Consider the following 144,179-nt stretch of genomic DNA (forward strand, 5'->3'; position numbering starts at 1 on the left):
GTTCTCCCCTCCTCCATTTTATCCTTACAACAACCCTGCGTGGTCAGTTAGCCTGAAATTGTGTGACTGGCCCAAGGTCTCCCAGTGAGCAACATGGCAGAGAGGGGATTTGAACCTGGATCTCCCAGGTCCCAAACGGACACTCTAACCACTACACCACACTGGCTGTCTTATGGGAGGCCTGTGTCCCAGGAGAAGAATACTTTGAAGTCCTCTTCAGAAGATCATAGGATGGCGCTGCAGTCCAGATCGGGGACAACGGATGCTGCCCTGATAAACCTCCTTCTTGTATTCACTGACCATCCAGAGAGTACAGAGGGTCCAAAGTCTACACATTGTTTTCCAGTTCAATAACTGTTTATTTTTATTTATTTTATTTATTGCAAATTTCTATTCCGCCCACCCTGCGGGCAGGCTCAGGGCGGATAACAACATATTAAAATACAATAAAAATTCAACTACATTAAAACATCATTAAAACAGCAGTGTATTTCTATTAGTACACATTTAAAACAGGATGGTGGACAGCCTTCACAGGGAGGGTTAAGATTTTATATACTGCTTTTTTCAAGCCGGTGGAGGCCCAGCCTCAGCCATATGCCTGGCTGAACAACTCTGTCTTGCAGGCCCGGCGGAAGGATAGTAGGTCCTGCCAGGCCCTGATCTCAGCAGACAGAGCGTTCCACCAGGTGGGAGCCAGGACCGAAAAGGCCCTGGCTCTAGTCGAGGCTCGGCGGGCTTCCTTGAGGCCAGGGACCACCAACAGCTGTTTGTCCCCTGATCGGAGTGTCCTCCAGAGAATATATGGGGAGAGACGGTCCCGTAGATACGCTGGTCCCAGTCTGCACAGGGCCTTATAGGTCAATACCAGAACCTTGAATCTGATCCGGTACTCCACTGTTGCAGCTTTGCATGGTCAGGGTACGGGTGTTTTGATGGGACATGAATAAAAGGACTTGGGATGGCTAAACTCCATGCAGAAACAAGAAGCAGCCCAGGGCCCCCGGTGCATTGCACATCCGCTCACGCCAGCAAACACAGTATCTTTCCCCGCTGTCCAGAACCAATTTCTGCTGCTGCTTTATCTCACTTGTGCAGCCTCCCGCCCCAGTTGCCGCGCACAGAGTGGCAAAGCGAGCATTGGGACAAGCTCGCCTGCCTGCTGTCACAGTGAGACCCAGAGGCCAAAGTGACTCTGCTTTTCCTGCTGCCCACCCACAATATCATTCCTGGATCCGAGCCAAGCCTCGTCAAGGCAGCCTGGGAGACGCTCTCCACGGCACCCTTTTCCGACGAGCTGCCAGAACCTCCGGCCAAATCTCCTCTCCTTCTCTCTGACTTCGTGGCAGGTGCAGCCGGCTGCCAGAGGCAGTGACTGAGAATGAATGAGAAGTGAAGGATTTAGATAAGTCCACTTCATTCATCTGTGCATATTGAGGCTTTGTGCTTTCTGGTTTCGGAGAGGTTGGGAGTTCGAAGCAGTTGTTATGGGGCCTGTTTCCTTTGCAGGGAAGAGGGCTGAAGTCTGGCTTTCTGGCCATTTGTTTAATCCCCAGAGGCCGAGGAAGAACCGCCGCCAAGGCTCAAGTTCTTATGAGCAGAGGGTAAGGTGGGAAGCTTGTTTGTTAACTACGCCACTTTGGTCACCAAGCAAAGTGGAGTTCTCCTGGAATTACAACTGGAGTTCTCCTGGAATTACAACTGGAGTTCTCCTGGAATTACAACTGATCTCCAGACAACAGGGAACAGTTCCCCTGGAGGAAATGGCAGCTTGAGAAGTTGGGCTGTATGGTATCATATCCCTGCTGAGATTTTTGCCTTCCTGGGTCTCTGCCCTCCTCGGGCACTGCCCCCTAATCTCTGCAAATTTCCCAAACTGGAGTTAGCAACCCCTTTGTGCTACTTTAGATTCTGGGTTACATAACGGAATGCCCCTTTACACATTAACATTTCCCTTCCTGTAGAAAACAAGCATGTCAGGGAGAAAACTGTTCTTGAGTCCTTCTCTGTGCCTTCTCTCCGAAAATGGGGCCCTTTGGATAACACAATGAATTGGAGCTTCTGAATCAGTTCCGCCAACCGTCAAAACTTTCTCTGCTGGGGCAAGGATTCTTGTGCCAGAGGACGTCTCAGAGTCATAGGGTCCAATCCAGTATCATTTTCTATAATAAAAGCAGAGTGCTTGAAGGTAGCGGTTGGGTGTTCCCAAAACACAGCCACTTGAGGATTGCCAACTCTGGGTTAAGAAATGCCTGGAGATTTGGGAGATTTCATCTGGGTATGACGCCACACAGTCCACCCTCTGTTTTTCCCCCAGGGAACTGAGAGCTGCTGTAGCACAGTGGTTAAGTGGCTGGGCTGTGAATCAGCACTCTACTGGTTCGAATCCCACTACTGCCATGAGCTCTGCAGGCGGCCTTGGGTGAGCCGCTCCTCTCATCCCCAGCTCCCCAGTTGTATTGTGGGGATAATAATAACACTAACTTGTTCACTGCTTTGGGTGAGGCACTAATCTGTCTAGAAGAGCGGTATATAAGAGCAGTTGTTTATCATCATCCTCATCACTGTAGTCTGGAGATAAAATGTAATCCCAGGAGATTTCCAGAGCCCACCTGGAGGCTGGCAACTCTAGACTTTCTCTTCTCTGCTTTGTGCCTTATAGAAGACTATTAGCATTAGCACCTTGAGCAACAGTTAACAGAAGTCCCACAGCCCTTTTGTGGAGTAAAGTAACTAATAGCTTTGTGCCTGGCCATTGCAGTCTCGGGGGAAAGACTCCTCCAAACAGGAGGACATGTGCAAATGCCCCCCCCCTCAAGGATCTCATTTCACTAACTTTTGATCGGTTGCTCCAAATGAATCTCACCAAGTGCAACCTTCACAAGGGACTTCTGTGCATGGCACCAGAGCGTCCTGGGCATGCACACATTTTTATGTGCATGATACGTGCATACTCCAAGGTCTCTGCCTTCTATAATTTTGGGGAGGAAGTTAACCTTTGAAGAATGATAATTACATTTTAGAAGAGGCGACTACCTCCTTTTGTGTGTGCGCGTGTGCGTGTGTGTAACAAGAAAGAACAGTGTAGAGTCTCTCTATACGAGACATCTGACACGTGAAGAACACATGTCAAGAGATGCAATGGTAGCCGGGAAGGGTAGTTTAAAAAGACGGCTCTGGTGGCAGGGCAAAGGCTTGGCTACACACTAGAGCTGTGTGAAGGGGCTGTGAAATGCCAGAAGGGAAACTTCGGCACATTATAACCTCTCCAGGTCCAAGCTCAGCTCTGGCAGTCAGCTCCTGCCCATTTCCATTCCTCTCTTCCCTCTGCTTGTGATCTCACATAGTTTTAGACTGGAGAGGTGAAATTGACAGAGCCTTAGGGGAGGCGAAGATGAAATTAACAATCACTGAGGAGCAATCTCCTCCAGCTCTATCTTCTTAAACTATGCTTCCTGGCTAACATTGCATCTCCCTACACTTGACGAAAATGCACTGAGGCGTCTCGTGTGGAGAGACTCTTAGATGCTGGAAGAAACAGGGGTGTGGAACAGGCTTCCCTGTGAGTTTACTGAAAAACTTGGGATTGCAGGAACTCCCTCTCTCACACACACTTTTTTGCTCTGGAGGTCAGGTGTGGGGTAGCAGATCTGCAGCCCTTTAGGAATATCTCTCCCCTTGTATATTTATAAATAAAACCCCGTAAGTCTCCATTCAATTCTCTCTCCCCCAAGGGAACCAATCTGAATAAGCGATAACCCCTAAAATGCTTTGCCCCTTGGAGACGTCAGGAATCTGTAATAATATTGTATGGGCTTGCCTGGCAGGAGGAATATTCAGGTTAATGCGGACTGTTTCGTCGAATGGCATTTCATTTCAATGTTTTAAGTGTATGTTTTACTGCTCTGCAAGCTTCTTTCAACGTTTAGAGAAGAGGGTACGTTAAAAAAATAAGCAAAACATGCCAGCTGCTTCGAGCAGGTTCTCTGGAGAGACAGCGTATACATTTTTAACATAAAATAATAAAATCAATTCCCCTGATTTGCTACAGAAGAAAAACCTAGTGATTTGCCAAGGACAGGAGAAAGAAAATAGGGACTGATCCCGAGAAGCGAGGATGGTCGCACACAACTCAGGAGTCTACATCATTCATCCAAATGAATCCTGACAACTTTTACACACCCATTCCGCTCCCTGGCTGGTTTTAGCACACAGCTTGTGCCCCGCTTGCTGACCTCTTCATCCAGCGGAGCTCTCCTTTTCTACTCCAGTGACACCATTGTTGCCGCACAATGGGGCAGATCCGGGTGGTTGCTGTGGAAACACTGGACTGAACGGGAAAGCGAGTCTTGCCCTGCGTTTGCTGAGCCACCCACGGTTGGAGACTCTCATTCCCTTTTGGCTCCTGGCTCCGGTTGGACTGTGGAGGTCGAGGGGGGCCGAAGCCCCTCTCTTCAGAGACCCACATCTTCTCAAGATGTCTGTGATAGACTCCCAACCTTCGCCCTTTGGACACCTGACACGTGAGAGACACATTGAATCCATTTCCAAGCTGCCACGGAAGAAGCAAAAGTTCTCAGAACTTCTGGTTGAGGAAATGTCTCTGGATCAACCAACGCTGAGGGCTGGGTCCGATTCAACAGGTGTCCCAAGGAGTCCACCATTGAAGGCCACACGAAGTAGATTTGCCAGCGCGTGCAGTTCTAGTGGGCACAGCTGCCATGTCGATGCATGGATACGTTCTGAAGCAGTGTCCCTTGGAAGGAGGTGCCAGGGGTCCCTGGCATGGCCTCCTGCTGGATCAGGCTGTGAGGATGGACTGAGACCTACACAGCAGCAGGCCGCAGGTGAGGAGGACAGCTCACATCCTGGACTGCAAATATTGGCTGGTGTCTCCCAGCTGTGCATCACCTCTAAGGTTGAGCTCCATGGTAAGGGCCAGTTTGGACAGCCGAGACTTGTGGCCTCTTCTGCTCTATCCTTTCCCATCAAATAGCCCCTTATCATTTCCCTGCCGAGCATCATTTACAGGCGGACTGGGGGGGGGGGAGGACTTAAGTACAAAGTTAGAAGTACAAAAGTACAAAGTTAGAAGGTCACATTCTGTAGTTGGTGAATTCTCTGAGGTCCTAGGGTGGCCACCTCAGGGTTGGGAAATTCCTGGAGGTTTGGGTGGAGTGGGGAGTGGAACCTGGGAAGGGTAGAGTTTGGAAAGGGAAGGAAGCTCAGCAAGGATGTGATGCCAAAGAGTCCACCCTCCAAAGCTGCCGTTTCCTCCAGGGAACTGATCTCTGAAATCTGGAGATTAGCTGTAATTCCGGGAGAACTCCAGCCCCTACCTGGAGACTGGCAAGCCTACCTGAGGCTGTGTCCATAACTCGTCCCTTTTGTCCTAGGGCTTTAAGCCCTAAAGCGATTACCATGTGTCCCCTGCGTTGGGGACTACAATTGTCTGACACAAATGATTTGTTATTTGTTGGGACCCCTCTCACAGGGCTTGGCCTTTCTACTTGTGAGGGGAAGAGGAGGGAGAACGTCCATTTCTACTATAAGACCTTGCTTTTGTCTACCTGTTTTTACAAATATGCTATAGAGCTTGGGTATGGCCAGAGGAGCAAGCCAAAGGGCAGAATCCAAAGGGCTGTTGGCCCTTTGACTTTTAGCCTGTGCCTGGCAGCCACTAAATTTCAATGAGTCAACTACTGTATTACAGGCCAGACCAAGAGAGTTTATTGATATGGTTTTAGCTGATTCATTGTTATTTTATTTCTGTTGCATTTTTGCTAAATAGTAAAAGAGTCCAGTAGCACCTTTAAGACTAACCAACTTTATTGTGGCATAAGCTTTTGAGAACCACAGCTCTCTTCATCTGACGAAGTTTATAAGCCTACAATTTTATTGTAGCTTATGCTACAATAAAGTTGATACAATAAAGTTGGTTAGTCTTAAAGGTGTTACTGGACTCTTCTACTATTTTGCAACTACAGACTAACAAAGCTTCCTCTGGATCTATGACCATGGAAAGCACCACATTTTTTTGCTGAGGCAGTGAACAGCTTTAGGTCCTTTCCAGGAAAAAAAAAAGTGGAATATGAATAATATTTAAATAATTCTCAGGTCAGGACGGTGCATTTCTGCCCTGAGAAGAAACTTCAGGTCAAACCCTGTGACCAGGATCCCTAACATTCCATGGAATTCTCTGATCATTTGCACTTTTGCACTTGATAAACTATGCACATTTAATAACTACCATTGATTGTTTGTGACTGTGCCTACCGGTTGGATATTTTGTCAGGTTCTGGTTTGCCAGTTGTATTCCCGTTTGTTTTGTAATGCTTGCCTAGGTTGCCTGCTGGTGGCGGGCGATCACTGGGCAGCTTGCAACCTCCTGCCAATCGTCCGCAATCAGCGGGAAATGGGACAAACTGCCAGAAGTTTGTCCGCCACCAGCGGGCACCTGGGTACCCTACTTATACCCTCCTGAGGTACCTTCCCTCTGCAAGCCCTGCCCTCCCCAGCATCCCCGGGAATTCCCCAACCCAGAGTTGACAACCCTACCATCATATTGCAGAGCTGAGAGCAGTGAGGCTGAGAAAGAGAAGTTCACCCCAGCTCTGCACACCGGCTGTCTGAAAATAAAAACTGCTGAGGGCCCCATTCACAGAACTTTCAGGGTCCTGTATGCCCTCAGAGTAGGCGAGCTGGGTCCCTGTTCTAAGTCTCTTCTACCAGTGGGCCTGATTCTCTTTCTTTACTGAGATTGCCAGAAGCCCCTGGTCCAAGCAAAGATTTGAAGCAGGTGCGCCACTGGGTTGCCAGCTCCAGGTTGGGAAATTCCTGGAGATCTGGGAGATGAAACCAGGAGAAACCTGGAGAAAGCGGGGTTTGGGGAGGGAAAGGACCTTGGCATGGCATAATTCCATAGAGTCCACCCCCCAAAGTAGCCATTTTCTCCAGGTGAACTGATCTGGGAGCCAGTTTGGTGTAGTGGTTAAGGGTGCGGGACTCTAATCTGGAGAACCGGGTTTGATTCCCCACTCCTCCACTTGAAGCCAGCTGGGTGACCTTGGGCTAGTCACGGTTCTCTGGAGCTCTCTCAGCCCCACCCACCTCACAGGGTGTTTTGTTGTGGAGATAATAGTAACATACTTTGTAAACCACTCCGAGTGGGTGTTAAGTCATCCTGAAGGGCGGTATATAAATCGAATGTTATTAATGTTATTATCTCTGTGGCCTGGAGACCAGTTGCAATTCCAGGAGATCTCCAGCCACTACCTGGAGGCTGGCAACCCTATACACCATTGTGAGTTGGTGCCAAGAGGAGATCTGTTTTCTTGCGGTGCCCTCTTTTTGTTACAGGAGTGTTCAGCAACTTGGAAGGCAGAGGCTACGTTGTCAGCGCTGCAGGCGATGGAAGGGGCCCGCTGGTTGCAACGGAAGGTAAGCGAATGGCCACCGTCACTTCCTCATATACAGGGCTTTTTTTCTGGGAAAAGAGGTGGTGGAACTCAGTGGGTTGCCCTCAGAGAAAATGGTCACATGGCTGGTGGCCCCGCCCCCTGATCTCCAGACAGAGGGGAGTTTAGATTGCCCTCGGCACGGAGGGCAATCTCAACTCCCCTCTGCCTGGAGATCAGGGGGCGGGGCCACCAGCCATGTGACCATTTTCAAGACGTTCCGGAACTCCATTCCCCCGCGTTCCCCCTGAAAAAAAGCCCTGCACATATATAATTCCCAACGCAGAAGGAGCCTTTCTCTTCTTTGCAGGGAGAGGAATAAGGCAGAACCCCATGTGTGCGTAATTGTGAAGTCACAACTGACTCATGGCAACTCTAAGACCCTGTGGGGTTTCCGAGGCAAGAAATGAACCGAGCTGGGCTCTTTCCACATGCCACACTACCGGAACACTGGCGGCCTCTCCATTTGCAAAACGGATGTGGGCCTTTGGCTTCTGTTTTTTGGCACCCCAGAAAGTGCATTCTGAAAAAAGGTGCTGAGAAAACAGAAGCCAGATGGCCCACAGCCATTTTGCAAATGGAAATATCTGGATTCATGAGGAAAAGTCGCCAGCGTTTGGTGAGTGGGCTGCCCCTTTAAGGGCCTGTGGAAATGGCCTTGGTTTGCCATTGCCTGTCTCCTCATAGCAACCCTCAGCCTCACTGGTGGTCTCCCATCCAAGTGCTAACCAGGGCTGACCCAGTTTAGCTACTGAGATCTGACAAGATCGGGCGAGCTTGGGCCATCCCGGTCAGGTCAGAACCCTATAGCAAGCCAATAATAATTTGGACTATTTGTGGTGTCCCGCTTAGAGATCGTGGATTCGAATCCCCACAGAGCCACAAAACTCTTTGGCTGACCTTGAGCCAGTCACCGTCTCTCAGCATCACCTACCTCACAAGGTTGTTGTGAGGTTAAAATGGAGAACAGGATAACCAGGTATTCCATCCTGAACTCCTTAGAAGAAGGGTGGAATAAAAATGTACTAGGTAGATAATATCAGGTGGGTAGCTGGGTTTGTCTGTAGCAGAAGAGCAAGATTTAGACCCAGTAGCACCTTAAAAAACCAACTATGAGGTTTCCAGAAGGGAGCGTTGACTCATGAAAGCTCAAACTCTGGAAATCTAGTTGGTCTTTAAGGTGCTAGCGGACCCAAATCTTGCTCGAAGTAGATAACAGAAACTAAAGAGAGAAGACCACAAAGAAAGGGAAGGGGGAAAAAAGATGACAGGAACGACCCCCTTTTCCTTCAAACCCCTGAGTTGCCTTAAAGGGGGTCGTTCCAGATTTAAGACATGGGAAGAAAAGTATGTTTTCAGAAGCCATTTAACAACAACATTCGATTGATATGGTTACTAGGAGGGAGAGATGCAGACATGTGTGGGATAATTAGTTCTGGAGCAAAGGGGCAACAAAGAGAGATACAAAATAGAAGAGCGAATTTGAGGTTCAGCCAAGAAGGAAGCAGGGCTTTTTTTCTGGGAAAAGAGGTGGTGGAACTCAAGACCGCATACTGATGTCACTTTGGGTCAGCTGGAACAAGGGGGGAGTTTTTAAAAGTTTATATCGCCCTTGGTGAAAATGGTCACATGGCCGGTGGCCCCGCCCCCTGATCTCCAGACAGAGGGGAGTTTAGATTGCCCTTCGCACCTCTCGGTGGCGCAGAGGGTGATCTCAACTCCCCTCTGCCTGGAGATCAGGGGGCGGGGCCACCGGCCATGTGGCCACTTTTAAGAGGTGCGGGAACCCCGTTCCACCGCGTTCCCGCTGAAAAAAAGCCCTGGAAGGAAGTATTGGCAGAGCAACACTGGCAAATTGGGAGAAGAGCAGTTGATAAGAGGCCAGACATACGAAGCTGCTTTGACTACTAAGATCGGCAGTAGCTCAGCAAGGTCTCAGGTAGAGGTCTTCCACACCTGGCCTTTTAAACTGGAGATCCCAAGGAATGAACCTGGGGCCTTCGGCATGCAAAACAGATAGTCTACTGCCCTTTCCCAAAGAGGCTTCAAGAAAGAAGTACCTGATAAGAGAAGATCTGACAGAATAATGGCAGGCGATTGCTCAAGGAGAGGAACAGATTTGCAAGGCAAACTGCACACAGCACTGCCCCACCTTATTTATTTTATTTTATTTATTTAATTACATTTTTAGACCGCCCTCCCCGTCAGACGGGCTCAGGGCGGTTTGACAACAAATTAAAAACAGTAAAAACTTTATAAAAACATTAAAACATCGTATAAAAAACCATTAAAATTGGCGGGTGTAGAATATTAAATATTAAAATGCAGCATTGTCCTGCATGGGTGGTAGACGGTCTTCAGTGGTATGGCCGGCGAGAGGACAGCCTAGCCCCCACCAAATGCCCGGTGGAACATCTCCGTCTTGCAGGCCCGGTGGAAAGATAACAAATCCTGCCGGGCCCCAGTTTCCTCAGACAGAGAGTTCCACCAGGTAGAAGCCAGATCTGAGAAGGCCCTGGCTCTGGTAGAGGCCAGGCGGACCTCCCTGGGGCCAGGGACCATCAGCAAGTTCTTAGTGGCTGATCGAAGCGACCTCCGGGGAACATATGGGGAGAGGCGGTCCCGAAGGTATGCTGGGCCCAGTCCGCATAGGGCTTTATAGGTCAACACCAAAACCTTGAACCGGACTTAGGCAAGAGGAGGGCAAGACCCATGCCTGCCCCACATCCCCAGGGTTTTATCTCATTGCAGAGTACAGCAAGTGGTGCTTTCACCTGTGCGGCCCCGCCCGCTCCTGCCATCTGTACCTCCAGGATCGGGAAGGCCATGTTGTCCTGTGGTTTTGCCGACCTTTCCGGATGGGCCTCGGCTGCCTCTGCTGCTGCCCGATGGAGATAAGGGCTTTCACCAGTGATAATCAGCTGGTCGGCATTGTGCGCCAGAGGTAGGGGCCCTATTGGTGCGCGCATGTGTGTATGGGGGTGGGGGGATTCAGTGAAGAGGAGCTGCCAAATGTACTAACTCTGGGAATGCACTGGGAATTGTTTTTATTCCTTGAAGGTATTTTTAGCCATCCTCTCTACAAAATTGTAATCAAGATGACTTACAATGTATGACAAGAGCCAGCGTGCTGTAGTGGTTAATGTGTTGGACTTGGATCTGGGGGAAGCAGGTTCGAATCCCCACTCTGCCGTGGAAGTTTGCAGGGTGACCAGTCACACTCTCAGCCTTAACCTACCTCACAGGGTTGTAAGGATAAAATGGAGGAGAGGAGAATTATGTAAGCCCTCTTGCGTCCCCGCTGGGGAGAAAGGTGAGTTGTAAATGAAGTAAATAAATAATAAATTAAACTAGCTACGTAAAATCTTTAACTCCTCTAAAAACAATACTGCCCCAAGCCAATAAGGAATCAAAAGAGGGCCTGAGAAAGAGTTGCCCGTTAATAAATCCACAATGACTGAGAGCAACTTGAATGTTCATGCCAGAAAATCACTTTGGAAAAATTTCCAATACCTCTGAGAGGGCTGGATCCGTTCTACCTAGGGATGCCAGGGCAGGGGATTCCTGCTCCCAGCCTCCACCCCTGCCCCCCTTACCTGGCTGGCAGGGGGAACACGCCACTGGGGGCTTGCTCCAGGGCAGTGTGGCAATCTCCCGTGCTCCACAGCAGGCCCATTTGGACTGATTCGGGCCCAATTCGGGCTGATTCGGGCTCCATTCGGCCCCCTGCGGACCACGGGAGCACTCCCCGGCCAACACGTAGCCTGCAGAATGATGTCACTTCCTGGAAGTGACATCATTGCGAAGGCTGGGAGTGCATGCATGCACTGCAGCACTGGAGAGGTAAGTACCACGTCTCCCATGTCCTGCCAGGAGGGTAAGGGGACCTGGCAACCCTAGTTCTACCCTTGATCCAGCTTCCCCTTCTTGGACAAGTAGAACAGCCCTGCAGCAGTCCCAGCCTGAGAGGGAAACTACACAAAAAGCCCGGGTGCATGTAGGGTCTTGCAAGTTTCCCTGGGTAGTGTAGTCTTACAAAGAACAGCTGCTTTGTAAGAGAGGAACGATAGGAAGGATTCTCCCTCTTTCAAAAAACCTCGGCTCAGGTTTTCCTCTGTGGAGAGGGAGGACAGGACAGGCAAGAAATCCAGGGTGGCTTTTTGCAAGAGAGAGAGAGAGAGAGAATCTGCAATGGGATTCCCCACCAGGGACAAGAGCCCTGGGGGGGAGGGAACTCTCTCTCTCTCTCTCTTGTTCCTGGAGGAAAACCCGAGCCGAGGAGTCTCGTCTCGTGTAGTTTGGCTCTGAGTTTTTTCTCTTTGTCACACTCTTGATCGACCAAGATGCCTCTGGGTGTGGCTATGCAGATGAAGGGGCGGGGCTATAAGGCAGCTACAGACGGGCTCAGTTCTCAGTGCCTTCAGTGGAAGTCTATTGCACAGTAAGCCAACTCGAAACAGCTGTTTGGAAAAGAAGGGGCTTCAATCCCACCCCCTTTTAGCCCTCCCATGCAGAAAATCAGAACTGTTACCACTGGGGCACACGAAGGGCATAGATTGCCACACGGGCATGCTTTACTCCTGGCTGCTGGACATGGCAATGGCACGTCTCGCTGGGGTGTCAAAATACCTGGAGCTGGCCCTGGGTAAACAGGGAAGGGAGAATTTAGCCCCACTGTTGAGAGCTCCTTGGCCCACACAGCTACTTTAGAGCTCATCTATCTGCCTCAATAAGACTTTCCCTGTGATACAAGCAGGTGTCGTATCTTCTCCCACCTCCTGGAAGTGTGTGATGCCCGTGGGTCAGCTATCATGAAGATAAGTGGCTCTGGAGTCACCTGCCGTTGCTTCTCCAAACAGGAGTTCCAGGTAAGAAAAGAGCACCCAAAAAGGCGGCAAGGCAGCCATCTTGGAAGAGGGCACTACACTATTTCAGGGGACGACGCTACAGCTGAAAGGAAGTTTCACAGATAAAGAATATGGGAGATGTTCAGAATTTAAAACCTATTCTGAATGGCAAGTGTTTCAAGTTCCCCTATGGACCTTGGACTCAAAATATTTGGGGTGGCACAGTGGCTCAGTGGCAGAGCAAAGTCCCAAGATGAAAGAAAGCAGTGTCCTAGGGATTGTTTGGTTCAGACATGCCCTCTCTGTAGGAGCAGTGGTGGGGTTGCCGACCTCCTAGGGGGGCCTTGACCTCTCCCAGAATTACGATGTGCCTCCAGACTTCAGAGACCAGTTCCCTTGGAGAAAAAGGCAGCTTTGGAGGGTGGACTCTGTGGCGCCACATCCTCCGCTGAGCTCCCTCCTCTCTTGAAACTCAATCCTTCCCAGGCAGCACCCCCAGTTTCCAGGAATTTATCGGGCCGAAATTGGTCACCTTAAGTGGTAGTAATGGCAGGAGCTGAGCCAAGTGTCCCTTTTGACACTACCAATATTGCTGGTGATCCGCTTGGCCTGCTTGTGACTTCCAGCAATCCTCTAGGGCATCAGCTCTCGGGAACTTTCCGGGTGAATGCAAGAATAGTCTACCTGTTTTTCAAATGGTGTTTTAATATTTATACAGATGTAATGTTTTAAATTGTTTTTAAATGTTGTTAGCCGCCCTGAGCCCGCTTTCTGGGAGGGCGAGATGATATTATTATTTATTTTATTTATTTTATTTATATTTCAATTTATATACCGCCCACCCCCAAGGGCTCTGGGCGGTGAACAGTTAAAATCGATAAAAACAAGAACTAAAATCAATATACAAACAATAAAACAAATTAACAAAGTGCAGTGGTGGGGAGAACCCTCCCCCACCCCGAAGGTGGGAGGCCGACATGCCACCACCCCCTTCAATCACCGAATACCTGGCGGAACAGCTCCGTCTTACAGGCCCGGCGGAACAATAATATGTCCCGCCGGGCCCAGGTTTCCATTGACAGAGCATTCTACCAGGCTGGGGCCAGGACTGAAAAGGCCCTGGCCCTGGTTGAAGCGAGGCGGGCTTCCTTAGGGCCGGGGACCACAAGTAAATATTTATTCGCTGATCAGAGCGATCTCCAGGGAATGTAATATTATTAGTAGTAGTAGTCGTATAAATAATAATAATATATAATAAATAATATATAATAATAACAACTATTATTAATAGCAATAACAATAACACCCCCAAAAAGAATAACGTCAGAAACCTACAGTCTTGCAAAGGGCTGGCCGCACCTTTTCCCACTGGGATTAACTAACAATAAAAGCTGGTCGTTCAAATGATGTTATCTCAAGGCTAGATACCTTCCTGTCCTGAAAGGCCTAAACTGTAAGCATCACTTCTAACATAGCACATGGTTAAGGAAATGTGGGGAAAACCTCATCTTTGGTGAGATCATGAAGGAACACACCTGCCCCTCTTTCCCTTCCAGGTCCTCTCCTCCACAGGTCACATGGTGGCCAGCATTTGGAAGAGGTGGCCAGGCTTCCAAGAAGAGCGCAACATGGACCATGAGTTCTTTGGAGTTGATATGGGTAGGAGATGCATCATTTCCCCTTATAGCTCTACAACAAAAAGGGCAAGAGACTCCCTGAATTGAAATGACTGCCGAGAATTAGTATCTCATTGCAATAATGAGCTATAATGCTATAGTGATGTAGCTATTATCATTTTTTTAAAAAGCCCCCTGGTGCCAGGGAGAAATATCAGCTGCAAGGGCTTAGGCCAGGAAGTGCAGGGAAAACTTACATGTGGATATCCTGCTACTGCATACACAGTGGCAGTGAGTGGTACCTGGAATACTGTCTTGTGTGGAAACAGCCCTAAGGAAGGGAATCCCACACTAGGGTTGCCACTACTATACTGGCACTCCCCCAGAAGCTTTTGGGGGGCAGGGCATGAGGAGGGGGACAATTGCTGATATGGTGACATCACTTCTGAAATTACCTGGAAGTGATGTCATCATGTCAGTGATGCTGTAGGAATTTCCCCAATCTCTATGGTAAAGACCATAGAGAATGGGGAAATTCCTAGGGTGTTGCAGTTGAGTCAACTGGAACTAATGTCACTGCATCTGCAATGTCACCCCCCTCCTCTTCCCCCCCCCCCAGTGCTCCATTGCTTGAGAATGGGCAAGAGTGGAAGGTTTGGGCCCTATCCCATCTGTCCTGCAATGCATGAACTGTGTCAGACATTACAGCTGGTGGCAGCCAGTCTTGTTCTGGTATAGAGCTTAACTTACTGATGGGAAGCAGGAAGGCCCACTCCTTATCTTTTGTAATCCCACCTCAGATACTACTTTTTAAAAAGGTATAGGAGAGCCAGACTTGTGGTGTTCAGAAGATGGAACTTGTGATCTCCAGACTAGTACTATAGAGATTAGTTCTAGAGTTGCCAGGTTCCTCTTGGCAACCCGGGGCAGAACTACATTTAGGGGCAAAGAGGGCTTCACCACTGACCTCTCAGCATTGCCAGAAATGCACTGACATCACTCCCCATGCACCCAGAAACTATGTCAGTGCATCGCCAGGGATGCACTGGCATTTCTGAAAAACTCTATGGTTTTACCATAGAGTTTTTGTGAAATGCCAGAGTATACTTTTTCACTTTCAGTTTAAACTGGAAGTGATGCTGGTGCTCTGTGATGTCATTGTGCTAGTGTGGCACTGGTACACCAGCCCCCCTCCCCCATTTCTCTTGCTAGTGCCTTGGGCACTGGTGAGCATTGGAGAGGAATTGCTGTGAGGCCTCCCACTAATTAATTCCCCTGGAGGAATTAATTAATTTCCCTGGAGGAAATGGCAGCTTTTGAGGGTGGGCTGTACGACATCAGACTCAGCTGAGCTCCTCCTTCCAAACTCTGCTCCCAAATCTCCAGGAATGTCCCAACCTGGAGTTGATAACCTCCTCATAATAATGACAATTCGTTCTGCTATAGGTTTATGGTGAGGGGCTGCCGCTGAGCTGACCAGAAAGTGGTATATGGATATATGTCCCATCTCTGGGAACCATCTAGAGTTCCCAGGTGCCTGCTGGTGGCAGGCAAACTCTTGACGGTTTGCCTCTCTGTCTACCAATCGCTTGGTGGGAGGTGGCAAGCCTCCTGGTGGTCACTTGCCACCTGCAGGCAACCAGGGCAAACATGCGGTGCCTGCTCTCCTGACCGATTCTCCTGGAAGTAAAATAGTAAAGAGTCCAGCAGCACCTTTAAGGCTAACCAACTTTATCGTAGCATAAGCCTTCAAGAGCCACAGCTCTCTTCGTCAGCATGTGGCTCTCGAAAGCTTACACTACAATAAAGTTGGTTAGTCTTAAAAGTGCTACTGGACTCTTTACGATTTTGCTACTACAGACTAACACGGCTGACTCCTCCGGATCTTCTGGAAGTGACATTGTGCTGGCCACAGAAGTGCTCCTGCGCTTTGCAGGGCTGATTTCACCCCCAAATAAGATGATCCTTAAAGAACTGGCCCTACACAAAGAGAGGGAGCACTGCTGCCGCCCGCATGAGGACATTGATTCCGTAAGTGACATCCTCGCACCTGGCTCGGAGCGCAGGTGTGCAAAGGAAGATAAGCCCAGTAAATGGAGATGTCCTTGACACTGTATGGAAATTCCTGCCACTAATTGTACTAATCTCACCCTATGTAATCTGCCTTGAGTCTCAGTGAACAAGGCGGAATATAAATAAATAAATAAATAAATGCCAACCCCCTCCTGCTGCTTGTCAGGGACACCTGGCATCCCTCAGGGCTGGATCTAGGGTTGCCGGTGCCCGGTGCAACCCCGTCCAGCCCTCCACACGTGTGCACAGTGCGTACGCGCTCCCAGCGCCGCGTGATGATGTCACTAACATTGGGGCATATGGGAGAAGTCTGCCTTCCCTCCTAACACCTTGGCTCATGATGCCTTAGGGAAGCCGATATCCCTCTTGGAATACCCTGGCTCTAGCCTGAGGCCTGCCGTCTCACGTGTTAACTGTCTGGTGCGTTGTGCATGCACTGTTTTCCTTTGCAGTTGCTGCAGACCTGAGCAATGAAGAACGCGTTTGCCTCCTGGCTGCCACGTTCCTGCTGGTGAGTAAGCAAAGCAGGGGATCTCGGCCCGGAAACCCTTTGGGCTAGGAGACTCTTTTGGATCCTTCAGCCGTTGCTGTCTTGTGGCCCAACAGCAAGGAGTACAGACTGGGAACAGGGGAACATGCAGCGGTGCGGAGGGCAATCTAAACTCCCCTCTGTCTGGACATCAGGGGGTGGGGCCACTGGCCGTGTGACCCTTTTCGTCAAGGGCGATTTAAACTTTTAAAAACTCCCCCCTTGTTCCAGCTGAACCAAAGTGACGTCATTGTGCGGTCCTGAGTTCCATCACTGAGTTCCACCACCTCTTTTCACAGAAAAAAAGCCCTGACCACTATTATGCAATTTTAAAGGTGGGATGACCAGAACTCTATATTGTCTTCTGCATGCGGCTGTTCTAGAAAATAATATCATGGTTTTATACAGTGCTTTTTTCTAAAAAAAATAGAGAGAGGTCCAAACCCATTGGCTGAAATAGATGCCAGTACTTCGGAAAGAGGTGCCTACTGCATACCCATGCATCCTGCCAGAAAAAAAGCCTGACATTGCCTGCTGCCGTTTCCCCGTCCTTTCCCAAGTCATTCCCAAGCACTTCAGAAGGAAAAAAGCCTTCCTTATTTTAACCGCCCCCCCCCCCCAATTATAATCAACAGATGTTTCTGCCGATGATAGTACCCTAATGCCCTCTTCTGGCTCCTTTCAGCAAATGCAGGCCGGAAGTAAGGCCGGGCTATTTGCCTTCGGAATTGGCATCTCCCCCACCGTTTCACAGATGCAGACAGGACTGCTCTTCTGGGATGGTAACACGTTGACTTTTAGGCCAAGGACTACACCTTTCTCCAGCATACTGGTCTTCTGTATTTATTTAGCCAGCGTGGTGTAGTGGTGAGAGTGTTTAGGATATGGGAGAGCCAGGTTCAAAGACAGAGGAGATAATGGGTAGAAATGAAGGATGGGAGGAAACTTTGTAGATGCAACTGCTTTGTAAGGAATCAGGCCCGTTGGTCCGTCAAGGACAGTATTGTCCAATGAGGCTGGCAGTAGCTCTCTCCGGCAGAGGTCTTTCCCATCACCTTTTACCTGGTCCTTTTAACTGAAGATGATTGAGCTCGATCCCGGGAACTTCAACATACCAAACAAAGGCACGGTACCGCTGAAGCGCAGTCCCTTAAGTTGTTGAGGAAAGGAGAAGAGGAGGAACCAGCTGCTAACGGAAGGGAATCTGGGCCCGTAGATCAAGAATGGGCCATACATTTTTTTTCACGCAATGCATAATCAATCAGTTGAATTTGCTGGAGTTGATGAGCCTGTGATTAAAGTTTATTTCACTTTCCTTCCCACTGCAGACCTGAAGTGGCCTACAGCGGGGTGAATTTTATCTCTATTCTTTCTCTCTACTGAGCAAAATTTATGATTTAGTTAGTTGGTTATTAAAATATTTACACCCCACCTTTTCTTTTGGCTCAAGTTTGAAATCTGCCTCCCAGAAGACCTGCATAAGTGGAGGAAGGCGGATTGGAGAATGGTTGAATCCACTCCAATACAAAATACGATCCAAACAAACAAACAAACAAACAAACAAACAAACAAACAAACAAACAAACAAACAAACAAACAAACAAACAAACAAACAAACAAACAAACAAACAAACAAACAAACAAACAGTAGAATAGTAAAGAGTCCAGTAGCACTTTTACGACTAACCAACTTTATTGGAGCATAAGCTTTTGAGAGCCACAGCTCTCTTTGTCAGGGGCATCTGATGAAGAGAGCTGTACCTCTCGGAAGCTTATGCCACAATAAAGTCGGTTAGTCTTAAAGGTGCTACTGGACTCTTTACTATTTTGCGACTACAGACTAACACCGCTTTCTCCTCTGGATCTATAAACAAACAGGAGAATTTCCCCCTTTTTTCTTTCTGTACCCTTATTTGTGTAAAAAGAAAAAAAAGAAAAAATCTTCCGAGTGTTGAGTAAGCCTCTCCCCCCCCGCTCCCTCTTCCTCCCTCTCTGCTGCAGATCTTCCTCTCAGCTCCATGCCATGACCCTGGGAGACAGAGCCAAAGACCAAGATAGCTTTCACCATTTGGCTTTCACCTCTGGGCCAGCTCTGGATCTAAAAAGGCAGAAGTCCTGCTAGAATGTCTTACAGTAGCAGGCTGGCGCCCTAAATCCCTTCTCACCTTTGGCTCTGAAAGGGCGTCAGACAAATTCAGAGTGGGTAGATCTTTCCATGACCACATCATAGATCCTCCATGTGCAGATGCAATCTACCCATTAATATCTGTTGCTGAGGAGCAAGGAGAAACATTGCTGCCTTTACTTTCTGCTTCTGGACTTTGCAGGAGCAGTTGCCTTATGGTTGAAAACCAGATGCTAGACGAGATGCTTATTTGGTAGGAAGGGCAGGGCTCTTCCTATAGTGCCGTCATATGTCCTGAAGACCAGCTGGGCATTGACATGATACAAGGAAGAAGGGGAGGTGGCCAAAGCCTAAGGAAGGGTGTGTGTGTGTGTGTGTGTGATGGTAGCGCAGGAGGCAATAGCTAGCGTGGTGTAAAGGTTAGTGTCGGACTACAATCCAGAGGGCCAGGATCAGCTCTTTGCTGAGCTCCATGAAGGAAAAGTTGGCTAAAAATGCAATAATGTATGTGTCTGTCCATCTTCTGTGGCGAGAAGTCTGGGATAATGGTCTGTTTTTCTGTTGTTTCCCAGAACTTCATGTTCTTCGAAGTGAGCTGAGGGGACCCTTTGCTGCAAAGAGCAACGTGCGAGGCCATCAAAGACTCTTACCACTGAGGCCGGTCCACCTGGTACCACCCACCATGCTTCCGTTGAGGGGGTGGGCGCGCTTCTGGATGTCTTCTGGCCTTTCTGTTGCGTCTTTCATGACAGGCATTAAGGAGAAGAAATGTACCTGTATCATCCGCCCACCGGTGCCTGCTGGGAAATGTTTGGAAGTGTTTGGAGCACCAAAGACCCATCAGAGGCAACCAGTTTGGTGGAGTGGTTAAGAACAGCAGGAGTCTAATCTGGAGAACCGGGTTTGACTCCCCACTCCTCCGCTTGAAACCAGCTGGGTGACCTTGGATCACTCCCAGCTCTCTTGTGGGTGTTAAGTTGTCCCGATGGGCAGTATATAAATCAAATGTTGCTGTTATTATTATTATTTTCCTCGCTCTAAAGGATAGCTTATATCTTTGAACACACACACAGAGTCTCTTATCTCTGTCTTTTTCTGATGTTTATGAGTCCTCATTTGCTTGGAGGCAAAGATCTGAATGCGGTAGCCTATGATACATGTTCGTCATGTATTTTATGCAGGGCTTTTTTTCTGGGAAAAGAGGTGGTGGAACGCAAGACCGCACAATGACCTCACTTTGGGTCAGCTGGAACAAGAGGGGAGTTTTTTAAAGTTTAAATTGTCCTGGCGAAAATGGTCACATGGCCGGTGGCCCCGCCCCCTGATCTCCAGACAGAGGGGAGTTTAGATTGCAGGGGGTGGGGCCACCAGCCATGTGACCATTTTCAAGAGGTGCCGGAATTCTGTTCCACTGCATTCCTGCTGAAAAAAAGCCCTGAATTTATGCATGATTGTACAAGATGCTGTTACATTAAAAAAATGGCACTGGAACCAGGTCAGAGAAAAAGGTGGCAACAAGTTGGCATTGCTTTGTTCCACTTGGAGCCGGGGGCCTTTTCTTGTCCTTGTGAAGTGGCGGGGCAGACACTGCAATTCTGCAAGGCCTCTGTAAGGATAACTTAAAAAAAAAATCAATCTGCTTGTTTTAAGTTGGTTTTTAAAAATGTATTTGTTGCTAGGAGGTTTCAACGGCTTTTATGTTGGTTTTTAACTCTTACTGTGTAAATTGCTCGGAAAGTAAAAGGTGGATACTGCAAATAATAATGCAAGCTAAGTTGAAAGGAGAGATCCAGAGGAGTTAGCCGTGTTAGTCTGCAGTAGCAAAATAGTAGAGTCCAGTAGCACCTTTAAGACTAACCAAGTTTATTGTAGCATAAACTTTCGAGAGCCACAGCTCTCTTCGTCAGATGCACCGTCAGCTTTTGAGAACCACAGCTCTCTTCGTCAGATGCATCGTCAGCTTTTGAGAACCACAGCTCTCTTCGTCAGATGCACTGTCAGCTTTCAAGAACGACAGCTCTCTGTGGTTCTTGAAAGCTGTGGTTATCGAAAGCCAGTGATGCATCTGATGAAGAGAACTGTGTCTCTCAAAAGCTTATGTTACAATAAAGTTGGTTAGTCTTAAAGGTGCTACTAGACTCTTTACTGTTTTGAGAGGGGAGATAATTCTTGAAACCTTCTTAACTGGGTGCAGCTCTCGCCTTGTGGACCGATTTTTCTGAGGTCAGGAAGTCCTCCTCATTTCTATGAATGTGCAAATCATAAATGTTCAGGAGGGCATTACGAAAAGGGATTTGATCTGTAGTCTAATGGAACGGCTCAGGAGAATGCTTTTATAAGGGAATAGGATTATATATGGCAATGCTTATTGTGTATATCATCTTGCTTTTATTGCAGTCCTGTACCTTTGTAATCCACTCTCTGTATTGTTCACGGACCATTTTCTATTTGCATTGTTTCCTAATTTCTGTAATCCTAACCCTGTTGCATTTTTCCGAGATGTCCCGTGCTGTCTGAAGGAATTGTTTTCTGTATTTTGTAACCCGCTTTTAAGTCTCTGTGAGAAAGGCAGGCTACACATGAAGTAAATAAATAAACGAGTCAAAGGCTGACGTCCAAATCCCTGAGTTGATGTTTTGGGGTGATGACACCGAAATGGGGTGAAAGCAGTGCGCTCATCTGTTCAAACTCAGGGCAACATTTCCTGGATTGGCATTGGCTGCTTCCGAAAGCTCAGCACCAATCCAGTTCTGATTATCTATGTAGCATCCTGATGCCAACCTAAACACTGGGATCACTTACATGTCTGATCCAGGAATCACTGCCCTCACTCTCAGTTGGCTTTGCTTGTTGCCGATCCAGGAATCACTGCCCTCGCTCTCAGTTGGCTTTGCTTGTTGCCGATCCAGGAATCACCACCCTCGCTCTCAGTTGGCTTTGCTTGTTGCTGACCCAGGAATCACTGCCCTCGCTCTCAGCTGGCTTTGCTTGTTGCTGATCCAGGAATCACTGCCCTCGCTCTCAGTTGGCTTTGCTTGTTGCTGATCCAGGAATCACTGCCCTTGCTCTCAGTTGGCTTTGCTTGTTGCGGATCCAAGAATCACCACCCTCGCTCTCAGTTGGCTTTGCTTGTTGCTGATCCAGGAATCACTGCCCTCACCCTCAGCTGGCTTTGCTTGTTGCTGATCCAGGAATCACTGCCCTCACCCTGAGCTGGCTTTGCTTGTTGCTGATCCAGGAATCACTGCCCTTGCTCTCAATTGGCTTTGCTTGTTGCTGATCCAGGAATCAACGCCCTCACCCTCAGCAGGTTTTGCTTGTTGCTGATCCAGGAATCACTGCCCTTCTTCTCAGCTGTTTGCTTGTTGTTGATACAGGAATCACTGCCCTTACCCTCAGTTGGCTTTGCTTGTCTGATTTGCTGTGTCTGATTTGTCTGATTTGTTGTCTGATTTGCTGTGTCTGATTTGCTGTGCTGATGTTTTGGGGTGAGGCAGGGAATACTTTACCCTGATCCAGATGGCCCAGGCTAGCCTGATCTTGCAAGCTCTCGGAACGTAACCTGGTTAGAACTTGGATGGGAGACCAATAAGAAAGTCCAGGGTTGCGCTGAAGAGGAAGGCAACAGCAAACCACCTCTGTTCGCCTCTTGCTTTGAAACCCCTACGGGCTTGGCATGAGTTGGCTGCAACTTGATGGTACTTTACACACACAGGGAATACTTCAGCCTCCCCCTGCCCCACCATTACTTTTTAACCAAAAATCAAAATAGGAATGTGCTTGGCTCACAGCCTGAATCCTGTCTTGGGATAAAACTCACAGCATTTGTACAATATATGAGATTAATAGTAAAACTGTTGGGATGCAGTCCACGGATACGTTTTGTTAATGGTGGGGATGTTCCTTCACTGCAAGGAGCTTTTGGCTGGTGCCTCTTGCATCAGCAGACAGTCCTGCTGTTAAAAGAACAGATTTAGAGAATCCAGCTCTACTTTCAGTTCCCAATTCTCCTTGACATTTCTTTTATTACTCCAGCTGTGCTCTAGATCATATGATCAAATAATACAGAGAGACACTAACTGCATTTAGCCCCTCTCAGATTTATTAAGTAACATTTCAATCCAGCTTCCCCTTCCAATATAGTTTCCTTGTCCCAGCCTCGGTTGACTTCAAGGTTTGCAAAGTTTTTTAGGGCCAAGTCGCATGTACCCTGCCTCTTTAAATATAAGGAACTGTCTTGTACCCAGGCAATCTGGTGTTAACACAACATTTAGAATTCTCTGTCCCAGAAAACCTATTTTTTCTCCAAAAAGAATGGAATTCTATGAATTGTATTGATTTTGTTCATACGAGTTATTTGTGTATCTGTGATCACCCTGATTGGCTAAGTTGTTGCGATGGCACAGAATGTGTACAAACATTCCAACTGACTTGGGAACAAAGCTATCAGAATGTCTGCAGCCCAGGTTCCTTGAGAGCATAGGAAGTTGTTAGTTTGGCTGAGAGTTAAACCTCACACTGTGGTAGGATGAAGATAAGGATTATAGAAGAGCTAGATACAGTCCAAAGGCAAGAGGGTGAATTAAATGTACAGGTGCAGAGACTAGAAAAATAGATGAAGGGGAAGGGGTCTGGAAGCACAGAGCAGAACTGGATGATATAGGAATTTAGGAACTGAACTGAAACCTATAGTTCTTTGACTCTAGGTTTCAATGATTTGAACTAAACAGCCAGTTCTTTGACTATAGGTTTCATATCAGATAATCTATTCTGGATCAGATAACCATGAGGAAGGATGAGGAATTAAGTAGGACATGGGAGTCCACTCCCAAGCCACTAGAAATCCTTGAGAGCTATTCTTGGTTTCTGCCATTTTCACCAAGTTCTGCTGTATTCCTTCCAGGATTGCTATCATCTTACACAGAATTCTGTGCCACAATATTGGGGATTCTGGGACACATGCTCACCTCCCATGTGGATTGCCTTGCTCACAACAAAATCCCTCAGGTATGGACCAACCGTCTTCAAAGACTAGAAAGTTGCATATAATTTTAAAATGAAACTTGAGTTGCTCAGGATGCTAGATTCTGAGCTTAATGCCACATTTGAGAGTCCATGATAGCCTAGTTCAATCTACTGAGATTGGGATCCGCTTTCCAAGATCTCAGGCAGAGGCATTGCCTAGCCCTCCTGAGACCTTTCAGGTGGGGTTCTCAGGGGCTTGGCCATGTTCCCACTGAGAAGGTAAGCCAGCGTAGGGCTGTACCACTTCAGAATGCAAGGGGAGGGGCTCAATAAAAAAAGACTTCTTGAACAGAGAAAGGTATAACAACAACAACAACATTCCATTTATATACCGCCCTTCAGGATGACTTAACACCCACTCAGAATGGTTTACAAAGTATACCATTATTATCCCCACAATAAGTCCGAGAAGCTGTGACTGACCCAAGGTCACCCAGCTGGCTTCAAGTGCAGGAGTGGGGAATCAAACCCGATTCTCCAGATTAGAGTCCTGCGGTCTTAACCACTATACCAAACTAACCACTACACTAAACTGGTAGATACTAAAAGACAAGGCTCTAGGCTAGCCTGCCTCAAAGAAGCTCTGATGGATTGTCTTCCTGTCCAGCATTCTGCTTCCCATGATTGAAGGCATCCAGGAAGTCTGGAAACTTAGCAAGAAGACAAAAGCCCTCTCTTCTTCCTCCGGCAATGGTATTCAGAGACCCTGAAGGTATTTTTTGGTCTGGAGAAGCATATAATCATGGTAGCCCCCAGTTGCAACCTGAAGTGGGAAAGCCCAGAAACAGAAGAACCAAAAATAGGTCCTTGAGCATGGAAAACATGTGCTCTACTGGCTGAGCTACACTTCCTCTTTGCACTGTAAAGTCCACAGCTGACCAATTCAAGCCATCATTTCAGTGGCACCCTTTTTATTCCGGCTTTGGCATCGATTAGAATAAGACCGGCCCAACAGAACTCAGTTGCTAAACCAAGAGTTGGCGAAACTTCAGCTCCTCTTGGCTTTCATTTTTTGGGGAGCAGTTGAGTATGTTCAGCGGAGCATCGAACTGAAACAAAACTTGTCTCGAGACATTCCTGAACTGCATCTTGTCTTAAAAGAACACCATGGGACGGCAGTGTTTTCCCATTGAGCAGCAGGTCTCTTGCTTTGTATAGACTCCTAGCCACAGAGGAGAGCGGATGAAACAGCAGTGGCTTGTTCCGTGCACAGTTGGGACTGAAAGCAAGACTAAATCCTTAAGTGCTGTCATTTGCAAAGCAATTAATGCAACATGGTGTGAAAGTGTCTGCTGTAGCAGTTTAAGCTCCCTGAATGTGGATATTGCTTTTGCTCGTATCACCCAAGAGCTATTATAAAGGAGAGCAAATCTCGCCCTCCCCCTGCCCCCGTTCCCAAATAATCAATATTGGAAACAGCTGGGAGCTTGTGTTTATCTGAATAATAAATGTCAAAACGTGGCAGTTGAGGCTGCCCTTTAAGTAGCGGAAGCACAAATTGCATCTAGAAAGGACAAGAAGAAAACTGAGGGACAGCGATCGCAGTGCGCAACAGAAAAGATGGCATGGAGCTGGAGGTAGGGGTAATACGGCTGGCACACACATGCGCTGGCTGCCACCATGCAAAAGATCACCCACGGTGTGGGAATATGGGTAGATCAGCCCGAGAAGATGCCAGGGGAGCCACTGTCCAGAGCAGGGTTATGTGGACACATGGTAGCTACAAGATCGAACCCAGGAAGCCTCCCCCACCCCCGGTTCGAATCTTGTCTCAGCCACAAACTCTGGTTTCTGCCTCACCCCTCCCATCTACAATAGCACCACTAACCTGTAAAGGTTACTGAAATAATAGATGCAATGATGTTTGAATTAGGACTAGAACTGCTAAGGAATAATGCTGTGGAAGCGGCCGACAATGTGGCATCCCAAACGGAATCCGCCGTCTTGGGAATCTGTCCTTTGAAAAAGGTTACCAGCTTGCATAAAAACTGTCTTATGCCTGGGCAGATCGTACTGCTCTACTGAGCTATTAAAATATTCATAACTCTTACTTTTCTTTTTGGTTCAAATCTGAAGCCCTCCTTCAAATTAAGGGTCTCTTCCTTTGGAGGAAGAGCCATTTAAGCTCCTCGGAGGATTGGATCTACCCTACCCAATCAGACCACCAGATGTCTAGCTTAGTATTGTTGACTCTGTCTGGAGGTGTTCCCTAGCAGAGAAAAGTCTGTCTCAGCAGCTGCCCCCTGCAGTTTTTTTCTGCGTCTTCCAATTCTGTAATTCACCTTGAGTCACAAGAAGAAAGGTGGACTACAAATGAAGTAAATAAATAAATACTCTGTAACTGGAGTTACACCCTGACCTGGATAGCCCAGGTGAGCCTGCGAAGCTAAGCAGGGTTGGTCTTGGTTAGTAATTGGATGGGAGACCGCCAACGAAGACCAGGGTTGCAGAGGCAGGCAATGACAAACCACCTCTGTTAAGTCTCTTGCCATGAAAATCCCACCAGGGGTCGCCATAAGCCAGCAATGCCTTGAGGGCACTCTCCACCACCAACAACTGGCGTTACAAGGGGTTGAACCTGGGACTTTCACATATAAAATAGGCGCTCCACAGCTAAGCCATGGGGCATTCTTCATGGCTTCCAGTTCCAAGTATGCAGGCAACGCTTGGTGAAATTTCATAAACCAGAGTAACGATTTCCAACAGCAGCCCCTAAAAGTCCTTTTCTATAATTACCTGCTGCGATTAAGTAAAATACAAATGCACGTAATTGAAACAAAGCTGAGAATTCATCTCGTTATAGAATTACGGAGCTTTTTTTAAAAAAAAAATCTCCAGTGTACCTAGCACTCCCTCCAGGCAACATTGAGCATCCCTCAATACCTTTCTCGTTCTTAAGTGTTTCATACTCTTTGGCCCAGACCACTGGAAATATAGCCCTGGTGGCCACTGAAATGAGTGGGAGACAGTAGCTGGCACCTGACTTTGCCTGCCTGCATCTTCCTCTTAAAACCTGCAGCTTTACAATCCTGTTGTTAAAAGGGTGCTAGCTAAGGGCACCAGCCACTGAAGGGACCAGGAAGACCGTGGTTTGTTTCTTATCAAGATTTCTTCAAGTGCAATAAAGTTTCTTCTTCAGGACAGTAGAAACCGTTTACTCAGAGGGACGTTCTTTTTGTAGAAAACCAGCTGTACGGCCATCAGTTACAAAAGTAGTTCAGGCCTTTTGGGGCTCTTGGTCCTGCTCGGTGCTCACAAGACCCTGCGTGTCAGGAAGCGGTGACGAAAATCTAGATTTTGCGCCTGAAATGTGTCGGGAACATTTGAAAGTATGTGATTGTAGCACTAATTATATTATCTGCATTACAGAAAGTTGTGGTAGGACTGATGTTGGAGTCAGTAGTCTGGGCTGGTGCATACACACTGTCCCTAATCTGGAGTTCTCATCCCTGGCAAATTACTGTCCTTATTGAGCGTTTGCCCTGACCTGAGTAGCCCAGGTGAGCCTGATCTTGTCAGATCTCAGAAGCTAAGCAGGGTCGGCCTTGGTTAGTAATTGGATGGGAGACCTCCAAGGAAGTCCAGGGCTGCAGAGGCAACCAATGACAAACCACCTCTGTTAGTCTCTTGCTGTGAAAAGCTCAGCAGGGGTCGCTATAAGTCATCTATGACTTGAGGGCACTCTCCATCACCACTGGGCTTTTAGGAGAGATCCTTGAGGATGACTTTTAAAAGATATTGTTGTACACAACTTCCTCTCTCTCTTGCATCCCAATACCTGCCCATCTCAATCATGTCCTCTGTATGTGTTTGTGTGCGTGTTATGTGCTATCAAGTCTTTTCCAACTGATGGAGACTATATGATTGACCTTTAAAATGTCCTTTCATTGACAGCCTTGCTCAGGTTGCCTTGAAGCATGAGGAAAGGTGGGATATGTTTTAATAAAAAATAATAATAAAGATCTTGCAAACTGAAGGACGTGGCTTCTTTTATTCTGTCCAGCCAGGGCTTTTTTTCAGCAGGAACACAATGGAACGGAGTTCCGGCACCGCTCGGTGGCGCAGAGGGCAATCTAAACTCCCCCCTGACTGGAGATCATGGGGCGGGGGCCACTGGTCATGTGACCATTTTCAACTAGGGCAATTTAAATTTGAAAAAACTCCCCCCTTGTTCCAGCTGACCCAAAGTGACGTCATTGTGAAGTCTTGAGTTCCACCACCCCTTTTCCCAGAAAAAAAGCCCTGAGTCCAGCCATCTTGTTTTGGGTCTTCCTCTTTTCCTACTGCTTTCCAATTTTCCTAGCATTCTTGACTTTTCTAGAGTCTTGTCTTCTCAAGTACGATAGCCTCAGGTTTGTCATTTTAGCTTCTAGGGAGAATTCAAGCTTGATCTTATCTAGAACCCGCTTGTTTGTCTAGAACCCACACTGATCTGTTGCAGCAGACATAAATCGGAGTCTTGGGGCACCTTTAGGACAGACGTGTTTTTTGTCTAGCCTAAAGTATTGTGGACCAGAGCCCACTTGCTCAGGAGCCAAGGAAGGAACTTGATGAGGAAATCAAGTTTCATTCACAAGTTGCCGTCTCACATAATTCACACGCACGCACATTCACAAAAACGACAAAGAGGGAACAGAGGCCTAATTATTTATTGGCAGAAGTGAACAGGGTGTGTGTGTGTGTGTGGGGGGGGGGCGGTTTGCCAATCATAAGGTTGCCTCTGCGGCAGGGTGCAGATGCTCATAATACTGAAAACCCTTGGGCAGTAAAAGGCCCTTGGCAGGAGGGCCCCTCTGCATCAAACAGAAGTGAGGCGCGAGGCACCCGAGGTCGCCGAGGAATGCAAAGTATCAGCCACCGGCTCAGCCAACCGAGATGTCTGGGTGCTAGATCAGTCCTTGACACAGGAGAAAAAGCCATCATCGGAAAGGGCGAAGGACCCAGGGAAATTCGCAAGACTCCTCAGCAAGCAGAGACTGTGGGGCCTGCAAGGAGATACCCCTCCCCTTTTTTCTGGGTCAGATTGAAGAGGAAGAGCGGAGAGCTGCCCTCCCCTCCTCACAAAGTGATCTTGGTATTTCGGAAGCTTGAGTTATCCCTGAAAGATAAAGGGAGAAAGGAGGTTAGCGAACGCATCGTCCGAGGCAGCTGCATTTGGTCCATGCTCGGGGACGACAAACAAACGTGATTTGTTCAGGGTTTTTTTTTTTTTTTTGCAGAAGCAACTGACACGGCTGAATCTTCAAGCACAAAAGAAGGTGTCGTTTGGCAGAAGTAGCCCCATAGACCTCACCCAAAGATGGCTGCGTGGACTCCAGAAGTGCAAAATTTTCTGAGACCTGGGAATTCTCTCTAGCCAAGAGCTGTTTCTCTGCTAGGTGGAAAGGGTGTGCAAAAATCTGACATAAAAGGTGAACAGTGTATTTAGTGTTTCATAACACACCAGTATTATGGGCGCGTGGATTTTCCAGACTTTCCTTTAAGTCTCTGTGCTGGTTTGCATCCCTATAATAATTTCCACTGTAGAATGGCAGGCAGAAAAATGGGACTCTTTGCTATCTAATCTAATGGATGGGGCTTTTTTATGCATGGTGCTTTTGATAGGATTCAATCTCCTAATGGAATGTAAATCATTTCCCCCCCAGGTATATCCACCATCCTCTCAATCTTGTCTGGTTAGAGGCTGGACCCAGAATTTCGCTCTTCAAACCAGCCTGGCCACTTTTCATGGCAGTCCCCCAGACAGCAATGTGCACTTGATGGGCAAATTCAAAATCTGGCATGGAAAGCTGCTTCGTCTTGCAAGGCTTTGCCAATTTAGAAAAAGAGATAACCTGGAGCTGCTAAAGGTTAGCAGTTCCCCTGCTGGCAGCCAGCAAGCTGGATTCCAGACAGCTGCAACTGAATTGCAAAAAACCTCTTTAAGTGCGAAGGTGCCATACATTGCTGGCAAGGTGAACCAGCTTGGAACGTTCCCATATTGAGCATCCGGAGGACTTCAAACGAGAAGCCAACAGACAGCTGTCAGCCCTGCACGAAAGCTTTCTAAGGGGATGCACAGGCTTGGGAAAGTGGCTTCTGAAGAGCAAATTTGGGGGCTGGTTTGAACAGGGTGCAATTCGTTTATCCCTTGTAGGAACCAGGATGGCCTGGCCACTGTGGAACTGTTCCTCCATGCCAGCCAGGCAAGCCTGGGATCCATTTAAATGGGACAGCAGTGGGGCAAAAGAACTCTCCCCCACCCCGAGACTTTGAATGCCTCCAGCACCTCATCCAACCAGCTTTGTCGCCCATGTAAAATGTTGCACGGGAGAGGGTGGTCAAGTGCAAAGACCCTCAAGAGAGGGCTCTTGCCTTAGCCAGCCCCTCACTTAAGTCATTCCCCATATTTCTGACAACCTCTCCTTCCCTGTCATCACATCTGGCCATTGGGTCTCCCTGTCCTAGGTGGGGCTGTGCTATCACCTTGCTATCATCTTGATCTCTCCCTCCCTGTTGGCTGGCTCTGCAAAGCAAGCCCCAAGGGCCCCCTGCAGCATTCCAAAGGGACTTTGCTCTTTGCGGATCTTCTTGGGCTGGAATTGTTGGCTTGGTCTCTGGAAAAGTCATTTGAAAGGCTGCTACCGGGCAGAGCTTTATTTCGTTAGGTGACCTAGAATTTCCGATATTGTTACTGTATCTCGTGACCCTCCGTATTTGCTACTGCCTTAAGCAGCAGCAGCGGCAGCCAACAAAAAAGATCAACGCCAGTCCCAGACAGGTGAGGACCATTCATGTGCCCGTTTCCACCCTAGGCAGTAGAGGGAGTACTGCAAACAAAGCCAAGATAAGCAAACGCAGAGACCTCAGGGCTTGGGATGCTGAAGGGAATCTCCCATGGGCCACCTCTCGGCACACAAAGCTTCCCCCCATGATCTAACTGAAAAAGGAGCAGAAGGGGACTCTGCTGCAGCTACAGAAGCTATCCCCCCCCCTATTTTGTTAGGAAACATGCTGTGCTCATGGGTCTCCCCATCCTCTTCGTCAAGCGGTAACGACATAGGACTCCCAATGATGTTACCCTCATCTCTCCTGCAGGCAGCCCCGCTGAGCCCACCAACACAAGAGAGCTTCAGGTGATGCTTGGGGGGAAGCCCCCCCCTTCAAGATCCAGGCTTTGGTGCAACCCCATTTCTCTGTCCCTCGGCTTTACTGTTCATCTGCTTAAGTCCCAGTTCTGCAAACAAAGGCCAGTGATTCCAGCCCAGCCTGCCAGTGTGCCAGCAGCCCAAACACAGGCCACCAGACGTGGCTCGTGATCACCAGGGCTTAGTAGCCTTCCCCGCCTCTGCTTTGGTAGTCCCAGACAAACCACAAAGCAGCAGGCATGGGATACTATATGTGTTTGTGGTGTGTTTGCTGGGTCACAAAGTGTGGTGGCTCAGGACAACTGACTTGAGTTTGCAGGACTGGGGGGCCTCGCTCGGTTCCCGCTCTAGTGCCCGACATCCACACAACACAAGCAAGCTGAAGACAAACCTCTCAGCCTTGCGAGGCGTCTCCTTGTCACACAGGTGCCTTGCAAACAGGCAGCACCTGGTCACAAAAAGGGGACAGATTCCACATTGCTAGAAGAGCTGAGCTTGGAGCAGGTACGCAAAGAGCCTCTCACCTGGTCACCTGGGGTGAGTTGCAAATCCCATCCAGGTGACCAGCCAGGAACATTCCCCCTCCCCCAACCTAGGCCACCAATGGGCAACGTAGGTTAAGTGGAAGCATGCAATGCTGGAATACTTTAATAGGCTAGTATCGTCTGTGGGTTTTATTTGCAATGCGGATGATTACTGAGAAGTCTGGAAAATAAGGCCTGATTTAAATGTGACACTTGCTAAGGCAAAATCATTCTCCTGGCGGACTCTGCATTCAGACAGCATCTTACTTAAATTAGGCTTCCAGCTTTGTAAAGCAGTTTTGCAGGATCTGCTGTGACTTTGCAAGAGTAGTAGCCCAGTTTTAACAAGATGCCTTCTGAACGCAAAGTCCACTGGGCGAGTGCTTTTCTCTCCTTGACATCACGTTTAGATCAAGCCAAAGTCTGATGAGAGCTGGGGAGGGGGCAAGCAACTTCCTCCGGCAGTAGGACTCTGGAGCTGCTTTGCGGGGAGGGGGGAGGCTCTGGCTGAGAGGTGTGTCACGCAATCGTGAAAGAAGAAAGATGAGGCCCTACCCTGGGTGTGTGAGAGAGGGAGGGAGAGCGCTCAGTCAGCGGCCGCCGCTGTTCACCAGACCATGAAACTCCTCCCAGGCCCTGGCAAGCCAGAGGGGGGGAAAAACAGAACAGGGGAGGAAAAAAGAGAAAACAAAAGGAAAACAAAAGGAAAAAAACACACAAACACTTCAAACCAAAGGCTTAACTCTCTGAACAAGAGCAAAAAAACAATCGCGAGCAGTTCTCGGGTGCTTGTTTGGAGGGCGCAAAGCATGGAAAGGGCCCCCCGCCTGGAGAACGCAGCCTCGGTGCTCCGGGTTTAAAGCTTTAAAACTCTCCGTCCCCACCCAAAGCAAAGCTTCCAGAGGTACAACTGCACTTCCCCTCCTCCGCCCTCTGTCACCCCAGTCCACCCTTTTACCTCTCTCCTCTCCCTCACGGGAATAAAAAGCAAGCTCCTTGGGGCAGAGCTCTCCTGTTTCCATGAAGTGTTTATATATATATTGGTGGCACGATATAAATTAAGATTCACAGCCATAGAGAAATGCAACCTACCGGGATCACTAGAGATGGAGTAATAGCTGGAGGGGACGGAAGTTGGGGTATCGGGCTAGGATGGAAGAGATCTGGGTTCAAATCCTCATTCTCGTGCAGACAGGTAATTATCGTATATTGTAATTTATTGTATATGGCCCTGGGCCTTTACAAATTAAAACATTTACAGCCCTAAAATTTTAAAATTTCAAGTATTACAACCATCTCTAAAATTTCTCATACAGACTCAAAAATTACATTATCAATTCATCTGACTGCTTTCTTGAAAGCCACATTCGCTCTGATTTTCCTTGCTGGACGATCTTGGGCTGTACCACCAGCCCTCCCTCTCTGCCATATCTCACAGAGTTCTTGTAAAGATAAAAACGAGGCAGGGAATAATCAGGTATGCTGGTCTGTGTTCCTTGGAGAAAGGGCAGGAAAGAAAGGCGGCAGTTATGAAGCTGCCTCAAACCAGGTCAGGCCACCGGTTCTTTCGCAGTCTTGCCTACTCTGTCTGGAAAGGGCTCTCCAAGGTCTTGGGCTCCTCTTTGCTCCTGTTTGGAGGGCACTCCAAACAGGGAAACTGCGGAATTGGAATTCATAGGTAAATTTGACTCAGGCAGACTTGGATTGAATACAGACTATGAATGGTTATCTCATTATCAGAAGCAAACTGATCTCATTATCAGAAGCAACTGATTTGCATCTACTACCCCCCTCCCCTCACCACCTATATATATCTGGCCAGTTTCTTCATGCATTTCATGCATCTGACGAAGAGAGCTGTGGTTCTCAAAAGCTTATGCTACAGTAAAGTTGGTTAGTCTTAAAGGTGCTACTGGGCTCTTTGCCATTTTTCTCTGCTCCTGTGGCTTGAGGTCCTTCTTACCTGGAGACTGGACCTGGCACCATCTCCATGGGCAGCGCAGGTGTTCTACTACTGAGACAGGGTCCTTCTCCCCTTCTTGCCGGTATTTTCTCCCCTCTCCACCTTAGACCACCGTTTCTAGACTATACAGCTGGACTTTTGAAGATGGAGACAAGTGAAACATTTAGCCCAGGCATGCCAATCCCAAGTGCCAACAGGCTCGCAAGCCTGGCTATCCGCATTTTCAGGCACAGAGGATTGCTTCCTGGCCCCGCTACCCTTTACCCGGAGACCGAGATCCCAAGGATTCGTTCACCTTTCGTTGCAGTTTTTCTCCAGAGCTCTCAAACTCACGCAACCTTCCCCTGGGCTGATAGCAATGCATCACTTGGCAGGCTGTACACGAGTTTGTTAATAGAGCCATTTTTTGATCGGAAAGGGAAAGCCAATTGTTAGCAGTCACATCCCGCCTTAAATCTGCTTTGCTAATGACACCCACAATAAACATAAAAATGCTATCACTATCTGCGGCAAAAGTGCTTTTAGATAAATCTCGGGGAATAGGCCTAATGTCGCCTCCGCCGGCGCTATTTTTCTCACTGATGGGCAAGCTAGTAGGGAAGGAAAAAATGTTGCCTACTTTGTAGACGCAGACAAATGGAGATTACAGAAAGGGAAGATGCTGAGAGTTCACAGGAACCTGGCAATTATCTGTCAATACAATCTGGCGGGGAAGGTTGCAAAGCTCCTGTTTAGGCAAACCTGGGGAGACAGGGAAGCTGCTCTAAAGTCTTCCAAGACACCAAAGCGGGCAGGATTTGGCCTTCTCAATCCCTGCTTTAGGTTATGGGTTTCTGCTGTAATGCTAATTTTCAGACTGCGATAGAACATCAAACACATGATTGGTATTAAGCTACCCTAAGATGAGGCAAGCCATTGCTCTGTCACACCCACTGCTGCCTTGGGAGACGGTCCAGGGGTCCAGAGGCAGAGCGACCGCACGGTACGCAGAAGGGCTTAGGACCAATTCCCAGTGCACAAAAGAATCTCAGGTGGGGAAGAACTCTGCCTGAGACCGTAGCTCTTACGGCCAAAGTAGACAACACTGCCCTAGATTAACCATTCTCCTGATTAGGAAAAACTTTTTCACCGTCATAGTTCAAAAGTGGAATCAGCTGCCTAGGGAGGTGGTGAGCTCCCCTTCACTGGCAGTTTTCAAGAAGAGGCTGGATGAATATTTGTCAGGGATGCTTTAGGCTGATCCTGCACTGGGCAGGGGGTTGGACTAGATGGTCTGTATGGCCCCTTCCAACTCTATGATTCTATGATTCTATCTGGTATGAAATATTTTGAGATGTTTAAAGGACATGCTCCCGCCGTTGTGATCACTTTAATAAGGAGTAATACGTAGCCTTATTTGCTGAGGAACCCACTCTCATCAAGAGGGACAGTGACAAACTCATCCCAAGCGTAAGATCAGTTGGGACTGAACCACAGGCTCCCTTCTCCCTGTGCCCCCAGCTCTGGAAGCACTTCAGGCTCGGCACAGCCAGCGCTGAGTTTGGAACATATATGGACAGTGCAATCCTAAGCACAGTTACTCCAGTCTAAACCCACTGAAATCAATGGGCTTAGACTGGAGTAACTCTGCTTAGGACAGTAAAGAATCCAATAGCACCTTTGAGACTAACCAACTTTATTGTAGCATAAGCTTTCGAGAACCACCGCTCTCTTCATCAGATGCATCGTCGGCTATTGAGAACCACAGCTCTCTTTGGCTAACTCCTCTGGATCTGCTTAGAATTGTGCTGTCAATGTATGAAGACAGCCAGTGGTGTAGTGGCTGTGGAGACCCAGGGTCAACCCCCCGACTCAACCACCAAGCTCACTGGGTAACCTTGGGCCAGGCACCTTCTCTTAGCCTCACTGTCTTCACAGGGTTGTAATGAGGGTAAAATGGATAGGGAGAAAAGATAGACACTGTCCCAAGCTCTTCGAAGGGATGGGATAAAAAATGTTAGAGAGAGAGATGAAGCTGCTTCATCGTATCAATCACTCGTACATCTTCCATTTGGACTTGCAGCAGCTCTTCCAAGTTCTCAGGCCAAGAAAGATATTCCTCATCCAAGACAGTGGAGATGCTTCGAGTGGGAAGGTCAGGGGCTGAACTTCTGCATGCGCTCAGCCACTATGCTATGGGCATCTCCCCTGTGGCTCCTGAATGAAGGCAGAGGGGCGGGAAGAGCGCAACCAGGGAGATGGAAGGGGCTGGAGAAAGGGAACCCCTCCGTTCCCTGCCCACCAAAATTATAGACCCTTCCCTACTCTGAGAGGCCCATAGGAGAACTGCAATGTTTAGAGGGGACAAACTGTGGGGAAGTGGTTAGCTCTAGGCCTTGCTTCTGGATGGATGTGGTTGGCCATTTTGGCTGCTGGACTTTTGGGCTGATCCAGAAGCGCTACTCGTGTTACCTATGTACATCCAAGAGGTGAGCAGTAGGTGGAAGAACAGCACTGAAATCAGAGGCTTGGATTTCACCTCTTGTTTGTCCCCGAGGATAAGCTACAGCAGGATTCTTATACTTGGTACGGACCACCAGAGACATCTCCCCACCCCGCAACCCCGACTCAAATGAGCAGAAGGCACAGCAGGGAGGAAAAATCCTGTTGCATTATGGGAAGGAGTTGCCAAACCCATTGAAACTGGGCTGGAAAACTAACATCGCCAGGGCACACTGGGTGGGTGTGTCTGTGCTGCAAAACGATTAACCAGAATTACCAGGAGGTTGCAGAAGAAAAACCAGGTAGCTTGTCAAGCTTGTGCCGAAAACCTGGCATCTTCCGCAACCAAAGCAGGGCTTCAGGAATAAAATGACTCTTCCCATGCCTCCGCAGCCCTCGACACTTACTCAGCTTACGACCTCTTAGACAGGCCCCAATCTCACTTGCAACGAAATCCAAGCTTTTAAAATTATTTTTAAAGGCTGCATTTTGCTACCAGAATCAATCACTCGGGTATTTTAGGCCAATCTTGTCTAATTCAGGCTAGTTCAGCTCATTCATAAAATTTTGACTAAGATTTCACTGCTGAATGATCGCTTCTCTGGCTAAAAGAAAACCCTCCATAAGTGTTTAATGTCTTATCACAGGCTGCCATATGGGAGGGGGGGGCGATTTGCCTCTTTCTTCCTCTAGGGACCAGATGTTTTCTATACAGGGTACGGGGAGGGGCAAAGCAGGATTCTAGTGAACAATCAAAGTGGATGCTGTACAAGCTTCAGGGATGACCTGGGAGGACATTTCAAGGGAGGGGCAGGGGGAGGCCATCTGTGTCCATTCGGATACTGGCCTTTCTGCAAAGATTGCCAAGGGGGCCAATTAATGCCTGCTGTGACGGGGCTTAATTAAGGAGCATGTTGACACAAGCTGGCACACCTTCAGACGGTTTGTTTCTCCCCCTGCTCCGGGAGCTTGTGGTCCCTGCCCCTCTGCTGCTGTCTCCCAGGCTCCCCTTTGGTGCAGATGGGCAAGAGATCAATCCCACCTCCCCAGGGGACCACTTCAGCAAAGAAGCCAAGTCCTCATGCTTCCTCCCAACCCAAGACCGACTGGAACTAACCCTTCTGTTTGAACTCCCGCAGACAAAGAATGATCTGAGAGGTGACGGAGCAGGACAGCTTGAAAACTCACAGAGTACTGTGGCTTGTACTTTCATAGTCCATACTCCAATTGGTGCAAAATGCAGCGGCTCAACTGTTAGCAGGAGTGAGCAGGACCATGAACATCACTCCCATCCGACAGGTAACTGGTTGGCTACCTATCAGTTACCATGCACAATTCAAGATATTGGTCATTACATACAAAGCTCTTCACGGCCTTGGTCCAGCATGCCTACAGGACTGCCTCCCTCCCTATGTTCCTCCACGGCAAGTTTGCTCATCTGAACAGGATCTCCTGCAGGTGCCACCCTGCACATAGCCGAAATCGACAGCAGCCCGTACACAAGCTTTCTCTGTGGTGGCCCCTACCCTGTGGAACGGCCAGCCTGAGGTGGTCAGGAGAGACCCCTCTCCTGGCTTTCTGCAAATGATGCAAAATTGAACTATTCAAAAGGGCTTTTTACTCAGATAGGAGGGATGTATTGTAGAAAGGGAGATGCTTCATGAATAAATTAGGGACCATAGACTTCACCACTATGTTGCCTTACATATTATCTGTTGCTTTAAATATGTACTCCCATGTACTACCTGTGTTTCATGTTGTCTAATGTCAGTCCTAGAATTGCTTATGCTCTGTTTCAGCATTTCTTCAGCTCTGTATTGGATCCTTGCTAATGCTCTGTCTTTGTAAACTTGTATTTACTTACTCTATGGCATTTTTTGTGGAAATGTCCTTGATAGTACTAATCTCACACTACGTAATCTGCCTTGAGTCTCAGTGAGAAAGGCGGACTATAAATGACATAAAATAAATATAAATAAATTATTGAGCAAGCCTACACCTTCTACAAGAAACAGCATCACCGAACATGCCTTGCCAGGTGAAGGAAGAAAAAAGATGGGAATGCCCCATTGTAGGCTCCCGTCCTCAGTCTATCAAGCAGTGAAAGGGCTATTGAGTTGGAACTGGAGAAGCATTTCTAAATTGCCCATTCTGTGTGTGTGGGGGGGTGGGGGAACAGAAGCCACAGAAGCTTCAATTGGGAAGACCCACAAAACTGGCCCTGCCATTCTTATGTGTACTGCAGCAGTGCGAAATTTCGCCATGAGAGACTGGCCCTGCCATTCTTATACATAGCACAGCAACACGAAATTTCTCCATGAGAGACTGGCCCTGCCGTTCTTATGCATAGCACAGCAACACGAAATTTCTCCATGAGAGACTGGCCCTGCCGTTCTTATGCATAGCACAGCAACACGAAATTTCGCCATGAGAGACTGGCCCTGCCATTCTTATGCATAGCACAGCAACACGAAATTTCGCCATGACAGACTGGCCCTGCCATTCTTATGCATAGCACAGCAACACGAAATTTCGCCATGAGAGAAGTGGTTCCTTTGCCACTAATGGTATGAGTAAACTGAGCCTGCACAGAATTCAAACAGTTCCTTTTTGCTCAATTTTCCACCCTGCACAGGGCAGAAACAAAAGACACACATTTTGTTGTCCAGGGAAGACTGGGTGCCTCAAGTGCTTAAGGAATACGTTATCATGTGTCGGAAACAACAGGGGTGAGATCCATTCTGCTAGAGGAGGCACCTTCCCTCTGGAGGAAGAAGGAAAGCACCTCTGTTGGTGGAATGGATCAAGTATCCCAGCTGGGCAAGGGCACTGCAAGGATGGGTGTGTTTTGCATTAAAACAGAAAGACCTCAAAGCTTCCTGCTTTGCTGTTCTCTAGAACCTTATTCATGAATAAGTTCTCCAGCCACCTGATAATGAAACTCAGAAGATTTCTCTTCCCTGCAATCCCCGGTGAATCAGATGTCTAGTTCCTTAGGTTGGCACTCCAGGAAACTCTGAGCCCCGTTTGGGCAACCTGTACTTCAAAGGATAATGAAGATTTACCTAAACTGCTATAGCGCTCTCTTTGCTTGGCTGTCTCCTATTTTGAAACAAATTGGTTCCATGTCTTCCCTATCCAAAAGTGTGTGATTTTAAAAAGAGTGACAAGTCCCTGAGGAATACCAGATGCAGTGCCTCATTCATCTTGTCCGCAAGAAAACTTAAAGTCAAATTTATTTTTAGAGCTATACATTCAGTGAATTTTATTGTGTTAGTATTGGTTACTTTACTGTTTCTTTGTTTATCTGTGTATTTGTGCATGGCGAATTGCATTTTCCTTTTTCAAACATCACGGCTTTTAGCTCACATGGGACATCGGACTTGAAAACATCCCTCCAAAACTGCTTACAGCTCCCTTCCTCATTCCCCATCTTCAGCCGTATGCCTATGGCAGATGTATGTTACCTTTTAACTGCTTTATGCAACCTAGCCAGTTTGGGTGGCTTTATACACACAAACAACCAATTGACCTCGTGCAGAGTCAAAACTGGAGTGGCTCTCCTTATTTCCCTTCCACTTTTGAGTTCTAGATTCACCACCGAAACAAATAACTGTCACCCCCTTCCCTCCCGCCCCCCAACAATGTTCCCTAGGAAGCCCCACTAGGGACTGAAGCCGAGAGATGGGGACTCTAGTTGGAAGGCTGGAAACGAGTCTTGTCATGGAGATGAATGCGAGAGAAAAGGAAGAGGGGGCCCTCAAACAAACCCATCTGGCAGCAGCAGAAGCAGGACAAGAGTGAACAAAAGCTTCTACTAGCTTCTTCTTTTGCACAGATGCTGTGGTAATGATGCTCCCACGCACTGGCTCAGCCAAGCAGGCTTGTAAACCTGCAGAGCCGTGACCACATCGCAAAGAATAAAAATATAGCATCTAACATCAGCCACAAGGGTCAGAAAGAGACCCGGATTCTCCACCCCTTCCTCCACGCCAAACATTCCTCTTGAGCGTAGAGTGTTTGTTTGAGATTCACAGCACAAAAGGGGAGGGGGACAAAAATAAAGCCTGACTAATTTGTCAGCTCAACCACAATAACAACAACAACAACAACAACATTCGATTTATATACCACCCTTCAGGACAACTTAACACCCACTCAGAGCGGTTTACAAAGTGTGTTATTATTATCTCCACAACAATCACCCTGTGAGGTGGGTGGGGCTGAGAGAGCTCTGAGAGAGCTGTGACTGACCCAAGGTCACCCAGCTGTCTTCAAGCAGAGGAGTGGAGAATCAAACCCGGTTCTCCAGATTAGAGTCCCACCGCTCTTAACCACTACACCAAACTGGCTGTATGAGAGTCACACAAACACTTCCGGCCTGCCATGAACCACAGAAGACATGACGGCTCACGGCTGGGTCTGAAGGCACATGCTGCAGCTGCCTTGCTCAAGAATAGCAGGCATGGCTCTGGATCAGGGCCTGGATGGGAGACCTCCTGGGAATCCTCTCGATGTCACAAAAAGAGAAAGGCGGGATAAAAACCACGATAACCAATCACGATACCTGCAACTCTCCCAAAGCACATCGCTAGAGATGCTTTCGTTATCGAGCAGGGAACAAGTCAAGAACAAAATCATGCTGTTTTCACAACAGATGAGAAGACAGATGACAGATCAAAGCACATGGTCCACAAGCAAGCACCCAACTGGTTGCATTTCAATCTGCTGCCACTAGATGGGATGCTCTATGCAGGAGTCCCCAACTTTTCTGGAATTCTGACACAGGGTAGTGGGCTCAGCTACAGAACGGCTGCTGTGGGGAGGCAGAGCCAAACACAAAATGTCAGAAAGTGAGATTATGTATAACTCTAATAATGACACTTCAACATTTCAGGCAAAAGCTCCGTAACAGGATGCCTTTTGAAATGAACATAATATTTAAAATTATTTTCTTGGATACACACAGCTTACCTTCAGTTACATAGTAAAGATCTTTATGCTGTGATGGCAGCTGCTGCTGAAACAATTTTTTAAAAATCTGCCCCGCCAATCTGGTCTCCAATGGCCCAACAGAATCCCAGCTGGGCGAAAGCCCCATCTGGTCCCACCCACTTTCTAAAAACGCTTGGTGGGCACCAGAAAAGGTATTGGTGGGTGCCATGGTGCCCCTGGGCACCATGTTAGGGATCTCTGCTCAATGTTATCTAAAGCAGGCACAGTCAACTTCTGCATTCTCGGGGGACCACTCAATTCTCTGGACAGTGATCCAGGGGCAGAAGTGCACCTTGCGACACAAGTTGGCTTACTCTGTGGCCAGGCTCTAAATTTACCATTACCTATCAGGAAATGTTCCACTGTTCCAAAGCAATTTTTCACAGCCATATAAAATCCAGACGGAGAAAAAGTAGATACAGCACTAAAGCGTGAACTGTGAGCAGAGTTCTGTCTTTCTAAGATCACTGAAGCTAATGGGGTTAGAAGGGTGCAACTCTGTTTAAGGTGGCACTGAAAGCTCTCTCACGTGTACCCAGAGTTTTTGGGCAAAGTGTTTGGCCCTGCTTTGACTAAACTGATTGCGGAAGAACCAATGGACAGCAAGGGAGTGTTAGATAAATGTGCTGGGCAAACTCTGCATCCTTGACCCAAAAGAAGAGCATCCATATAAGGCAAGAGGCACCACCAGTGAATTGCCCTTATGGCTCTGATCTCCACCGATCCCCACCCCTATTGGACTCTTGCCCTTTTCTACGGCTACAAGCAGACTTAACACGGACTTAACCCATTTTGAGCATCTGGTGTGGAACTCCATGTGCGGCTGTCTCCCAACCTGCTATGACAATTTAGAAACCAATCCTTCTAACTTCCTGAAGGATAGACCTATCAGATGGCTAAATACGGAGACTTCATGTTGAGAGGCGGTACACCCCATCTAGGGACAGAAATCCCACGGGCGAAGGCTATCTTCAAAATGACCCGCCTCCCAAAAGGCATCTAGTCTGACGGTTGTCGGGATGCTGAGCTAGAAAGAACTTTGGAGGCCAATCCGGGAGGACAAGCCTTCTATTTTACTGACAGTGCCTCTTTAGGAAGGCTGTGCTTCCCTTACTGAGAAATACAGCAAGGCACCAGCCAGGCATGTCGGGAGAAACCCACTCAGCAACTGAACGGGAAAATCCTTGGCTGCCAAATTCTCCCTCTCGGCTTCACTCATCTTTCCTCCCTCTTCTTGGTTGATGTTCATCTTTTATTGTCAGCTCATGTGACTCAACCTCTCTGCTTATAGTGCACTTAAGTGAAAAGGGTTCCGTGCATTCTTCACCCCTGTTCTGAAAGCTCCTCAACAGGCAGTGATCCTTCATCACTTTGCGGGAAAATAAAAGTCATCTCAAATGGCCTGGCATGGTAAACTATAACGGTCTTATTTAAAATACAGCTGTCCTCACTGCGTACCATAATCCTCTATTCTAGTTAAAGAGCCTCTGTCACCAGGAGGAGGGGAGGATTTAATACACAGCATTTATTATGATTAGAAATCATCTGTACAGTGCTGTAAATTTACATAGCGCCTTCCTGAGAACATTTATAAATCTAATGGGTCTATAAATCCCCGTTAGCTTCTGTATTTTATTTCCCCAGTAATTGCAGCACTCTCAAATAACGCACTTCCCTCCTGCCACCTTGGTGCTGAAATGGAAAAACGAAAACCCTATCCTGGATTTCGAGACACCATTTTGAAGATCTGGTTGGGCCAACGGTTTGCAATCCGTGTTCTTGGGAAGCTTGAATGCTTAACAGGGGGTGCGGGAACCTAAGTGAGATTTATAGGGATTTACAGAACCTAGGTGAGATTTATAGGGATTTAAAGACATTTATACTGATCTCCCCTTGCTGTGTGTAATTTGCAGGGGAGTGCTGGGTGTATCTTGCAGGCTGCCCTCTCAGTGTGTTAGGGGCTGCGGCGAGTCAAGTGTAATGCAAAGGCCCCATTTGCAGGGGTCCTGCTGCAGATGCAGGATAAGCTCCCCCTCAAGGTAAGAGTTTGAAAACTGCTGGGAAAAGCCGCTACCTGCAGGCATGTTGTCACACTCCAGACTACATGACCTAGGGCAAAGCTGTCTAAAGAAGTCTGGGAAAGGTCCCGATACAGTCTCATTAAATCACAAGCTCTTAAAGATCAAACACATGCATGGGTGGGCAAGCCCAGCTTCTATTCCGAGTCACACCCCACACCAACACTGCACAGGCAAGCACATCAGAGCCCTGTCTCCGCTCTTCCCCCCCCCCCCCCGGCCCCTCGCCATCCACTGCACGTACTTGATGCTGTCTGTGTGTGTTTTGTACTCCATGATGGTGTTGGGGGGCAGGTTAAGCACACGCCGCAACGTATCCCGTATCCGGGCGGTGGTCGCCTGGTCGCTGGCCGTCTTGTTCCATATGGAGATGATATCCTCCTGCAGGGTACCCGAACGGTCCGTAAGCGGTAGGCTTCTGCACCCAAGCCCCAGCAAACCCGCCCAATTCCCATGAAGGCTTACCTGGAAACGAACAGAGACGACCGCCCCGCAGATTTCTTCCCCCACCATGAATTGTTCTCCCAGCATTGCCAAAATAAGGTTCTCCCAGCAGCGAGATGCTAAGCCCTTCCGGAGGCGGATAATCCACTTGCCGCCGTTCTTGTTGGCATCATCCTACAAAGAAGACAAGGAAGACAATGGAATGTGGGACTCTCTGTTCCCCCAGAAGAGAAACCTGATGTCTCTTACAGAAAAGGTTCTCTTAAGTTTTTTTTGGGCTCTGCCGAGATATCAGTTTCCCTTAGTGATCGAATTTATAATTTAGAGATTCCCTCGTATTGGTTAAGGGTGCTTACGGATCTGGTAACTTGAGGACTTGTTTAAGCTGACATGATCCTAGACTATTGTAGAAAACAGCTTCGATAACTTTCCTCTCCTGAGGAAGGGAAGGAAGAATATCAGCACTTTAGAAGGTACCGGCTGGGCATTAGGAAAAACTTTTTCACGGTCAGAGCAGTTCAAAAGTGGAATCAGCTGCCTAGGGAGGTGGTGAGCTCCCCCTCACTGGCAGTTTTCAAGAAGAGGCTGGATGAATACTTGTCAGAGATGCTTTAGGCTGATCCTGCACTGGACAGGGGGTTGGACTAGATGGTCTGTATGGCCCCTTCCAACTCTATGATTCTATGTTTCTATGAAGTACCACTAAACAGCAAGTGAACTCTCCCCACATCAGCTAGCCAAACCATGCAATCAGCGCTTCTCCAGCCAGCAAAGAAACCATGTGCAGCCCAGCCCTAAATGGCGAGTGCTTTTGATTGCCTCGAAAGTCAGTGCAGTGTTAGCCGCCACCACTTGGAGAGGTGTACTTGCTGGTCAGCAATCACACCAACATGGACTTCTAGCATTCTGGGTCTGTAGCCCATGAGAGAGAAGTAACTGAAGCCAAAAGCTGTTGTTGTTTTTTTTTAAAGTCTCCCCTAGTCATATTCTGGTTTCCATTGTTGAGAATCAATACTGCATGGACAGAATGGCAGGGCACAGCAACAGGCTATATCCTAAGCACCCGCAGGCACAACACAACACTCATAGACTGGAAGTTCCCTACCTGCCCGCTGTTTGTGCAGTCAGCTGTGCACAATATCCAATGCAATGCAAGTTTTTAGCAAACACGCCCATCTGACTATCCTATCTCTTGAAATATGGCAACTGGAAAGAGATGTCAGAATTCCCACTGACTGGGTCTATGTTTGATAAGGGGTGCTAACATACTGTCAGAATTCCAGCTTGCTAAATATCCCTGTGTGGCGGAACGGGCGCTGGCTCTCAGTCCGGGAAACTGAGCCGCCATCAATGGCCTGCTAGCCCCGCTATCCGCCTCCCACCGTCCCTGGTGGGCGTGGCTCACCTTCTTCGTCGCTGCCACCACTCACTGAATTTTACACCGCCTGACTGAGGGGCAGTGAGACCCCTCTGGCTGAGGTTCCTTACTGGGAAGTGAATTCCCCAATCTTTGGGTGGGCCCTGGAGAACTGGCAACCCACCAAGGTCTGGCCTGATCAGGTTCTCCTGGGCTCCCTCCCTTCCTGTAGCGTGCCAAGTGGGGGAGCTTACGTAGTCAGAGCACCACAAGGTTCTTTATATTCAAAAACGTATACGTTATTAACTATATACAGAGCACTATATACAAAGCAGGTAAAGGCACCACACATAGGGGTAGACCCCCCTGTTCAGAACTCATAGGGCAGAAAATCAAACTGAAGACAACCGCTGTCTACTTTCCCTACCACACTGTTCCGTACTCTACCTTAAGGGGCTGGTGTTCTAAGGGAAAGTTCACCTTTTATTTCCTTTCTGCTGCCTCCCAGGCCCTCCACATTTAGGGCCTAGGCAACCGGGTTTTACCCAGCAGCAGGAGCCTCCCCTTCTTCAACCAAGAAGGTGACTCCCTTTTCTTTCCTTTCTGCTGCCTCCCAGGCCCTCCACACTTAGGGCCCAGGCACCCGGGTGTCACCCCGCAGCAGGAGCCTCTCCTTCTTCAACCAAGGAGGAGACTAACTGACTTTTTCCCCTCAGGATCGGCTGAGTCTCTCCATTCCGGCTCCACCTCTTATTTTTCCCGCCCTTTCTTGGCCTGGGGCAGCTGGGAGTTCGTTACACCCTACCTAAGAGTGTAAGAAGACCTTAGCTCAATTAGACTAATGGTGTATCTAGTCTGGAATACTGTTTCCCACAACGGCCATTCAAACGCCCCAGAGGGCCTACAAGGAGGGGCACAGAGGGAAAAGCCTCCTTCTGCTGTTGCTCCCGCCCACAGAAACTGGCATTCGGAAATATACTTCCACTGTATATGGAGGTTCCATTTAGCCATCATGGAAAATAGCCATTAACGGGCTCCTGTGATGTGGGCTTTCTGGAAAAATATGAACTGGAAAACGTTTCGGTACTGTAAATAGTGATCTAATTTAGTGTATTTATTTTGACATACTCAATGACTGCATTTTGAAAGGACTCCATGTGTTAATTTTATGTTCCAGTAAGTAACAAATTGAAATATCGTATTAGAAAAAAAAAATCAGGTCTGGTTTAAATGTTATTCAGAGCTTTACGTGGAAATCATTTTATTGGAATAATACTGGTAAAATAGTTGTAAAAAAACTGAGGGCAATATATCATTATTTCCCATATATGGTTAACTTTTAATGAAAGAAAAACAAAAAACATAGTCACTGAAAACTGTTGCACTAACAGTACAATCGTCTGCTCAGTTCCTCCAGTAACTCTTCATAGGACTGCGCTGTAATTTTAGCACTTCCCAGGGCATGAATTGCCACGGATGTGGCAGTCCACCTATTTATCACTAATTCCCTTCCACCAAGATCACTGGGGCACCTCATCATTTGCGTTACTTGTTAGCCCCATATCAGATTGGAGAATTACACTATTTCTTCTACTGTGTGAGAGGAGATATTATAAAGAAGAAATTTAGCTATGGTTTTGATTTGATCAGCAGAGCCAATCATCAGAATTCATAACTTGATTTTGTAATTTGGATTTTTTAAATATTTATTTATTTGTGGTTATTCCACCTACCTGTTCACCCACCTTCCTGTTTGAAAATTATTAAAATATAGGTTTACTCTCTCATACATTTCCTAGGGATAATAATCGGAAAATTACAGGTTTGAAACTGCTAAACTTGCCTGACATTGGGTGAGCAGTGTGGCCTCTCCTTGTTGTCACTGTTTGTATGAAACAGTGAAACTCCAGAAATTGCAAAACTTCAATGGAAAAACAACGCACTGGAAAAATTCCCACACATCTTCGCAGGGCTCACAACCATGAATTGCGTAATCCTACTTAAAGCCAGCACCCACCTTCCACCCCTATATTTTGTGTTAGTGGATTCCGTATTGGTGCAGGGTTTGTAGATGACACTGGGCATGTATGAGCACATAGGTGTGTGTGCTAAGGAGACATGCAAAATGTCACAATTGTCTCGTTCCTTGCAAGAGCTCTGCATAGGCGGCCATAGTTCCTACTATGAAGGTGGAAAATTGATCCTAAGAGATGCCAGCTTATAAAAGCCACCACGGGAGACTCAGCAATTTAAACCCAGGTCCCAACGCTATTCCACCCTGGAAAACTGACCCACGATCTGGAACACAGACCCCCACTAGCCACCCTAAGCAAACTCACCTCCCACATGGGTTTGATTCCTTCTTTGAAGAGGTGGAAGTCGCTGTGACCCGTCAGGTCCCCAGGGCGGACCATGTGACTGTAAAAGCGCCAGAACTGCTCCACCTGTAAGGACAGCTGCAGCATTAGCCAAATCTCTGAAGAGCCAAATCTCCTCAGAATAATGTGCGTCACAGCAGAAAGACGGTTACAAAACCACCAAGTCACATTGGCTTTATGGAAGCAGCTCCGATATGTAAAATAGCAGAGGAAGGGCAAGCAGGAGGCCCTTCGATCCTCGTTCTCACGACCGTTTTGGAGAGCTTACCCTTTTCATTAGGTCCGCCCCGTTCCTGGAAATCAGCAACCTCACTGCAGCAACATTTGGCGGTCTGCTCTCTAAGCAAGACCGGGGCATTCCCGGACTCACCAGCCCTCCCCATCCCCAACCACAGTGAACAGGTTGGATATTTGTCTGTGAGAATAACAACAACAAGCTTTGTAAATTGCTCTGAGTTGGCGTTAAGTTGTCCTGAAGGACGGTATATAAACTGAATGTTATTAATGTTAAGAACATTCCCTTTTGTCCCCCGAAAAGGTGATGCCAGTGATTCTGGGAACCATGTGGACAAAAAGGCACATAGGACAGGCCTGCAGGGAGGAGGTGAATCAGGCAAGACAATCTTTTCTCTCTCCTGCACCAGCAAAAAAGTTGGTAGGATCCAACTTCCCAGTGAAGAGCCTTTGTTCCTGCCATATTACCAAATACCTCTACGAAGCAGCAGCAAAGCCAAGCAGGCTGCCACTTGTAAGTCTGTCCCTGGCGACGTCACAGTACTTGACCTCAGTTCTCAGTCATTCCCCCCCTCGCCCTCACGATAAATCGACAGCAGCCCTGTTCACAAGTTAGAGTGACTGCCCTTACAATCCACGTACACTCGGTGGATCTTTATATATGCGTTGAGTAAATCTCATGTTATATTCAACGCATGTAGAGCTGAACGTGTGATACAATTACAAACCACACATTTATCTAGGTACGAGTCCCCCGTTTCATTTCTGGAGTGATCATGTGTGGACTCTACACGTGTGCAAAAGAACATATCACTATGTCCGGATTACCTGTCGTGGTCTGCTTCTTGAAAAGGAGTCAAGGAGGGCAGGGAGCTGTTCCAGTTGGCAGCAGAGGGTAGGACCCGAAGCAACGGGCTTAAATTACATGCAGAAAGGTACCGGCTGGATATTAGGAAGAACTTTTTCACGGTCAGAGTAGTTCAAAAGTGGAATCAGCTGCCTAGGGAGGTGGTGAGCTCCCCTTCGATGACAGTTTTCAAGAAGAGGCTGGATGAATACTTGTCAGAGATGCTTTAGGCTGATCCTGCACTGGGCAAGGGGTTGGACTAGAAGGTCTGTATGGCCCCTTCCAACTCTATGATTCTATGACTATGACCGAATTGGACTTTTTTTTAATGCAGCATGCCAGTTTTGGGATTTCTCTTGAATGGACTTTATATTGCGCTGCCCTTTAAAGGCTATTTCTATCGTATGAATTCTGTATTGATTGCTATATTTTACAAACTGGTTCTGCATATTTTGATATATGATATTGATTGTATATGAATGGCCAAATTGCACTAGCACTTTATGGGTCTCAGATACTCTTGCTGGACATAGGAATTTTGAAGACGTAGTTACTAGTGTTCATTGAGGCTTATATATCACTTTGAGTTTCTTTAAAACGTACTCAACCCAGCCTATTGTAAAAAACGTGTCAGATCATTACAAGATGTTATTAGCTGTAAAAATTCCTCCGAGGACAAATTATATATATTTTTCACACGCTATTGCCTCTGGTTTTCTAGGTATTTCATCTGGATAATTTTGTTTCATGTCTTAGTTAGCTTTCACGGTTTGCTGATTTCTTTCTTACATCCATGCAGGATGTACATATATTCACTGTAACATGTGAACAGAGCTAGTATCATTCCGGCACCAGTGGAGTAGAGAAATGTAAACATTTCCAAAAACTGCAAGGCCATGTAACCTCCCTCCCCCTTCCTTTTGCTTGGGGGGGAAAGGGGAACTGGGGGGGGGCGGGAATGGGAAGGCATGCAATACTTATTTTCTTAAACAGATGTACATTTACTCTTAACACTTTGAGACCATGGAATGCGTGACACATGACTGAGTTAGCACATAAAATTGCACAGTCTTGGATATTTATGAAATGCAAGAGCGTAAGTGCCTTGAGTCTGACTCAAGCTACAAATACAAATATACTCTGATTTTTAGAGGAAGCCATTGTGCCCAAAGGTACGTAAGCATATCACAGCGTTGGCCCATTAGGCAAAAAAACCCAAGTACAAAATCCACTACTACAGTATTAAATATAAGGGATTTTAAAAAAATAATAATGTGGACTTCAAACCAGCCTCCTTTCAATTCAGTCAGTGGGACAGGGAAACAACACAAAACCCCCCAACACCCGTTTACGTTCAGTTGCCATAGGAGTAACGCACATACCACAAGGATAATCCCTCTTTCCAACTGCTTCTAGCTGTGACAGAAATTAATTTTTGTCTTCAGCCTCACAGATCACATAACTAAGGATTACCACTGAAAATTTACATCGCCACAGACACTAAATGTCATATTAACTGCAGATAAAATTACCCACTTGTCATTTAAGGAATAAATCTTATATCCTTCAAAATACTACCATCTCATGATTTCCTCTCCAATCAGTCTCGCTTTCTGAAACATTCAGACCCTGAACCTTCACTTCTGTTTCCATGGCCTTCAGAGAACTGAAGATCTGCACGGACTGAAGCAAAGATTCTCGGTTCTCAAACGTTAGCTAGCCTCTTGATTTCGAGTATTTCCAAATGTAAGTAACTTTCTTTCACTGGTTGCAGAAGTAGGAAGAATTCAAAGCAGGCAAGAGGATCTGAGAGCTGCCTGTCTTTACAGGATACAGTAACGTTAACCAACACTGTACACTGTTCGACTCAGCGTCTCTCTACAGGAGACATCTTACACGGGGACACTCAAGTGTAGGGAGACGCAATGTTAGACGGGAAGCGTAGTTTAAAAAGACAAGCTGAAGGTTCCGTCAATTTCACCTCTCTACACCAAGGTAGTTTAAAAACGACAGAGCTGACAGAGACTGTTAATTTCATCTTCGCTTAATTTCATCTTCGCTTTCCCGAAAGCTCTGTCAATTTCCCCTCTGGGGAGGTGAAGATGAATTTAACAAACCCTATGAGGAGCGATCTCCGCTGGCTTTGTCTTTTTAAACTATGCTTCCCGGCTAACATTGCATCTCTCTACACTTGAACATCTCCGTAAAATGTCTCCTGTAGAGAGACTCACAGTTGTGATACAGTTCTCTGAAAGCTATTTCAGGGAATGAAAGGCAACTAAAACAACATTTAAAAACCTTTCCATACAATATCCCTTATAAATATAATACAGTTTTTGAAAGAAGAAATACTGCCTAAAATTTCTTGTTTAACTTTTGACCCCTTCTCCCAAATTTCCAACTTCTTTGGAAAAATTGGGGCAGGGGAGGGGGGAGGAATCAGGAACAAAGAAATCAAGTTAATCAACCCTGGGGAAATTCTTCCCCCTATTATTTCTTCCCATTTTTCTCCCTGGGCCTTCACTTCTCTTGTGGGGATGTGTGTACAGATCCGGAAACAATTATTCCTGGTAGAACAGGTGCTGTTTAAGGTATCAGGAAGGTAAGCTTAGAGGTTACTACTGTCTTGGGTACCGCTTTCCTCTTGCTGGCCTTGAATTAAGGAATTAAGGAAAACGAGAGATATCCCCACCACTCAGTTTTGTAACTCAGACTTGCAATGGAGTGCCTTCTGCTGCAGTCATCATAAAAATAACTTCCCTCGGCTAGTTTATCTCCCTTAAAGTCCATACTGGGAATCTTTTAGCGATGCTACATATTGAACATCACATCGCTTGCAAAAAGGGGGGTGGGGGTGGGCCTGTGCTGGGAGCTTTTAAGCACTTAGCTGGAGAGCTTATGTAGTTACCCAAACCTTCCCTCTTGGGGATCGACTGGCAGCTTAAATACACGGTCAGCTGTTTGGGAAGGCACTGCTGCCCCCCAGTGGCCAAAACAGCCGCACATTTGCAGAAACTGCTAAATCCTGTTTGTAGATGATCAGATTTGAGGTTAAATTATGAGGACTCTGTTTAAACATGAGCCTATTCTAATTCCACATAAAGGGTTGCCGGCGAGGTCCAGATTGTTACAGCTAAAAGGGATGCACTTCGGGTCGGGAAAAGAGTGCTAAGTCCTTCCCCATCTCTGGCTTACTTCCGTGCAGTCTGTCTGTCCAGGACACTCACTCCTCAGCTCAGCTATAAAAGCAGAAGAAATCTTGTCTGAGAGAAAACCAAGCAGGAAGAGAGGCTGTGGGGAGGAAAGTGGCTTGGGAAATATTCAGCTCCCCTTGACAGTGTGTCTTTTTTGCTCTTTAAATCAGAGCTCCATGGCTGATCTTCTCCTGCAACACACTGCAGTGTATAAAAAATCCCAAGTTTTCTCTAAACCAGATTTTTAAAAATTAAAACATTTTCACTGATTTCGTTTCAAGCGTTTAACTTCAAGTGTTGTAAAAACATCTGATTCGAAACAAAATCAGAATCTAATACAAATATTTTAAATTCTGTGTTTTATTTTGTTTTATTTTATTTTTATTTAATTTGTAGTCCATTTTCCCACACGCGGGCTCAGAGCGGATTCACACCACGTGGATAAAAATGCAATAAAACAGTAAACAATAAAACCATTGGTGAAATTTAAAACAATCATACAGATATCATTAAAACATAGGAAGGCAGCCCACCTTGTACCCTACATCAATAACCTTACGATCCATGGGGCAGGGTGGCAAACTAATAAATGCAAATCAGTGCAAATAACACCCCCCCACACACACTGGGCGGGCCGGTTGGGTGATTCGCCTGCCTCACTCCCCATAAGCCTGGTGGAACATCTCCGCCTTACAGGCCCGGAGGAAAGATAAGAGATCTTGCTGAGACCGGGCCTCCACAGAGAGTTCCACCAGGTAGGTGCCAGGACCGAGAAAGCCCTGGCCCCGGCAAGGCAAACCTTCCAGGGCCCAGGGATCACCAGTAGCTGCTTCTCTCTTAAAAATGAATTCACACTTCTTCATTCAACTCAAGGAGCCCCGTGGCGCAGAGTGGTAAGCAGCAGTACTGCAGCCCCAAGCTCTGCTCATGACCTGAGTTCAATCCTGGCGGAAGCCGGGTTCAGCTAGCCGGCTCAAGGTTGACTCAGCCTTCCATCCTTTTGAGGTCGGTAAAATGAGTACCCAGGTTCCTGGGGATAAAGTGTAGATGACTGGGGAAGGCAATGGCAAACCACCCCATAACAAAAAGTCTGCCAAGAAAACGTTATGATGCAACGTCCCCCCCATGGGTCAGTAATGACTCGGTGCTTGCACAAGGGACTACCTTTACCTGATGCTGACATGATGCAAGCATAGATAATTGGTATCCTATGCCCTCTCCTCAGCTGCAATAAATACAAATCGGTGCATACACCCGCCCCCACTGGGCGGGCCAGTTGGGCGATTCGCCTGCCTCACTCCCCATAAGTCTGCCAAGAAAATGTCGTGATGTGACGTCCCTCCATGGGTCAGTAATGACTCGGTGCTTGCACAGGGGACTACCTTTACCTACCATTCAACACATTAAACTTAAATCTCCATAAAAGGAAACAATACTGTATTTGGCTTGTGAAATCAAGGGTCACAAAACATGATACAAATAGGTTACGGGCTTGATTTATTATTGCAGAACATTATGTCTATCAACTCAACGTCTATCACGTCTATCAACTCAACGGCTGTGGCTGCATTCTTTATGTCTCACGGACCAACATCGCTTCTGCCCCCGACACAATCAAGAACTCTTGTGGCAGCTTATGAGATCCACTGTGGTGGATCCCAGGTTCGAATCCCCACTCTGCCATGGAAGCTTGTTGGGTGACCTTGGGCCAGCCACACACAATCAACCTAACCTACTTCACGGGGCGGTCGCGAGGATAAAATGGAGGAGAATGATGCAAGCTGCTTTGGGGAGCAAGGTGGGATATAAATAAAGTAAATATATTTTTTAAAATGTTACAGGTTAATTATGGCTGAAAATGGGCCCCAGAATCATTGCAGTGCATAGAAGCTTTGCTGTGAGCAAGCAGGCATCGCTTGGCAGAAGGATCAATGCCCATGGGTGCCCTGAAGCACTAACCTTTTAAGAAAACCACAGCCGCAGACTTTGGCCTGTGATGAATGGCACCAAGATGCCAAACAAGACGGAAGGAACTTCTAACAGGCTCCAACCGATCACATCCATTTGAGCAGCACAGCTGTTGGCGCATGCGCTCTCCGTGAAGCAGCCACGTCACGACTCCTCTTTACAGCCCTGCAGAGGTTTGCTTGCTTGTGCTGCATAACTAGACAATTATTCCTGCAGCACTGCCAATGTTTACGGCACATCAGAAAAGCACACCGGCAAAACTGTAGGTTCTAACGCCCAAGGGGCTTGCAATCTAAATTTTGACAGAGGGGAGGGGACAACGCAGTAACGTATGCCCAGGCCAAGTTGAGGCAGAAAACGAGGATTAAAGACTGAGGCTACAGTTTTGTGGGAAAGGTGGATTTAGGAGTTGTAGGAGGGGGCAGAGATACGATGTAAGTATTCTGGCAGGAAATTCTAGGCAAAAGGGGTATACGCTTTTAGCACACACTTCTGACTCCCCTCATTCACAAATGCCATTCTGCTCATAGGTACAACTCACAACCAAGTACCAGCCTGGTGGAACTCTCTCTCTGTCGAGACTAGGGTTCTGTAGGATTTATTACAGTTCCACTGGGCCTGTAAGATGGAGATTTTCCTCCAGGCCTATGGTTGTGGTTGAGGTGTGGGCAGGCTGCCTGGTCGGCTTCTCTGCTCTGGCCTATAGTCTGCCTGTTTAGTTAAGATATTTTATTTATTTTCAATTTTTTATTCCGCCCTCCCCAAATTTCCAGCAGGCTCAGGGCGGATTACAAAATACGTAAAGGTTAAAATATATAGAACAGTTGTTATAATTAACAATTCTAAAAACATCCAATTTATACAGTTAAAATACAATTATATATATCAACATAGGGGCACAACATTCCACTGATCAAATTTCAAACAACTTCAGAGCATCTCTGCATTCAAGAGTTTTGTTTTAAAAAATGGGGGTATTGGTTTTGTAATCTGCTTGGCCGACCTCCATGATTATTGAGGGGGGTGTATTGTCTGTGAACATCCAGACATCTTGGATATGTAGTTTTTAACGTTTATACTCTGCTTGTTTATTTTACTCCCATTATTGGGGATTGTTATTTTAATATTATTGTAATATTATTAATGTTATGACCTGCCCTGAGCCCACTCGCAGAGAGGGCAGGTAAGAAATCTAATAAATTAAATTAACACCCGATGTGATGGACAGTTTCACTGGAGAGTGAAACTGTCAAGTACCAACAGAAGAAAAGAGACAGCTGGAGTTTTGGATGGAATGGGGTTAGGAAGTTTCCTGGATGAGGCAGGGGAGTCCACTAGGGACTGTAGTTATTGATTCTGACAGGTGTTAGGGGAAATTTTTGTAATAGTACTCCTTCCAATTTATAAGTCCCCTACTATCACTAACCCATATATATTTCAAGACACCAAACACAGTGAATACAGATGAAAAATGGGTTTATTATTTCAGAATAAGCCCAGACACAATCTCCACTAGGGGGAGACGTGTGTCAAGACCAGTAGCACTGGAGGGCCTTATATTCCCTTCAGTACTGACTGTTTACAGAATAATCGCTATTTGTTTACAGAATAAAAGATCAGAGGTTAGGATGAAGTTCTAACATAATGACAGGGATCCCTGTTAGAAATGAGCAGAATGATGTATGTTCCCAGAGAAGATGATGTGGTAAGCTTGAGTGTCAAATGATTTATACAAACATTTGAGAAGCTGGAGCCGTAAGTCTGACATTCTCTTGGGAAAGGATTCAAAGTTGAATCTTACTTTATTTAATTAGAATAAAGAAAACAACAATATGTTTATACATTACCCAGTGACCTGTCTCACTCAGAGACAGGATCTTAACACTAGAACAAGGCCTCTCTTTACTTGTTTACGTTCTTCTGTGTGCTGGTAGCTAGAATGTATGCTCAGAATAAGATTTTATGAAATGGGGCCTAAAAATTCCCTAACAACAGGCAGGCGTTTGGGTGCTTTCTCTGTTTAAAAGTGCCAAGCAGCCTGGTTACTGTGGTTGCGTTACAAGCTGCTGATTTATGTAACACTGGACTTCTCAAGTATAAAGCACCTCCCGTACCCAGCACTGTATCATCTCGCTGGCTGAACTGGGAAGAAGTTACACTCCCCTTTGCCACTAAAATAAACCGGTTTTCCTAGTTTGAATTCATCAAGCCTACGGTGTGGTTCCTTCAAGCCTTTAAGACCCTCATAATAAGCCAAGTGAACGCCAAGATGCACCCTGACTCCAGGCATTACCAGTATTAAGGACTAGAAGACTAAGCAGTCCCCATTGTATGAGCTTAAAGAAAAAAGCAAACAAGAAAAAGCCTGGATCAGGTGTTGTGATGCTCAGCATCTTCAATTAAAAATGGATTAGGTGACATGAAACACCTGGACAGGACATTTTGGAGAGCTGTGGTCAGCATAGAAAATACGGATAAATAGAGACCAATAGTCTGGCACGGTATAAGGCAGGTTCATGTGTGGCTAATGATTTGTATTCTAGATTTTGGCTAGGCTGCTAGGAAAGGGAAGAAATTTCCCTTTTAACTAAACAAGAAACCCCACGACTGCATTCTCTCCCTACCACACCTTAGCTGGCTGCGATAAGATCCAGACACCTGCACAGGCATCCAGGGAGTTTCTGGACGCCAAACCTGTCTGGCAAGCTTTTCCCCAGATTATATAAATGCCAAAGTTGCCGTCCAGGCCACCCCCGGGGCGATCGTAAAGTGACAAAAATAAACACACAGCAACATACAGACTTGGTCAAAACAACCTTCCTCTTAGAACTAGGCCCTGTCCTGTGACACGGACTGACTCCAGATGCTTTGGAGGAGGCGACTTTCTTATAGCTCTGCTTCCAAGGAAGGCTGGGGACGAAGAAGCATCTCAACCAGGATGCCGGACAGCAAGATGCACTTCCCATGGGGGAACAGGCTGCAGTTATTGGAGTGGGATGGGGCTGGCAGGAAAGGTGGGATGGGACGCAAGAGCTGCCCTGGTGGAAGCGACCAAAGAGCCTCCAGGGCCAACATTCTCAGCGCAATCCTAGGCAGAGTTACCCCAGCCTGAATGAATGAAATCCTGCCATCAAGTCATAGTTGACTTCTGGCGACCCCTGGTGGGGTTTTCATGGCAAAAGACTAACAGAGCTGGTCTTCCATTGCCTGCCTCTGCCTCCATGGTCTTTGCTGGAGGTCTCCCACCCAATTACTAACCAAGACCGGCCCTGCTTAGCTTCTGAGATCTGAGGAGATCAGGCTCTCCTAAGCCCATTAGACTGGAGTGAGTCTGCTTGGGACTGCGCTGTCTGTGGGCAGCAGGGAACTCCCACATGGTACTCAGAAGCCCACAGCAAAGCGGGAAGGCAACAGCCCTCCACAAACGTATGACCTCAGCATCAGGTATTCAGAAGTATAGCGCCTCTGCATATGGAGGTTTCGTTTGGCTCTACCGTGGCTAAGTGTCTTTCGTAGACCAGTTGCCCATTCATCCGTCTCATCCTTTGTTAAAAAAAAATCTAAATGGGTGGGCATCCCCACACCCTGTGGCAGAAAATTCCAGGGGTTACGTGTTGCACAAGGTGCCATTTTTGGTTGGTCTGAATTCCTTTTTTATTAGGAGATCCTGAATAGCATTGTGAGAGGAAGAGAAAAAAACAACCTTCCTTTGTTTCCTCTGTCCATAACAACAACAACAACAGTGTGCTTATATACCACCCTGCTGTACTGATTAGTGCCCCACTCAGAGCAGCGAAGAAGATCAGTGCTGTTGTTATTCCCACAATACAGCTGGGGCTGAAATGAGCGGCTGACCTAAGGGCACCTGCTGAGTTCATGGCGGTAATGGGAGTCGAACCAGCAGAGTGCTGATTTGCAACCTGACCACTTTACCACTATGCTACAGCAGCTCTTCTAGACAGATTAGTGCCCCACTAGGAGTGGTGAACAAAGTCAGTGTTGTTATTATTCCCACGATACAGCTGGGGAGCTGGGGCTGAGAGGAGAGGCTTACCCAAGGAATTTGAACCAGCAGAGTGCTGATTGGCAGCCCAACCACTTACCCAAGGCCACCTGCTGAGCTCATGTCAGTGGTGGGTGTCAAACTTGCAGAATGCTGATCTCCAGCCCAGTCACTTAACCACTACGCTACAGCAGCTCTCAGCTGGGCTACCAGAGAGCCTTTTGACCAAGATATTAGGAATTGAGCCTGGGAGTGTGCTGGTAAAGCAAGGGCTCCGCTGCTGAGCTCCACCCCACATCTGATGTGCGGATAACAGAGAGAGAAAGAAAGATTGAATCCAGTTAAATGAGCAAAATGACTCACGGAGGCAAAGGTGCCAATTTGTTTGATGTTCTGTTCGTAACTTTGCGAGCTGGTGGGCCTCCCGGGCGTCCGTCTGGAGTACCAGAAGGTGTAATTATACTGCAGGGGGTGCTCAGCCGGCCCTGGAACCACGGCCTGCATTTGGAATTGAAACAGTCATTTATCCTCATGCATTTTTGGAAAGCGAGAGCTGAAAGAGATGTTTGCAGCGTTAAAAGCTCGCCCCGTCCCTGCCATCGCAGAGCGTGAAAGAACAGTTTAGCCTCATTTTCTCAGAGAAATCCCATCTCTGTTAATAGCCTGAAACACTCCATTAGTCTGGCAGGAATTGACTATATTTCAAACGAGAGATTAGCAATCCTCGGCTTGCCTGAGTTTCTCCAAGCTGGCAACTGACGAGTCTCAGGAGGATAATGTTGTTTCGCAACTCGTGAGACAAGGCCAGTTTGTGAACTCTGCCGTCATGCCTTTATATCTCTCCCACTGCTAGGAAAAGAGATCTTAAGAGAAAACACTGAGATTACAGAGAATTGAGTCCTTGTCTGAGCACGGAAAACAGATGGAATCAAAGCAAACAGAAAAACGCCAGGCAAGATTTGCTAAAGCGAACCAAACCCCCAAATGTTGACAACGTGTACAACATTCTAACAACTGCATTCATTTTTTTTAGCATTGACAGATTCCCATCTGAAAAGTCAATTTCCCGTCTTTAAAAATACACACACACACAGGAGAATCTGAGCTGGTTTTTAACTTTTCCTTCTTTGGATATAGTTGCAAGGAAAATACAAGGATAGAAGCAGCCAAACAAGAAAAGCTTTCATTTCCCCATTTCCTGCAGGTGAACAATAGAGTCTGAAAAACTTCCTTAACACGAGCAAAATGCTGGCCTTTATCAGGGGCTGGGAATGTATTTGGGGAATGGGGGGGCTTGCATGTTATAAGGACCTCTGGAGAAGTGCCATGTGTCTCTGCATGCCTTTGCATTCCTCCTCCCCTCTCGGTTATGATCACGTCCATGGGGGCCAGGTCACCACTGAGCTTAGTGGTAGAGCCAGAGAGGGAAGTGAGTGACCACAGTTCTGGGGCAAAGGAGAGCCTGTTGGAAGGTGATCTCTGTGCCAGGTCGAACCAACTATGAAGCAATGGGCTATTTCAACATTTGTCCAGTCTTGCTCCAAGCTTATTACATGCTAGCAAGACGCCTACTGTTATGATGTGTGGTGTGTGAACACAGGGGGGCGGGAACTTGTATACTGCGAGGTCCTGTTGAAGGGAGAGGCCAGCATGTCTGCACACAGCTGCTGCTCACAGCAGGGACTTAAACTGACTACTCTTGGCAGGGGGTGGCATGTTTGCATCAACGGCTAGTTTACCCCTTTGGTCTCCCTGCAGGAATGAATGGGAGCCATTCACCCCTTCTACAAATGGCATTTTCCGACTTCCCAGGATGCATCTGCCCCCTGGCAAAGCCCTGTCCTGAGTTCTAGTCTTTTGATTATGCTAAAATATGACTGAATGACAAAAATGGACTGTTACAGAGTGACGTGGGCCAGCTGCCCACAAGAGAGGTTCCAGCGCCATTAGCTTGTAAGTGGAATATTGGAAAGCTGCGCAATTTGTTCTGCTTTCAAAATGCAGACTTCTAAAACTTGCAGACTTCCCCCCACTCCTCAAGTAAGAGACAGAATTGCACAAGGGTTGGGCAGGTCTTTGAATTATCTGCAAATGTTCTTCTGACCAGGGCCCTACGGGCTAATGACCCTGACACCCACTCTGGTGTCTGGCAGGAGCAAGAACTTACCTTCCTCTTGGAGCTATTCTGGGATTTGTCTCTATCGTTTTTTTCCTTCTCACCATCTTTCTGTGTGCCGTTCTCTTCATTCTGGTCATGGTCTCCGCTATCGTCGTCCTTCAGACTAGCAAAAGGAGGAGAAAAGCATCAATTTGGTAGCCACTGGGCTACTGGAGCTGCCCTCTCGTCTGACTCATCAGACAGGTCCCCAAGAAAGGGCACTTTGAAAGGAGCAGACAATCCCACCCTGAGACCAGCTGTGCATGCTACACCTCTGTGGGAGAAGTGCAAAACATTTGCGCTCCTGGCATCACAGAAAAATGCTGAGAAACGCTATAATGAAATCTTTGCTGAAAATATACTAAGTGCCACAGGCAACCCGGCAGCTGGGATTTTTCAAGCCCTGCTTTAAGAATACCAATGAGGCCCTACTTAAGGGTCCCCCTCAACTGAAAGGCCAGTTTGAAGGCCTTGGCTTTTATGCCCTTTTTATGCCCTCCAGGGCAACTGACTGGCTACCATGTGAAACAAAACAGTAAAGAGTCCAATAGCACCTTTAAGAATAACCAACTTTACTGAAACATAAGCTTTCGAGAAACACAGTTCTCTCTTGAGCTGGGAACAAACCCATCCAATATATCATCAGTGATCTACAGCCCATCCTGGAAAACCATGCCTCTCTCTCAGAAGCCCTGGGTGGTAGACCTCTCCTTGCCTACAGACAGCCCCCCCCCCCAACCTTAAATGACTTCTCACTAACAATCATGAATCAGCCAGCAGGGTCACCAACACAGGTACCAGACCCTGCAACAGACCCAGATGCCAGCTCTGCCCTCATATCTACCCAGGAAATACGATAACAGGACCCAATGGCATCAACTATACAACCTCTGGCTTTTACAGCTGCTCTTCCTCCAACATGATATATGCACTCATGTGCCAACAATGTCCATCTGCTCTGTACATTGGACAAACCAGCCAACCTCTACGCAAAAGAATAAATGGACACAAATCTGACATTAAAAATGGCAACATCCAGAAACCAGTGGGAGAACACTTCAATCTACCAGGACATTCCATCAAGGACTTAAAGGTCACTGTAGTTCAACAGAAACCTTTCAAAAACAAAATCCAATGGGAAGCTGCTGAATTGGAATTCATATGTAAATTTGACTCAGGCAGACTTGGATTGAATAGAGACTATGAATGGTTCTCTCATTATCAGAAGTAACTGATCTCATTATCAGAAGTGAACTGATTTGCATCTACTCCCCCCTCCCCTCCCCTATATATCTCTGGCTAGTTTCTTCATACCCTCCATGCATCTGACAAAGAGAACTGTGTTTCTCAAAAGCTTATGCTACAGTAACGTTGGTTAGTCTTAAAAGGTGCTACTGGACTCTTTACTGTTTTGCTACGACAGACTAACACAGCTAACTCGTGTGAAACAAGATGCTGGACTAGGTAGGTTGGTCCAGCAGGGCTCTTCTTATGTTCCTATCCTACCAGAAGCACAGCCTTTTCATTTAGCAGCCCAGCTGTTGCGGAACTCACTCCCATACAAAACCTACCTAGCCCACCTTTCTTGGCTCCATTAAGGGACAGATTAAGACAGCATAGTTCTGAAAAGCGTTCACTTCTGGGTTGTGAGACCAGGGCTATTTTTATGCTACTTATCACAGTACAGCTGCTCTTGACTTTATGGGTTTAATTTTTTTAAAACTGCACCGCAAAATGCTAGGAAAGCTTGCCTATACAGCAGGATATAATTGCTAAAATTAGCGCCAGTTTAAAAAAAAATCTTTATTTGTATGCCCAACGTTTTCAGCTGCATTGCAAGCCCGATCTCTGAAAACCCTGCAGGGCTATATGGCGGTAATACCAGTTGGACTATGTCTTTCAGCATCTGATAGCGATTCCCAACTTGAAAGTAATATTCACTTTCAAATGATGTAGCCTTTGATAACATGCCTTTGTTCCATCTTTCTAATAGTTGCTTGAAATTACCTTGCAAGCCAAAGTGAAGAATGGATTTCAGATCTCTCCTCCTGAGGTTCTGTACTGTTTCCACTCCCCCCCCCTCAGCTTTACAAATTCTGTTCCTTGCCTTTCATGCTACCATTATTTAGCCTCTCTTATCTCTTAGGTCGGCTCCCACTTTTATAACTTCCCCTGAACTCCCTATGACCTCCACTCCTCTTGCTTCACCAGTTCAGCCACACGAGTCTCCTCATGTGGCTCAAATGCTCTTTCCTCAAATGCTCTTTCCCCCTTGCTGTCCTCAGATACCTGCAAAATCAAAAAGAGTCCAGTAGCACCTTTAAGACTAACCAATTTTATTGTAGCATAAGCTTTCGAGAATCACAGTTCTCTTCATCAGATGCATGGAGGGCAAAAAGAGAAACTGGTCAGATATAGAGGAAGAGAGGGGGGGGCGGGGTAGATGCAAACAGCTCCTTCTGATGTGGAGATCAGTTTGCTTCTGTAAAGGTTCAGAGGACTTAGCCATGTTAGTCTATAGTAGCAAAATCAAAAAGAGTCCAGCAGCACCTCCAAGACCATCCAATTCCACGGCAGCACAAGCCTTCGATAACCACAGCTCTCCCTGCCAGCTGCATCTGACAAAGAGAACTGTGGTCCTCGAAAGCCCACGCCAGGCGTCACTGGGCTCCCCCAGACCACGCCTCTGTAAAGGGAATCTGTTACCTGTGATAATGAGATAACCATTCATAGTCCCTATTCAGTCCCAGCTTGACAGAGTCAAATTTGCATATGAATTCCAATTCAGCAGCTTCCCGTTGGATTTTGTTTTTGAAAGGTTTCTGTTGAACTACAGTGACCTTTAAGTCTTTGATGGAATGTCCTGGTAGATTGAAGTGCTCTCCCACTGGTTTCTGGACATCAAATACCTGGAATTCCCTCTCAGAATGCCCAACACAATTCACTTTTCTCTTTCTTCAAATCTCCCTGTAAAGCCCAGCTTTTTTTGTACAAACACATCAGTCCTTCCACTATAATCCTTACTCGTTTTTGCAATGTCTTTAGGGGTAATATACCATCTAAAAACATTTTATACCAATTCTCTCTTAACATCTGACAATCTTTGGTCCATACATTTTCCCACTGACTCATAGAAATATTTTCTCCAAACTTTTGCATCCACTTTATCATACAATTTTGGACTTGTTCCAATTCCGTGGCATATTGCAATAGAATTTTGTCTATTTTTCCCAAGAGATGTTTTGACTCTTCACTAACTTGTCAGTCCGCATCCTAGGCTAAACCCAAGCAAATGCTTAGTTTTTCAATTAGTTTCCCATGTGTCTCTAGATTATATGCTCCTTGCAACCAGGGGCCTTGTGACAACTTTCTTTCAGAGCTCGGGCAATTCATCATGCGTGTTGACAGGACTGCATGAATTTAAAAGTTATATAATTGATTCCGTTACACCTTGAATAGCTACCACCGCATCCAACCGCTAGACTTTTTATCTTCAGATGGCTTTAAAAAATGTTATTGTACCACGATATGCACACTTATTGCCATTTCAATGCACCCTCCATGACAGTGTTTCTGTCCAGTATCTGGCACATAGTGAAAATAAACAGGAGGCTTTACTCCAGCATAAACTATTGAGGACTGAAACCCACGTCTTCAGGATTAAATGGAGCCTTCCTTCCTTCCTGTCTATCTTAAAGGACAGCATAGAGAGGATTAGAGATGTAAAACTTCCAGAAATTTAGAAGCCATGGCAGGAGTGGGTACCAGGAAATTTTTTATCACAGCTAAAACTATTTCACTGTTTTATACAGCCTAAAATTTCTAACTTAACCAGCATATAAAACTGTACTATCTGGCCATACCTACGGAACTGAGAAGTATAAATGCCTTTGTTTCCTACAAGCAAAATTGTCAATATAAAGGTAATTGAGCTGCAAACTGCTGCATCATACTCTGTCTCAGCATGGGTACCTTGGGTTTTGCTATCTGAGAGGCAGGAACAAATTAAAACTGAAAGCTACAAACAATTTCTATAGTAAATGAAGTATACTACTAGAATATAAAGCGTCCGTTACAGTATGATTAGCAACAAAAGTGGATATTGAGCTAACATAAAAAACATCACCAATATCACTGCACTTATGTACCACTCTTCTAGACAGATTAATGCCCCACCCAGAGCGGTGAACAAATTAGTGTTATTATTATCCCCACAATGCAGCTGGGGCTGAGAGGAGGGGCTGACCCAAGGCCACCTACTGAGCTCATGGCAGTCGTGGGATTCGAACCAGCAGAGTGCTGATTTGCATCCCAACCACATAACCACTATGCTACAGCACTCCTCCACTATCATATGCATATAGTATATTAATCACAGACAATATTATTCTCGTTTAAATAATGAACAGTTTTGAAAATATGCTCTCTGTCTCTACAGCATTAATGAGATTATCTAGTTGAGGCTAGGATTACACTGTTAATGCTGTAAATTGTCTTACAATTTAAAAATTGTCACAATATGCATTTTGAATAAAAGTGTACCTTATCCACAAACAGAAAATATTTTGAATTTCTCCAAAATTTCTAGTTTCTCTATTGGGAGAACACATATACCACCCCTAATTTCTCATGTCGTTTCAAAGCCTTCCCTTTTCTATGGAGGATTCATCCACTGAATCTTAAGAAGGGTGCTCTACATTGCCAGTTTGGTGTAGCGGTTAAGAGCGCGGGACCCTAATCTGGAGAACTGGGATTGATTCCTCACTCCGCTGCTTGAAGCCAGCTGGGTGATCTTGGGCCAGTCACAGCTCTCTCAGAGCTCTCTCAGCCCCACCCACCTCACAGGGTGTTTTGTTGAGGGGATAATAATAACATACTTTGCAAACTGCTCTGAGTGGGTGTTAAGTCATCCTGAAGGGTGGTATATAAATCAAATGTTATTATTATTATGTTATTATTATCAACATGGCTACCCTCCTGGAACTATTTCCATATGTATGTTTATGTATGTTTGTTTCCATTTTGCCTTCATTCTCGAACATACACAGTTGCATTGCTAATCACTTTTCTTGCAGATAATACTCTTGTATACATATCCCATTCACTTCTCTCTCACATTTACACACAGCATTCACGCACATTAATATCCTAACAGCTGTTCAACAGCTGTACTCCTGTCTCCTCCCTCCTTTAGTGAACCTAGTCTTATCAAGAGAAAAGCTTATTCTGGAACAACATTTTGCCGCTCTTAAGAGGCCCTCAGACTTCTGTTTATTGTTGCTGTAGCAGATTGATACAGCCACCCCAGTGAATTATCACATGCAGGTACTGCTAAGAGACTGTCAAACAGCAGCAGTTATCAGCTTTATTACTGCTGCGAAACCGAACGGTGCATGGAGCCAGGGTGCGATAGCACTTCTCGTACTGGGCAAAGACTGATGTGATCCAGGCTTAAATCTCCTCTTCATCATGAAGCAAAGGAGGTGGCCTTAGGGCAGCCACTCTCTCGGACTGGCCTCCCTCACAGGGTTATTGTGAGGATAAAATGAAGGAGGGGACCATCTCTACCAGTTATGTAGGAAGACAGAACAAGATGGGTAGCTGTGTTAGTCTGTCTGTAGCAGCAGACAAGAGCAAGAGTCCAGTAGCACCTGGAAGACTAACAAAATTTGTGGTAGGGTGTGAGCTTTCGTGAGTCACTGCTCACTTCTTCAGAGCTGCGACTCATGAAAGCTCATACCTTATCACTAATTGTGTTATGTATTATTCGATTTCGATTTATTATTCGATTTAGTCTTGAGCTGTGACTTACGAAAGCTCATACCCTACCACAAATTTTGTTAGTCTTCTAGCTGCCACTGGACTCTTTTCTACAGTAATGTAGGAGAAATTCTGACATTTCCTGCTTTAGTCTCGGGAGGGGGGAGGTCGAACTGGCTCTGCTCTATTTCCCCCAGGGTTGCCAATTCCAGGCTGAGGAATTTCTGGAGATTTGGGGCCAGAGCCTGGGGAGAGGAGGCTTTGGGGAGGGGAGGGACACGGGAAGAGACATGATGCCCTAAAGTCCTCCCTCCAAAGCAGCCACTTTCTCCAGGGAAGCTGATCTCTGTTGTCTGAAAAGGGCGCGTAATTCCGGGAGATCTCCAGGCCGCGCCAGGAGGGTGGCAACGCGCGGAGCCGGGAGAAGCCGCGGCCTGCCTGCCCCCGTCACGTGACTCTGAGAGGCCCGTGGACGCCGCGCCCCCACCCCTCAGCTCCGACCCACCAGTCCCCGCCCCTCTCCCAGCGGCCGTTAGCGGCCGGAGCCCCCTCTGGACGGCCCTCATAGGAGGCCGCTGCTTCCCACCCCGCAGGAAGCGCCGCCGCCGACTCACGCGTCGAATTTGTTGTTCATCCTCCTCAGTCGCTCGCTACCGGCCGCCTTCCCTCCCCCTCGGCCCGGGCGAACTTCCGCGCGGCGGTCGACTTTCCCCGCTTCGCTTCCGGCCCCGCGGAACCCTTTTCCTTGGCAGTGGTTTCTGGACGGACGCTAAGGTACCCCTCGGGTGATGCCACCAAGCAGAATCAAGGAAGGAATTGGCTCCAACTTCCGGTAGTGGTGAAGGGCAAGAGGCCCGCGTCGTGCCCAACTTCCGGCTTCGTTGAGGTTCTGGTAGGATGGCTGCGTGGAACGTCCAGGGACTGTGGCGCATGCGCTTTGATGAGCGCTGCTTAGAGCGGCTTTTCGAAGCCGCTAAAACCGCTAAAGTTGCAATTCGTTGCTGCAACGGAGACGCTCACGGGGAGGCAGTGTGTGTTAGTGGTTAGAGTTGAGGATACACGTATTATTGTAATCCTTACTTAGCACTCCCTACAATGCAAAGTGGGCAGGACAAAACAGGGTGGGTGGGGAATGTATGCATAGTTATTTTAACTGCAGAAGGTCCCAGTGAGTGCTAGTGTGGTGTCAGTGTAGCAAATATGGTACTGAGTGAGTTCTGAAGGTTTTGCAAGAACTGCCCTGTCAGATTCAAGCGAGGTGCTTGCAAGACCTTAGCGTCCTGAAGCAACAGAAACAGGATAGTAAAAAGGAGAACTAAAGAGCAACAGGTTTCAGCTCTGGTATAGTTGGCCTTTTTTTATTTTACCCTGAAGTTGCTTTCTGGGTACTATTGGATCTTGGGATCCATGTGGACAAAAAGGCCCAAAGGGTGTGTGTGACTGCAGTGAGAAATCAGATATGATCCCTCCCTTTTCCCTTAAGCCACCATAGAAGCTTGTAGGATCCAACATATGAACATCCCTCCATTTACAAAGCTGGAGATCAATTTTAGAAGAGAAAATCAACAGCAGCCACATTGGGCATTATTCGCCTGGTAGCTGGAGGACATATTACTCCCTTGAGCAGTGCCCCATTGGGACATCTTTTCCTCCTGTTGGAGACTTTTGAACCTGCTTTGGTAACACTAACTGTTACAGGAGTTTTAATAGAGAAGCCAGATCTTCGCCATTTGGGTTCGTTTAGTTAGCTACAAGTTAGAATTGGCCTCCGATGTTACTTTCACTCAAATGCTTTTGTACTCTATTTACACATTCTTTGTGTGATCTAAAGGAGATTGTGTGACGCAAGAAAGGGCACTCCAAGGAGACAAACGAGATTGTTTGGGTTGTTTTTAGTAGACTCCAAGGATAAACCCTTGTAGACTTATGAATCTTATCCCTGGCAGAGCCAAGCTGGTGGCATTTGCTTCCTGTTGTTTTTATGACCTGTTACACTTTAAGACTGACCTATCACTTTTTGTATTAATTGCAAATCTTTGAAATTCCATTGATTTGTGTTTTCTTGTTTTGTGTAAATTCTCTGTTACTATAAACAAGTTTGTTTATCTTGCATATGCAAGTCCATAACCTTTTACGGGCATGCGCTTTTGACGTAAGAGTGCATCAGATTTATGTGAGGATATCTCTCAATAGTGACACTGCCGTTGTTACTAAGAAGATTGAGACTTGGAAGAGGAGCTGTGAGGGAGCTGGATAAGATCCTTAAAGATAAAGATGTCTCTCTGGGAACCAAGATCAAGATAATCCAAACGATGGTATTCCTATTGCCCATTGCCATGTATGGATGTGAAAGTTGTATGGTAAAGAAAGCTGACAGGGAAAAAATTGATTCATTTGAAATGTGGTGCTGGAGGAGAGTTTTGCGGATACCATGGACAGCCAAAAAGACAAATAAGTGGGTACTAGATCAAATCAAGCCGGAATTCTCCTTAGAAGATAAAATGACAAGACTAAAGCTATCGTACTTTGGTCACATCATGAGAAGACCAGATTCTCTGGAAAAGTCAATAATGCTAGGAAAAGTGGAAGGCAGCAGGAAAAGAGGAAGACCTAAAACGAAGTGGCTTGACTCAGTAAAAGAAGCCACATCCTCCAGTTTGCAGGATCTGAGTAGGTCTGTTAGAGACAGAACGTTTTGGAGGTCTTTCATTCATAGGGTCGCCATAGGTTGGAAACGATTTGATGGCACATAATACACACACACACATCTCTCAATAAACTTTTCATTCATTAAACCACCAAAGTGTTGATTGTCTTAATGAATTAAGAATCTGATTAGAGGGTTCTCCAATGTTGGAAAGAAGGAGGAAATCTTTCCACACCAACACCGTGAGTTTTTGTGTTCTCCAGATCTTTTCATCAGGGTGTGAATGTTCTGTTTCATAAAACGTCGCTTCTCTTGGAGATCCGTGAATCTTATGAGACCTACTTGCATCCATTGATCAAAGTTCCCAGCTTTTAACATCTCCTGTAAGGCCTTAGCATACATTCAATAAAGAATCAATTTATTTATTTATTTATTTATTTGTTTGTTTATTACATTTCTAGACTGCCCTCCCCATTGGACGGGCTCAGGGCGGTGTAACAACATACAATTTATAACACCTTTGAGCCCCAAACTTTTAAAGTATCTATCCCAATTATCAGTTCATACTTCCCTTATTGGGTTTGAGAAAGATACAACCCTCTGATTTTTTATCCTGCTAAATAATCTATTCAAGGAAGACGATGATACTCCTTTCTGCTCGACCTTCCAAGGACCATTGTTTCCTTCACAAAACCAATATGCCAACACTTCCAATAATATCTAACTATGTTAAGGGCAGCTAAACCTTTCACGTATAGTACTTGTACAGTTTTCGTATAAACCCTTGGCTTCTTACCATCCCAAATAAATTTATTCAACATAGACTGAATATTTTTCACTACCCCTGAGACAAATAAATTGGTAAAGCCAAAAATAGGAATACAAATGTAGGCAAGATTTACATCTTAAGAGCAGCAGTTCTTCCCAGCCAGGATAATTCCCCCCCCCCCCAAATAGTCCCTGCTTTATAAATTAAAAAGTTCAAGTTTTTAACCAGATTACCTACATCCTGTGAAAAACTGATACCTAGGTATCTAATGTTTTCAATTTTCCTTGAGGCACCTGAGAGTGCCAGGATAAATTCCTTATCTACCAATGACATATTAACCCCATTTCTCCAAGTTTATTTTATAACCAGCAATTGATCCAAAAAGATTAATTCCATGAAGCAAACTAATTGACTCCTTGGAGTTTGTAGCTGTAAATGCTACACCGTCCACATAAAAAAGTTTATTTAGTTAATATATTTGCTGCTTTGAGAAAACAAGTCGTTGAAAAAGGTTTCCTCCCAAGTTTCTCTACCATCTACCAAGTGCCCCCACACAAACCATTAATAATTAGCAAAATCAAAAAGAGTCCAGTAGCACCTTTAAGACTAACCAATTTTATTGTAGCATAAGCTTTCGAGAATCAAGTTCTCTTCGTCAGATGCATGATCCGAACTGGTCAAATACAGAAGAGGAGGGGAGAGAGGGGAGAAAGAAGGGGACATATATCACAAGGAGACAGAATGCAATTAGCGTGGAGGCAGTCAAAACATTCCTTTGCTTGGAAATGTAAACATCTCCTTTTGGTGTGCAGTCAGTTTGCCGTATTAGTTTGTAGCAGTGAAAGTATCCAATTCCTATGTAGTATAAGCCTTCGATGACCACAGCTCTCCCTGCCAGCTGCATCTGACAAAGAGAACTGTGGTCTCCCTGCCAGCTGCATCTGACAAAGAGAACTGTGGTCCCCAGGCGTCACTGGGCTCCCCCAGACCACGCCTCTGTAAAGGGAATCTGTTACCTGTGATAATGTGATAACCATTCATAGTCTCTATTCAGTCCCAGCTTGACAGAGTCAAATTTGCATATGAATTCCAATTCAGCAGCCTCCCATTGGATTTTGTTTTTGAAAGGTTTCTGTTGAACCACAGCGACCTTTAAGTCTTTGGTGGAATGTCCTGGTAGATTGAAGTGTTCTCCCACTGGTTTTTGGACGTTTCCATTTCTAATGTCAGATTTGTGTCCATTTATTCTTTTGCGTAGAGGTTGGCTGGTTTGTCCAATGTACAGAGCAGAAGGACATTGTTGGCACATGAGGGCATATATCAGATTGGAGGATGAGCAGCTGTAAGAGCCAGAGACAGTGTAGTTGATGCCATTGGGTCCTGTAATTGTATTCCCTGGGTAGATATAGGGGCAGAGCTGGCATCTGGGTCTGTTGCAGGGCCTGGTACCTGTGCTGGTGACTCTGCTGGCCGATTCATGATTGTAAGTGAGAAGTCGTTTAAGATTGGGGGGCTGTCTGTAGGCAAGGAAAGGTCTTCCACCCAGGACTTCTAAGAGAGAGGTATCATTTTCCAGGATGGGTTGTAGCTCACTGATGATACGTTGGATGGGTTTGAGCTGGGAGCTATAGGTGACAACCAGTGGTGTTCTGTTGTTAGTTCCTTTAGGTTTGTCCTGGAGCAGACTGTTTCTGGGTACTAGTCTGGCCCTGTTGATTTGTTTCTTCACTTCATTTGGTGGGTACTGTAGTCTCAAAAATGCTTGTTGTAAATCTCTTAAGTGTGAGTCTCGGTTGAGAGCATTGGAGCAGATACGGTTGTAACGTAAGGCTTGGCTGTAGACAATAGACCGGGTGGTATGTTTAGGGTGGAAGCTGGAGGCATGTAGATATGAGTATCGGTCTGTTGGTTTCCGGTATAAGGTGGTATTTATTCGTCCATTATGTAGTTGTACAGGGGTGTCCAGGAAGTGTACCTGTTGTGTAGAGTGGTCCAGGCTTAGGTTGATAGTAGGGTGAAAGTTATTGACGTCCTGATGAAATCTCTCAAGGGCTTCCTTCCCATGGGTCCAAATGATGAAGATGTCATCCAGGAATCTTAAGTATAGTAGTGGTTCCAGTGGATGGGAGCTGAGGAAGCGTTGCTCTAAGTCCGCCATGAATATGTTAGCATATTGTGGTGCCATGCGTGTGCCCATGGCTGTGCCATTCACCTGTAGATATAAGTTATCACCAAATTTGAAGTAATTGTGAGTGAGTACGAAGTGACAAAGTTCAGTGGCGAGGTTTGCTGTGGTTTTGTCTGGGATAATATTCCGTATGGCTTGCAGTCCATCTGCATGTGGGATATTGGTGTACAAGGCCTCCACATCCATGGTTGCTAGGATGGTGTCATCTGGTAGGTTGTCAATGGACTGTATTTTCCTGAGGAAGTCTGTGGTGTCCCGTAAGTAGCTGCGTGTTCTGGTGGCATAGGGCCTGAGGATAGAGTCCATGTATCCTGAGACTCCTACTGTGATGGTGCATTTTCCTGAAACAATTGGGCATCCTGGGTTCCCTGTTTTGTGGATTTTGGGTAGTAGGTAGAATCTTCCTGGTCGTGGTTCCTGGGGTGTGTCTGTATGGATGCATTCTTGTATGTCCATGGGGAGTGTTTTTAATATTTTATTGAGTTCCCTTTTGTATTGCTCCGTGGGGTCAGAAGGTAGTATTTTATAGAATGTTGTGTTGGAGAGTTGTCTTTCTGCTTCTTGTATATTATTTTGTTTGTCCATGATGACAACTGCTCCGCCTTTGTCAGCTTCCTTGATTACGATGCCAGAATTATTTTGGAGGCTGTTTATGGCCTCTCTTTCTACACGGCTGCATCTGACGAAGAGAACTTGATTCTCGAAAGCTTATGCTACAATAAAATTGGTTAGTCTTAAAGGTGCTACTGGACTCTTTTTGATTTTGCTACTACAGACTAACACGGCTAACTCCTCTGCATTAATAATTAGGAATTTTAAAAAACCCTGTTAACACCTGTTAAATAAATGGTGGATATCTGCCTATAGGTCTGAACTGGTTTAATAGGAATTTCCTTTCCAGAGAACTATGGAAAATGTAATTCCATATTCCAAAAGAGAATTCTCAACATCATCAATCAAATACATTTGGGAAAATCCATAGCAATCATAGCGATGTAAAGCAGATATAAGTTTGTAGCATATCTGCACTCTCAGATTATTATTTACGTAGGTTAAAACTACATGGTGATTGGTAGAATACAGTGTTTTTTTTTAAGGCTCCTATCCTGAGGAATTTCCAGTCCAAATAAGCTGCCAAATGCCATGCAGTCTAGCGGGGAATAGCGCATGTCTTGTACAGCTGCGGAGCCATAACAAGTCCCAGTTTGGGCTTTTTGTTTATTTCCTTCACCCCTTCTGGCAGCTGGAACCGGAATGCCCTCAGCAGGCTGGCAAAGAGGATAAAGAGCGTTGTTCTTGCCATTTTCTCCCCCAAACACACCCGGACTCCTACAAGAGGAAGATGAGAACTGGCGTTATGCAACGGCAGGCACACAAAGCTGGGCTTAAAGTGGGGAGCATATGCGAACCCACAAGGAATTTGGTGGCAACTTAAAAGACAAACATATTCCTTCCCACATAAACTTGGGCAGGCCAGAACTCTCTTCATCTCCTAAATATCTATAGATTAAGGCCGCAGTATATAATTGGTTATCAAAGTGACCGATTAAAGCTTTTCAGGCAATTCCCCCCCCCCTCAAACTTTTATTGGCAAGTTACATATAACAATTAACAATCAACAAATAACAGATCAACCAATATTATACATATACAAACAATTTTGGGATTGTCCAGTGTGATAACATTGTCTATCATTAGTGATTTACAGAGCTGAATAATACAACAATTAGCATTATAATAATGTTCCTTAATGGTTAGGTGAGATATACACATAATTACAATGTAAAATAACCAGAGTTTGTTATAGTTTGTAAAAGTTTCGATTTTGGCTGAAGATTATTTCTTTCTATATTTTATTTAATTTAATTTAAAAAGGACCTTGGATTTACTGGGCACTGCTTTTAGATGAGACATTCTGTTATTTCACCATTCCCACCTGGCTAAGGAAAAGACATGAGAAGCAGGCACCAAGTCTCCGTCACTGCTAGTTTCAGGCCCAGCTTCAGGGGCTGGTAAGGTCAGACACCTTTTGAATCTCTCAGCCCCCAACAGGGCTTGAGATGCTATACTGATCTCTTGTTTCCTGGTGTGGGGGGCAAGGACGTGTTCCGGGCATGGGACATCTTAAGCAGCCCCCATCCACCTCCAGAGATTCTATCCCCAACTGCCCATGTATTATCAACCATATTGAGAAGACCAGAGGTGGAGCAAGCCATGGTCCCCTTTGGATTTAGCCAGAAGAGGGAGGTATGTGTGTCTTGAACTCACTTCCTCCCAGTCTTGGCTCTGCAGTCTGCAGATCTTCCCTCCTCACATCTGCGGAGCCATATGGACTAGAAATTTGCTTTTTGGAAGCAATATTCTCAGGCGCTGTGCCATATTTTACCCTTTTCCAGGGCTCTGTAGCATAGGAGATGTACACAATCCCCTAAATACGAGTGAAATATTAAACATCGTGTTACCTGCTGAGAAGAGTATGAAAGCGTCTTTCTTTATGAAATTCCCATCCTTATCCAAGAAATGACCTGGGTTGAATTTGCGCGGTGTCTCCCACTGCTCGGGGTCATAATGGACAGAGAAGATGTTTGGCATAACGATGACACCCTATAGAAGAACAATGCTGTATGAGGCCGAGACAACACAGTTGAACTTTTAGGCACGACCGATAGGCAGCCTCTTTGATAAAATTATTCATTGCTTCTCCTTGACAGAATGCCCAATGGGATTAGCAGGGCTGATGCATGGCAGGTCAGGCGCACAACTTGCCCCAGTAAATCCTTTGGCAAACATGGCATAGGTCAGGGATCGGCAAACAGAGGGACAAAATCTGGACCCCACCAGTTGACTTCCACGTGCCCTTTCCAAAGGTGTGCCAGATTGGGTGGAGGGTAGTCTAGTTATGCAAGAATGCTGGGGGGATGAAACTGGCCGCTGTCTATCCCTTCTCTCAGTGTGGCTCTCTAGTAAAACTAGTTACTGATTGGGGCCCAAGATGGTAAGACCGAACCTTGCTTTATATTGTCGAAGGCTTTCACGGCTGGAGAACGATGGTTGTTGTGGATTTTCCGGACCATGGCGATACAGCCTGGAAAATCCACAACAACCATTAAACCTTGCTTTACTTATTTACAAGATTCTGAATGAAGAGTAGAAGCCCTCATTAAACGCACCTTGTGAATGGGCATTCCCTTTATGTTTGTGTCCTTGATGCTCTTGTGCATGATGCCCAATGCGGACAGGCTGCTGACCCTCTGAGTTTCATGGAGCACTGCATTGGTGAAGGGTAGTTTTTTCTGATCCTCATAGCGGATAACATGGGACGATCCCAGGACAGTGTCTAGTTCTTTTTGGACTTGTTCTGCCAATGGAGAGAGAAGGCTCTTGAACATTCAAACTATTCTTTAACTCAAGGTTGATTTTTCCTGCGCTGTTCCTTTATCAGAATGATCCTAAGTCAATACATTTTACTCATCATCTCTTTGGTAATATAATAGTCTAAGACTTAACAAATCCCAGCCGCCAGTTCACCATGGCACCTAGAAATTTCATTGTGGCGCCTGGTATTAGAAAATATGGTCATAAAAATATAAAAGCCTGAAGACTGCAAAATGAATTTGGCTCCCAGGATCACTGGAGGAGAGGGACTTTGCAACTGTTTTCTTGCAGTCTCAATGGACAGATGAACGACGAACTCTTCCCCTCTCCTCCTCTGCAAAGTTCCTCTCCCACAGCAATCCCTCACGGCTCTGTCTTTGAAAACTACAATTCTCAGATAAAATTGTGTCCCCAACACATTAAAAATATCTGGCATTACTTGTAGCTTAGGTCTCATTCTCAAGCTTGCCAAATTCATGGATAAATCCAGAGACGGGAGCCATGAACCAATAAGAGAGCCATTTTGGGGTAGTGGTTAAGAGCAGCAGGACTCTGATCCGGAGAATTAGGTTTGATTCCCCACTCATCTGCTTGAAGCCAGCTGGGTGACCCTGGGTCAGTCACAGCTCTTCCAAAGCTCTCTCAGCCCCACCCACCTCATACTTTGTAAACCACTCTGAGTGGGCGTTAAGTTATCCTGAAGGGCGGTGTATAAATCGAATGTTGTTATTATCGAATGTTATCATCTTTCAATAAACCTGAAAAACACACCATGTTTGTGGGAAAATCTGAAATCTAACCCCCTTTCCCCCCCCCAAAAAATAGCAGCAGCGCTTGTAGCTTTAAGAAAGAAAGCTGTTTGAAATGCATTTGTTCGAACCTTGTATCTCTGGGTATTCCATCATGTAGAGCAGTGCCCAGTATAAGGCAACGGTGGAGGTGTCTGAGCCAGCTGTGAAGAGTTCGATGACCACTTGCACCATGTTGGTGTTTGTAAATGTAGAGGTGGGGTCATCTTTACACTGGAGAAGAGAAAGAAAAGACAGGCTTTGAGTCCTTGTTACCCGAGGTGCACATCAAGAGCTTGCTTGAGCACTTTGTGGAGGGAACACATGCAAAGCATCAGTGGAAAAAGTGGAGGTCTGTTCTGCATGCCCAGGGCCTTCTCTCGATACACACCCTCTTGATGGCTTTTCAATCTATCCAAACCCACAGCCAAGGCAAAATTCCTCTACATCATACCATCTAGTCCCACTGTGGCAGGTAGGGGTCAATCAGAATTTTCTGTCTCGAAATGTTGATAGATTCCCTCTGCTTATGACCCAGACTGTTTTTGGGTTTTTTTGCGATGAAGCAAAAACCTCACTACTAGCACAAACAAGTTATGTAGCTGCAAGTTAAAGGCTTTGGATTTGAGCCCAGATGGTCTGTTCCCCACCGGTCTTTGGTTGAAAATCTTGAGCCAAAATAAAATGTTTGTTGTTCTATTGACAGTTTTGTTTTATCCTTTCAAGAGGAGAATGAAATGAACACTTTTTCAGCCTGCTTGCTGCGATCCGTCCTGTAGCCACGTTGTAATAAAGCTTGATCCTTGCTGCAATAAACCTAATTAATATTTAGAAAGACGCACTTGGACTGGGCCTTCTTTATTTTTCTGTCAGAGAATGCAGTCAGCCTGAACACCTCTTCTTTAATAACAACCAGGGCTTTTTTTCAGCGGGAACACGGTGGAATGGAGTTCCGGCACCTCTTGAAAATCATCACATGGGTGGTGGCCCCGCCCCCTGATGTCCAGACAGAGGGAAGTTTAGATTGCCCTCTGCACAGCGGTGTGGAGGGCAATCTAAACTCCCCTCTGTCTGGACATCAGGGGGCGGGGCCACCGGCCATGTGACCATTTTTGTCAACGGCGATTTAAACTTTAAAAAACTCCCCCCTTGTTCCAGATGACCCAAAGTGACGTCATTGTGCAGTCCTGAGTTCCACCACTGAGTTCCACCACCTCTTTACCCAGAAAAAAAGCCCTGATAACAACAACAACATTTGATTTCTTATTTGTCGTATAGATGTGGCTACTGACTCTAAGTGCATTGGGTTGTATCCTACTACTCCACTCACCTAAGAACATCATCATAACAACAATGACATTCGACTTATATACCACCTTTCAGGACAGTGCCACACAGTGATTTACAAAGTGTGTTATTATTCTCATGGTAATCACCCTGTGAGGTGGGTGGGGCTGAGAGAGCTCTGAGAGAGCTGTGACTGACTTAAGGTCACCCAGCTGGCTTCAAGCAGAGGAGTGGAGAATCAAACCTGGCTCTCCAGATTAGAGTCCTGCCGCTCTTAACCACTGCACCAAACTGGGGGGAAAGGCTCTAAATAGAAAGGTGATTGGGCACTAGCTAATGCTAGAGCCTTACTTTTAGGTCTCTTCCCTTAGGGTGTGGTATGTGACACCTACCAGCTGGCAGACCAGATGGAAATCAACGGGTTTCCCAAGTCAAGACTGAAATAAAGGGATTTGCATTACTCTAGTATTTCTATCTGTATGCCCAGTCCCAAACTCTGCATCCAAATCCTACTCTGAAACATACAGTCATTTCTTGCTGAGGCTGACTAGACCAGTAGGTATGGACGCTAACACATCTCCAAAACTTTCTTGATGCACCACCAACTTAATAATAATAAAAATAATAACAGCATGCTTATATACCACTCTTCTAGACAGAGTAATGCCCCACTCAGAGCTGTGAACAAAGTCAGCGTTGTTGTTATCTCCAAAATACAGCTGGGACTGAAATGAGCGGCTGACCCAAGGGCACCTGCTGAGTTCATGGCAGTAATGGGAGTTGAACCAGCAGGGTGCTGATTTGCAACCTGACCACTTTACCACTATGATACAGCAGCTCTTCTAGACAGATTAGTGCCCCACTCAGAGTGTGAACAAAGTCAGTGTTGTTGTTATCCCCACGATACTGCTGGGGAAGTGGAGCTGAGAGGACTTACCCAAGGCCACCTGCTGAGCTCATGGCAGTAGTGGAAGTTGAACCAGCAGAGTGCTGATTGGCAGTCCAGCCACTTACTCAAGGCCACTGGCTGAGCTCATGGCAGTAGCAGGAGTCAAACCAGCAGAGTGCTGATTGGCATCCCAACCACTTACTCAAGGCCACCTGCTGAGCTCATGGCAATAGCCGGATTCGAACCAGCAGAGTGTTGATTCACAGTCCAACCACTTAACCACTATGCTACATCAACAGTCATCTGCGCACGTAACATACATCAGCTGATTTGTCGTGGGTCCAAAGTAACTGTGGACTTTTTGTTGGTCAGCAAAACCCCTTGTAACTTAAACCAGAGTATTCCCCCCCTCCCCGTTTTGCTTACTTTCTCTACTTGGGCAAGGTATAAGTCAATGAAGTCCCGTGGCTCTTCAGACGTCCAGCTCTTCTGATGTTCCTGAACCTCCTCCTCTATAATTCTTTGCAGTTTCTTCCAGTGCCTCAATGCTAGCAGTGATTTGTTCAGGATAGGTTTCAAGGGCCCCACACCCATTGGAAAGACATCATAGAGCTGCATGGAAGCAAGGATTTTATGGATTCTTAAAAAGTCTTTAAAAAAAAGAAGCTAAGTTTGAACACACACAGCTGCTTCATATTGAATCAGGCCTCTGGTCTAGCACGGTCAGTCTTGTTTCTTCTAAGTGGCAGCTGCTCTCCAAAGTCTCAGGTCAGGGGTGTTTCACATCATTTGATTCCGCACACGTTGGATAATGCACTTTCAATGCACTTTAGCTATCGTTTGGAAGTGGATTTTTTGTTTCACACTCGAAAAATTCAGTTCCAAATGATCTCTAAAGAGGACTGGAAGTGCATTATCCAACGTGTGCGGAATCAGCTGATTACCTGATCCTTCAGGGATTGAACCTGGAACCTTTGCATGCAAAGCACACGCTTTACCACAGAGCCACAACCCCTCCCACTGATGCACTTCAAAGCATGAGATGGTCTTAGCTGAAGCCAAATGTCTTGGGTCCCCATTAGGCAGAAGCTTGATGGACATGCATGGAGCGTCCAAGTGGGAGCCACAAAGAACCTCGCTACACAAGACATCTGACATATGAAGAAGACGTGTCAGGAGATGCAATGTTAGTTGGGAAAAGGGTAGCTTCAAAAGACAGAGCCAGCGGCAGGGCAAAGGCTTTGCTATACACTGGAGCTGTGCGAAGGGGCCGTGAAATGCCAGAAGGGAAACTTCAGCCCATTAGAACCTCTCCAGGTCCAAGCCCGGCTCTGGAAGGCCGCTGCAGCCCATTTCCGTTTCTTGCTGTCCTCTGGTTGCCATCCCATACAGTTTTAAATAGGAGAGGTGAAATTGACAGAGCCTTCGGAAAGAGGAAGAGGAAGTTAACAAACCCTCTGAAATTAACAAACCCTCTGAGGAGTGATCGCTAGCTCTGTCTTTTTAAACTACACTTCCTAGCTAACACTGCATCTCCCTACACTTGACAAACATGCGCCAAGGCATTTCATGTAGAGAGACTGTAAATCTTCGCTCTGCAGCTGCCTGATCATCTCCTTGCCCTGAAGTGGCCCTGCAGACATAACTGGCAGCACAGGTAAGTCTACCACTGCACCTGAGAATTGAGGTGGAGTGGAGATCTGTTCCACCTGGACCGTGCCTGTTCAGCAGCTTTTTGGTGGGGATGGGTGTGTGGTCGCCATCTCCAGACTTGCTACAGTAGAAGTGGGCAGAGTGCTGGGAGGAGCCCAGCCCAAGCAAGGTCTGGGACTCTGAGGAAGCCATGGCTAACAGGTAAGTACAACACACAATTATGGTAGAAATTACCAAACACTTTTATAAATAATATTTATCACAAAAGGCCAATAGCTTACTCCTTTTCAATTAAAAAAAAAAACAAGGAATGCACAACAATGAACCAACACTCCTCCAAGGGAAAGGCGTCCCGAGAATGTCTCTTAATGAGAAAGCATCACTCCTTTCTTCTTAAGTGGTCAATCGATGAACACATTCCAGTGACCAGCCCCTAGTTGGGAGACTGCAGAAAGGACGCCAAGCCTGCAGGGAGGACGGACAGCCACCATGCGCTCAACAGGGCGCAAGCTGAACTCCTGTTTCGTATCTTCTTTTTCAAGAGCACTATATGCTCGTGGTTGTGCGGTTCCGCAAAGCTGCGCTCTCTCCTCTAGCTCCAAAATGGATATCCGTTGTCAGGTGTTCATTGTTGGTTCATTGTTGTGCATTCCTTGTGTTTTTTGGAATTGAAAAAAGTAGGCTATTGGCCTTTTGTGATAAATGTTATTCATAAAAGTGTTTGGTAATTTCTACCATAATTGTGTGTTGTACTTTCCAGTACCTATGTTAAGTTGCTAGTCCCTACTCTTGTGGGTTGTGATCTATTACCTCTGTTACCACACAGTGTTCCCTTCTGTAATTAATTATGGCTAACAGGGAGGCAGCAGGCTCTGATAGGGCAAGAGAAAGGGGCATGGGAGGAGCTAGGATGCAATGTGTGATGGAGAGTGCCCTCAAATCATAGCTGACTGATGGTGACCCCTGGTGGGTTTCCATGGCAAGAGACTGTTTGCCGTTACCTGCCTCTGCAACCCTGGTCTTCCTTAGAGGTCTCCCATCCAATTACTAATCAAGGCTGGCCCTGCTTAGCTTCTGAGATCTGATGGGATCAGGCTAACCTGAGCTATCCAGGTCAGAGCAGAGCAGGATGGAATATGGAGAAGTATAAAAGGGACCAGGAGAGGGCAGCAAAGGGAGGTGGAAGAGGAGGTAGAGGTATGTTTGAGTCAAGAAGAATGCTGCAGAAGGGATGGGAGGAGGCATGTAGGAAGGATGGCGGTGGGAAGAGTGGGTGGCCAGGAGGCAGCCTCAGGTGGCACCCCTGCTGTGCCACCATCACTCAGCCCAATTGCTCAACTGTGATTTCAAACCAGCTTTAAGGCACTTCAGCTCTGGGAGCTGCTCTCAAGACACCTGGGGCCTTTTGGAAGGAGGTGGATAATTTTGTAAAGCGCTGTGTTGTTGGGTTTTATGGGGGTAGCAGGACTGCATTGTAATGCATTCAAGTTTTCATGATTTGAATTATTTTTGATTTGTGCTGGTTCCCCTGCTGGTCACAGTTCTTGTTGTTGCTCCATCCACCTGGAGGTTGGCATCCCTACAAACAACCCAGCCAGAATGCAGCAAGCTCTCTTTCAGATGGTGGGCCACACATATAGTAGTTTGTGGAGCATTTTAGACTAGGGTCGGATAAGCTACTTGCTTCTTCTCCTCTGAATATTTTGAATTGCGGACATATGCATAGCGCATTGGCACCCATAAGTAATGCCATGAAGATTTGTACCAAAGTATTTCCAATCTCTTCCCCCACTCCCAGTTGCAGAAGAAAAGGGGCATGGGGGAAACAGAACCATTACTTTGTACCAACAATACTTACTCTTGCCCACAACTTCCCACCGAATTCCTCCAAGGCCCTAGAGCCTTCAATTATTTGGCGAAAGATAGTCTCCTCGGGAGAAAAGCTATGCCCGAATAGCATGCTGGCAATCACATTGTTAACAGAAGAAAGGAGGAAGCTGTAGGGATCGATGGGTCTTCCTGTGAAAAGAATAAAGGCAGTGCGTTGTGTATGCCTCGGGTAAAGAAGGTCCTACATTCCATCCCTCAGAATTCCGATAGGGAAGGCGCTCAGGGCTGGGAAGACCTCTGCTTGTGACTGTGGGTACCACCAACCCACAGTGTCCTGTCTTATTTTATTTGATTTAAAATGTTTCTGTGCCACCTTTCCACCCAAAACAGGGTCCCCAAGGTGACGAACAACAGATAATTATTTATTTATACATGGGATTTATATCCTGCCATCCCCACAAGTGGGCTCGGGGCAGGTCACAACATCATATTATAATAATTACAACAATGTATAAATACCATAAAATACTAGAAAATATATAAAACATAACTTAAAAACCATATACAACAGTAAAACAATAAAGCACCATCCAACAAGGACCTCTAAGATGTGGTAGGGCGGTAACTTCAGTACATATCACTGTGCGTAGGCACAACAGATCTCAGTTGGGCTTTGGAAGCGGAGTAGACCAGGCAAGGGACCAGCAGGACAGTTCGCCAGCTCCTCAATCATTTTCATAGGCCTGGCGGAACATCTCCATTTTGCAGGCCCAGCGGAACTGTAGTAAGTCCTGCAGGGGCTGGATCTCAGCTGGGAGAGCCTTCTACCAGGCCGGAGCCAGAGCCGAGAAGGCTCTCCATGTTGCAGAAGGCCTTCCGCTATTTACACTCCGCTTGGCAGAATCTGGAATAGTGCCAAGGGGTTTTTACCGTTCTCTCGTGTGAAGGCTTGGATTATGCCGCTAGCCTCTTGCCGAATGCTGTCCTCCAGGATCGTCTTCCCCAGGCCCAGGTTCCGCAGAGTCATCAGGCTAAATCGCCTCTGCTGCTTCCACGGGTGGCCGTTGGAAAAAAGAATACCTGGCATCGCAGAGACAGGAAGAGACTGGAGGTTAACAGTTTGCAAATAGCCGTTCAAGGATAATTCGCACACTCAGGGATTTGTGTGTGTGTGTGTAATAAGTTTCTTGATTGTAGCTTTATGGATCAAAATTTCCAGTTGCGCTAATGCTCTCGTGCAAGTGGAAACACACAAAGAATACTGTGGTAGCTTAGGATTGCCAGCCAGGTCCCCTTACCTTCCCAGCAGGAGGGGTGGAGACCTGGCTTATACCTCCTTCTTCCCCTCTTCACTTTTTACTTAGTGCATATGGTCCCGCAGCTGCGCCCTGATGTCACTTCCGGTGAAGTCACTTCTGGTGATGTCACCGCACAGGAACAGGATTGCGTGCATGCTTCACAGTAGGCCCTCAAATGTGCCCAATTTCGCTCATTTGGGGCTCAAATCAGCCCATGGCAAAACGCAAGAGCGCTCTTGGGGTAGCGCGATGACATCAGTGACGTCATTGCGCCGCCCCGGGAGTGCACCCAGGAGGCCCATTCCTGTGCCTTCCTCCCCCACCGACCCAATAAGTGGAGGCGGGGGGGGGACTGAGGGTGAAAGCGGGGGATACCCCGCCCCCACCGGGAGAATGGGATCCCTACGGCAGCTGCTTGTGCTAAGTCAAACTTCCTGTATCTCCACTTGGATTAGTTCTTGTGCAATTATCATGAGCACTATAATATACAGGGAGGAAAGTGCTAGGTGTTGCACGAGATCTTGTGCCAAGGGAACTGAGCTATGTTTGTGTTTTCACTTGTACATTGCTGGATGCAAGCCTTTATCCCAGATAGTCCACCGAGAGCCATTCTTTGCCATAGGCTTGTTCCCTAAGGACTTCATGCTGCCGGGGGTTGGGGTGCGCACATGGAGGTTCCATTGACCCCACTACACCTTCAACCTTCTTTGAAGACCTTAGAGCCAGTTAAAGCCCAAAACTTTTACTACTAGCTGTCCATTGCAATTTGAGCCCAGGTACAGGTGGATATTTGCAGATCACCTGAGAGAGGCGAAAATCTCCCACACTTCCCCACATGGAGGCGAAAAGATCTATCACAAGTTAAGTTACAGGGCTTAAAATCACCACTCTAGCTGGGAAATAGCATCCTCAGGAATGCTGAACCTGGTGACGGTCGGGTGGGTATTTTCAGAAAGGAAATAGAGTTGTACAATTGAATGGTTCAGGGGGAGAACTTTTGAAAAAGGGAATAGGATTGTATTCCATTGCACAGATTGGTGGCAGAAAGTGCCATCAAGTCATATCTGACTTATGGTGACAGCCCCTAGTGGGGTTTTCAAGGCAAGAGATAGAGGGACTAACAGAGGGTTCCGTAAGCTTCCACAATTTCTGTGAGTTGTGGCCCCTCCCAAGTCATTTTGAAGCATTCATCCTCACAAGCGGTGGTGGTGACTACAAGTAGTGACCGCTTTGTGGCCTGGTGGAGGCTATGGCTCAGGTGGTATGAATTGGCCCTTCCTTCCCACCTCCCTGCTCGTGATCAAAATGATGTCTCCTGGGCAGACAGACTGGATCCAACCCGCACTTCACGGACTTCAGCCTGCTCAGTCAATCCTAGATGTTGAAGGAGGCCAGTGACATCAATGATATATGGCACACACGGGCTTTTGTGCCTTTCAGGTATTGCCAGGGCAAAGATGAGCAATTCTGCTTGGCCTACCTACCAGGCCCCATTAAAACTCATGCAAGTTCCAGAGGAATTCTCTCCACAAACCTATAGGGTGGAGATGGAATTCATACGCTCCGCCTGATTCCAAACCAATTTGAACAGCTACCTCACCGATTGACTGCTCTACTGGTGTGTGTGTTATGTACTGTCAAGTCGCCTCCGACCTATTGCGACCCTATGAATGAAAGACCTACAAAACGTCCTATCATTAACAGACTTGCTCAGATCCTGCAAACTGGAGGACTTCTTTCACTGAGTCCGGCCATCTTGTTTTAGGTCTTCCTCTTTTCCTGCTGCCTTCCACTTTTCCTAGCATTATTGACTTTTCCAGAGAATCTTGTTTTCTCATGATGTGACCAAAGTACGACAGCCTCAGTTTTGTCATTTTAGCTTCTAGGGAGAGTTCAGGCTTGATTTGATCTAGTGCCCACTTATTTGTCTGTTTGGCTGTCCATGGGATCCACACAACTCTCCTCCAGCACCACATTTCAAATGAGCCCTACTGGTACTGAAGCTTAAATGCCACCACTGCACCTTCATGCTAATTTATTTAAAAAGGAACAATGGATTGCACATTAGCAACAACAAATACCGTGTGCGTCGCCTATTAGATCACGGAGGAAACTGGGGACCGGTCGCTCGGCAAATTCCTCAGAACGGCTGATCAGAACTTCCTTCACAGCTTGGAATCCGTTCAGCACAACTATAGGGGTGTGTCCCAGCCAGATGGTGTAGACATTTCCATATGTTGAGGCCATCTGGAAAGAAAGAACATGCACTATAAAGAAAGGACCGGGAGAGAAGAATGGCAGCAAGAAGCAAAGGATTCGGGTAGTTCAACCAACGTCCTCAACTGTAGCTATGTTTTCTGCTCGTATTCACTCTGAGGATGGAATTGGCTCTAGGGCAGAGGTGGCCAAACTGCGGCTTGGGAGCCACATGTGGCTCTTCTAGACATATTGTGCGGCTCCCGGAAGTCTCTGAGTATCGCTGTGGCTATACATTTTATTTTATTTTATTTTATTTCCCTCCCTTCCCTCCCTTCCCTTCTTTCCTTCCATGTCTTTCCCTCCCTTTTCCTTTTTTCCTTCCTTCTTTCTTTCCATGTCTTTCATATTATCAATAAAAATGTTGGGGTTGCCGGGACTGACTCAAAAAATACCTGGGGACTTTGGGGGTGAAGCCTAGCAAGGATGTGACATCACTTTTGTGATGTCACTTCCAAGTCAAAGGTCAGGTGATGGCTCTTCCCAAGCTCCACCCCTTCTGATTATGTCACTTCTGGCATACTGCAGCAAAACCCCACCCCTTCTTGTGATGTCACTATCAGGACACTGCCCCAAACCCGCCTCTTCATCTGAAGTCACTTCAATGCATCATGTCGTGTGGCTCTCAAACATCTGACATTTATTCTATGTGGCTCTTACATTAAGCAAGTTTGGCCACCCCTGCTCTAGGGCAAATAGTTCAGTGTCAGAAGCAAAGGAGCCTCTGGAGTCTTCAATAATTCAGATTTCACATCAATGAAATCTGAATTACTGACAGCGGCAGTATATGCAACAGAATGGAAGGCAGAATCTTGCCCAGATATGACTGATTGGATAAATAAACTGATTGGATAAATATGCATCAAAGGCAAAATTAACTTCTTATATACATAATAGACCAAACCAAGAATTTAAGGAAAAATGGAAAGCTTTTTTTTGGAATATGTAGCTGTAAACTAAGGAGAATTAAGTATAATTAATATTAAAATAAGATCAATTGTTAAGTTAAATAGTTAAATTAGTAAGCTAATATGCTGAACATAATAAAGCTGGATATAATGTTGAATATAAAACGTAAAATATAAAATGCTGAATGTAAAGTATTTTAAGTATGTAAGGGGATGGAGAGGAGAAATGTTATGTAGTTCTCTGATTAGTATTTTGGTTTAATCTCTTATGTATTCTTCACTGTTTATTGTTTAAATAAAAATATATAATTAGAAAAATATATAATTAGAAAAAAATTCAGAGTTCACCATATCAAATGGGAGTAATGAAGCCGATGTCTTGAATATGGGAACTGTTCTGAACAGAACCAGTGGAGATGAACAGAACTCAGTCCCATTCATGTTCGTGCCAAGTTTCCGTGGCCACAGGAGTGCCGATGGATCCTCCGGAGTCATGTGTCTACAGAGGATCAGGTCCCCTGCAGGTTACTCTCTGTGCCTACATGCGCAAACCACAAAGGTGTGTGTGACTGTGAGATATAGGTGACTAGCAAGAGCGTCAGTATTTGCATATATGGGCATGATGCTTGTACCAAAAATATCAAGTGGATTCCACCATCACTGTCCTGCATCGCACAATTACTGCTCTCGCTGTCTTGTTTTATACTTATGGGTTACCATTTTCTGCATTGTGCATTTTCTGCATGAAAGCTGCTGTAGCATAGTGTGAAGTGGTTGAGCTGCCAGTCAGCCCTCTGCTGGTTCGACTTCTGTTACTGCCATGAACTCTGCAGATGGCCTTGGGTAAGCCTCTCCTCTCAGCCCCAGCTCCCCAGCTCTATTCTGGGGGTAATAATAACACTGACTTTGTTAATAGTGTGACACTGATCTGTCCAGAAGAGCAATATATAAGCACACTGTTGTTGTTCTTCTTCTTCTTCTTCTTCTGTTTAATACTGTTTGCTTTATTTAAGATTTCTGTAATCCTAGTCCTATTACATTGCTTATTAGATATCTCATCTTGTTGATTGCATTGATTTATGGTATTCTGTAATCCACCTTGTGTGTCAGGGAGAAAAGCGGATTATAAATAAAGTAAACAAACAAATACTTGCACATGGTAACTCAAGCTGCCTCTCCATTTATTTCAGTTTGATAAACGTTAGTAAACTCTAGTGTTAACATGATTATGGCCATGTCTTTTTCCAAAAACTGAGATGTTTCAGCCTCACAACATTTCTCTGAATTTAAACTTCATTTTAAAAAAAATATGTTTTGGAGCAGATGAGAATAGAGAAAACCCACACACCCCTTTCCTGAATATAAATTGAAATATATTTAAATGGTAGATTTCTCCTGCTCCCCATGGCAACCATTTTGTGCTGGCACCCTCTACCCTTTCTCAAAATTTCAAAACAGGGCTCAGTAAGGTTGAGGATTCCTGAGAGGCAGAACGGAAGAACGTGTATTTTCTGGCACAGACAGCCTTTGGTCAGCAGGTGGCACTATTGCCTTGTGGTTGGCAATACAACAGGCAATTCAGGGTCTGGAATTGCCTGCAAGATATTTGCCATTTGCATTTGTGGTTTTCCTTTTGCAGTCGTGGTTGTGCCCACCACCCTGTGTCAGAAATCCACCTTGTGTCAAGCTCCAAAAGGTTGGGGACCCTTGACCAAGCACATCCCAATTTCCACACTGTCAAAGTTGCTAAAGAATTTCAACATCATACTGACGTTGCCCTCTGAAATGCTTTCAGCGAGAGCATGGGAATCAGAACTGTTGTTGCAGAGAAGCGGCTGAGGTTGCCAGCTCTGGGTTGGGAAATTCCTGGAGAATTTGCAGGTGGAGCCAGGGGAGGGCAGGTTTGGGGGAAGGGGGGGACCTCGGCAGGTTTATAATGCCATAGAGCAACCCCCCCAAAGCAGCCATTTCTTCCAGGGGGGCTGATCTCTTTAATCTGGAAATCAGTTGTAATTCCGGGAGACATCCAGGCACCACCTGGAGGTTGGTAACTCTAATTAATGCCGTCGCTGTCCAAAGAGAGAGGGCAAAGGTGCAGATGGACTGGAGTTCTCCTGGAATTACAGCTGATCTGCAGGAGACAAAGATCAATCCCCCTGGAGAAAATGTGGATACTTTGGAATGTGGATTCTATGGCATTACACCCTGCTGAGGTTCCTTCCTCCCCGCAACCCTGCTTTCCCCAAGTTCCACCCCCAAATCTTCAGGAGTTTCCCAACCAAAAGTTGGCAAACCTACGACCACTCACCTAAGTCTGCTCATCCCTATAGGAGAATCCGTAGCCCTCAAAATTCCCTCTTCTGTAAAAGAACTAATGGTAGATCCGCCTCTCTCTCTTATCAAGATCTTTCACAACAACGAGTGTGGATGTTTTGGAAGGAAGCTAGAATTCAGTAGCAAAGATAAGAAATGCATGCCACATGCCGCAACAGATTACTCAGCTGGTTGTTGTGGGTTTTCCGGGCTGTATTGCCGTGGTCTTGGCATTGTAGTTCCTGAGGAACTACAATGCCAAGACCACGGCAATACAGCCCGGAAAACCCACAACAACCATCGTTCTCCGGCCGTGAAAGCCTTCGACAATACATAGATTGCTCAGCTGTTTTGTTAAATGTTCTAGAGTTCATTGAACTCTTTCTGACTGGAAGGAAAGAAAGAACCCAAACGGAGTTGTGGATTTTATGGTTTATAGATGATTACATTATATGGTTTTACAGTTTAAATATACACATTTTTCAAAATGAGAGGGCTGATTTGTTCCCTTTTTGTTGCTAGTATTAAAAAATACCTTTGGCTTTCTCAGCAATTGCTTCCCTTTGTAGCTAACATGCAATTGCTTATTTGTCTCTTCTAAGGGGTCACTTTTCCTTTGGATAGAACTGTAAGGGTAGAATGGTGAGGAGGCGATTTCCTACCAGTGGTGAAGAACACACTAGCACACACGAGAGTATGGTTCAATACATCAGTCTTCAAGGGGCCACAAGAATCTACTTTCTTTGTTCCACCAAGGAAACCTCAACATCCATTAAAGAACGTTAACAACCTTTTGGGAAAAGACTCTTTAGCCAAAGCATATCAATAGGTAAAAGGTAAAGGTAGTCCCCAGAGCAGGCACCGAGTCATTACTGACCCATGGAGGATGTCACATCACAATGTTTTCTTGGCAGACTTTTTTCGGGGTGGTTCGCCAGAGCCATGCATGGTAATCAGCCAGCATTAGGGTTACCAGGCCCAGAGACAGGAGACTGGAGGGGAAGTGTGAGGATGTGGAGTGGTCAACAGTAACTGTACAACACTGTCATGCCTCTCTGGGAATCATTGGAAACTCTGTGGTAAAAATCTGATAAAATCATTGTTTTGGGGCAATTCCTAGAGATCATTGACGTCACTTCTGGGGAAAACCTCGAAGTGACATCTGTCCTCTGTCGGAATTGCTAGGAACTCTAATCCTAAAGAATTATTTTATATTTTGTCTATTATACAACTTTTATAAATTCGTTTCTAATTATGGGAATTCTGTGCTTATAACTGTGCATCATAGATTCTGCTGAAGATTTGTTGGCAAAACTCGTCAGGAATTTTAATCTCAATAAACATTTTTTTTCTTACTTACACTGTCGACTTTTTTTCCTGCTTTTGTGTCTCTGTTTTATTAATTGACCCCCTGTATGAAAGACACCCCAAAGCATTACCTCTGTGACCAACTATTCCAATGCACAGTCTTTTATGATGTCTGGGAACCTTGTTCCTATGGTATGACTTGAGCAAAAATTTACCCCGACAGGGATAAGTAATTTTTACTCCAGGCCACATTGGATCACCTAAATGCCTATCCCATGTTTTAGATGTCCTAGAGTTCATTGAACTTCTTCTGACTGCAGGCGTGGGTGGACACACACAAGAGTGTTTAGACATCACTTAACAAGTGAAGAGATTGTTTTATGGTTTCATGATGTTAATGCCTTTTTTAAAAAAAAGGAGAAAAGGTTCATTCCCTCCCTTGTTGGATATTGGTAACAAAGATAACATTGGCTATTTCGGCATGCTATTTGCAAATGGGAGACGTTCAGCAAAGACCTGGGCCGTTTCCACACGGCTTACCTTTTGCTGGGATGCAGCGTGATCTCGCACGAAATTGTGCAATAACAGCATGATCTCGCACGAAATCCTGCAATAACAGCATCTTCCTGGTGCAATTTCGCACGCGAAGACGCTGTATCCCAACAAAAGGTAAGCTGTGTGGAAACGGCCCAGGGTTGCGGAGGCAGGCAATGGCAAACTCACCTCTGTTAGTCTCTTGCTATGAAAACCCCACCAGGGGTTGCCATAAATCAGCGATGACTTTACGGCACTCTCCACCACACATTTGCAAAATACATTTTGAGTTAACTAGGAAGGTTCAGAGATTATCATACCCCCCAAAAAGTCACAGGGAGCTTCCTTCTGCCAAGCCAGAGACTTGGTCTATCACAATCAGTATTGTCTCTTCTGCTTGGTAGCTGCTCTCCAGGGTCTCAGGGAGAGGTCTTTCCCAGCATTTAACTGGAAATGTTGGGGATTGAACCTGGGACCTACTCAGGGCACCTTCCCCCGGCTGCTCAAACAGTCGGTTATCCTTCCAATAATTAAAAAATCATCCCTAGACAAAAATGATGTAGCCAATTATTGCTCAGTCTCTAATCTGCCCTTTCTGGACAAAATGTTTGAGAGAGCAGTAGCTGACCAACTCCAGACATTCTTGGATAACTCTAGCCCTCTGGACCCTTTTCAGTCTGGATTCAGACCAAGGCATGGGACAGAGATAGCACTAGTAGCGTTAGTAGATGATCTCCATCTGAACATAGACAAAGGCCGTACTTCCTTATTGCTCCTCCTGTATCGATCTGCAGCCTTTGACACAGTAGACCATGTCATCCTGTTGAGGCATCTAGAGACAGATGGGCATCAAAGTGAGCATCAAAGGATGGGCCTTGGACTGGTTTAAATCGTTTCTCATGGAACGGACTCAAAGGGTTGCCGTCAGAGACCAGCTATCTCCAGAATGGGAGCTATCTTATGGGGTTCCACAGGGTGCAATCTTATCCCCCATGTTGTTCAACCTCTACATAAAGCCTTTAGGAGATTTCATTTGCAGCTATGAAATTGGGTGTCATCAATATGCAGATTACACCCAACTCTATTTTGCTATCCAGATCCCCACGAGATTCGGTAGAAACCTTTGATCGCTGTCTGACAGCTGTGGTGAAATGGCTGAAGATGAACAAATTGAAACTGAACCCAGACAAGACCAAAGTGATGCTTGTGGGGAAGGCAGAAATCTTGAAGGACATTGTACTCCCCACTTTCGATGGAGTTCAGCTGACCCTTGCAGACTCGGTTAAGAGGTTTCTCTGTGGTGGCCCCTACCCTGTGGAATGGCCTGCCTAAGGAGGTCAGGAGAGTCCCCGCTCTCCTGGCTTTCTGCAAACGATACAAAACCGAATCTCACACTGTGTAATCCACCTTGAGTCTCTGTGAGAGAACTATAAATGACATAAATAAATAAATATTGCATGCAAAAGAGCTGCTCTAGCACTGAGTCATTCCTCCCCTCTGCAACTGCATTGAATTACTCACGCCCTGGCACTGAGCCTCGGTTTTTAGATGCCCTACAGTTCACTGAACTTACTCTGATGGCAGGGGGAGGGGGCAGGACTCAAGCCAAGATTGTTTTAAAAACACTTGACAAGTGTGTAGATTTTATGGTTTCAAAACACAAAGGAGTTTATTTCCCCTTGGCTCCCCGGTGCCAGAGAATGGACAGTGCAGTGAAACCTTGTTAATTCTTGTGGACCTCTCGGCAGCTTTTGATAACGTCTAGCATGGTATCCTTCGAGGTAGTGTTTTATAGTGGTTTAGGTCCTACCTCTGTTAGAAATTAGTCCCTTCCTCATGCTAAGAGGGTAGTTTATGGATGGAATATCATAAATAGCCCTTCCTTATGTATCATATAAGCCCAAGGCACTGCATAGCCCAAAGCAGATGACAGCTAGGCAGGAGCCTGGAAAATTACCAGATTGGGAACCAACTGCACAACAAAGAATAAAACACAAGCACACACTGAATAAAGTTTTTTAAAAAATATTTTCTCACTTTCAAAGTACAAGTAGGCAAAGCATTGTGACACATTACTACACCAGCAGTCCCCCACACAGAAAAATAACACAACTCACTTAACATCAGAGAATCACAAAAACACAATTCCTGTCAAAAACACTTTATTTCTTGAACAGCTTTAGGTTGCACAGCAGGGGGGCACAACAGGGCATAAAAGCAGTCTACTACACAAAAATAACACAACTCACTTCACATCAGAGAATCTCCAAACACAATTGCTGTCAAAAACGGTGATGTGAGTTGTGTTATTTTGTGTAGTAGACTGATTTCATGCCCTGTTGTGCCCTCCTACTGTGTAATCTAAAGCAGTTAAAGAAATAAAGTGTTTTTGACAGCAATTGTGTTGTGGGTGATTCTTTAATGTGAAGTGAGTTGTGTGTTTTTTTTGTAAGATACTGCTGGCATGCCATTTGGTGGGAGCAAGTCCCTTGAAAGTTGGTTGCATTTTGATTGCAAAATGCCACCCCAAGCCACCTAGAAAGATGACTTGTTTTTCCCCATAGAGAACCATGGAGAGTGTAGGAGGATGGGGCACCTTATTTGGGGGGGCATAACTTGGCCCCCCAAAATCCAATCTTTCTGAAACTTGGGGGCTAGTTACAGAAGAGTTAGGAGAAGGTCTCCACCAAGTTTGGTGTGATTTGGACAGAAAATGCCCCCCCCCAGACTCCCGGAAAGCTGGGAGAAGGTTTTCTCATTGAAAACAATGGCCGAATCGTTTCGGCAATCTCTGTTTCAGTATTACCGAAATTTTTCGGTATTCAGAAAAAGTTTCGGTAATACTGAAAAAACCAAAACGGCCCTGATTCAGTATTTTTAACCTAATCAGAATACTGAATTGCACACCCCTAAAAAAGACATTTTTGGTTGAATATCTGCCTGAGAGTTCTCTAAGGGAATAATCCCTGTAAACATAGGTCGAGAATCCCAGTTGTTAACAACAACAACAACAACAACAACAACATTTGATTTATATACCGCCCTTCAGGACAACTTAAGGCCCACTCAGAGTGGTTTACAAAATAGAGCTCTGGGAAGCTGTGACTGATCCAAGGTCACCCAGCTGGCTTCAAGCGGAGGAGTGGGGAATCAAACCTGGTTCTCCAGATTAGAGTCCCACTCTCTTAACCACCACACAAAACTGGCTCAATTTTTTTTGAGGGAAGAACCCACAGGCACTTTTAATAAATTTAATGCACCAAAAGTTACGGGCCACAATTGCATGACTGAACAATTCAGTACCAGTTAACAGCATGAAACATTTTTTTCAGTCTTTCACTGATCCAACTATTAAATGGGAACTGTTCACAACACAACGGGGTAATGAAGGATCAACTTCACAAAAGTGGGGGGAAAGGGGTTGCTGCTTTGTAAGCTGCATTGGGTCCCTAGTGGGGAGAAAGCATACTATAATGTATGGCAAGCAAGATGACAGCCAAAGTACAAAGTAGTCTGTTAGATCATTTTGATCTGAACTGACAGATGGAGTGTCATGTGACAATGACACATGACTAAGTTGCATCATTCTGACTACTGCCACAATGACTCAGCACTTCAATCTGATTGGTGCTGAGAAGTATATATTCTGAGCAGTCTGTGTGCTAATCATCACTCTTGTGAACTGGATTGTATGCGAAGCACTTTGTCAGTCAGGAGGATTTTGTATGCTACAAGTGCTACATGGACTGTATGTATATATTATTGTAACTAAACCACTGTATATAGTTCAGCACTAGTCAAGTCTGGTTTGACTTATTGCGTGCGCTTCCAGAAGATACGCTCACAGAAAGGGGGGTATAAATAAAATAAATTATAGGGAGAATTCAGGCTTGAATTGATCTAATACCCACTGATTTGTCTTTTTGGCCGTCCATGGTATCCACAAAACTCTCCCCCAGCACCACATTTCCAATGAATCAATTTTCTTCCTGTCATCTTTCTTCACTGTCCAAATTTCACATCCATACATAGTAATGGGGGATACCATAGTTTGGATTATCTTGATCTTGGTTCCCAGAGAGACATCTTTCCCAGAGAGACGTCTTTCAGGTATCTGAAGTAGGGGGCTATGACTCTTGAAAGCTTAAACCTTGGCCACTGGACTGAAATCCTGCTGTTCTACCACAGACCAAGCCTGCAGACCAACATGGCTACCCATCTAAACTATCTTTATCCTTAAGAATCTTTTCTACTTCCTTCATGGCTGCCCTTCCAAGTCTCAATCTCCTTCTAGTTTTGTGGCTGCCATCTCTCGTTTGGTTGATATTTAAGCCAAGGAATCAAAAATCTTGAACAATTTCAGTTTCTTCATTATCATCCTGAAAGTTGTGTCATTCCTCCGTGGTCATTACTTTTGTCTCCATGATGTTCAGCTGTAATCCTGCTTTGGCACTTTCTCCTTTAACCTTCCTCAGTAGTTGTTTCAAGTCTTCACTATTTTCTGCCAGTAACATGGTGTCATCTGCCTATCTCAAGTTGCCAATGTTCCTTCCACCAGTCATTTACTATTTCAAAACAGGCAGTGACTTCCAAGAACTGTCAGACCTCCCTCCAATGTTCACAGTGATTGCCAGCCGAGGGCAATATTGGGGGAAAGTTATAACTAACGCAGTTAAAAAGCCATAAAACACTGAAGTACAGTCTGTGACATTTCTATGCAAAACATAGACAAGGAAGTTATCTGCATATGGGTCATTGAACTTGTAGACTTTTGAAGGCTGTGTTAAAATGTGTCACGGACTGTACCAGTTGCATTTTATGGTTTTTGACCCCATTAGTCATGACTGATTTTCCTTCATCTGTTGACTGAGAATTCAGATCTCTGACCCAGTGGGCCCATAGCTCACGAAAAACGAAGCTAGTAGCAACAAGATCTTCAAATTATAAGTTTTCACAAGTCAAAGCTCCCTCCTTCAGCTGCTCTACAGCGATCCCTTCTTCCGAACTCTGACACAATAAAGCTTACACTCTGAAAATCTTGTTGGTGTCTAAGGTGCTGTGTGTTATGAGCCATCAAGTCGCCTCTGACTGATAGCGACCCTATGAAGGAAAGACCTCCAAAACATCCTATCATTAACAGACTTGCTCAGATGCTGCAAATTGGAGGACGGGGCTTCTTTGATTGAGACAAGCCTCCTTATTTTAGGTCTTCCTCTTTTCCTACTGCCTTCCACTTTTCTTAGCATTGCTGACTTTTCCAGAGAATCTTGTCTTCTCATGCTGTGACCAAAGTTCGATAGCTTCAGTGTTATCATTTTAGTTTCTAGGGAGAATTCAGGCTCGATTTGATCTAGTACCCACTTATTTGTCTTTGTGGTTGTCCATGGTATATGCAAAACTCTCCTCCAGCACCACAGTTCAAAATAAAAAATTGTTTTCCTGTCAGCTTTCTTTACTGTCCAACTTTCACATCCATACACGGCAATGGGGAACACCATTGTTTGGATTATCTGGATCTTGGTTCCCAGAGAGACATTTTTATCTTTAAGGATCTTCTCTAGCTCCTTCACAGCTGCTCTTCCAAGTCTCAGTCTTCTTAGTTCTTGGTTGCAGTCTCCTTTTTGGTTGATGACTGAGCCAAGGAATAGAAAATCTTGGAACAATTTCAATTTCCTCATTGTCAACTTTAAAATTGGGCCCTGGCTTAGTGGAGGGGGGGAATGGAAAGACCCCCAGATCCTAGCCCAACACTGTAACATTTGTTTCCGTGTTGGAATCTGGGAAGTCCAGGGCCCTGGCTTAGTGGGGGGGCGGGGGCGGAAGCAGATTATAGCCATGCATTTACAACCTATGTTACCTTCTAACAAGGTAACAGTCCAGTAGCACCTTAGAGCAGGATTACAACTAAACATCAAGACAAAAGTAATGACCACTGAGAAATTACACACTTTTAAAGCTGACAATGAGGAAACTGAAATTCCCCCCTCCCCCCAAGATTTTCTATCCCTTAGCTCAATCATCAACCAAAAAGGAGACTTTGAAGAGCAGCTGTGAGGGTGCTAGATAAGATCCTTAAAGATCATATGTCTCTCTGGGAACCAAGATCAAGATAATCCAAACTATAGTATATACATGGATGTGAAAGTTGAGCAGTGAAGAAAGCTGATAAGAAGAAAATTGATTAATTTGAAATGTGGTGCTGGAGGAGAGTTTTGCCTTGGACAGCCAAGAAGACAAATAAATGGGTATTAGATCAAATCGAGCTTGAATTCTCCCTAGAAACTAAAATGACAAGACTGAGGCAATTGTATTGTGGTCACATCATGAGAAGACAAGATTCTCTGGAAAAGTCAATAATGCTAGGGAAAGAGGAAGGCAGTAGGAAAAGAGGAAGAGCTAAAACGAGATGGCTTGACTCAATAAAGGAAGCCACATCCTCCAGTTTGCAGAATCTGAGCAAGTCTGTTAATGAGAAGACATTTTGGAGGTCTTTCCTTGACAGGGTCGCCATAGGTCAGAAGTGACTTGACTGCACATAACACACACACACACACACACACACAACAAGGGGGGACCCCCCCCAGACCATTTAGTCCAGAGCCTGAAATTATCTAACTGGTCTCAAACTTATGCCTTTTCCTTGCATGAGCCAATTGCAGCTCTGGAGACGTATTTTAAACCATGGAAGAGCTCTGTAAAGAAAGGGTTACACACCCATAACAATCTTGTTCAAAGGAGCCACCTGGAAATACCAAAGAGCATTTTAAAAAAACAACTGCAGAAGGATTGCTACACACAGTTTCTAGGTCAAGTTTGGTTTGGCCAGATGCCCAAAGACTCTGTTTCAACAAAGCAGCTGATCATAATCATCTCCCTTTTAAAAAAATAACAACGTTGAAGACATTTATAGAGTTGGCAGTTTCCCGTTGGGGCTTAGAGACGGTCCAGAATTACCTCCAGACTACAGAGATCAGTTCCCTTGGAGAAAATAGGAAAGAGTCCAGTAGCACCTTTAAGACTAGCTATCTTTATTGTAGCATGAGCTTTCGAGAACTGCAGCTCTCTTCGTCAGATGCATCTGACGAAGAGAGCTGTGGTTCTCGAAAGCTTATGCTACAATAAAGTTAGTCTGAAAGGTGCTATGGGACTTACTACTATTTTGCAACTACAGACTAACTATTTATTTATTTATTTATATTCTGCCTTTCTCACTGAGACTCAAGATGGATTACATAGTGTGAGATTAGTACAATTAGTGGCAAGAACAAGGGCAGACATTTCAATACAATGTCAAGAACATTTCCATAAACAACGTCATAGAGTAAATGAATATAAGTTTACAAAGACATAGTATTTGCAAGGATCCAATATGGGGTTGAGGAATTACTGAAACAGAACATAATCAGTTCTAGGACTGACATTAAACAACATGAAGCACAGGTAGTATATAAGAGCACACATTTAAAGCAACAGATAATATGTAAGGCAACATAATGGTGAAATCTGTGGTTCCTAACTCATTAGCGAAACACGGCTAACTCCTCTGGATCTATGACCCGGAGAAAATGGCAGCTTTGGAGGGAGGACTGTACAGGATGATACTCCATGGAAGTCCCTCCCCTCCCACCCTCCCCAGGGTCCCCAGGAAATCCCACTGTCCCCAGGCTCTGCCCATATCTCCAGGAATTTTCCAGCCTGGAGTTGGCAACCCTAGACATTTATCAGATTTGCACAGAATTAGCCAAAGGTTCCTCTTTTTTCTATGTTCGACTGGGATTCCCTTTAGGTTTTTCTCCCTATTGGCAGGACCTCTCGTTGAGTATGTCCCGGCTGCTCTTGTGCATAGCATAGCATTCAATCCCAAAGAAGCATCATCAGGATTAAAGATTGCCCCCCTGCCCGATTGGGTACCAACACGGTCTTCACCCAGCAGACCCCCCAACACCTCTGCTTCCAGATGCCAGAGATGGCCACATATTAATAAGACACAGTACCTTTAGCAAAGTTTCATGGTGGATCTGAAAGCCAAGCAACCCCAAGTTGCCGATGATGGGAAGCGGCGCGGGTCCAGGAGGGAGTTTGCTTCTGGCTCTTTGGACATTCAGAAAATGCCAGGCCAAGAGGACAGCTAAGAGACCCAGGAAGACTGGAAACAGAGGGAGCATCTTCCTTCAATAGGGTCCCTCAGGTCAACGCCAGCCCTTTTGTCTCTTCTTCTGTCGTAGCCTGTTGAAAAGCTGCACTTAAATATGCTCTTGAGCTGTCCTTATATGGGCATTTCAAATATTTGCTAATTTACTAATGCCAGTTCTTTTTTATGTTTCTCTCCTGTGCCTTTAATTGCAGCTTGGCATGTAGGTCTAGCAGGTGATCTCAATAATGTTTATTCTCCTGTCACCAAAGCTCCACTTTCTAATTCCAGGAAGATTTTTAAGGCACAATAACAGCCCAGGACCTTTGTTTTGGGATAGCAGGCAACTGTCCTTAGACAATAACTCCTGAGGGGTAAAATTATTATTATTATTATTTTGAATATTTTTTATTAGGCGAGTACAAATACAAATTAAATTTTAAATCAAAAACCTAAAAATCACTTTCCCCCACCCTTTCCCTCCCCCCTTTTTCTCAGACTTCCAACAGCTTTCCAACCCATATCTTATTCTATAACTTACTTATCTATTCTCTCTATATATCATTATCTCCTATTTCCTTAATAGACTAATAGACTAATTAATATCCATTAAAATCAAATCTATTCAAGACTTAAACTTAACAATAATTAAAACTTCACTTTAAATAGTAAAGATCCCTATCTCTAATAGTTCTCCCAGGTAATAACTTTCAAATTGCCATAATTTCCCCTTCACGTCCCACTTTTTCTCCAAATACTCCTTCAATCTCCCCCAATCCTTAAAGAATTCTTCAGCATTCTGGTCTCTCAGACTTCTTGTCATTTTGTCCATTTCTGCCATGTACAGCAACTTTTGTATCCACTCTCCAATAGATGGTATTTCTTGCACTTTCCATTTCTGTGCATACAGTATTTTTGCCGCTGTTGTCATGTAAAATAACAGAGTTCTATATTGCGTGGGAACATCTTAGGGGTAAAATTAATTTGCATGTATCTCAGCACAAGCTTTTGGGAACCAGAAATGCTTTCATCGGATCCAGCACAAAAGCATGTGCTGGAATACATTTTGTTACTCTTCAGGGCACCATTGGACTCCAAACAGGGCTGCCAAGCCCTTGATCAGAAAGGTATACGAGAGTATCACTGTATTGTTTGTGCAATACTAATAGGCATTTGTTCTCTATTTGGATGAAGATTCTTTGGTTGTACATTATTATTTGAAATAAGTGGCTGGTTTCATTTGATCTGGATTTGTTCCGGCCTGTCCTTACGCAATTTATCTATCATATATATTAGTAACATTTGATGTTAATTAATAATTGATATTAATAATAATTGATGTTAATTAATAAAGATATTTTGATATTGGGTCTTGTTTTGCTCCCGGGCTTACTTAGGATAGAACTGAAGCTTTTGATAGAACTTTTGATGTTTTTGTCTTAGTTAGTTTTCACAGCTTTTCTTTGCTTGAAACCCTTGGTCAGGACAGGAAATTCCCCACACTGAGAGCCGAGCTACAAGTGACGAATTACACTTGAATGGCAAGTGAACAGACTCACATGTATTCCTCCCTGTTGTTGTGGCCTCTGAGTCCTCAGAGGATGAAGACCTCGGGGAGGACGACAGGAGTGGGACTATTCCAAGCCCCTCCAGAGGCAGCCGCTTGGAAGACCAGCAGGGAACGGAGCAGCAGGAACCCTTGCCAGAGCTGGTTGAGGAATCCAGGGCAGACTCAGGGACACAGGCTGTTCCCTTACCTGCACCAGCTCCTGAGACCAGAGCAGAATCTCCACCCAGCTCCCCCGAACCTGATAGGCAGCGCAGAGGGAGACAGCGTCTTGCTGCACAGGGAAGGAGGCGAAGTGCAAGGCTTCAGGCACTCAAACAACGACGTAAGGACCTTGAGTTGCAACAGGGTACAGCACTGCCCTGCAGGTGAGAGCTCTTAAGCCAGGACGCCCTTCCCCTCGTTGCAGAAGCACCTGCGCACAGACCCGCCCGGTTCTACTGCAACTCAGTTCTGCTCTGACTGCTCTTTGGCTCTGATCCTTGCATTCGGCTCCTTGGACTACGCTTCCTGCCTGCTCCCCCGTCGGCTTGGTTGAACTCCGGACGTTCAGAGAGGCTCGTGGCAGACTCCCCGCCTGCATTCCAGCACACCTGTTCACTTGCCATTCAAGTGTAATTCGTCACTTGTAGCTTGGCTCTGAGGGCCAAGCTACACATGACGAATGACACTTGAATGGCAAGTGTATTTCTCCCTGTTCACTTGCCCTCCACTCAATCCACTTGCCGTTCAAGTGTCATTCGTCATGTGTAGCTTGGCTCTGAGTTCCTATCTCTTGTTGCTTGGAGCAGCAGTGGGGGAAATCTTTTAAAATCTTGTGCATGATGACATCACTTCTGGGGGAAACCAGAAGTGATGGCGGTAGCTCTAGGAATATCTGGAAACTCTGTGGATCTGTGCACAGATTTTCCAGGTGGAGCAGCAAAATTGGTGCAATAACTTCCCCAGTGCAGTTTTCATGCAAGAAAACTGCACTGAGATGAGGGCAGGAGCCTTTCCTCCCCGCATGGCACCATTCCTAGCCCATTTGGGCTCTCTCTCTTTTTTTAAAAGACCTGCAGCCATCTTGTGACTGCAGGGAGCACATTAAAACAAGTGCATGCCGATGCAGCAAAGTATTGTCTAGAGCAGGGGTCCCCAACCTTTTTGAGCCTGGAATTTTTTTGAGCCTGGAACATTTGGAATTCTGACACAGTGTGGTGGGCGCAGCCACAAAATGGCTACTGCAGGAGATGGAGCCAATCACAAAATGGCTGCTACAGCTTACCTTCAGTCACACAGCGAAGATCCTTGTGCTGTGGAAGCAGCTTCTGCCAAAGCAATGTTTTTAAAAATCTGCATAGCCAATCAAATCTCCAATGGCCAATCAGAAGCCCTGTTGGGCAAAAGCTCCACCTGGCCCCACCTATTTTCTAAAAATACTTGCCGGGCACCAGGAAAGGTATTGGCAGCAGGGCTTATTTTGAGGGGGAATGCACAGGAATGCAGTTCCGGCAGTTCCCCAAAGAGGTCACATGTCACATGGCCCCACCCACCTGAATCTCAGCCATTTTGGGCCTGTTGTGGCCTGGATTGGGGCCAAAATGGCCCAGATCGGGCCTCTGACGGGTGGTGGATCACTCTCCCGCTCATCAGCGGCCTGATTCTGACCATTTTGGGCCCCTTTTCAGCCATTTTCAGCCCCTTTTTGCCATTTTGGGCCCAACTTCAGCCCTGAATGGCCAGGATTGGTTCAAAAACAGCCAGAATAGGTGATGTCAGGAGGCGTGGCATATGCAAATCAGTTATACTAATGACACACTTCTGGTGATGGCAAGAGACGTGGCATATGCTAATGAGCTATGCTAATGAGTTCCTCAAGCTCTTTTTCTACAAAATGACCCCTGGTTGGCGGACACAATTGTGTCCACGGGCACTGTTTTGGGGACCCCTGGTATAGAGGCACCCAAAATTACATAGCTTTCATTATATTCCTCAGATGCCTTGAGTAGTAGAATATTTTGGAATTCCTTTTACAGGGCCAGTTCCCTTGTGCGTAAAGAGTTCGGAAACAACTCTTGTAAAATAAACTCTTTGTTTCGAAATGCATCTGTTGTGATTAGGGGGAAGCCAGCGAACACTCAGCGAGGCAATGAATCATGAATGGCTAAATCTTCATTTCCAGTATATTTATAGTAAGAACGTCACAAATTGATCATCTATGCACATAAGTCCCGATTATGAAATTCTTCCTCCGCAAGATGAAGTTACAAAGAGTCAGGGCCTTTGAACTAGGAAGGTACTTGGCATTTTATGATCCCTGAGATTGTTTACAAATGGATATGGTTTGATAGTAGCTTTATGATATCCTGGTTTTATTGTATATTTGAATTTGTCATAGGTTTCAGAGTAGATTTGTTAGCTATACGGAGAACCTATATGGATGGAAAGGAGGCATATGAAGTAAAAAAACAATACTGTTATATGCTGCCCTGGTACCTGGTTTACAGGCCAATCCTGTGCAGAGTTCCTCCAGTCTAACCCACTGAAATCAACAAACTTCGGTCGAATCCACATTCACCCATTACCCGCATGTTGATCGGATATCTTCCGTTTGCCTCCAATCTGCGATTTTTTCCTCTTTGTTCACATTCCTGCTTCCAATCCGTCTTTCTCGCGCGTCCCTCCGGTCACACGGCCACTCAAAAACCGCTCTTTTGGGCGGGACCTTTTTTCCCACCCATTTTTTTAAAAAAATTTTGAGCGCACTTTTCCGTTATTTCGATCTTGCCTTATAAAGAAACATCATTGAAGATAATGATGCCTCTCTTTCCCCCACTGACAGCACTGATGGCTCTCTCCCGTTTCTTTTTTGGAAATTTGGAAGCATGTGGGAAGCTGTCGTGGGCATTTCCTATGCAGGACAGTTCAGTGCCTGAATTTTACTGAAGTTTCACTTCCTTGGAGTGTCATTATTTCGATATTTCGTAATTTCGAGATTACAGTAATATAAAATAAAAAAAATAAAAAACAGTTAAAAAGGAAGTTTTGCAAGTCCGTTCTGAGGGTGGATTCACCCCGAAATGATTTTTCAAACTACCAGATTTGATTCAGAAACAGCATAATCAATAAATCCAATGCTATGAAGTCAAAAACAGTCTTTTGCAGACTACGGAGCACTTGCAAGTTGAATCAGCCAATAGAAACTCTCGGAACGGCCGGAGAGACAGGAAGGGGGGTGGTTTTTAAAAAAACCGCATAAATTGAGCATTGGCCCGTTCACGGCCACCGTGAAACTCCCGTTGAAAACCTGTGACCACATATTCAGGAGAAATGCGAATGAAATGCGTCGGTTTAATGAGGTAATGTGACCGGCACTCGGGATTGCATGGGGAATGCGGGGAACATGCGACTTAGAATGAATAATGTGGATTTGACCTTACTTCCCAACAGAGTTTTTCTCCATTCGATATAGTTAAAGGCTTAACAGCAAGTCCTGGTTATAAACAGAAATGCCATCTCAAACATATTTCCTTACCTTATTTATTTATTTTATTTCACCTACTACTAGATAAAAGGTGGGCTGTATTTGCGACGACTCACCTTTTATCCTGGTGCAGTCCTCCTGGATTGGGCTGGGGCAGGCGGCAGGAAGGAGGGGCAAGCCTTTGAAACCCTTCCCAGCAGCGATCAGGGCAGCGCAGGAGCAGGAATGCCAGGCTCGCTACCTGCGCTGCCCCCTCAGCCTCAACCAGTGGGGGTAATACCAAAAAAGGGGGGCCAGCCGTGGTGTAGCGGTCTGAAAAAAATGGGGGGGGGTTTGAAAAACCCACCACAAGCTCTATGATAAATATACAGGTGTAAAAACCTAATCAATCAATACAGGATGAAACCTTTTCCAAAAGCAATTGTCTTCAGTTATTCAATCATACAATGTTGCATACAGACAATAATTCATGAAACACTGTTCTATACATCATAAACTTTGCAGAGTGTAATGACGAGTTCCCCAGTGGGGACCGGGAGGGTTGAGTCCAGATGAGAGCGTCCTTAACAAACATTCAAATGTGGACAATGCCTAAAGGTATTTCATTGGACAGTCTCTCACACGTTGTAAGCGAGCTTCCCAAGCGTGCCCGAAGGGATGACGTTGGCCAGATGTTCAAATCACCTTTTTGTCTTCCACTTCCTCAGGGGCAAGCACTATACAGAGAAAACATCTACTCTCATTGATTCATACAGGCACGTGCTACGAAAATTCTTTCCAAGGTAACGGAATAAACACTCACCCACACACGTGAGCACAGGGCTTCTCAACCCACCTCCGAGAATGACGCCGGCAATTCCTGGCGTGTCTCTTATGTGGATCTATCGGTTTAAATATGAGCCCTTATTAGGCATGTCCAGCTCACTTGTGCTGCTCCCCAGCCTTGATGGGGGGTGGCGGTGGGCATGCCTGTCTCACCTGTGCTGTCCCCCCCCAGCCTCGAATGCCCCCCAGCCCCGATTTCCACCCAGGGTGCAGGAACACTGTCGGGGTGGCATGCCGGGCCCTGGCATTCCATTCTGTGACTGCAGACTTTTTTTGTACTATCTCTGTTGTGTTTTCTGTGCATCTCTGTGTGTGCCATTGCTGAGTTTTTCTGAACTCTGCTGTTCAATATTCCTGTATATTGCTCATTGTTTTTTTGTGCATCTCAGTCATTTTCTCTGTATAACCTCTTGCTTCATGCACATGTGTAGTGGTTATTAATTGCTTTATAAATATTTATAATCGCTAGTGTTTTGAACATTTTTTTCTCTTGTACATTCAGAGGTTTCTCCGTTTTCCTCTTTTTTGAGCCTATGGTGAAGTCTTAAGGTCAGAATTGGTGAGACCTTAGAGAAATCCGTGACTGTTTTTTTTAACGGTGGAATTACAATAATTTAGGAGCCCAGCTGAGATTAACACAGACTCGGAAGATGAAAAAAGTAACTTTCGTGAGAGAGGAAAGGTACATCAACGTGGAAACTGGACTTAAGTTAACCTCTTCTTAGAACTGGGAATGTAGCTGGAGACTGTGGTGTTGAGGATACCAGATCAAGGCAGGCCATACTTCCTAGTGGCCTCAAGTTCGCTAAGCTTGGGCTAAGGTGAGGGTTTCTCTCTTTATCAGCTGCAGTCTACTCCCCTCCCTTGCATTTCATGGCATTGTTTTCAGACATTTTTCTAGGCTGGCCATTTTCCCACCTGTAGTGGGTAAACCTCACAATCAGCCATTCAAGAAACTGAGGTGAAAGAGTGTAAATGTCTGGAAAGTGGTCTTCATTGTTACACTCTAGGAATTTCCCCAATGTCTCTATGGTCTTTAACACAGAGATGAAGGGGAAATCCTAGAGTATCAACCAGAAGGGATGTCACATCCTCCTCAAACTCCACTCTTCATCCTCAAAATCTCCCGGCATTTGTTGAGACAGTGCTGGCAACCATATAAAACAACAATAACAACATTTGATTTATATATTGTCCTTCAGGGCAACTTAACACCCACTCAAAGCGGTTTTCAAAGTATGTTATTATTATCCCCACAACAAACACCCTGTGAGGTGGGTGGGGCTGAGAGAGCTCTGAGAAGCTGTGACTGACACAAGGTCACCCAGCTAGCTTCAAGCGGAGGAGTGGGGAATCAAACCTGGTTCTCCAGATTAGAGTCCTGCCGCTCTTGACCACTACACCAAACTGGCTCCCATTTACCCAGGGATGTATGTGTGAGGGGGGTACATAACTTCTAACACAAGATACTAGGAGTTTGCATCTAGATTTTTTTGTTTGTTTGTTCATATTTGGGTCTGTTGAGTGAAATTTTATCATGATTGGGTAGTTTTCCATTAATGTGTTGCCGGGTCAGACTCAAAATTCATTAATTTTTCACTCGTTTTTTTTTCCATTTTCATAATTTTCATTCATCAGCTACACAAACTACAAATATTTTGTGGAAAGTGAAGGATCACAACTAGAGGGATGCCGCAAAAAAATTGTATTATTCTGATCCAGGGATCCAGGATACAATAAATATTTGGTATTCTGGTATTCGCAATATTCAGGCCCAAATATACCAGTATGGTATCTGGATCTGATTTTATTCAGGAATCCTGAATAGATTTGGTCATTATTCCCTATGGGGAAACCTATCTGGGGTTTGGGAGGGTACTCCATTGGCTACCCATCAGTTACTGTGGTCAGTTCAAGGTATTGGTTATTACATACAAAGCTGTTCATGGCCTTGGCCCAGCATACCTGCGTGACTGCCTCCCTCCCTATGTCCCTCCACGGCAGCTTCGCTCATCTGAACAGGGTCTCTTGCAGGTACCAGCCTGCACATGGGTGAAATCAACAGCAGCCTGTACATGGGCCTTCTCTGTGGTGGCCCCTGCCCTGTGGAATGGCCTGCCTGAGGAGGTCAGGAGAGCCCCCACCCTCCTGGATTTCAGCAAACGATGCAAAACTGAATTATTCAAAAAGGCTTTTGTATTGTTGGGAGGGGTCTCAGATGCTTCACTCATGAGTTAGGGACCATAGACTTCACCACTATGTTGCCTTACGTATTATATGTTGCTTTGAATATGTACGCCTATATACTACCTGTGCTTCATGTTATCTAATGTCAGTCCTAGAATTGATTATGTTCTGTTTCAGCAATTCTTCAACTTTGTATTGGATCCTTGCTAATGCTATATCTTTGTAAAATCCTATGACATTGTTTATGGAAATGTCCTTGACGCTATATGGAAATGTCCTTGCTACTGTGTGGAAATGTCCTGATACTGATTGTACTGATCTCACACTATGTAATCTGCCTTGAGTCTCAGTGAGAAAGGTGGACTATAAATGGCATAAACAAAGTGAAACATTTGCAAGGATCTCCAGGCAAAGGGGAACCTTAAGCAAAGGGTAAAAAGCCACTTCCCAATGCAAGTCCCAATGCAAGCTGAACCATCAAACCCCAAAAGAATGACCCTGAAGCAAGGAAATCCTACAAGAGCCAAACTGAAGCAATGGGACCAGCATCACTCTAGAAAATCCCACTAGAACGGATGTCAAACCAGAAAATGTAACAAGAACAATGTGAAACCAAAGAATCCAAGCAATGTCAAACCAGAGAATCAGAACTGAAGAGAGGGGAACCAACGTCAAACCAGAAAATCCCACCAGATCCTATGTCAACCCAAAGAATTTCAGCAGAACCAAACTGAAATAAGGAAAGACACTGTTGCAAGCCGAACAGACCCAGTGTCACTCAAAGAAACCAGGCAGGCAGAGCCCAGGGCTGATGCAAGCAAAACAGAACCATCCCCAAACCACAGAATGCCAGCAGAACCAATGTCAAAAAACCAAACTGAACTAAGCTGAATCAAGGAAGGACACTGTTGCTGTCAGGATCTAATATGTTGTGAGGTTCCTTGGTCAGAGTTACGCCATGTTTAAACTGTAGTTGCTAGCTTTTTCTCCCTCCAGGTCCAGGTGTTATTTTGACCGTGCTTTCCATGGGAGAGAATACTCTTTATCTATTTCTACAGCCAGAGACCTTGACCCACAGCAAAGTTCCCATTGCCCTGGAAGATTGGGGGGGGGGGAGGCTGGGAGTGAAGGGTTTGATGTATCACCAGTTTTGTTTTCTTCTCTCATTCTCGACAATGTATGTGTTCAGCCAAGATCCTTTCTAGGCCTTGGAATATGGATACTTGTGTCAGAGCCTAGTATTTCAATAAACCTTTTGAAACCAAGAAATTGTGCTTCTTGCAGAAGGGGGAGACGAACTCTAGATAACAGGGATTCCATAGTCTGACAGTTGCAAACCCAACAAAACCAACAACCAACATCAAACCATTACCAGACATACATCCAAGCTGTAATGCGCTGTACATAGAGCTGCCATTAAAGTCATTCCAGGAACTTCTACCGGTTCAAAATGCAGCAGCCCAGTTGTAACTGAAGCTGCTATATGTGCTAATGCGAAATCACTATTGGAATGGATTTGCTACCCCCTTTGTACTTTTGAGTAGCGTTCAGAGAAAAGTGGATGTAGAACCTTTTCATCTTAGGACACTACCACCTGGACAGCAGTTTTTTTTATTATAAATTTTTTATTTTCAAACTACAAAACACTACACAGCACTACACAAGACTATCACAAGGAAAGGGGAAAGGGAAGGGACAAAGGGGGATGGAAAAAGAAGAGGGGGGGGATGACCTACAAACACTAAACACTACACTTCAATGTTTTCCCTTCATACTGTCATAATACAAAAATAGCTCCATAGGATAATGATGGAGTCGTTAATCATACAGAGAATAAGCATTTCAAATTCTGATTAAACTTTCCTCCCCCTTCTAGGTCCCGGACGCAATTCTCTCTGTGCAACCGCTGTTGCGGTGCTCTCCTCCTCCTCCCCCCCCCCGGCTTCTCCTTTTCTTCGTTCTCGGTGCAGCAGAATTCCGGGTTTTTATCCTCAAAATCCTTTAGTTGATCTTCTGATAGTATCTTATAGGCCTGATCTTTATATCTAAACCATATTCCTTCCGGGAATAACCATTTGTACTTTATTCCATGGTCCCTCAGAAGAGCTGCAAACTTTTTATACTTAAAACGCCTTTTCCGGACTAGAAATGGAACGTCCTTCAAAATCTTGACTTTCAAACCCATAAAGTCCAAATCCGCATTGTATGAGTTATATAGGATGGTGTCCCGAATCTTTTTAAATGAAAAGTCAATAATGATCTCACGAGGCAACTGTCGCTTTGTTGCATATTTTGAAGAAGCCCGACGGACCTCCAAAATGGCGCTTTTAACCTCTTCTTTAGTCGTCCTCGCGGGTGTCGCCAATAGTTCCGAGACCACCTCCCACAGATCCTCATTTTCCTCCTCTTTCACGTTTTGGAGACGCAAAATTGTCTGCGTTCGTTCCATCTGTAGCCCGATCAGCTGGTTCTCAACCAACTTCAGCTCCTTTTTTGTAGCCTTCACAAGTGACGCACTTTCCAGAGCAGACTTCTCTGCCCCCCCCGCTACTTCCTTAATGGTTTTCACTTCACTTTCAATTAAGCCCACCCTTTGATCAGTTTCGTTCAGCTTGTCAACAAAGGGTTTTATGGCTTCCACCACCGCCCTGCGCACCAACTCTTCGAGCGACTCTCCCTTCAAGGTAGCTGAGATTGACTTACCAAGAGCGGGACTTTGCTTCTTTGCTGCCATTTTGGGGGGGGGGGGGACGCCAACAAAATTCTGGAACTCACCGAAGGGGAAGAACGAGTCTTCTTCAGATCAACCTCTCCTTCACGAACGCTTGTAGAACAGAAGGGATTCGCTTGTTTACGGGCTTCCGCCTGTTTCTTTTATTTGCCGTTTCTCGTTGCCTGGCGGCACTCGAGGCGCCGCGCACGTCTGGAGGCATAGGGACAAACGGGCAATTCCCCCCCGCATTGATTTCGGGGAGTTCTTCCCGCAGCGTCCCGGACCCTGGCTCCCTCCCTGGGAGTCCTGGGGGCTAATCCTTGCGGATCAGCCGCCCGGTCAGGGTGCCCGGTCGTTTCCTCCCGGACCAGCCGAGAGGAGCGTCCGGCATGGCTGAGAAAACGAAACCGAATCTCACCACCTGGACAGTAGTAAACCATGTCCCTAAAATATGGCCACTGGTTAAGTAGTTTGGCTGTGAATCAACACTCTACTGGTTTGAATCCCAATCCTGCCATGAGCTCAGCAGGTGGTTTTGGGCAAGTCACTCCTCTCAGCTCCAGCTCCCCAGCAGCAAATATTATTGTTAGGTATCAATGAGTCATATAAATTTGACATTGCCTATTTATTTTCTTTATATCTGTGCTGCATAATCATCTTGACCCCATACGAGTCACAGCGGGAATTGTAACAACTATTTCCCTCCTCCATGTACTATCGGCAGGGGTGGGTTGTATAAATCACTGTCTGGGGGCTGTGTTTTATGAAAAATTAATGTGGTTCTATTGTGATTTTAAAATGTATTTTCTTACTTGCTGTAAACTGCTCTGAACCCGCTTGTGGGGACAGCGGGCTAGAAGTCTAACAAAATAAATAAATAAATATTTGTAATTAACCTGCTGAACACACGCACAATAAACAAATAATCTCTTTAATATTCAGACATCATACGACAAACAAATGTTTAAAGTTTGAGAAGAGTACAAGTAAATAAAAGGAACAAGAACAGTCATTCCCATTTGAACTGAATGTTCATAAATATTGAAAATTTGCTAATTTATCTTTTTCAAATAATGCATAAGAAGTTTTAAGTTAAAAATCCTAATTCATATTTGAATGTGAAATGTTTATCTCAAAATTCATGTTCAAAAGCTTACGACCTGCCATCTTCTCTTGGATGGGTTATTCTGTCAGTCTTCATGGAATTCATACACTGTCAACTGTCACATACTAATTCTCACTATACATCAATCAAATGTTTTCAGACAGAACAACCCTATCAAATATTTTGTCAAGTATCTTTCAGTCCAAGTCATCAAATATTGTGGACATATGATCAACCAGAGCTTTTCAAACTATTTTCCAGGGAAAATTAATTGTCATTAATTAAATCGCATATCTATATAGAACTTGCCCATATATATTCCTAATTTAATCTTGCAGGGAATCTTTGGAGCAAATCCATTTCAGCTTCGGCTGCAGCAAATCAAAGGGGAAAATTAAGCTGGGCTTATCATTTGCCACTGACAACAAGAGGAGAATAGCAGCTAAAACATTGTGCAATCATGATGCGCCAAAGCAACCCTGGTAGGCACTGTACCAAATAGTTTCAGGTGGGTAGTCATGTTGTTCTGCACTCGAAGAGCAGGATTCGAGACTAGGGCCGTTTCCACACTGCTCACTTTCATCCAGAACGCTGCGGAACGTCATGAAAAAAACACCGAATATGGAAAAACACCGAAAACACCGAATATGAAAAAAACACCGAATATGCGATGTCGTGCAAAACTCGCGCGAGAAGATACTATTGTCCATGTTTTTTCCGTGATGTTCTGCAGCGTTCCAGGTGAAGGTGAATAGTGTGGAAATGGGCTAGTAGTACCTTAAAGACCAAGAAGATTTCCAGGGAATAAGTTTTTAGGAGTCAAAGCTCCCTTCATTAGAAGAATGTGACTAACAGTGAAATTCTAAGCAGAGTTACTCCAGTCTAAACTGGATTGGAGTTACTCTGCTAAGCAGGGTTTTTTTCTGGGAAAAGAGGTGGTGGAACTCAGGACCACACAATGATGTCACTTTGGGTCAGCTGGAACAAGGGGGGAGTTTGGTAAAGTTTAAATCGCCCTCTGCGAAAATGGTCACATGGCCGGTGGCCCCGCCCCCTGATCTCCAGACAGAGGGGAGTTTAGATTGCCCTCCGCACCGCTGGAGCGGTGTGGAGGGCAATCTAAACTCCCCTCTGTCTAGAGATCAGGGGGCGGGGCCACCGGCCATGTGACTATTTTCAAGGGGTGCCAGAACTCCGTTCCACCATGTTCCTGCTGAAAAAAAGCCCTGCTGCTAAGGATTTCACTGCAAGGGACCTTTGACTGCCAAAAGCTCATACCCTGGAAATCTCGTTGATCTTTAAGGTGCTACTGGACCTAAATCTTGCACAAAGCAGTATGTTGGTTTGCTAGCCAGCCCTGCTTTAGTTCACTAATGTTCTTCCCTTCTTGCAGCTTTGCGTGGAATTGCACAGAGCTTGTATGAACGAGGCCAGATAATAAAGTTCTTCACAGCAGGCTCCGTGCTCATTTCCTCAGCACCTTCTGGGGCCTGAAATGTAAATGCTCGCAAAAGGCTGCTAAAATAAATGAAGAGCTGCGTCCTTGCCAGTTGTTCCCCCAGACAACCATTATTCCCTGTAGCAAAACAAAGAAAGACAAAGGGAAGTGATACAGTCCTTGAAAATGCAGTTCAGGCTTAAAATCCTTGAGGTTCCCATGAATGAGGAGGAAAATAGCATCAGTGAGAGACAGCAGTGGAGAGAGGAAGGGTGCTTCCACATGGATGCTGGGCATGACTTAGCCACCCTGAAGGATGTCGGGGGGGGGGCTCCTTCCATCCTTGCTGCTGGTCTTGTGGGGTCCAGGGCATGTGCGTGAAGGAGGGTTGCCATCTCCACCCCCAATGGGCATTTGCCTTCTTATATTGGGGGAGTGAATTATGTCCAAACCTGGAAGTGACAGGCGATGCTCTAGGAATCCGCCCAAATCTCTATGGCTTTTACCATCAAGACTTGGGAAATTCCTAGAGTGTCACCCAGAAGTGCCATTATTTTTGAGTTCTCCTATTGCAACAGTCAGGAAGGCTGGCAATCCTAGGAAGCAGTGACTATGGAGCTCATCCTGGACCTCAGAGGAGGTGGCAAGAATGGGAGGAAATAACATCACTGGTCCATGCTACTTCCACTCATATCCAGGACAAGCCACATGAAGGCTCTGCATTTTAAAAAGTCCTTGGCTTGAATTCTATGAACTAATTCTGTGCGTGCTACCTCATTTCTGCTATGGAGCATGCTTCCTCTTCCTCTAACACTTCTCTTTACAAAAGGGAGCATTGAAAACCAGTGATTTTGTGCAAATAGAAATTCTAATGGAATAGAAGTTTGCTAATAATGTTTTCATCTTTGTCTCTTGTTCTACGATAATAACAACAGTAACAACAACAAACAACAATGTGCTTATATACCACTCTAATGGACAAATTAGTGTGCCACTCAGAGTGGTGAACATAGTGTTATTATTATCCCGACAACATAGCTGGGAAGTTGGGGCTGAGAGGACTGGCTTACCCAAGGACAGTGGAAGAGTTCACTGCAGTCATGGGAGGTGAACTAGTGGAGTGCTGATTCACAGCCCAACCACTTAGCCCTACTCTACAGCAGCTCTCAGTGATCCAAGAATGCCTTCTAGTAATATTCTAGTAATATCCAGGGCTCATTTTGAGGGGGAATGCACAGGAATGCAGTTCTGGCAGTTCCCCAAAGAGGTCACATGTCAGGTGGCCCCGCCCACCTGACTCTCGGCCATTTGGGCCCGTTTCAGCCTGGATTGGGGCTGAAACAGTCCAGATCAGGCCTCTGATGGGTGGTGGATCACTCTCCTGCTCAGCAGCGGCCCGATCCTGACCATTTTGGGCCCCTTTTCAGCCATTTTCAGCCCCTTTCTGCCATTTTGGGCCCAATTTCGGCCCTGAGTGGCCAGGATTGGGCCCAAAACAGCCATTATGCTAATGACACACTTCTGGTGATGTCAAGGGGCATGGTATATGCTAATGAGTTATATTAATGAGCTATGCTAATGAGTTCCTCCAGCTCTTTTTCTACGAAATGACCCCTGGTAATATTTACCAAGGTAAAACTTAAAAAGGTAATTTTAGCATTAAGGGTAAATGGTGGCGGCAGAAAATGATATAACAGATAAGAGTACATCAGGCCCTGTCTTGTTGTCGTGTGGCTGGAGGTGTTCAAAAAGTAAAACTAAAAGTTATCATAAAAAACCCTATGCCCATTCCCGAACCATCACCATGCAAAGCAGAAAAAATGGTGCACCTCTACTAAGCATTTGCCATTTAAATATACAAAGCTGATGCTGAACACAAAAGGCATCCACTGTGGCCACAGGAACATAAGAAGAAGACTGCTGGTTCAGACCAGCTATCCATCTTGTCCAGCCTCTTGTTCCATACTGCAGCCAACAAGCTGTCCTGGAGGCCCAGCCAACAGGGTACAGTGGTCAAGGCCTCTTATCTGTTACGTCTGCTACCTCCTAGCACTGGCCTTCAGAGACTGCTACCTCTGAATGTGGAGGCCACTAATACTGAATAGAGTTCCTCCTCCTTCTGGAACCTCAATAATAATGACTTACACAGTCACTCTACACGTTACTTCTTTTACGAGTTCTCTACGGAGCCAACCCGTGCTCCTCACAGACAAATGTCAACTTGGGGATTGTCTTCTATAGAAACAAAAATGAGGGTGCAAATGGGCCCAGAAAGCAGCTGCAGAGGGAGGTAGATCTCCTGCCCTTCTCCCAAGCTTTTTTCTCCATGCAAAAACAAAGTGGAGGGGAGATATTTTCTCATTTCTGTTGCTCCACATGGAGGTATTTTGCATATATGAGGCAGCTGAAGGGGAAAACTCTCCATCCCCTTATTGTTTTGTCGTGGGGGGGGGAAGCTTGGGAGAAAGGCAGGAAGGAGCTCTCCCTCCCCCCGTGGCAGCTTTCCAAGCCCATTTGCACTCTCTTTTTTAAATAGAAGCCAGTCTCCAAGCTGACATGTGTCTGCATGGAGCACAGGTTGGCTCAGCGGAAAACTTCTAAAAGAAGTAACATTTCGAGTGACGGACAGTAAATTTGTGCGTGGAAAGTAGATGTATGACTGCAATGGGCAATAGCTGATTTTCCTCCCTCCCTCCCACCATTTTGTAAACTTTTTTTTAGAAAAAGGAGTGAGATTATTTTACCTGCTGAAAATGACATGAAGGCTTCATTGGTGACAAAATTTCCGTCTTGATCCAAGAAGTGATTTGGATTGAACTGACGCGGCGTCTCCCATTGTCCAGGATCGTAAAGGACAGAACGTAAATCTGCAATGACTACAGTGTCCTGTGAAAAAGAGCAGAATGGTCTGAAAGTCAACAATTTTACCTCATGGCATCCAGTCCAGACTATCATCTGTACCAACTGTAGGATTGATAGAACCTGTCAAAGGATTTTTAGACCCCTTTCCGTAAAATCTTGTTGTGAGCATGCATTCAAGCTGACATCACACAAAGTGCACAGACATGTAAGATAGTCCTTGTTCTAGTGTCACAATTCTTCCTCTGAGGGCCAAACGACAAGTGACGCCTGACACTAGTTGAACACTTGTCAGCTTCCTTCATGTTTTGATGGGAAATGAAGGCAGCTTGGTGGAATGTTGGACAAGTGACAGTTGAAAAGCCCATTGGACAGCAGTTGGAGAGCCAAGCTGCAAGACCAGGATGCCTACATTTCCCATCAAAACTTGAGGGAAGCTGACAAGTGTCCAACTAGTGTCAGGCCTCACTTGTAGTTTGGCCCTGAGATATCCTGCAGGTCAGATAGGTCTTTGGTAGGCAAGAAAGGTATGGAAAAGTCCTCGATACTGATTGTACTAATCTCATGCTATGTAATCCACCTTGAGTCTCAGTGAGAAAGATGGACTACAAACAAACAAACAAACAAACAAACAAACAAACAAACAAACAAACAAACAAACAAACAAACAAACAAACAAACAAACAAACAAACAAACAAACAAACAAACAAACAAACAAACAAACACTGAGCAAAGTATAATCATTTTCTTGTTTTGGTAATAATAATTAAAGATAAGTAAGATTTTAACCTTGAATGCATTCCTTTCCAAGAGGATATCAGATACATGGCTCCAGCTTTTCAAATGTTTGTATAATTCATTTGTAAGTCAAGCTTGTCAGGTGTCATGTATTCTGAAAAATACATCCTTTTGCGTCACTCTGACAGGGTGTTTATACTAACCTTTTGATCTTTTATTCTGTAAACAACTAGTACTAAAATATATAAGGCTCTCAAATGTAACCGGTCTTTACACATCTCATCTTGAAATGGTGTCATGGGCTTATTCTATAAACAATAAACCCATATTTCTTTATAGAGCACTGCTTTGGGGTGTCTTGATTCTGTGTGAAGTTATTTGGCTGAAAGGGGGTCTGAATTGAAACGCAGAGTACTTTAAAATAAATCCCTCTTCAGAACCCTAAGAAATCTCTATGGTTTTTACCCTTTTCTTTGAAAATGTATGAAAGCTGAGCTCTCCCCGAATTAACAATCCAGGGTAATCCCCATGATTATATCATTGGAAAGACCCTCCTGGATTGGACCAAGGACCCATCATCTCTCCAGCTGTCTTCTTCTCACAGTGGCTAGCCAAATGCCCCAGAGAATCCCACAAATTAAAAATGAAGGCAACCAATACCCACTCTTTAAGAGACGAGAAAAGGCCATCTTGTTTAGGTGATATTTTGGAATTATGTACGTACGGGCATGCCATCAAGTCTCTACCAATTTAAGGCAACCCCATCTAGGGGCTTTCAAAGCATGAGAAGCAGAGGTGCTCTTCCATTCCCTTCCTCGGCAGAGCAACCTGAGTCCTCTTTGGAGGGCTCCCATCAAAGTACCAACCCTGCTTGGCTTCCAAGAAATTATGAGATCTGGCTATACTATGGCTGATTCCGCACACGTTGGCTAATGCACTTTCAATGCACTTTATCAATCGTTTGAGGTGAATTTTTTGTTCTGCACATGAAAAAATCTGTTCCAAATGATCTATAAAGAGGATTGGAAGTGTGCAGAATACCTCTAGGTCACCTTCCCTTCTGATTTTGGGATTAAGAGTGTGTAAAATGTGATGTGGGCATATTGGGAGGTTCACCAATTATACTGGATCTTTTAAATAGTTTTTGCAAAGTTTGAAATGTTGAGTGTATTGTACATTGTATTAATTTGTTAGAAGTTTTTTTATGAACTGAATCAATCAAAAGTTGGAGTATAATAAAAATGAAAAATGAAATCTGGCCCTCAAGTCAGTTTGGTGTAGTGGTTAAGAGTGACGGGACTCTAATCTGGAGAGCCGGGTTTGATTCCCCACTCCTCCACTTGAAGCCAGCAGGGTGACCTTGGGTCAGTCACAGCTTCTAGCTCTCTCAGCCCCACCCACCTCACAGGGTGTTTTGTTGTGGGGATAATAATCACATACTTTGTAAACCGCTCTGAGTGGATGTTAAGTCATCCTGAAGGGCGATATATAAATTGAATGTTGTTGTTGTTGTTGTTGTTGTTGTTGTTGTTGTTATAAGTTAGAGTTGACTTGTGGTGGTGACCCCTAGTGGGGTTTTCATGGCAAGACACTATCCAAGGTGGTTTGCCATTGCCTGCCTCTGCAACCCTGGTCTTCGTTGGAGGTCTCCCATCCAATTACTAACCAAGGCCGACCATGCTTAGCTTCTGAGATATGACAAGATCAGACTCTCCTGGCCTATCCAGGTCAGGGCAAAATAAACATAACTGCACTTACATTTTTTTAAAATTTATTTATTAATTTAATTTATAGTCCACTCTCCCCGCAAGTGGGCTTAGAGCGGATTTACAACATAAATATGTCACCCTTCTAGACAGATTAGTGCTCCGCTCAGGGTAGTGAACAAAGTCACTGTTATCATTATCCCCACAATACAGCTGGGGAGCTGGAGCTGAGAAGAGTGGCTGACCCAAGACCACCTGCATAGCTCATGGCAGGAGCGGTATTCAAACCAGCAGAATGCTAATTCACAGCCTAACCACAACCTCTATGCTACAGCAGCCCCTCTTTTAATAAATAAACAAGAAGGCAGGACCAAGTATATTTGCATAGAGGTGCTTCTATTTGGTTCTTTTCTAAAAGGACGTAGAAATTTTTTAAAAAGTCTGTACCTTCTTAATGGGAAAATCTTGCACTGTTATATCCTCAATACACTGTCGGAAAGTTACAGCCACCGGGCAGCTGACACGCTGGATCTCATGAAGAACTGCCTTGGTGTAAGGTAGTTTTTCCAGATCTTTGTAGAGGATTCCTTGGAAAGGTTCCAAAACATCATCCAACTCCTTCTGGACTTTAGCTGAACAGAAAGTTTCAGATTTAGATATTAAGGAAGAGCTCCCCATTTGGGTAATATTCTAAAAATAGATAAGGATATTATGACAATCATTTTTTAAAAAATTATTTATTGAGAAACAAATAGCTATAACTACAGAAGAAGAAATAACAAGTTGAACAATAACATTAACATCATGAAGTAACAACAACAAAGATAAAATACAGTTTGAACAGTTTTAACTATATATGCTAACAGACGGAGTGATTAACTGTCAAGAATTGTCTGATATAATTCATTCAGAGGAGACATATCTTTGCTAGCAATAAATTCAAAGAAGGGCCACCGTTTTTCAAAGAAAAATGATTTGAAAGGGAGATCTTCATTTTTACGTATGACATATGATAATTTTTCTAATATGAATTGATCCCAGACTTTAACGTACCATTGATCTATATTTGGGATATACATTTGGGATATATATATATATATATATATATAAAGTTTAGATAGAGGCCTCATTTGCAAATTTGCAAGATTTGGGTCCAATCGCACCTTAAGGACCAGCTAGATTTCCAGAGGATGAGCTTCCGAGAGTCAGAGCTCCCTTCATCAGAAAGCTCCTACCCTGGAAATCTAGTTGGTCTTTAAGGTGCTATTGGACCCAAATCCTGTTCTTCTACTACAGACCAACATGGCTACCCACCTAAAATTATTTCTGTATATGTGTTTATGTACGTTTCTGTGTTCATTTCGCCTTCATTCTCCAACATACACGGTCACATTGCTAATCACTGATAATACTCTTATATACATATCCCATTCACTTCTCTTTTGCATTTACATACAGCATTCACACACATTAATATCCTAACAGCTGTCCCACACCTCTGTAATCCTGTCTCCTCCCTCCTTTAGTGAACCGAGTCTTATCAAGAGAACACAATCTCATCTGTCAGTAGGCATATGCTGACAGATTGTGAACCTTCTCAGCTGCTGGAATATTTATTAAGATTCTATGTAATGCTCGTTGGAACAGAGGGAAGGCAAACCATTTTGTTTTCTTCTCCACTAATTGCCACGGCACTGGAGTTTTATATTCCCACAAAATTACTGCACATTTTCTAGCACTCTCATAGGTTTTCTGAGACAAGGACTCCAGAACTGTGTGCATTATTTCAAATGTAGCTGTAGCATGAATTGGTCTTTTTATGACCACCTCAACCTGATGTGACATTTCCATTGAGCTATCTCCTATGACTCATTTCAAGAATTAATTCAGCTCTTCTGCAACCTGACTTCCAATCCATCTTGATTATTCCCATGATCTCTTTGAAATCCGTCTTCTCTGATAGCTGGTTTCCTATTTCTGATGTATTTAAATAAATCTGTATTGTTTGTTTTCACCTGTCCTATTATCAACTTAACATTTGCATTGCCAGAGTTTGTGTTATTTTTTATTCCTCCTGATTTGGCGAAAGATCCATTTTATGTGGCCCATGCTGACTTCTTTTTCGATTTTTTCGGAGTATGCTAAATATTCTAGCTGTGCTTCCTTTGACATCATTTTCAATTACCTCGAAGCATCCTGAAGAGATTTGATGCTGGCAATCCTACTCACACAGCTCCTACGTTAGTGAGTATCATTGTATAGAGTCACACCTTGGTGTGTGTGTAGGGAGATGCAATGTTAGCTGGGAAGCGTAGTTTAAAAAGACAGAGCTGGCAGAGATTGCTCCTCAGAGGGTTGGTCAGTTTCATCTTTCTCACCCCGAAGGCTCTGTCAGTTTCACTTCTCTCATCTAAAACTGTGTGGGATTGCAACCAGAGGGCAGTGAGGAATCGAAATGGGCTGGAGCTGCCTTCCAGAGCTGGGCTTGGACCTGGAGAGGTTCTAACAGGCTGAAGTTTCCTTTCTGGCATTTCACAGCCCCTTCACACAGCTTCAGTGTATAGCAAAGCCTGGCACTGTCTTTTTAAACTATCCTTCCCAGCTATCATTGCATCTTCTGACATGCGAAGAGAGGCTATGAGTTAAGTAGCATAACTAAGTACCATGTGCTCTGATTGCATCATGTCTTGCCTTTTCCCTCTCCATGGAACTGATTTGACCCTGGTAGGAGAGGGGAAACTCACAACGGTACATGGAGATGATGGATTTTACTTCCCTTTCTTTTTCTCTCTTTCTCACCTTGGATTTCAGGGTAAGCGACCATGTAAAGCAAAGCCCACTGCAAGGTGGTGGCAGTGGTGGCTGCTCCAGCTGCAAAGAGCTGCACAATAATCTGAGTCAAGGTTTCTTCATCAAACGTAGAGATAGGGTTATCAGTCTGTGGAAGGTAATCAGAAAAAGAATTTAGAGCCAACAAGATCTCCCAGGATTCCAACTGATCTCCAGATTACAGAGGAAATGGCTGCTTTGGAGGGTGGACTCCACTGAGGTCCCTCCCACAAATGTGCCCTCCCCAGGCTCCACTCCCAAATCACCTGGCATTTTCCAACTTGGGTTACGAACCCTACTGACAAAGTCATCATTGGCTGTTTTCACATGGCCAAAGTTTCCGGAAGATAGTGCAAAACTCACGGAACAAAGCGTCTTCCTAGTGCGATTTCCCAGCACGATCCCGTTTAACGGCATGATTTCTGACATTATCACGCCATTAAAGGGGATCGTGCCAGGAAATCGCACTAGGAAGAGGCTTCGTCCCATGAGTTTTGCGTGATCTTATGGGTGCGTGTGAAAACGGCCACTGATTCGTTTCCTTCCTTCAGTCTGCACACAGTTTTGTAACATCCTATACAGAAGATAGCATTTAAAAGGCATTTAAACTAGGATAATTTTTTTTAAAGAAAAGTGATAAACAGATTAGCTGTTTTTTAATTTCTTTGTATGGGGTATCTATCCCACATTGTCTTTAAATCTTTCCATTCAGGTTAGGGTTTTGTAGCATTTGGGCACCATTTCCTCTAGGGTTTATGTCATGGCATTTATATGCTATTAGCATCTACAAAACATGCATTAACTTTCATGCTAGTTTGACCATCACATTTTTTGGGGGAGGGGGAGACGTCTGCTCTCTTAGAATGTGCATTAGAAGGAGGAAATTGGTGGAAATTGCTGTCCTCTCCTCTGCCAACACGAGTGCCTTTCTGTCAGGATATTGGCAGTTATGGATCTAGACGTTGCTAAAGGAGCTGAAGCTCAAGGAGATTAATTTAGGGATACAATGAAACCCTGTGAAACGTATATAAAGTGTTAATTTTAATATTCTATTACACATGGAAAATTCCCAATCCAATTTGTACATACAATTTGATACAGTCCCGTTCCCAATAAACATATATTGTACATAGGTCCTAGTATTGTCCTTGTATTGTTTAATTTTTTCTTTTTTGATTTTCCAGAATGCACGGAGTTGCTGGCAGTTCTACAAGCCGTTTATCCTCCTCCGATGGATAGAATAAGGAGCGGTGTTTCGAGGTGTTGAAATGGCTACGAGCTTTGCCGGCTCACTTACAATCGGCTCGTTTCGAGTCTGGTCTTCTTCTGGCCAAGCTTTCTATGTAATCAACAATAACACTTGTACTCAAAAGCATTCTTCATAATATCAATAAAGAACAGAAAATCTTTTTATAAACTTACAATTTTCTCATTGATTCTTTCACCGATCAAGGCTATAAATTGGTTCGTATATGTCGGGTGGGGTCCCTTGGTTGTTCTCTGGTATATAACCACATGCTCATTTGACCTGCTCGTTTACTTAAAGTGCCCCTCACTACTACATTTTTATAAAAAATAACTCCACATTTACCATTTCACAATGTATATCCAATTCCCTATGTTGCCCGAGAGCATAAAGCAATTCCATAATACAGTTACAAGAGACAGAACTGTGAAAGCTCCTGTCCCTTCCCTCATTGAGTAATCTTTCTTGGCCAATCATTACTTCATTTTGAGCATTTTAAACAATTAATACACTACTTGAGTTTTTAATAAACATCCATTGGAATATATATATATCAATATAAATATATATATATTGGTCAAATGAGCATGTGGTTATATACCGGAGAACAACCGAGGGGCCCCACCCGATACATACGGACCAATTTACAGCCTTGATCGGTGAAAGAATCAATGAGAAAATTGTAAGTTTATAAAAAGATTTTCTGTTCTTTATTGATATTATGAAGAATGCTTTTGAGGACAAGTGTTATTGTTGATTACATAGAAAGCTTGGCCAGAAGAAGACGGGACTCGAAACGAGCCGATTGTAAGTGAGCCGGCAAAGCTCGTAGCCATTTCAGCACCTCGAAATGCCACTCCTTATTCTATCCATCGGAAGAGGATAAGCGGCTTGTAGAACTGCATTCTGGAAAATCAAAAAAGAAAAAATTAAACAATACAAGGACTATACTAGGACCTATGTACAATATATGTTTATTGGGAATGGGACTGTATCAAATTGTATGTACAAATTGGATTAGGAATTTTCCATGTGTAATAGAATATTAAAGTTAACACTTTATGTATGTTTCATAGAGTTTCATTGTATCCCTAAGTTAATCTCCTTGAGCTTCGGCTCCTTTAGCAACGTCTGTATTAGGAGGTGTCTCTTTTATGCTTGGTCAGTTATGGATCTAACCTGTTGATTCTAACCTCCCAGAAAACTGTGGTCAATAGCTCCATTTGGAGCTCCTTCGCTGTATGATACAAGTTTGTTCCTTGGTTGTAGAGGAAAAAGGAATTCAGTAAAGGTGTAAATAGGACATAACAGACGGGTGTTTGATTGTGCAGTTGGCTAAAAGAAAGGGGCACTGAAGTGCAGTATACTTAACAGCAGGACCAGATGGCTTGTTTGTGGTTCCATTAATAATAATAATAATAGCTGTGCTTATATACCACTCTTCTAGACAGATTAGTGCCATACTCAGAATGGTGAATGAAGTCAGCGTTATTAGTATTCCCACAATGCAGCTGGGGAGCTGGGGTTGAGAGGTGGGGCTTGCCCAGGACCACCTGCTGAGCTCATGGCAGGAGTGGGAGTCAAACCAGCTGAGTGCTGGTTCACAGCCCAACCACTATGCTAAAGCCACGCTCTGTAATAATAACTGCACTTACATAGCGTTCTTCTGTCCCACTCAGAGCAGTGAACAAGGTCAGTATTATTATCTCCACAATGCAGCTCGGGAGCTGGGGCTGAGAAGAGGGGCTCACTCAAGGCCATCTGCTGAGCTTATGGCAGTAGAGGTATTTGAACCAGCAGGGTGCTGATTCGCAGCGCAACCACTTAACAACTACGCTACTGCAGTGGATCACTTACTTTGCTTATCTGATCCAGGTAGAAATCTATGAAATCTTGTGGCTCACAAAGACGCCTGTTCATCTCATGGCTTCTGATCTGTTTCTTGGTATAAGTAACCAGGCCTCTGAAAGTTCTGGCAGCTTCCTCTGGAGGTCCTATGAGACTGCGTATGAACCTTGGAATGATGTAATAAATCTGATGGAGAAAATGAATAGGCTGTAGCTTCATAACTGGATTTTCTCTACAATATTTTTTTTAAAATGTAGTATCTTTTACTAAAGTCAGGAGTTCTACTTTTAAGTTTGCCATAGTGGTTACATGGGTGTTTAAGCCCCTTGTTTCAGCTTGTATCCTTGTCTAACTGCATTCATATACTGCTCTTCTAGACAACTTAGTGCCCCACTCAGAGCGGCGTACAAAGCCAGTGTCATTATTATCCCCACAATACAGCTGGGAAGCTGGGGCTGAGAGGAGTGGCTTAACAAAGTCTACCAGCTGAGGTCATGGCAGTAGTGGGAATCGAACCAGCAGAGTGCTGATTGGCAGCCCAACCACTTAACCGCTATGCTATAGCAGCAAAGCTTCAGATAATTAACTGTGTGATTCTCCTCTAGGATAGATGCAATGCATGTGTGGCTTATATGAGGATAATTTTATATTGTTTTGACTCTGAATATTCTGGGGTGCTTCAAAATTATGTTCAGGAATTCAGTGAAAAGGAATCCTGTATATAAAACCAGCATGGTGCAGTGGTTTAGGATGTCAGACTAGAACCTGGGAGCCCTTTTGCTCTGCCATGGAAGCTTGCTGGGTAACCTTATACTGGTCATAAGTTACCAGGTCCCTATACTCTACCAGCAGGATGGAGGGAGGTGGGACTTACATTGTGCCTTCCGTTTGTGTGTCTTTGCGTGCTCGTGCTCAGGGGCGGCGGGCCTATAGAGGCCAGGTAGGCGGTGGCCGCAGGCGCGGGGTGCCGGAGGGAGCGCTGGAGGAGGCTCGGCGGGCGGGAGCGCGCGCCACAAAGCACCAGCCTCCTATCCCTCCCACCCCGCGCCGCTGCTGCCGCCAGCACAAGCCCCTGGCCAGGCGCAGCCACCGCGGGCAGGCATCTGCGGCGGTGCACGCAACCGAGCGGGAGAGCTCGGAGGCCGCCTCGTGCGCGCGTGGGGGCGCCCGGCCGGCCGGCCGCGAGCGAGGTAAACCCTTGCTCCGCCCCTGCTCGTGCTCCTGGCACTTGCGTGATAATGTCACTTCTGGAAGTGACGTCACACTGGCCACGGGAGTGCTCCCGCGCTCTGCACAGAGCTGGCCCGATTTGGGCCATTTGGGGCCCAAATTGTAATAATGTCACTTCATTGAAAATTGCAATGATGTCACTTCATTGGGAGCGTGCATACCACTCATGCTCCCAGGGTGCCTGCCACTGGTGGCCAATCTCCAGGGGGCTTGCCACTTCCTGCCGATAGCCAGTGATCAGTGGGCAATGGGGAAAACTCCTGGGAGATCGCCCACCACTGGCAGGCAACTGGGAACCCTATGGTCACATACTCCCACCTTAACCTACTTCACAAGTTGTGAGGATAAAATGGGGAATGGAGAATGCTGTGAGCCACTTTGGGTCCCCGTTGGGGAGAAAGATGTGTATCAGTAAAGTAAATAACATTAACAATCTCAGCAAGCAACCAGTGTGGTATACTGGTTGGACTGTTGGACTAGGATCTGTTGGACCCAGGTTCGAATCCCCACTCTGCCCTGGAAGCTTGCGGGATGACACAATCTCAGCCTAACCTACCTCATAGGGTTGTTATGAGGATATAATGGAGGAGAAGAGATTGAGTCATACTGAGTCACCGCAAGGTAGAAAAGCAGCTAATAAATCTTTTAAATGAAATAAATGAAATAAAACCGCATCTAGGATGAGTGACATCTTAAGTTCTGGTTCAGACTGGGTCAGTAGCACTTCTATTTTGCAGTGATTAAGCTTCAGTTTATTATCTCACCTCCACTCCAAAACTGCCTCCAATATGAGGCAGTGCTAGATAAAACATAAGGTCAAAAACTGCTGCTATTTCCATTTTTTAAAAAAATGCCTGGTCTCTTATTTAGAGAATATAATTGTTGCCAAACTAACTCCAATAAACAATGTAATAGGGTCTATAAATGCAAATCTGCAAAGATTTAAAACTGTCAGGATCATGGCCCCTGCCATAAGCTATACTTTACAAGCTTCATGGTCTAGCAGCCCCTGCCATACTTTAGGGACTTAACATTAACTATTATGCTGGGGCTTGATATTCGTTGACATGCTGTGTAAAATCTTGTGAGTAAAGGATCGTGTTAGCTGACACGGCAGAGACTATGTTATCTATGTTGAACTTTTAGCAAGAAAAGAGCTGTTGCCGTAGATAAATAACCTGGACTTTATAAGAACATTCTCTTAGCTCGCATTCCTGTAGATATCTATTAAAGCTAGATTCCTTCCTATTCGTTGAAGATAGATTCGCTGTAGATAGAAGGGGGGGGGGATGGGGCTGTGCTTATATGTCTATATATGCTGGGTATTGAGAACTAGACTTTATTCCTAACAAAGAACTTTTTGGGATTATAAACTGGGGATCATCAATAAATCTTTAACTCATGTAGTCTTGGACTCTTGCAGTGAAGTTATTGAGATCCTTACAAAAGCCAGCAGAAATGCAATACAGAGTCGAAGAAATGCTGAAACAGAGCAAAAGAAATTCTAAAGCTGATACATTAAACAGTGTTAAGCAACATAGAACTATCTGGTAGGTGTAGGAATAAAACACTGTGGCCTAATTTGAATATACAGAGTGCTTGCAGAGTGAAAGGCTTGATACTTTGTATAGTTTGTTTATCTGTAGCTGCTGAACGAGCCCCTCCCTGCTGTGAGTGAAGATTCTGTTCTGTTCTACGTCAGTTGTAAAATGTCTGTTGATGAAACTGTCTCTCTCTCCTGTACAAGACATGAATGTTTCTCTCAGTTTGTTGTTTATCTTATGGTAAATAGTTTTTAAAGGAAGTTCTTCTTGAACTAAACAAACTTAAATTATATTTCTTCTCACTGGACTTCACTGTGTACTCTGCTACATACATATATAAGTGTGGAAAGGTGGTATATCCTGCACCAGGTGAGTGATGGGATATGCCCCACACTGAGGATTCAGAGAGATATTCACACACATATATCTCTCCCCCCTCAGAGAAGGATCATAAAGTAACAGAGATAGCACATGTATTATCTGACTACACAGAGTGGGTAGGGCACTCAGGGCCTTTGGCTGCGAAGGGCTGGTTTCAAATACTTGTCAGGGACAAGAAGCTCATTAGCTGGTCATTCTCTTTCAGCCTAAGCTGCTTCAGAAGATCATTGTGAGACAGAAATGGGGTAATGTCTCTCAGGAAACTTGGTAGGCAAATGTGAAGAACGAATGTATTAGCAGAGCTCATTTTGAGGGGGAACGTGCCGGGACACAGTTCTGGCAGTTCCCCAAAGAGGCCACATGTCAGGTGGCCCCACCCACCTGACTCTCAGCCATTTTGGGCCCGTCTCAGCCTGGATTGGGGCCGTAACGGCCTGGATCAGGCCTCTGACGGGTGGTGGGTCACTCTCCCACTCAGCTGCAGCCTGATCCTGACCATTTTGGGCCCCTTTTCGACCATTTTCAGCCCCATTTTTCCAATTTGGGCCCAATTTCAGCCTGAATGGCCAGAATTGGATCCAAAACAGCCAGGATAGGTGATGTCAGGGTGTGTAGCATATGCAAATCAGTCATGCTAATGACACAGTTCTGGTTATGGCAAGGGGTGTGGCATATGCTAATGAGTTATGTTAATAAGTTATGCTAATGAGTTCCTCCAGCTCTTTTTCTACGAAATGACCTCTGCGTATTAGGAAGAATTCCTTCAAGTCTAAAGGTGCATTGGGGAGCACATCCAACCCTAGAGGAAAGAGACTTTGGAATCATTGTAATATATTGATACAAAATGTTTGAAGACGTACCAAGTCATAGGGAGAAACGGTGGCATCAGCAAAGTTATCGCAGTGTCCAATTATTCTGTGGAAGTCTGTGTCTTCAAAGGAAAAACGATGACTGAAAACCACTGAAGAGATTGCATTGGAGACGGCGTGGGTGATGCAGAGTAAAGGGTTTAGGGGCTGACCTGGAAGGATGTAGTAAAATCAAAGAGACAGTGTGGTGTAGTGATTAGAGTATCAGTTTAGTGTAGCAGTTAAGAGCGCGGGACTCTAATCTGGAGAGCCGAGTTTGATTCCCCACTCCTCCACTTGAAGCCAGCTGGGTGCCCTTGGATCACTCCCAGCTCTCTCAGAGCTCTCTCAGCTCCACCCACCTCACAGGGTGATTGTTGTTGTGGGTATAATAAGGACATACTTTGTAAACTGCGCTGAGTGGACATTAAGTTGTCCTGAAGGGCGGTATATAAATTGAATGTTGTTGTTGTTGTTGTTGTTATTATCATTATCATTACTACTACTACTACAAATGGGGAGACAAGGAATCAGACCCCCACTCCACTTTGATGCTCTCTGGGTGATCTTGGGCCAGTCTTTCTCAGCCTCAAGTATGGCACAGCCTTGGGAAAATAAAATTGAGAAAGGTGAAACAGAATCATAGAGCTGGAAGGTACCCAAAGATCATCTAGCTCAACCCCCTGCACAATGCAGGAAAGTCACAGCTCCCCCCCCCCCCACACTCACTTCCCCAGTGACCCCTGCTTGATGCCCAGGGAAAGGCAAAAAACCTCCAGGACCCCCAGCCAATCTGGCCTGGAGGGAAATTCCTTCCTGACCCCAAAGTGGCTGTCAGCATTACCAGGGCATGTAAGAAGGGGCCACGAGAGCCTAACTCTGGGACCATGGCTGCTGCTGTGTTCTCCTGGGGAAAGGGTATGATAAAAATCTAATAAACAAAAGAGTCAGGACTTAACTCTTTTTAAAAAATTTTGACGTGAAATGTTCACAAAATATCCAGTGAACATTTGTTATTTAACATCAGTAGCTGATATTTACAACCCCCATAGATTTACTTTCAATTGGCTTCTGACCTCCTGCAGGGGAAACTTTACTTTGTCTCTGTGGAAAGTTGCAGGGAGGGACACAATCAGAGGCTGAGAGTCTTCTTCTATCTTCCACCCTTGAAAAACCTAAACTTTACAGCCTACCAGCCTGCTGATGAGACAGTCCCTTTCTTATCCGTAATATAGACTAAAACAGCTAGCCAAACATAAGAGTCTCTCTACACAAGATGTCTCACATGTGAAGAACGCATGTCGGGAGATGCCATGTTAACCGGGAAGGGTAGTTTAAAAAGACAGAGCTGGAGGCAGGGCAAAGGCTTTGCTTTACACTGGAGCTGTGTGAAGGGGCTATGAAATGCCAGAACAAAACTTCAGCCCCATTAGAACCTCTCCAAGTCCAAGCCCAGCTCTGGAAGACAGCTTCAGCCCATTTCCATTCCTTGCTGCCCTCTGGTTGTGATCCCACACTGTTTTAGACTGGAGAGGTGAAATTGACAGAGCCTTCAGGGATGAGAAGATGAAATTAACAAACCCTCTGAGGACCGATCTCCGCCGGCTCTGTCTTTTAAAACTACGCTTCCCGGTTAACATTGCGTCTCCCTACACTTGACAAACATGTGCCAAGGCATCTCGTGTAGAGAGACTCATACTTCTCAGATCATGATATCACTGACCTTTCTGTCGGGCAAAGAGCTCCAGCAGCTGAGAAGCTTCCTCTCGCACTCGGTGCTCGATTCCTCTCTCCCCTGTGCTCAGCTTCTGCACGGTTGCTAAGTCAAAATCCCTCTGCTGCCGCCACTTTTGTCCGTTTACAAGCAGAATACCTATACATTGAGTTGGATAGAAAGGAAAAGCACCATGAAAGCGCTGGCTAGAGCCAAGAAAGGACTGATGCAAAGTGCCACATTACAGCTTGGACACCAGTCATACAACTTTTAACCCGGCCATCATAAGCAGAGTTCACTGTTCTGTTGAAGTGAGTGGAGAAGCAGGAGAGAGTGATCATTGCTCCTTCAGCTTGTTCCTTGCAAGACCTATACTATCGGGAAGATCTCCGCTAGATGTGATTCATCCGGCACCAGGATGGTAGAGAAGAAAGTGATCTTTGTTGCCGTCACTTCCAGCTCATGGGCCTGCGACTGCTTTATAGCATGCTTGGTGAGATTTGGCAGCAGTCAGAGAGCCAAGCTACAAGTGACGCCTGACACAAGTTGGACACTTGTCAGCTTCCCTCAAGTTTTGATGGGAAATGTAGGCATCCTGGTCTTGCAGCTGTAATGGAGAGCCAAGCTGTAAAACCAGGATGCCTACATTGCCCATCAAAACTTGAGGGAAGCTGACAAGTGTCCAACCTGTGTAAGGCATCACTTGTAGCTTGGCTCTTAGGTTCCTTTTTCTCTAGATCTCTTCCTACCTACTTTAAGTCCCTCAGTGCTTCTCTGAACCAAGGAGTGGCAGGAGTACAATGTGGTTGAGGGACCACTGGCAAATTTGGAAGGGAAGATTTAAACATAATTTCCTTTTATCCTAGCATTTCCTTGTTTTTTGAAGGGAAAAAAAAACAGTTCATTGAATCACATAGGGGTGTGGTCAGAATTTTAGAGTTTGGATTGATCTGAACCCAAACCCATAACAGAGAACCAGCTCTGGCCTAAAAAGCAACTTCCAAAAGCTCTCGCTTTAGTTCATGTGCACTGAAACTATGTGAGAGCTGGCAGAAGTCTGCAGCAGACCCTCTTTGGCACAAAACAGGCATGAGCCGTAAAAGAGCACTAAATTGGGGGAAAGTGTTCACTGACTAGAATTTTGGGAAAGTGACTACTCTATAAAAAGTCTAACCAAGGAGCTAGTCCTCGCCACTCCTTGGGAGACACAAGAGATTGTGTCCGCCAACTGGTGGTCATTAAGCTTCCTCTTTGGAACCCACAAAAGACCCAAGTTGGTCCAGGGGTTTTCTGGGAGGTAAGGCAAAGACTTCGGTGGGGGTTAGTAACTTTGTTATAAGGCTTTAAGGCACTATTTGCTCCTGGGTTAAGAATTAATATAAGGATAAGTTAAGGATTAAGTATTTAGGATTGTATAAGGATTTCTGTTATAGATTTACAGTAAGTTTCCTTAGGGTTTTTATATTATTAAGGATAAGTATTCTTTTAGTTCTCTCTGTCTATCATAGGGTCCATAGATTATAACACTGTAAACTGCACGCTTGTATTTCTGTAACCATTACCGATCCTGCCCCGTTTTGTAAAATCTAAGGGCAGCCTGACCTAGTGCTATTTGATCGCAACATTAAACGTGACATTCCAATGTAACATTTTATTAGTCAAAATAAACCTTGAGGCTAGTCAAGAACTTCTCTGTACAGGGGTGATTATTCACGTCACTAAGACAGACTAACAAGTAGGAGAGCGAGGGGAGACTAAGGGATTCCTCTGTTCACACCTCACAAGTCTTGGTAAGTGGCTTTCCAGAAGCAAGTGGACCTGGGGCGCTGTTGGGGAAGACCCAGAAGGAGAGAGAGGAGGAAGAGGGGTCCAACACCCCAAAATTCTACCCACAAGGGGGAGGTGCAAAAATTGGCCCTTGCAAAGTAGAGTGTAATCCAGATCCTCCATCTGAAGAAGGATCACAGTTCTCTTCGTCAGAAGCATCTGGCGGGGAGAGCTGTGATTCTCGAAGGCTTGTGCTGCAGTGGAATTGGTTGGTCTTGGAGGTGCTACTGGACTCTTTTTGATTTTGCTACTACAGACTAACACGGCTAACTCCTCTGAACCTTTACAGAAGCAAACTGATCTCCATATCAGAAGGAGCTGTTTGCATCTCCATATCAGAAGGAGTTGTTTGCATCTACTCCGCCCTCCCCTCTCCTCCTCTGTATCTGACCAGTTTCTTTTGGCCCTCCATGCATCTGACGAAGAGAACTGTGATTCTCGAAAGCTTATGCTACAATAAAATTGGTTAGTCTTAAAGGTGCTACTGGACTCTTTTTGATTTTGCTACTAACATGGCTGACTCCTCTGCATCTGAAGAAGTGAGCTGTGACTCATGAAAGCTCACACCCTACCAAAAATTTTATCAGTCTTAGAGGTGCTACTGGACTCTTGCTCTTTACTGCTACAGACAGTCTAACACGGCTACCCATCTTGATCTATCACCAGATTCTCCTTGTTTTTGTTATTATTTCCATTGCTTGCCAAATGCTTCTAGAAGAGGGAAAAAAGAAAGAATCCTAGAAGCCGAGTCCCTGAGAGTCCACTGTGACATTTTTGCTTGATTATTTGCGGACGTAATTGTAAAAGCTAAGTCAGACGTGGATGATGCAATTACTACACAGTCTGTACCGGCAGTGTCACTTGCTGTGATCGCTTTGGTCTCCAGCATTCGCTGATTCCGCACACGTTGGATAATGCACTTCCAATCCTCTTTATAGATCATTTGGAACGGATTTTTTTCGTGTGCGGAACAAAAAATCCACCTCAAACGATTGATAAAGTGCATTGAAAGTGCATTATCCAACATGTGCAGAATCAGCCTACGTGTTTGCCAGTCAGAGGCTCTTCTTTCCAAACAGCAGAAAAGCTCAGGTTAGTTTTCATTAATATGCGTATTGTGTGTAAGATGCCACCATGTTGCAGCTGGCTTGTGGTGACCCCGTAGGGTTTTCAAGGCCAGAGATGATGGACAGAGGTGGTTTGTCACTGCCTGCCTCTGCAGACTTCCTTGGTGGTCTCCAATTTGAGCCAGTTTGGTGTAGTGGTTAAGAGCGGCAGGACTGTAATCTGGAAAGCCAGGTTTGATTCCTCACTCCTCCACTTGAAGCCAGCTGGGTGACCTTGGATCAGTCACAGCTCTCTCCGAGCTCTCTCAGCCCCACCCACCTCACAGGGTGTTTTGTTGTGAGGATAATAATAACACACTTTGTAAACTGTTCTGTGAGTGTTAAGTTGACCTGAAAGGCGGTGTATAAATCGAATGTTGTTGTTGTTGTTAAACAGGGACTGCCCTGCTCAGCTGGGTATGATGAAATTGGGCTTGCCTGGACAATTTTTGACCATCCAGAACTGAAATAGTTCTCATTAATAGCAACCTAGTAACTCTAAATGTCCTCTGTACCTCCTCCTACAGATGGGGGTGTAGCACCCACACACCCATCAGTGCTCACGGAAGATCGGTTTTCTGGCAATCTAAAACGGCTGAATAAACATCTCCCATCACCTATAGAAGAGTCATTGGCTGCTCATTTTCATGAAAGACAGATTACCGTTTTGGTTTATAACTTCGTCAAAAAAGGCTGTCGTAGTCCATCCAGACATCTTTTCGCTGTGAGTGACGAGCCCGTCTTTTACTGCATCAAAGCCGCTCAGTACAACTACCGGTTTATATCCCAGCCAGAAGGTGAAGATTGTGCCATAATCTGCTTCTAGCTACAGTTTCAATAAAGCATACATGGGTGAATTCTGAAAAAATGATCTTCAGCAAATGGGTTATTGTGTTAATAGTCTTCATCACTGGCTTTTAAAGTATCCGTGAAAATTTTAAATTCAGTTTTATAAAGAACCGTTTAGATAGGAAGATTTAAAATTCTCAGTTACCAAGGTTACACAGATCCTAGAGGAGCTTATGTTGATATTTCAACCTGTGATGCTGCGGTAACAGTAAAATTTACTAAATAATTTACCAAATTTACCAAATAATCATAAAGACACGGAAGTGCCACTGTGTGTGAATTCAATAAAGGTTCAGTTGTTATGTGTGTATCAATTAAGTCTTATAGCAATTGTTTTACCAAACAGTCACTGCACAGACTATTTAATCTACGTTGTAGTCTATTTGCAGCCAAAGTCAATAAAAACAACAAACAACAATACATTTAATTAATGAGTTCCATTCGTATAAACGACAGTTTTCCAGGAATAAAGCACAGAGTCTCAAAGCATAAACATAATGAGTTTTCTAGATATTTTTTTTGTTTTGTATTTCTTCATCAGATAAGACTTCTCATGATGTGCCACAAAAGGAACAAGAATTCTACAAATAATTCAAGCCCGTTCAGCAGCTATCAAATGGATCACAGTCTCCTACTTCATCAAAACACTGGTGCCATTTCCCTTACATTATGGCAGCATAATGGGAAAAATGCCCAACATTCATAGGAAATTCTGTATGTATTAGTTATTTTCCCCTGATGCTCTGACCTGGATAGCCTAGGTAAGCCTGATCTTGTCAGATCTCAGAAGCTACAAACCTGCCAAAAAGCCGTGATAGACTAACTAAGAAGGTATTATATTCCAAATAAAGGTTTACTAAAGACTATACAACGAATCTTCAAGTGTAGGAAAAAATTAATACATACATTACAAAGCATCCAAAATATCCCAATGGCAAAGTTAACATAACAAATTTCCTATGTAAGTGCCTGTAATTGACAACAAGATTGTCTAGCAGGTAACCAAAATACTAAACAAAGTCAAATAGTCATATTCTTGATGGTGCGGATCAATAAAATCTTCTGTATACTAATTTAAAGTCACAGTTCTGGATGACAAAAATGGTATTCAGTAATAACTACGACGGGAAGCTGGCAAATTGTCCTGTTTCATATCATCCTTTCAGTTATTATAATGAGATTTACAACAAATACAGATATAACCACAGATTCCAGTTTATTTAAGTGCCATCAGCAACCGTCATCCAGAACTGTGACCTTAGATTAGTATACAGAAGATTTTATTGATCTGCACCATCAAGAATATGACTATTTGTCTTTGTTTAGTAATTTGGTTACCTGCTAGACAATCGTGTTGTCAGTTACAGGCATAGGCACTTTATACTTAGATAGGAAATTTGTTATGTTAACTTTGCCATTGGAATATTTTGGATGCTTTGCCTTATTTGTATATGTAACCAAACTTTAATGTATGTATTAATTTTTTCCAACGCTTGAAGATTCGTTGTATAGTCTTTAGTAAACCTTTATTTGGAATATAATACCTTAGTTCATCTATCACAGATTTTTTGGCAGGTTTGTAGATATTTACCGTGATATTCTCTTTGCCTCAAGATCTCAGAAGCTAAGCAGGGTCGGCCTTGGTTAGTCATTGGATGGAAGACCTCTAACGAAGACCAGGGTTGCCGAGGCAGGCAATGGCAAGCCACCTCTGTTAGTCTCTTGCCATGAAAACCTCACCAGGGGTCGCCATAGGTCAGCTGTGACCTGAGGGCACTCTCCACCAACAGACAGGAGGTCAATCCTACCTCCAACCTAAGAAACCATTCTCCAACTTAAGTGGCTCTTCTGTTGGAGGATGAGACATTAAGTTGGAGGAAGACTTCTCAGGCTAGAGGAAGGCTTCCTTGGAGCCACCCAAGAGGTGTTTGCATCAGGTGGTGGTTAGTTATTGATTCATTTATGCAACAGTCATATCCTGCCTCCTTCATATGTTCAAATGATTGCACAATAAAATATTTATTTATTTATTTGCTTCAACTTCTATTCCGACCTCCCCACACTGGCAGGCTCACAGCGGATTACATTAAAACACATTAAAATTTGCATTCCACAGTTGAAAAATCACAATAAATACAATATAAATATTTAAAAAATACAAATACAAAGCGGCACAAATAGTTCACTTTAGTCCATTTCCAGCTGTCACTTGGAGGTGAATGTTCTGATAGGGATGGCCCCGTTCTACCCTATTCGGCCAGCGGGGGCCCTGCCCAGTATCAACTATATGCCTGGCGGAACAGCTCTGTCTTACAGGCCTGGCAAAAAGATAACAGATCCTGCCAAGTTCTGGTCTCATTAGATAGAGTGCTCCACCAGATTGGAGCCAGGACCAAAAAGGCCCTGGCTCTGGTTGATGCTAGGCGGGCCTCCCTGGGGCCAGGGACCATTAATAGCTGTTTGTCACCAGATCAAAGCATCCTTTGGGGCACATATGGGGAGAGGTGGTCCCAAAGATACGCAGGTCCCAGTCCGCATAGGGCTTTAAAGGTTAGTACCAAAACCTTGAATCTGATTCGGTAACCAATGCAGCTGGCACAGTACCGGTGTAATGTGTACACTTCTAGGCACTCCGGTGATGACATGCACCGCTGCATTTTGGATCAGCTGCAACCGCCAGATCAGATTCAAGGGAAGCCCTGTGTAGAGTGTGTTACAGTAGTCTAACCTAGAGGTGACCGTTGCCTGAATCACTGTAGTTAAGTTGCGGGTCAAAAGATAGGGGGCAAGATGCCTGGTCTGTCGAAGATGGAAAAAAGAAGACTTGACAAGCACAACTCAAATACTAAAAACAATTAGTCCCCTCAATATAGAGCAATAAGTTCCTCAAAATCCCACATGCCCAATAATAAAAGAACCAGTGTGGTGTAGTGGCCAAAGTGCCAGACTAGGAACTATAAGTGTTCTAATCCCCATTCTGCCATGAAAGATCACTGGGTGACCTTGGGCCAGTCACACACACTCTCAGTCTGGCCTACCTCACAAGGTTGTTGTGACGATAAACTGGAGGGGGGGGGAGAATGATGTGATCCTCTTTCAGTCCCCATTGGGGAGAAAGCTGGGGTATAAATGAATTAAAACAGACAAAACCATAAAACAAAACCGTATTTCACTTTGCAGAAAGGAGTTGAGTTATGTAACATGAGGGGGAACCATTCCTGAATGTGGCCCTCCGAGTCCTCCAAGTAGACCGTTCCACAATATTGGAGGAGTAATTTTTTTTAAAAGAACTTGAACTAGCCAATGAAGTTTTACACCTACCAAATATATGGCATACCAAATATATGGCAAGAACTAAATTGGCGTAAGGAATTGTATAGGGGGAGGTGGCCCAGGTAAGTTGGTTCCAACACATGAAGGGGTTTTCTGATCAGAACCAGCCCCTTGGATTGACCCTGGAGTGAATAGGCAGGTGGTGTAGCAATAAATAAATGGACATTGTGTGCACCTGCACAAAAGTGAGCCTTCACACTTTGCACAAACGGAACCGTCCAAATTATCTTCAAGGGCCACCCCCTGTAGAGCAGGTTGCAGCAATCCAACCTGGAGATTGTAGATGCATGAATCGGTATGAGTCTAGCAGGGAGGACAAGTTTAACTCAGCTACAGATTATAGAAGGCATGTTGAGCATCTGGGTCCAGGAGAATCTCATGAACTTTGAACACAGACCAACGAGGTTGAGCTTAGTTGTAGATTTTTCGGGCTGGATGGCTGTGGTCTTGGCATTGTGGTTCCTGACATTTCTCCAGCAGCTGTGACTGGCAGTCACCAGCAGAAAAGTGGAAAACCACCCGGGAAGTGAGAAAATATAGAGGAGAAAAAAGATGGCGACTGGCTCAGACGCTTAATGCTGAGCTCCGTGCCGCTCGCTCAGATTTGTTTTATAAACTCGTCAGCTTTCCTAAACAGCCTTCCTAAACTGTAGCTGTGTTTTCCTGAGTATCACAGTGGTTCTCCAGAGGCATTCAGAGGTATTTTGAATCATTATCTTTAGCTGACTTTTATTTTAGCAAAGCTACGCTGAAGCCAGCACTGAGTGGGAGTGCTCTCCGTAGCAGACTAACTGTGATAGTGAGCTACTTGCCAGCATAAACCAAGAGAATTGGAGGAACTGAAAAATAAAACGCTTTATAAGAAAGAAGAGAGGACAGACAGGGGAGGAAGGAAATCAATAGAGGACAGATGGGTGCTTTAAATAGGCCTCGCGGCACTGAAGAGGAGGACGCCACCATGCCTATCTGTAAACAGACAAAGATAAGTGAGTTTTTCCCCTTGAGGGACGAGACAGTATATAATATTCCAGTAACAAATCGTTTTGCTGCACTGGGCAAAGAGGGTGTGAAGGGAAAAGATCAGGAGACAGGAGGAGAGAGTGAGAATGAAAGAATTGCAATTGGAAATAATGAAGAGGGAAGAGAAAGCAACTGCAATCCAAGTGCATCCAACGAAGGGGAGGACGACTCAACAATTAAGATGATGATTGAACTGATTGCTCGAACTGTATTTTCTATATTTAACACCCTGTCTGTTATGGAAACCCACCTTGAGAAACTAAGCAGAGCAATCACAGAAATTAAGGACGGAAACCAACTAAGATCAAGGACTGAATGGAGGGTTAATTGGAGGAGATGTTGCGAAGAAAAGAACACCCGTGGCAGGCAATGGCAAGCTGCAGACATTCAGGACCAATGCCTGTTCCTACATGCTAACAAGATTGCTCTGACAATCGGCAGGTACAGGGGAAGGATTCACTTATGGAAGCACAGGCACCAAGTGGTGGAGCACTTAAGTTATCTCCTGAGGATGAGGAGAATGAACATAGATCTGGAAGGGGTAGAGGACATCACCAATGACAATCAAGCACATAGGATAATTCTTACATTTAAGAGCGCAAAGATCCCACATAAGATGTTGGCCCTCAGAAATACCCTGAGGCATAAAGGTATTTTCCCTACCCGTGTGTTTGGTGACACTATTAAAAGATCTTTATTCACCAAACAGCCAAATAAAGAAGCCTGTGATACTAAAGAGATGACAACGGATAACAAGGAATCCCCCCAGGAACCTGCAATAAAAGGAGATGATAATTCAACCCAGAGGCCAGAAATAACAAGGCCATACATCAAAGAAGGGAATGATTGGCTTGAGAACCCTGAGGAGAAAGAGCTGCTTCATAATTTTGCAACTCTCCCACCTGAAGATCAAACAGCTATAATCTCCAGATTGGGTGGGGTTTATGAAAAGCTGGTGGAAATCCATCAAGCGCCTGCAAAGGAGGAGATGGAAATAGCAACGGATGCCAGCATGACTGTGGGGGCTACTCAGAGCAAAGCCAATAATGATATGGATCATCTTCTGCTGGACTATTCAAGCCCAAACCAGAAACAGAAGAAGCTAGAGGAAGAAACTGGCGATAATACGCCCCAAAGGAAGGGGCCTGACACCAGAAGTCATGTTCCCAGTCAGAATGATCATAAGGATGCCAGCTATAAGAGCTACAAAGGACAGCAGACCCTCATCCAAAACGGATGTGTCTACCAAGACCCCTATAGGACACTGGATGTAATAGAAGCTGATTGACTATCAGAGAGACAGCAGAAGAGAGGACACCCTTTCCATTTGATTGCAATAATATCCTGGAATATTATGGGTTGGGGGCCTAGAACAAAAGAACCAGATGCAAAAAACCTTATGAAGAAATTTGATGTTATATTGTTGCAGGAGACATGGTGTACTCACTCCCTGATGTTAGAGGGATATAGTTCATATGAGGTACAGGCTGAACCTTCTGTAAGAGGTAGAGCCAAGGGTGGTTTAGGAATATTGGTATCAACGGCCTTGAGAGTTAAGATTATCCAACTCCCTTCGTATGATCAAATCGCGATGGCCTTGATTTTGAAATTTAAAGGAATTGACTGCCTAGTAGTGAATGCCTACATCCCCCCCATTAAAACTAAAGCTCAAATAGAACAGACATGGGGAGGTTTGGAAATGTATATTTGGCAATTGATTAGAACAAACCCAGCCGCTCATGTTGTAATGGGAGGGGACTTTAATGCTAGACTGGGAAGAGATGATAACACCTTACACAATAGCTACAATGCTTGCCCCCCTAGTTTAGAAACATCCCACTTACCCTATACTAGGTTATCGAAAGATCTAAAAAATAATTATGCAGGATTCATGCTGGCACGTATGACGTATGCCTTGAACTTAAGAATCCTAAATGGTTCTCATATAAATGACCATCCTGGGGAATATACATACTGGTCTGGCACAAGGTTAAGTGTAATTGACTACATGTTGATCTCAGAAAGTTTGGTTCATTTTGTGGAATCATTTGAGGTGGCCACATATTGTGGTGGCGATCACATCCCTCTCACTTTGATTATGTCAACTTCCAGCCTCAATCCACGAACCGAAGATAGTTATAAGGGCACCATCGAATATGGGGGGAAATATCTTAAACTAAGATGGGATGATAAAATGAGGAAATATATGCAAGAGCTTCTTAATCAAGAAACTATTATAAAATTGGCAAGGGAAATCATCACATCAGACAAAGGGGATGAGACTATTAAATTGTATGAGGTCCTCATTCACCATTTACACCCCCCATTAGAAGGGCATCCAACTGATCCAAAGAGCAAATCTGGGGTAAAGACAAATGGTTGGTTTGATAGGGAGTGCATACTGGCAAGGAAGGAGCTCGGTAGTACGTATCTGACATACAGATCCGACCCAGGGACTGCGAATAAAGAACAGTTAAAGTCACAGAAAGCCAAATATAAAAAGCTAATTAATAGGAAAAAGAACGAGGCAAGGGACCTGGCTTGGATACAATTGGGGCAGGCAGTAAGGCTAAAAAACTCCTCGCTCTTTTGGAGGATGGTGGCCAACTGTTCTGATAGAACTCCTTCCCAGGTCTCTAATGCTGTTATGCCGGAGGCCTGGAAAAACCATTATAAAGAACTATATGGAACAGCTGAGGAGCCAGCGCCTTTGCTGGAGAATTTAGAAGATTTATCAGAATGGCCACCTGTTAAGCCCTCGGAAGTAAAATCTCTAATTGAAACCTTGAAATCAAAAAAGGCTCCTGGACTCGATTTAATACCGGCCGAGCTGATTAAAGAAAACAGAGATTGGTGGGCTCCACTGCTCGCCAAATTGTTTACAGAAATAGACAGGACAGCAAGAATTCCTACAGGCTGGAATACAGGAGTTATAGTTCCTATTTTTAAGAAAGGCAACAAAAGTGACCCAAATAACTATAGACCTATCAGCCTCCTAAGTATAGTAAGTAAGTTGTATGCTAGACACCTGAAAGGAAAACTCTGGGAGTGGATTGAGCAAAATAATATTCTGAGAGAAGAACAGGCCGGATTTAGACCAAGGTGCTCAACCTTGGATCACTGTGTAATTTTAGACCATTTGATCACTAAATACGCATCTAATAATATCGTTTCCCTGTATGCAGCCTTTATAGATTTTAAATCTGCTTTTGATATGATACATCGTAACCTACTATGGGAAAAGCTAAAAGGGATGTGTATTGAAAAGAGATTGCTGACCCTCATGAGGGCTCTATACAGGAATACTAAGATCCAGGTAAGGACAGATGCCCAAGGCCACCTTACAGAAGCCATAAAAGCAGAGAAGGGGGTTAAACAGGGTTGTATTTTAGCACCAACTCTGTTCAACCTCTTTATAAATGACCTAGGGGAGTACTTAAACTGTCCGGAGGTACATGCCCCCAAGGTTGCTGACAGGCATGTCCCCCTTCTGCTATATGCAGATGATGCAGTATTAATCTCTAGAACCCCCAGTGGCCTTAAACGAGCTATGGAAATATTAGCTCAATACTGTCAGGCCAATTACATCAAAATTAATTATCAAAAATCAAAGGTTCTAGTTTTTGGAAGCAAGTGGCGAACTTACCAGTGGAAGATAGACTCGGTGGATATTGAGCAAGTCCGTTGTTTTAAATATTTAGGAACTGCCTTTCAGGCTTCTGGCTCTAGAAAAGCTCATGTGGACCATGTTACAACAAGCGCAGCTAAAAGTGCGCGAGCAATTGAGAAATTTTATTGGTCTTCTGGGGGCCGGAATGTTGCAGCAGCAGTCAAGATTTTCAAGGCTAAGTCTCTTGCCCAATTACTTTATGCGGCGCCCTTGAGCATAACAACACATCAGTCTTATTGGCAGTCACTGGAAAAAGTGCAATCCAAGTTTTTAAGGCACATTTTGCAGGTTCCCTTTTGTGTCTCTAATGCACATATTCTGTTGGAATCCGGTATGGTCACTGTAAAAGCACGCCTGTGGATTGCTACCATTGTCTATTGGTTTAAGCTAATAACTAATCCCTCCGGTTTAACTGGTTTAATAGCATGGGATTCTAAAGCACCACTTTGGATCAAAGAAACAGAGCACAAATTGGGTTATTACGGTCTTTCCAAACAGTTTCTGATGAATATGGAACATGACATGGTCAAACCCTTTGTGAAACAAAGAATCCTGGATATTGAAAGGCAGAACGACTTGAGTCAAGTCAAAGGGTACTTCCCGGGAATAGATAGCCTAAACCAAGTGATAATGATGCCTTACTTACAAAACTTGGATAAAGCAGATTATAGAAGAGCAGTTACCCTCCTCAGAATGGACACGTTACCATCAGCGGTCATGGAGGGCAGATATGCAAAACAACCACTCGAGAAAAGAGTATGTATATGTGGGGCTGGAAAGATAGAAACTAGGGGACATGTACTCTTCGAGTGTGAGCTTTATCAAAATATTAGGGCAATCTTCATAACTCCAATTTGTAATCGGTTCCCAGGTAGAAATGACAGATTCTATCTAGATAAGCTTTTAGCCGATAAGGACCATGAAATTACATTAAAGGTGGCAAATTTTGCTGTGCAAGCCATACGGATTAGGAAGTATTTTACAGGGGGAAATATTTAAATATTTTATAATGTTAAGGATTTTAATATTTAATAATTTGGTCTTAGGCACTCAGGTTTTAAGGTTTTAAATATTTAAGACTCTGTACCCTGAAATTTTAGTGAATAGATTTGTAAATAATATGACTTACCATGACTGGGTTGTATGCTATTATTGTGTGGTCTATGACCGTAATAAAGATTGACTGACTGAGAAAATATATCTATATTGTAGGACAATCGCAATGTAATATATTCAATAATAGTACAGTGTGCAAAAGTGCATTCATACATTCATAATAATATTCCTAATATGTCCAAAATCCTTTGATTTCGTCAAACAACTTCCTCAGGAGCTGGAGGATCATAACACCTGAAACTATAAATTCATTTTCACCACACCCACAGAAAGATGCGAAAGCCAAGGCTCAAAGAAAAGAAAGTACAGAACGCAGTTAGTTATACAAATTGATCCACCCATTGGACAATTGCCCTGTTCCTGAAACTGCTGGAGTGGGGCATTGAGTCCCCTGTTTGGACAGATTCAAAGGATTTTGGACATATTAGGAATATTATTATGAATGTATGAATGCACTTTTGCACACTGTACTATTATTGAATATATTACATTGCTATTGTCCTACAATATAGATATATTTTCTCACTTCCCAGGTGGTTTTCCATTTTTCAGCTGTTGATCTTTACCGGGGATTGCCTTGTTGTTTTGCATTCTGTGACTGGCAGTCACAGCTGCTGGCGAAACGTCAGAAACCACAATGCTAAGACCACGGCCATCCAGCCCGGAAAATCTACAACAACTAACGTTCTCCAGCCATGAAAGTCTTCGACAATATATTAAGTTTACCTCATCTAAGAATGGCAAATAGATCTCCTTTAGAACATCAGCTCCTTCCACCAGCTGCCCTTCCACATTGCGTGGATTCCTTTTCTTCTTCATCAGTGAGATGACAAAATGTAACCAGTTCATGAAGAAAGAGGTACGAGTACCTGAAGACTTTGATAAAGAAATATAGAGCATAACGTCATCAGCATTAGGGAAGTACACACACAAAAATTGTATTTTCTGGATTCAGGGATTGAGAAGGCTATGAATATTCCCAGTATTCAGGAACTAAGGGCCAAGCTACACATGACGAATGACACTTGAACGGCAAGTGGATTGAGTGGAGGGCAAGTGAACAGGGAGAAATACACTTGCTGTTCAAGTGTAATTCGTCATGTGTAGCTTGGCCCTTAGATACTGGGTTTGTAATGAGATCAGAATTTTGGGGGGAATTCCAAAATTAACTGGGCCCATTATTCCCTATGGGGGGATTTTTCTGTGGGGATGGAGGGGCTATTGCAATGGCGTGAGAGGTGTCTGCTCACTAAAGAAACCCAAGTTTCAAGAAGAAGGCACCCTGAACAAGTTGCCCTCTCCTGCTCTTTCCTATAGAGTGAGGAAATCCATTGCTACTTGCAGGGCAGAGAAGCCTTGGCCAAATACTCAAGAGCAACCTTTGAGCCAAAGGGAAAAAACAAGGCCCAAGAGAACTAATGCAAAACCGGAGAATCCCAACAGAACCAACTTGGCAGCAAGGCATGTACTAAAAAAAAAATCTCACCCTGATTGCAACAGCTTGTTGTCCCCCCTTTGCAGGTTTCCTGGGCAAAGAAAGGGAGAGGAGGGGAGGGAAGGCAGGCAATTCTCATAGCTGAATGGCATCGCTTGTTAGGCGGAGCCATTAGTCCAGCCATCTCATTTTAAGTCTTCCTCTTTTCCTTCTGCCTTCTAATTTTCCTAGCATTATTGACTTTTCCAGAGAATCTTATCTTCTCATAATGTGACCAAAGTACGATAGCCTCAGTTTTGTTATTTTAGCTTCTTGGGAGAGTTTAGGCTTGATTTGATCTAGTATCCACTTATTTGTCTTTTTGGCCATCCATGGTATCTGCAAAACTCTCCTCCAGCACCACATTTCAAATGAACTCAGTTAATCCCGAATAATTCCACGATTAATCGGGAATGCCAATACTGGTATATCTGGGAATTCCGAATGTAATCAAGATTCCCCCCAAATCCCGTCAAAATACAGACAAGATTTTTTTGGATATATTTTTGGACATGATATACTGAATCTCACACCCCTCATCAGCTTATTGATGATACCTACTCATAAACATCCCGGGCAGAATTGTAAAATCCTTTCATTGTGCCAAAGCATTTAAATTATAGAGAGAAAGTTCCACGCCTCGACCATCCAGCCAGTGATTATAATTATTGTGTGTAAAGACATACCTTAAGGAGTACGTTTGGAAAAACGTAAGGTATAAGCCAAAGATTTCCTACGAAGGGGATGGAATTTGGTCCTGGTGGAAACTTTCGCATGTCCCATTGCAGTTTTGCAGCTAGTATAGAAAATAACCATATAACAGAAACGATGATGGCCTCAATTGCCATACTGTTATATTCCTTTATATTTCCAGTGAATTGTCTGTAGGATGTGAGCTCTCTCTTTTCTCAACAGAGTCTGTTCATGCTGGGAGAGCTTTTGTACTTCCCTTGGATGTACAAAATATTGGAGATTTGCCAGGTGGCAGCTGTTAGTGGTTGTTAGATATTGAAATGAAGTTTCAATAAAACCACGAAACATGGATATGCACTGAAGCAATTTCTGTACAGTAGCAATTAGTTCTTTCAATGTCCAGGAAATTTTCAATTGGTACACAACTTGTGCTAGTCCGATATTGTCGGATCTTGGAAGTTAAGTAGGGTTGGCACCAGTTAATAATTGGATGGGAGACCTCCAACAAAGACCAGGGTCGTAGAGGCAGGCAATGGCAAACTACCTCTGTTTAGTCGCTTGCCTTGAATATCCCTGCAGGGTTCGCTGTCGGCTATGACTTGACAGCACTTTACACACACACACACAACAAAACAGGACAGCCTTTAGTGGGCAATGCATCCATTCAGATCACAACTCAGGGCCAAGCTACACATGACGAATGACACTTGAACGGCAAGTGGATTGAGTGGAGGGCAAGTGAACAGGGAGAAATACACTTGCCGTTCAAGTGTCATTCGTCATGTGTAGCTTGGCCCTTAGATGTTAACTAAGTAGAATCGTGATACAGATTTTCTAAAAAATAAGGTGATGGCAGAGGGACTTTGGATGTTGTAAAAATACCACCCACTCCATGCTGCTTCAGGAATTTTTAAACTCCAGTGTGCTGTTTTCTGAAGACCCAACCTCTCTCGTCCAATATAAGTCAACAAAGTTAGGAAATTAATCCAACCAGATCTAAAGTTGCTTCTAGCCTTGCAAATTCACTATTAGTGGGGTGGCCCAGGGGCAGGCAATGTGAGAAACCGTGTGTGTTTGTGATACAATTTAGAGCAGCTGTCACTGTTCACTGAAAAGCAAATATTTATTTCAAAGGTATGAAGGTACTGATTGAAATTAGCTGTCAAATGGCAAAGAAGCCATTTTCTCACTCTGAAGAAGCCATTTTCTCTGGAGGAACTGATCTCTGTGGCCTGGAGACAAGTTGTAATTCTGAGAGATCTCCAGCTACCATTTAGATGCTGGAAATTTCCTAACCTGGAGCTAGCAACCCTAAGCTGTTCAGAAGTCAGGTGGGTGGCAATGGTGTACCACCATCCCAACTGCCCAGTGGTTAAGTAGGGCAGGTGAAAGGGAAGCAGAAAGGGGGTGAGTAGGTTAGGGTTAGTAGGTTAAATGAGTCTCCCTGCCAGTCTTCTACATGTGGGGGGCATATAGTCACTGCCCCCCC

At 45.1% G+C, this 144,179-nt stretch overlaps 2 protein-coding genes across 3 annotated transcripts; both read right to left on the minus strand.

The window, feature by feature from the left end:
• Positions 1-28,304: 28,304 nt before the first annotated feature.
• On the minus strand, positions 28,305-65,917 carry EIF4E2 (eukaryotic translation initiation factor 4E family member 2). Of its 2 annotated transcripts, XM_054984167.1 has the most exons (8): positions 65,798-65,917; positions 59,433-59,547; positions 57,629-57,763; positions 46,981-47,085; positions 43,306-43,458; positions 43,085-43,221; positions 31,879-31,959; positions 28,305-28,770 (listed from the first exon to the last, which is right to left on the minus strand). In XM_054984167.1, the coding sequence occupies exons 1-7, from the start codon at positions 65,815-65,817 to the stop codon at positions 31,914-31,916; spliced, it is 711 nt and encodes a 236-aa protein (XP_054840142.1). In that variant the 5' UTR covers positions 65,818-65,917; the 3' UTR covers positions 28,305-28,770; positions 31,879-31,913. The 2 variants fall into 2 exon arrangements, with proteins under 2 accessions (XP_054840142.1, XP_054840143.1); XM_054984168.1 differs by lacking the exon at positions 31,879-31,959 and having other exon boundaries at positions 65,798-65,914.
• Positions 65,918-68,243: 2,326 nt separating this feature from the next.
• On the minus strand, positions 68,244-97,712 carry LOC129332794 (cytochrome P450 2J2-like). Its single transcript, XM_054984046.1, has 9 exons — positions 97,221-97,712; positions 83,989-84,154; positions 81,540-81,689; positions 80,638-80,798; positions 77,553-77,738; positions 75,043-75,184; positions 73,958-74,145; positions 73,250-73,391; positions 68,244-72,116 (listed from the first exon to the last, which is right to left on the minus strand). Exons 1-9 carry the CDS (start codon positions 97,389-97,391, stop codon positions 71,938-71,940), a joined length of 1,485 nt encoding a protein of 494 aa, XP_054840021.1. The 5' UTR covers positions 97,392-97,712; the 3' UTR covers positions 68,244-71,937.
• Positions 97,713-144,179: the final 46,467 nt, after the last annotated feature.

The sequence above is a fragment of the Eublepharis macularius genome, chromosome 6, assembly GCF_028583425.1.
Source record: "Eublepharis macularius isolate TG4126 chromosome 6, MPM_Emac_v1.0, whole genome shotgun sequence".
In the NCBI taxonomy this organism is placed as follows: Eukaryota; Metazoa; Chordata; class Lepidosauria; order Squamata; family Eublepharidae; genus Eublepharis; species Eublepharis macularius.

Bases quoted from the DNA above. Each gene is read 5' to 3' on its own strand.
- LOC129332794 (XM_054984046.1), bottom strand. From the start codon at position 97,391: ATGCTCCCTCTGTTTCCAGTCTTCCTGGGTCTCTTAGCTGTCCTCTTG. The intron at 77,739-80,637 runs GTAAGTATTGTT...GCTTCCATGCAG, and splicing joins GTGGGAAGTTGTGGGCAAGA to CTCTATGATGTCTTTCCAAT. The intron at 74,146-75,042 runs GTTCGAACAAAT...CTCCATTGGCAG, and splicing joins GGAATACCCAGAGATACAAG to AACAAGTCCAAAAAGAACTA.
- EIF4E2 (XM_054984167.1), bottom strand. From the start codon at position 65,817: ATGAACAACAAATTCGACGC. The intron at 59,548-65,797 runs GTGAGTCGGCGG...TCCTTTTGCTAG, and splicing joins ATGAACAACAAATTCGACGC to TCTGAAGGACGACGATAGCG. The intron at 43,222-43,305 runs GTAAGCCTTCAT...GGTACCCTGCAG, and splicing joins TCGTCTCTGTTCGTTTCCAG to GAGGATATCATCTCCATATG.